Source organism: Plecotus auritus (genome assembly GCF_963455305.1).
Source record: "Plecotus auritus genome assembly, chromosome: 4".
In the NCBI taxonomy this organism is placed as follows: Eukaryota; Metazoa; Chordata; class Mammalia; order Chiroptera; family Vespertilionidae; genus Plecotus; species Plecotus auritus.
Genome location: NC_137775.1, coordinates 142,428,036 through 142,545,058, shown reverse-complemented (window position 1 = coordinate 142,545,058; position 117,023 = coordinate 142,428,036). Strand labels below are relative to the sequence as shown.

Below are 117,023 nucleotides of genomic sequence, written 5' to 3'. Positions count from 1 at the left end.
CAATCATTATTTCGGCAACCAAGATGCAAATTACTCAAAATTGTGTGGAATTGTTCAAATTTTTAGGTTCGGAATCACTTGAAATTACTATTTTTTGCCTTTTTGAAGGAATAATTATATCACTGTCAAAGCTTTCATCACTTTCACTTGGAATATCTGATAAATTGTCAGCAAATATATCCAAATTGATATTTTTATTACTAACTACAAGAGACTAATCACTTTTAATTCCTTTAATTTTTAACTTTAGCAAATGTGTTTTCCATTACACGGTTTCTCTCTAAATGACGATGAAAAGCCGAGAATTCTCATGATCAGCCACAAGCCTTAGAACAGAAAACACAAGAATTTTCGTGATCTGTCCGCAATGTGTTAACAATTGTAATAGTCTGCCCAGAAACCGCTACTTAATTACTTTTCAATATTGTTTGGTTCATTTGGCCTCCAGCCTCCCCTATATCCATTCAGTGACCCAAGAATCTTAATTCCACCTGTGCCCAGGTATTTAACAGCTGCCCCCACCCTGCAAAAGTTAAGTTGTATTATGTAGATGGGTCATCAAGGGTCTGATTTTGTGAACTGTTGTTTTTTTTTTTTTTTAACTGCTCACATGAGGATCTTTTTCCCATTGATTTTTAGAATGGAGGCGGGGGGCATTAATATGAGAGATACATGGATTATTGGTTGCCTCCCGTATGAGCCCCAACCAGGCATCAAATCTGCAACCCAGGTACATGGCCCTTGATGGGGAATTGAACCTGTGACCCTTTGGTGCATGGGCTGATACTCTAACCACTGAACCACGCTAGCCAGGGCCAAATTCATGAACTTCTTGAGAGAACCTAAGTATTCTGTTGAAAGTTGGGCTCCTGCTGGATTAGCTGAAATACATGCTTGCTATTCCCTCAGCCCCCTGTCAGAAACAACCCCAGTGAGGGTCAGCACATCAAGTGTGAACAGGGGTTTAAAACAAATCTCACCTTGACGATTGTCACTTGGTCTGCCACTGGAGAATGGGAAAGAAGAGATCTAGGTGTGTAAAATCAAACCACCATCCGTGAAGTTACTGTGGTTCCTGGAAGAAAAGTCGTCTTCAGAAGCGGGATTCACTTCAAACACATCTGAGTTTTCACCTGTATGTGGTAAAATATTGTTTTCCGAGAAATTAGATACCAATGTTCAGCAAGGAGGTTGGTCATCTTTAAAGTGCTCAGTCAATAAAAATCCTTTAAATTTAGGTGCTTCATTCCTGAATCAATACGGTGTATTCTCACCCCTCCCACCCCCCTCCTTACCAGTTACTAAGCCTGTACTCCAGCGAGCCAGCTGCTTCCTGAGGCACTGCCAAGGGATCTGCCAGCAGTGTGGCTGTGCAGGCATGTTTGACAACAGCCCAACCTAGGACCTCTGGCCCTTGCAGACCTGCTGTGAAAGGTCCTGCCTTGCCAGGTCTACCCTCTAGGAGAGAGGTGGTGCCCTCAGGCTGCAGGACCCAGGCACAGACAGCCCGGCACGCCTGTAGTCAGATTCCGTAGGGACTCTCACCAGAGGGTTTTCAGAACACCTGGACCTTTACCTGCCAGCAGCTTGAGACTGCCATGTAAGTTGTTAACCTGAAAGCACATGTCTCAGTGTCTTTTTCCATTTAGCAGGTTGGCAGGTAAGGGAATTCCATTCTCTGGTTTGTGTTTGGAGGCTCCTGACCATCCTTGTTAGGTGAGGATAAGGTTTGGGGAATAAAGTGAAAAAGAAGTCGTTGTCTTCCCCCCCGCCCCCCGCCCCATTTACCTAACATGAGGGCGCAGGTACAGGTATGGAATCTGAGGATGTGAGGTAACCACTTCATAACCCATCCCTGTTCCTTTGCTTCCTGTTCTTAGCCAAGGTACTCACCCCAGGGTACTCTTGATCCTGGAGGAACTCAAGACACACCAGCAATGGGATTTAAAGCAGGTTCTGAAAGACTCCTGGGTGTGTCTCCCAGAGGCCAATAAAGTAACTGCAGCTTTGGGCTTGGTTCCCAGGTGAATAGTCGGGCCTGGATCTTTAGGATGGGGCAGTGGTCTGCAAACTCATTAGTCAACAGAGCCAAATGTCAACAGTACAACGATTGAAATTTCTTCTGAGAGCCAAATTTTTTAAACAACTTCTAACGCCACTTCTTCAAAATAGACTCGCCCAGGCCGTGGTATTTTGTGGAAGAGCCACACTTAAGGGGCCAAAGAGCTGCATGTGGCTCGCGAGCCGCAGTTTGCCGACCACGGGGATGGGGGATAGGAGGAGCATGTCCCCTGGATAGTCCTGGTTTATACTGGGAATCACTTGAAAAAGATACAACATGTGGAAACCATTATATAAATGCTTAGTCTTATTACTATCACTTTTTATAACCTGTAACTTTTGACCTTTAACTTTTAAAACTAACCTGAATGTGCTAGATTATTCTAAGAAACTCTTAAGAACTTAACTTTTGCATATTCCTTTGGCTACGCCTTCTACGTTTATAACCAACCCCATCATAGGTCTACTTTGGGAAGTATGTTCCAGTCCTCACATCCTTAAGAAACCTGTGAGGTTTAGGAAGAAAACAAACCTACAAAAGCCGAGCAGCAGAGCCAACCGTGCCCAGGAGTTCTTGCTACCACTTCCCCATTTTTTCTGTCCTCCCGTCAGGAAGTGAATGATGTGATGAGTCAACCATGGGACTGACTGTGGACAAAGAACAAAGGAGTTAAGTCCTGTGCAGGCTGGAACCAAGGCCCCAATGCTGGGAGCTGATCGCCTGCTCTGGGCGACATGGCTGAGAACATGCCAACTTACCAGCAGGTGCTGGAAAGAGCTATAGCTTGCCAGCTGGTCTCTGGTCCTGCTGTCAGGGGACCCCCAGTCAGGGACAGAGGGGACTCATGCCCCCCCCTTGCTGGGATCTTGGGAGTTTTCCCAGAAGTAGCCCGAGTTCATCTGGAACCATGGCTTATATTTTAACAACTGGATCGAACCAGAATGAAGGAGCCACCGGGCTGTAACGCACCTCCAAGTCTGACACTTGCTCGCTGGCTGTACATCGCTCCCAGCTCGTCTACTCACTGTGACAAGTTCCCTCTTCTCAGTTTCCCCACCTGTTTCCCAGGTCAGGTGGTCAAAGGATTAACCCCTTCATCCTTACAAGTGGCAGATGGAATCAACATGCCATTGAATCTCATAGGCCACATGTCACCAGAAGAAGTCACAGAAATGAGCATCCACGTTTGAAACAAGTTACAAGACGGCTTGAGGGCTTAAAATGCTAAGATCTAGAGAATGCAGCCTGTATCACTGGGGATATAAGTTTGCACAATCATCTCTCTCACATGTAGAAAATAGTAAAACTGAAAACAAAACCAAATGCAACTTGTACAGAAATCCTTTAATTTTCTTTATTTCACACATTAAAAAATGAAACACACTATACAAATGGTTTTCAGAGCAGATTACACGCAGGTCCATTCAGACTCCTCTCAAAGTGTGGCCGACACTCAGTGCTGCCGAGACAGAGGCAGCTGTTAGCACGCAGCCGATGTATTGAACTAGATGCAGTAGCATGCAGCCCTCAGCATGACGGTTCATTCCCCTCTGTTCTTAAATTAGGTTAAATGGCGTCGGTGTCCATATTTACAGACTTGAAATGTATCGATCCTGAGCAGTTCTGATGTACATCTGAGACCGGCTGATGGGAGTCTTGGTCTCAGTTTATAAAGGGAGGCCAGTGGTGCAGGCGGCTGCTAGGAACTGGTCGTCATCCTGCCCACCAGGAACACTGGCCGTGGTGGCACAGTCGGACCCTCTACAAGGGTTAAGCCAAGTAACTGTAGGTGTCCTTTTCACCATCAACTCGCTCCAAATATTCTTTCTCGATCAGAATGTCAATGCATTTCTGGGTGTTATTTAAAAAAGGAAGAGGTAGTGAAGAAAAACACATTTATTAGCAGAATAGTGACAGGCACCCTTACCATGGACCCCCCACCTCTCAGCTCAGTAGGGAGCATAGTCACCTCGTATACCCCTCCAGTGTGTGGCCAAGCCCTTGCCTTCCTGAATGGAGTCCCCTCAGCGTCAGCCCGGAAGCCACGCATCCCCATAGCTGAACTGGGTCAGGTGCTACAGAAGCCAGCTGGGAACAAGTCATGGGATGCCCTGAACAAACTGGCTCCTGGGCTGGCTCTGAATGCAACTCCAGGAGCCATCCTGGGCCCCTTGGGTGTTGGGAGTCGCCTGTCAACTGTGCCATCTGCACTGGCTGTCCTTTCTATTTTAAACAACCCAGCCAGAAATGAGCTGAACGGTGCTCACACGGGAGTCCCCACACAGCAACAGATTAACACACAACTGATATGCTACACCAGAGACCGAGTCTCCCGAATGTGATGGGGACACAGGACAGTGGGAACTCTATTCTAGAGAGAGCTCAGTGCTGGTGTTAACAGTGTGGATGGTGAGCCTACGGGGCTCTGGCGGGCCTGTCACTGCCTCACTAGAACTGGTGTTGGTGGTACAACCAGCTAGCTGAGCACTTACGTCTGACTTCTCTCTCTGCATTCCAATGGAAATTTAAAAATTAAGCCCATTTTCCTTTGTAGAAATCTGCATATGAATAACCAAGTTCCTTCTGCAGGAAACACTCAAACCTGCTCTTAGTTCCATCTTTTCTAAACCGACTGCCTTTGCTATGCAATTCTTGTACCTTGATGACTGGGACCCGAGGCTTGAACCGTGAGGACAGCTGCGTGAGCACCTCCCCAAGCAGCTGCTGGTGCTTCAGGACCTTCCGCATCTTCATGATCCTCACGATCGCCGCCTGCAGAACAGAGCAGGGAAAACGTCAACTCGGCCGAAACTGGTTTGGCTCAGTGGATAGAGCGTAGGCCTGCGGACTGAAGGGTCCCGGGTTCAATTCCGGTCAAGGGCATGTACCTTGGCTGCGGGCACATCCCCAGTGGGAGGTGTGCAGGAGGCAGCTGATCGATGTTTCTCTCTCATCGATGTTTCTAGCTCTCTATCCCTCTCCCTTCCTCTCTGTAAAATATCAATAAAATATATTTAAAAAAAAAAAGAAAACGTCAACTCAGCCTCAGTAATTAAGGACAACGAGCAAGGAAGCAGATGAAGCTGTGTCTAGGCATGGGATGGACCCAGGCCTAACAGGTAGCAAACATATTGCAGGTGAGCTGGCAGGGACTTCTGTCTACCTACGTTTGGTCTTATCAGCAATTATAATAACTTAATCCAACTATAAAATCATTTAAAAAATGAGAAAATTCAGTCTTCAAGCCACAGAAGCTGCCTAACCCCTCCATTAAATAGTCTCCTTCCCTCCTATTCAAACTCACCACATTTATTTGCTGCTATTTCACTGACCCCACCCAGAACCATTTATCACCCTGAAGCTACCTACAAACCACAGCCAAGCAGACTGGACGAAGCCCCTCCCCTGGAGAGACACCACCAAGGTGCGTGCAGTAGTCACCTGGATCAGCAGTTTTCGGTCCTCTTCAATATTTTTGTGTGTAGTTTCTTGTTCCTGCTTCTGTTCGGTTTTCATTGGCACATTGATGTTAACCCTTAATTTCTTACTGTCAAGAAAATCAAGGAAACAAGCACTATTATTTGAAAAGGCAGGCAGTCCAGGTTCCTGTCTCTTTCCAACTGCTCCCCAGACAGGGGCTGAGAGGTGACCTGGCAGCTCCCACCCTGAGCTCTGCAAACAGGCCCTCTAACCAAACACAGAGCGGTTCTACCATCGGTCACGGGACACCTGTACACCAGGTATTCAGTTCCTTCACCTGTTCTCCCAACTGTGTCAGGAGAAATAAAATCAGGACACTTGGACACAAAGGTCCAAACTTCAAAATGAGCTATTTAAGGAGACTTATTTGCCAAATGAAAAACAAATAAAAAACTAAAACAAGAGTTAAATGGAGAAACACCTGGAATCATCAAATGCCATCAAACTCCCACCCCTGCCCATCTAGCCCCACTGAGCTCACCCCCTGTCCCCAACCCCCATTAGTAGTGACAGGAGTTAATGTGCTGGCGGTCAGGGGACTAAGCTATGGTCTAGGACCATCTACTAAGCAGATTTCCTTACTTTTTATAACCAAGATATAATTTTATTAAGGTATCTGGCTTCAATTCCACCTCATCAACATTTGCATTTTCGTCTTCTAAGACCTACAAGAAAACAGCTGTTACTACATAATATCAGAAAAAGGCTTTTTCTAGCTTAACATTAAAAAGTGCAGAAACATACCAATAACTTCGACTTCAATAAAATCTGTAGGACTTGTGCCAAAATGTCCTGCAATTAGAGAGAAAGGGGTAACTTCAAGAGAAAATACATTTTTCTTTGCAATAAAAGCCATACATACACAAGAGTCACCCAAACTGACAAATATGCTCAGAGGGAAAAGAGAGATGGTGCTTTTGGAGGTTCCCTAAAACCACTACATCCCCCAGCACCTATGTCTAAAAGTGACATCAACGAACACCTTTTTAGCCTTGATGACCCAATGATGAAAACTGATGATTCTGTTATACTTAACTACCAGAGACCACACACAACTGATTCCTTAATTAACCCAATAGGAACCTGTCCACTTAAATAACGGCAACTCCTCTTGGACACTGATGCCTGGAAGAAACACCAGAGCATTCCAGCAGGGCAGGAAGGACACTGTCCACGGACACAGGACACAACCTGCTGTCCACCAGCCTCTAAGCACGTGTGGCCCTGGGGCCGTCTCCTCGACCATGAACAGTGGTTGGTTGGTCACTTCATCCTCAGCTTCACAGCTTCATGCTCCCCTGAAATAAGATGCAGGCCAGCCGACCTGCACTGTGACTCGGACTCCTATACACCTACCCCTTCCCACCATGCATGGACAGAAAGGGCCTGCCCTCGTCTTCCTGGGCACCATCTGGTCAGAGGGCATGGGGCTGAGCTGTCAAAGTGACAGGCCTCTAAGGCTAGTCACCTGCCTGGAATCCCAGAGCAGCACCGGAACATGGCCGCCGTGTCGAGTAGGCGTAACAGGTTCACATCATGAGCCAAGTCTGACTGAGCAACTAGTGTCCACCGTGGACAGGAGGAGAGCAGCCACCCCCCCTCCCCCGCCGCCGGCAGAGAGGCAGCTCCACCACTAAACATCAGCCAAGACCCTGGCATAGAGTCATCCGAAGGATGTGTCAGCCTGAAAACACGTACCAGGGCGCAGGCCCTCCCAAGTCTGGGGGCAACCTACCTTCCACCCTGGCTTCAGTCTCCTTCTGACGTAAGGAGAAATGAGAAAAGACTCTCACGTGCAAAGGAGCAAACCCATTTTGTCATGAGAATTTCAAGATCTATTTTGGACCATTCCCATTGTACGAGGCCAGACAAAAATGTAGCAAAAAAACGACAAACCAACATACCTTATGAATATAGATGCCAAAAATCTGCAAGAAAATTCCAGCACACCAAACCCAGCAGAATATAAAAGGTACTATATGCCATCACCATGCAGCATTTATCCCAAGAATGAACAGTGCTTCAACATAAGACAGTTATCTCAACAGAGCAGGAAAAGCATTTTAACAAAATCCAACACTCTTTCATGATAAAAACACTGAACAAACTAAGAACAGAAGGGAACTCCTGCAATCTAATGAAGGACATATAAGAAAATCCCACAACTATATATACTGCACTTAGCAATGAAACTGCTAACACTTCCCCCCCAAATCAGGAACAAGACAAAGACGCCACTTCTATCCAAAAATGTACTAGAAATTCTACACAGCAGTCAGGGAAGAGAAAGGGGGGAAAGGGGCATCCAAATACAAAAAGGGAGAAGCACAACTACTTGCCGTTGTGGATGATGACTGTATATATATAGTTCTTATTTATTTATTTAAAAAGTATGTATGTTTTTATTTATGTCGTGTATTTATGTTCATGTCTGTCATGTTACACTGAGTTTAAAAGAGGTTCTATGGAAAGTAACCTCACAAGGTGGTCTGATCATAAATTCTTAACTGATCAGGTCATGGTGGGCAGTCACACTCCAGGCCTATAACTTTAGTGCAAGGTTTTAAGCCAGCCCTGTCCACTGTTCTTGTGCATCTAGGTTAACACACCTTTGAGATGCCAGAGTGATATCCTTGCAAGGGGGTATTAACCCTCAAGAGAGCACATAATCTTGACTATCCTGTAATCCAATTTTTACCTCGCTTTCTCCAATCTGGTCCCTTCCTTAATTTCGAATGCATAAAAGAAGCTGCAAAACTATTATTTTCCCAAGCATTTGAGATCTTGCTCCCCTGCTTCAATTTGGCTTGAGTCAAAATAACATAAAAATTAAAAAAATTAGCCCTGACCTGTTTGGCTCAGGGATAGAGCATCGGCCTGCAGACTAAAGAGTCCCCGGTTCGATTCCGGTCAAGGGCATGTACCTTGGTTGCGGGCACATCCCCAGTAGGGGGTGTGCAGGAGGCGGCTGATTGATGTTTCTCTCTCATCGATGTTTCTAACTCTCTATCCCTATCCTTTCCTCTCTGTAAAAATCAATAAAATATATTTAAAAAAATAATTAAAAAAATCAAACTTTTTAAAAATGTGCATTAAAACCCTGGAATAAGAGCATATTTGTAGGCAAATATCTATTTCAAATGGAAGCCGGCCATGCATACCTTCCCCACAATGTCTACAAGACTAAGGAGGGGAGAAAGGGAAGAATACCATTTTGATTTGAGTGCTGTCCGTCAGCTGCTGCACTGCGTAAGCGTCTTCCGTGTTGTACTGAAGCAGGATCGCCATCTGGAATGTAGATGCCTTTGAGGTCCCCCACATAAAAGAAAGAGAGGCAAATTTAAATACATGGAAAACACCCCAAAAACACATCGCCTAAATGTGAAGCACTTAAGACAGTGTGTGCAATTCCACTATAATGTAACGTGTTCCTGAAAGACATCATTTCCCACCTTTTCAAACATTGAAGTGATTTTGAATTTTCTCCTAAAATGTTTTGTCCATGTAAATACACACAAATGTCCACACTCATTTATACAGATAAACACACATTCACCTATCTGGTATATACAGAAACATCAATCTTCAAATTTGTTTTCGCACAAACGCCAAGAAAAATTATCTTTTGGTACATTACTGACACAGAACATACTGAATTATATTTGATTTTTTTATCCTAAGTACTTTGCTGTGTAAAGTCTGACGTGGTTTAAAGCAAACCACGGCACTCAAAGGTAGCTTTCTGGTAACCACATGATAGGTTCTGCTGCCTGAAGCACTGCAGTGACTGGCCGCATGCCGATGCTCTTCTCCCGCCAGAGCCCCAGCATTTCCCCTCCCATTTCCCACGGGATCCCTTCACCCTTCTCTCTCATCATCCATAGCAACACGTGGAAATCCAGGAGCAGCAAGCTTTGGTCACTGACAGTGCAGGCTGGGGAAGACAACGATGCTTCGGGAGACTGACTGCTGCCAACCAGAGAATGAGCCATGGGAGGAGTTTGGTGGTGGTTCCGCTGATGCATACATCTGTCAGAACTCAAACTGTACACTTACACTGGGTGCCCTTTTCAAAAAGTTGATAGTAGAGAGAATGGAACATTGACTAGCTGCCTCATGCACACCCCGTACTGGGGATGGAGCCCATAACCCAAGCATGTGCCTTGACTGGGAATTGAACTGGAGACCTTTTGGTGCATGGGACGACACTCAAACAATAGAGCCACACCGGCCCGGGCACAATGGGTTCCTTTTGTTGTATGTAAATTATCTCAACAAAGATGATATAAAAACTGTTTCAAGAATCCAAGAATCAAGAATAATTTTATCTTAAATAAAAATACAAGGGCAAGGAAGAACAGGCTATTGCCATGACCTCAAGCTGCCCTGGGCCAGTGTCATGGCCAACATCGTATCCCTTGTTGAGCATCTACCTCATCAAAGAAAGGGCACTGACACTTTAGGGACTAAAGTATGAACTCACGAGTTCTTCTATGTGTATTTGGGGATAAAGAAAACAAAATTTCAATTGTATAGTACATTACATTCAGGTTGATCGAGACCTCTGGACCTAGTGTATAGCAGATGACATACATTTTAAGCTATTTTATCAGAGTGGATTACTGAGAGTTTACTGAGCAGAGTGTGGGCCTGCAATATGCATTCTTAAGTTTCTTAACACCTAAAAACTGACCTATGAGGGTGAGACACTCTCAGAGGGTAAACGAAGTTCTTAGTTGTGAGGCCCACACTGCACTAAAGTTCAAGTAGAGAGAACCTGGACTCTTTGAGGGAAAAGACCAAAACTGGAGGTTATTACTCAGTGCTCAGTGCTGTCATAAGCACTGACAGTTATTATTGATGTGAAACCCCTTTGTCAAAGGAAACAAACTGCCCAGCCAGTGTGGCTCAGTGGTTGTGCGTTGACCCACAAACCAGGAGGCCATGGTTTGATTCTGGTCAGAGCACATGCCTGGGTTGTGGGCTTGATCCCCAGTAGGGGATGTGCAGGAGGCAGGGGATAAATAATTCTCTCTCATCACTGATGTTTCTCTCTCTTTGAAATCAATAAAAACATTTTTTTTTTAAAAGGAAACAAACTATTATCACAATTAAATACAGAAAACTCCAGCTTACTGAGCTACCACCTGAACACTTGATGTGTGGCAGGCAGGAGCTGTACCAAACAATTATTAATACATATTTCATTTAATTTTCACATTACTTCTGAAGCAGAAGCACTTACATCCTCATCTTATGGAACAGAAAACTGGTGAGACTCAGCATCATCAGTAAGTAACTTGTCCCTTGGCCAGAAAGAGAATCCAGCTCATCTGACTTCTAAGACCATGCTGTTTCATTAACCTCAATTCTATTTTCCCAGAAGCTTAATTCTAGATTCTGGTGCATAAATCACTGATTCTGATTTCTACAATTTATCTTATCTTCATTTAGACTTAAAAAACATTTCAAAATAAGAAGGTGACCTACCTGCAAAGTGTATCTGTTCTTGAAGCAGTTTGTGACCAGCTCTCCTTTGGAGAGTTGGTACAACCACGTCAGCTTCCTGCCGCTATGACGACTAGCGTAGAAAGCGGTGAATCGCTGGTAGCTACGTTCCAGCTGGAGAAAGGGACAGCATTATGTGAATACACATCTCATCATGTTCTTCAGATAAACACACTATTCTGAGTTTACAAAGTCAGTGCTTACATCAAAGGAAAATACAAATGCCATGCATTGGACTCTTGCAAAGCACAGGAAACTGAACATTTGAAGGTACAATCAAAAGAGGTCTCTACTTTAGACAGGTGGAAACGGTCATGATGTTCATCAGAGCCCTCACTAGGTCCCATGTGCAGAAGGGAAGGCAGGCACTCTGCTGAGTGGAACAGAGGCAGCCACAGGACTGCGTGGCACATGGCCCGGCAGGAAGGCCTTCACAGACCCACCTGCCTCGGGAAGGCTGCCCCTCCTTCTCCTCTCAGCAGTGAATGGAAGAGAGGCACACTTACCTCCGACGGCAAGGCGAACGTGCAGGACTGCTGGAAGGGCCACGAGCCGGAGCTGAGCACCTGAATACTGAAGTCCACTGGGGCGGGTGGGAAACAGGGAGACAACTCATTAGTCTTAGAAAATGGAAAACCTTCTTTATTAAAACACAGTCAATCAAAGTCCTGCTTCAATATATAACTCAGAATTTAATTTCAATTAAATTATTTATTCAATTAAAATCAGTAAAAGGTGGGAAAGCCAGAAATTCTTTTCCTCTAAAGAGTGAGTCTTTTGTTTCACGCCTAACTCAGAATCAGGACATCAGAGGCCTGCTTCCTTCATCTACGTTAGTCGAGGCACAGATGGACACCCGAACGCACACGGCCATGCAGCACACAAGGAGCTGCCACCAGGCCACTGCTCAGCTGTCAAGTCAGCAGTGGAATAGCTCCTTCCCTTTGGGAGAAACCCCCATTTTTTACAAAGACAAAATGACTCTGATGACATCAACATAAGCTGCCACCCGTGGCTGCAGGAGACCTTATGGACAGGAGCCCAGCCACATGCTCTCTATTAGTTTGACTTTGTTAACTATATGGCCAAATCAGTTTCTTATACGAAGAAAAAAATTTTTAGAATGGATCTGAACTAAGATTAAAAAAATAATTAGCCCTGGCTGGTGCGGGTCAGTTGGTTGGAGCACTGTCCCAAACACCAAAAGGTCACAGGTTTGTTCTCAGTCGGGGCACATGCCCAGGATGCAGGGTCAATCCCTGGTTGGGACGTGCATGGGTGGCAACTTATCAATGTTTCTCTCTCTTTCTCGCAAATCAATAAAAACATGTCCTTGGGTGAGGATTAAAAATCATCATTGTAATAATAATAACCATAAAAAATTAAACTTTGCATGGAGCCTGAGCTGGCAGGTGCCCATGGTAGAGGGGCCATGCCAGCAAGTCGAAGAGTTCTCAGCTCAGGACCTGGATGCAGCCACCAACTCAGCTGCCCAAATTCCCTGCAAGCCATGCTCAGAGGCCAGCACGCTCCCATGGCTGTCATCTCTAATGTCGCGCAGGAGTCAGGAGTAGTACAGAGCATCTGGGAGGAACTCCTTGTTTGTCTAGCCTTGAAATTTTGATAAAGGATCCACCACCCTTACTTGACAACTGCCATCCCTCTCCTTTGCTATAAAGGGCACAACTTCACTCAGAACACTGCCTGTAAAAGGAGCTTGTGAACATGCAGATACTCACAGTCCAGTGGCTCTGAATTTGTCAGGTGCTTTTTGAACTGTTCGTTTAAATCTTTGCTTACGCCAATGTCCTGAAACATCCGCTGAAGTTTAGAGGTATACTCAAACCCACATGCTTGCTAAAACAGACCCAAATAATGGTCTTATTAATTTCTATAGAAATATCAACACACACAACGGAATCTGAGAGCAATCACAATACATGACACATGCTTCATTATTAAACTACTACTAAAGCTTGTGCCAGTTAACTACATTTAACAGTATAAATATGCACTGGTTTGAATTAATATACCATTAAATAACAGAGCTACAAGCGGAACAGCTAAGTCATCATATACACAATAACTATCACTTGAGCATTGAAGGTCAAGAATTTGTGACTCCTTGGTAGAAGACACAGGTGATATAATTTGTCTATGTCGCTTAACTGCTGCTATGGAATGAACTATATCCCCCAAACTCCTATGTTGAAGCCCAACTCCTAACGTGATTGTGTCCGGAGGTGGGCCACAGGGAGACCGTGAAGTTTAGATATGGCCACATGGGTGAACTTCCACGAGGGAAGAGCCGTTCTAGGAAAACACCAGCAAGTTTACTCTCTCTGCCATGTGAGGACATGGTAAGAAGGTGGCCATCAGCAAGCCATGAAGAGAGCCCTTACCAGAAACAACCTTAGCCGGCCCCAACTTCCCAGCTTCCATCACTGTGAGAAATAAATCCCTGTTGCTTAAGCTACGCAGTTATGGTATTTTGTTATGAGGCCTGAGCTAAGTGAGACACCCACATAATTATAACTGCAGGTCAAAGTGAAATAGCTAAGACATAACAACACTTGACAGGCCAGCAAGCCTGGAAACCAACGCAGGCTACGAGCAGAGGCTGGAAACAAAGAGCCAGGCAGGAACAGAAGCCCCAAGAGCCCAGCTGGCATGGCTCAGTGGTTGAGCGTCAACCTATGCACCAGGAGGTCATGGTTCGATTCCCGTGAGGACACATGCCTGGGTTGCAGGCTCGATGATTCTCTCTCATCAATGATATTTCTCTCTCTCTCTCCCTTTCACCTTCCTCTCTCTGAAATCAATAAAAATATATTATTAAAAAAAAAAAAAAAAAAAAAAAGAAGGCCCAAGAGTAGGGAGGTCTGAAGGAGGACCCAGACTTGTCACAATGCTGGCAGGTTTCTAGCAGTGGAGCAGCAAACTCATCCTGTACAAGGTCCTCGTTATACACTGATGAATGGCTTTGAGCAACTAATAATAATAATATTTCTGGGGAAACAACAAACGTTAGTACAGTAATGGCTTAATAAAGAGATTGTTTCAGGAAAAGACGAAACTTACCTTTAATTTGGAGATCATGCTTGCTTCGGCATCATCACTCGCACTGTTCTGGTGCACGAGTCTTTTGGCCAGCATCTTCGCATAGAACTTCTGGAACACATCCTTGTCCTCTATGTACTTGAAGACAACCATCTGGCAAAGCCATAGAAAGAGCATACTGAGGGCCTCCCAGCCTGATGCGTGTCAGGGCCAACATGTATACTTTATCTGGCTTGGTATCACAGCAAAATAATGATGCCCCATAGTCTTTAAATATACTCGTAGACTGAAAATACTTAAATAACATTGGTTTGGTCTGGACTTACTGCTACGTGGAATTTACAAATGTTAAAATTAATGCCGCAGCCCTGGCTGGTTTGGCTCAGTGGATAGAGCATCAGCCTGCAGACTGAAGGGTCCTAGGTTCTATTCCAGTCAAGGACACATGCCCAAGTTGTGGGCTCGATCCCCAGTAGGGGGTGTGCAGGAGGCAGCCCATCGATGAGTATCTCTCATCACTGATGTTTCTTTCTCTCTCCTTTCCTCTCTGAAATCAATAAAAATATAAAATAGAATTTAAAAAGGATTAATGACTCAAATTTAGGGAGCAAACCATAGATTCAAAATAAAGTAAATGATTCCCTTATTTTTCATATTTCAAATGCCCTTATATAAATAACCTTAAATCAACTGTCAGATGAATGGCCACTGAAAACGGGTATGACTATTAAGCACCTTACCACTTGATTGAGTGTATCTTCTAGTTCTGCTTCTTCTGGGTTCTTGGAACTGAAATTTATGGAAAAAACAATGTTTTAAAACAAATCAGCAAACATTTCATCAACAAGCACCACTTAGCCAAACTATCAAACCAGAATGTGGTTTGAACACTGAAATAATCAGCTCCCTTTAGACTGGTCCATTAAGAGGGAGGTCAACATTTCCTACTATGGCCGTTTGGTAACCTTATAGTGCAACTCTATCATGGAAAGAGAGATTGTGAAACAACCATGTAGAATATCCAGGATGAAAATCAACAGAAGAAATTCATTAAAAAGTTAATAAAACATTCTGAATCAAGTTTCCCTGTAATATAATCCATTTAAATATAAGGAAATATTTACTTTTCTAATTGCCTCTACAACATGCTTTAACAACAACAACAAAAAAAGACAAAAAGACATGGTTTCCTTTTAATGACCTAGTAATGAAAGATGATGAAAGAGTTTAAACTACTATTGAAGTGTTATCTTCCGTTTGTAGCTATGCCTACAAAACAGATGGCTGTTCTTTAATGACTGATTTATTCATTGTATTCTACCAAGAAATATTCATCTCAAGGTGATTTCTGAGTAAATGAAAATTTTAAGGTTTTACAAGAGACTTTTCTAAATAACACCCCCACAAATCATATAAGATGGTCCCTGCCACCAACAAGAGGTGCTGAAGAGCTGTTTCCAGATAGCAGCCAGCTCAGAAACACCACCCTACTCTCCATACCAATGGGTCAGGGCTGCTTCTCTGTCCTGTAGCCACTTAATTTTGCACCTACTTGACTCCATGCAGCAGCACATGCTTATTAATGGAACCCTCTGCCATTCTCCTGCTTTAGTGACCTTAATGCAGAAATCAAGAGACTTGATAAGAGCTATTCATCAAAAGACAAAAGATTTAAAAGACAGTACACTCTGCCCAATAAACAAAATGAGTTCCTATCAGGGTACCTCCATATTAAAAATATTGAAAATTTTAATATACCTAAAATATGAAGTCAAGCCAGAAGAGGCATTCTAATATCAAGTCCATTTTCAGTCCTGAAATGAATACACCAGAGGATCTGACCAGAGTTTGTAAGTTATACATGAGCTGTGCAATGATTAGGAGAAAACACCATCTACTCAATCTCACTGTCCATAGCACGTGTCTTTCTGATGAAGTCAGAGATCGTGATCGACCTTATCAAAGGCTTCCCATGCCCATCAGAAGACACAGTTGTTCATACAGTGAATTATGCCAGATTTGCTACTGCTGAGCCATCCTTACATTCCAAGAAAGCTACACTATGTCCTAGAGAATTGTTCTTCAGTTCATGGATAAATTTAGTTTGCTAACATTTTACTCCAGATTCCACAACTGTGAGTGAGTTTGGTTTGCTGTCTTTTTCTTGGTATGTGGAGGTATTCTCGGTCTTTTTCATAATGGGGTTATGCAAGCTATGCAACGTTTGTTGCTGTGATGATTGGAACAGTAAAACAAGGAAGCCATTCAAGTGAAAGAAGCTGAGGAAAACTACACCAGAAACATGAAGACAGTGAGAACTTCAAAAAATACAACCTAGGAGAGAACCACAGTAGATTATGTTGCCTCTGGCTCTTAATACACATACTTCAATAGCAAAAGTACTGGTTGAGAACTAAGATGGTTAAAATATAAAGAATATGGAAACACTATTGGAAAACTCACTACGTGAAGATAAAAGTTCACAGGAACTGAAGTACCACGGTACACGGAGCACCTTCTGCTTTGAAAGCAGCCGGGGTGGGGGAGTAGGGGAAAGGGGCTATAGCCACAGGTCTCAACTGGAAATAACTCGACCAGCAGAAAAGAACAACCAGCAGATGGAAGAGAAATGGCTACTTTCTGCTGTCACTGCCACCCTTGCCACAGTCAGTGTGACCAACCAAATGGGCCATGCGCCTGCAAGTCTTCAAGACATTCGTTATGTAAGAAAAAACATGACCTGGGCATGTGGCACACAGCATGGAGTATCTTTTAGGAAGACTAAGATTATTAGCTTTCAAGTATTTTCTCAAGAGGTACAAAAATTACAATTTCCTATATGTCAAATGTGATACAAATTTTATTCTCAATGAAAGCTGAGACGTTAATAAGTTTGCTAAGAAAAACAGGAGTCACTGTACCTCTTCTTCAACAAGGAGTCACAGTATCGAGCCAGCAACTCGGGGGACTTACTGGACGACTGAGCCATTTTTGTGACAGCGTTGTTGTTTATGAAGCGCCCACAAGCCTGCGATCACACAAAACCCAGTTAGAGGGCACATGTTGTTGCCTCCTCCATGGAAAGCCGCGTGCTGACACACCCACCTTGTCCAGGGCAGCCACAAAGCCCGCGTCGTTATTGAATGCTGACATGACCAGAGCGTTGTACTTTTTATGAACATCCAGCACTGTCTGCACATACATTTTGGGATCCTTGTGTAGGGAAACAAACAAAAGATGGTCACCGAGGATTCAATTGATATATTTCTTCAATGTTAACGAGTTAGATCAAGAAAGAGTTTTGGTTCCCTTATCAAAACACATAGGGCATTTCCTTTATGGATATAGTAAAATATATTCCCACATCTGAAATTAAATACTAATCTCAAGCTTGTATGAAAAACAGTGATTTTTAAAATTATCTGAAAAATCAAAGGGATCAGAGAAAACAACATTATCCAAGGGATGGCTTTGCTTGCCACTTTTTGTTGTTAACAATTCACATTCTGGACTCTGGGTTGGGGAGAGCAATTGGTCAGTTACTGAAAAGTCAGCTGGCAGGTGGTGCTGAGGAATGTAGGATTCAGGGCTAATGAACCCTGGGCAAGGGCTGGGGGCCGAACATGGCAGTGAGGGCTGACTTGCTCACCAACCAAACAGAAGACTCCATGGACAAATAAAGGGAACTAGGAGGGGAAAGACCAGAGCCTGGGAGACAGGCAGGCAGCTGGGGGTCTATATAGACAGAGAAACATTATACTGGGAACAGAATGGAAAGGTCAGACACATGATTCTGGAGCGATGCAGAAGGAAAGTAGACAGACCCAAGTGATGATAAGAATAGAGCAGCTAATGCTGAGGGCTCGCTGCACACCAGCCATTGCTAAACCTGCACAGGGATGGTCACAGTCACCCCATGAGGTTGGTCCTATCGGTATCCCCATTTTACAGATGAAGAAACTAAGTCATGCCCGGCCTAACCGGTTTGGCTCAGTGGATAGAGCGTCTGCCTGCGGACTGAAGGGTCCCAGATTTGATTCTGGTCAAGGGCATGTACCTTGGTTGCGGGCACATCCCCAGTGGGGAGTGTGCAGGAGGCAGCTGATTGATGTTTCTCTCCCATCGATGTTTCTAACTCTCTATCCCTCTCCCTTCCTCTCTGTAAAAAAATCAATAAAATATATTTTTTTTTTTAAAAAAAGAAAGAAACCAAGTCGTGGTTAAGCATCTGATCAAGGCATTAAATGGTGGCAGAATCAGGCTGGAACCCAGGGAGCCCAACTCCCGAGTCAGCATCTCCTTCAGGGCTCTGCTGGGAGACATATGGGGGACAAGTCGGAGGACAGGAGAGGCTGAGCTTGGGCAGGAGGCCTGAGGGGCAGGGAGCTTAACTGGTTTCCAATTACCTGAAAGATATTAATCTTCAGAATTCAGGAATGAGAAACCAGAATTCCCCAAATTTTAACTACTCTACATTTTTTAACGCTTTATTTAATTGTTTTTCAATAGTAATAAGTAACCGTTAAGAGCAAATCACTGTTCTGTGATTAAAACTTATAGAGTTTCAGAGGTTTTCTATTGTAATAAAAATGCAAGGTTCACTTTTACTATGAACAATGTATTGTGACAAGATTAATCTCAGTATGTACAGTGGCCTCTACCTGATGTTTGAGAAGAGAACACATTAAAAGGGAACATACACAAAATAATTGCAAAATAAAAATCATGTGAGGTACTGGAAGCTACTACCACATGTATTTACTACCGAAACGTTGTCTATCTTATAAAGCAGCGGCATTAGCTGCCCCATCGGCTCATCTTACTCTTGTTTGATGACAACTATTCCAGACGTGGAAAAACATCCTCCATTCATAGAGCACCTCCCAAAACACCTCCCGGTGGGCACACACTGCACTCCACGTAAACTTGTTTCTTTAACCTGAAAATAGTGCCTGCTGGACTCACTTTTGGTTTTGCTTTGAAATTGCTAATGCTTTTGCCAATTCAGATTTTAGATCGCTTTCCGAGTTAATGTCAAATTATTTTATAACACTCACCTATTTTTCTTTTTGCATTTTTCTGTTATTTACAAAGAACTTTAGCCTACAGCAAGTATCCAAATACTAGCATTATTGGGGAGTATTAGAATAAGATAACAACAGTCAAGGTCACACAAAACCCAGTTAGAGGGCATGCGTTGTTGCCTCCTCCAAGGTCAATGTCAACACATTACAAAAAATTGCACATCAAAATCGCCAATTTAGTCCTAAGCGGTTTGGCTCAGTGGATAGTGTTGGCTTGTGGACTGAAAGGTCCCAGGTTCGATTCCGGTCAAGGGCATGTACCTTGGTTGCGGGCACATCCCCAGTGGGAGGTGTGCAGGAGGCAGCTGATCAATGTTTCTCTCTCATCGATGTTTCAAACTCTCTATCCCTCTCCCTTCCTCTCTGTAAAAAAGCAATAAAATATATTTTTTAAAAATTGCCAATTTAAGGACTTGTTTTGCTTTCAAAACTTGCTATTTCTCCCACAATCTCACAGGATTTACATAAAGTGTATTATGTACATCAACATATTAATATTTATTTTATTTGTAAGAATGACTCACCCTTAGCCACAGAAAGGGCCACTCTCACATCTCTAACTTGGCATCACCTACAAGACAACGGACTGGGAGGCTGAATGGCTTCCTAGCACATGCTCCAGTCCTGGCCCCCCACAACCTTCAACTTCCTTTGTACACTCCGGTGCCTCTGTCCTTGCTTTGGACTGTCATCAACGGAGTCCTTTGAACCAGGAATATCTGTGTTGACTATTATACTGGCAGGAGAATTATGCTGCTTTCCCTTGTTTTCCTGATCAATTTTTTCTTAGATTCAGGATTTGGAAAAATATAAATACCTCAAAATATCTTCCCCAAGGGCATAGATGTCTTCAGACTCCAATTTCAAGATTCTTTCTACTACAGGAGAAGATGCTGCCAGGAGTCTGGCTGGTAAGAAGTCAGGGTTTCAATGGAACCTACTAGGGGAAGAATGTGCTGCTGCACTGAGCCTTGGGAATCTGAATTCAGCACTTGAGATCCAGACAACAGGCACTTAGGAACCTGACAAGGGCATATGGAGCGGGCACACACTGGAAGAACACAGAGGAGAGGATTTTAAGGAAGGGGCAGTCAGCAGTGCCCCTTAGGGAAAAGGCATTCAGAGGGTGAGTGAGTAACCATCTTGAGGTAGACGAGGATCTTCTGGTGTTTCAGAGGCTCCACAGCTTGGGTATACAGGCCACAAAGGTAAGGAGCGGGAGGGAACATCGATTGGATCAAATGTGTTATTATCAAGGAAATGAAGACTTTCAATGTTTAAAAAGTGAAGGGAGCAGTGACCATTTGCTCATGACCGCTCTGTATTCAGTATACCAGAGCTCTCCACATAAGAAACCTGACACCACTCAGGGACGTCCCCGAGGGAGCCTGTTCAACTCCCCACTGAGCTCACACCCCAGTCCTGGGGGTGGTGGGGGTTTGTGTGTGTGGCAGGGGGATTGGGGGATGGAGAGGGAGTTTCCCCATCTCTCAGCTCCTGACCCTCTTCTGGATTGCTCTCTCTCCATTTTCCTTTTTTTTGAAATTTTATAATAGTTTATTTGAGTCAACCTGACAACATACACTGGGAAGAGAGATCTCAAATGTTCTGCTTCCATTTCTTTCAACAGCATAGTGTGGAAAAAAATTCTAATATATTCAAAATTACGAAGGTAGTAAAATGCACCCCCTGTGCTCATCTTCCAGCTTCAACAATGAACAAACACAAAACCCGTCCATTACGAAGTCTTTCTTGTTAACACTCTCTTCCCTCCACCCCACCACACCTACCGGTATCATTCTCCATCTCAAGTACCTACGACCGTAACTGGCATACTCACAACCACCTTCATCCTATCAGTCCATTTCTACACAATACTGAATTTTAGAAACAGAAATCGGCCTGGACCCCAAGGTTTCAGGTTCGATCCCTGGTCAGGGCGCATACAAGAATCAACCAATGAATGCATAAATAAGTGGAACAACAAATTGCTGTCTTTTTCTCTCCCTTCCTGGGGGCGGGAGGGGGGGGGTAGATAAACAGAACCTGATCTTGTCAGTTTCATACTTATTCCCTCCCCTGGTTTCCTCTGGGCTCAAGACCCAGATGGTATCATCAATATGGCTCAAAGGTGCCACTTTCCCTCCTGTCAGCCCAGAACTCTTGGGTTTTAGAATGGGTGGTGTTTACCATAAAGGGTCTTTGCTGTGTAGGCTCGTCCCCACCCCCCACCCCCGGCCCTGGTCTTATTAGCTCTAACTCTTCTATTGGTTTTGAGTATTTTCTCAGGGAAGCTCTCTGAACTTCCAAGATAGGTTAGGCTGCCCTGTTACATACCATACCTAAACCCACTGGAACACCAATCACACTGTGAGTTGTGGCTAAGGGCAGCCTCTCTTGCCAAAACCCTGTCCACTCCACTAACACCTGCTATGGGTAAGCGCCTAGGGCAGTGACATCCACCAACTCTCTTATAAGCATTATGGAATTATTACCTTTTATTCCACACTTGCACTAAAAGGATGAAGCCTCACAGAACTCACCTCCTATCTGATGCTATTTTAGACAACCAAGTGTACATGGCACATGAAGAGGTCTGTAGGCCTGGTCCGCTGAGAGCTGGCAGGTCTCAGAGCAGACTCTGAGGATCAATGGGCACCCTAATAATATCCTAACACAGCCAGAAGAGGTATTTCAAGGTGCAATAGGCTTGAGGGGACATGCTCAGCATTTCAGGCCTATAAGTTGGTGCTCTCCAATGACAGATCTGACCATTCCTTGGAAACCTGCTGTCACCCAGAGCCACTTGAGGCACCATTCTTCCTGTCCAGCCAGGACCGAACAAAGTTCCATTACAAAGGAGCTTTAAGAGAGTTCTGAGGACGGTCAGTCACCATCACAGAGCACCACAGGACACGGGCCTTGCTCGATGCTGACGGCCTTCCCTCGAGGCCACTCTACTTCGAGGAGGAAAGGGAAAGAAATGAAACCTCACTGATTAACAAAAATACAACATGCAATTCTTTGGAGTGGCACACGACTTTTCCCCATAAGCACTAGCACTTGGTCTTTGGTGTAACATTATCTCCTTACAAAACAGAGCAGAATTTCAAAGAAAGAACAACCACAAACCATCAACCGCAGAGAAAACGGGTAACAATCTGCAGGCATACACATTACACACTTTGACAATGACCTGTGGAAATTTTAACCTGGGTTGGCTTTCCCTATCACTCAGTGTGTTTCTGAGCCATTCCCCCAATTGCCAGCCTGTATGCAAAAGGGAATAAAATTCACTGACTTTGATATTAACTAATGGAAAAAACCCCACACCAAACTGGCAGATAAATGAGAGGGCTCAAATACTAATACAGTCAAACCTCGATTCTCAAACGTCTCCCATCTCAAACAATTCGCTTCTCAACCTGACAACCCTTTCATCATGCTGATAGCTATATGATCAGTCACAAGTCTCTCAGGCAACAAAGGAGCATGAGTCAGTTTACCGCTGTTAAAACCTCAGGATATTGTGCTGTGAATATTATTAAATTTTCATTTTTACTGTACATTTCCTTTCCTTTTTATTAAATTTTCATTTAAGTTTCATGTCCTTTTTGTTTTTAAAGTGCTTATTTATAGGTTAAACAGTACATTAGATGTGTGCTGTATATAAGAAAGTTTAAAATGGAATCATTTGGGGGGTCTGGAATGGATTAATTCAATTTATATTACTTGTAATGGGACAAAATATGATTCGGCTTTTGAACAGCCATGTGGAACGAAGTAAGTTCAAGAAACCGAGGTTCCACTGTACAATATTCTCCCATTTTCTTATGGGCCTTTCTACTCCATCATCCAACCTCTTTCTATCTGCAAAAATCAGCAGTTTTTCTGAGAGTGATTTAAAGTTTAAAATACCAAGACAAAAACCTAACAATTTTCCCACCTCTTTCTATTCTCATCCTTTTATCCTCTGTCCACGAGCTACTTTTTACTTCAATAATTTATATTCATCTTGTGATCATAGCTTAGTCTCAGACTATATAATAAATCTTTAAATTGATCTCTACTTGTGGATTCTGATAAACTTCTACAAATTCCTGGTCTCAGTCATGTAACTGTGGGCTTTTATTTCTGCCCTTGCCCCATCCCACCCTGGTTATCCCATGTTCTGGCTCAGACAGACGATGCCCTTTGGTATTACTCTATACGTGCTGAGCTCTAAGTTGACCACACACTGAATGATCAGAGGTGAAAACACTGAACTTTTTTTTTAATTGATTTCAGAGAGGAAGAGAGAAGGAAAGAGAGATAGAAACATCAATGACAAGAATCATTGATTCGCTGCCTCCTGCACACCCCCCTACTTACTGTGGATCGAGCCTGCAAGTCGTGCATGTGCCCCTGACCAGAAATGAACCCGGGACGCTTCAGTCCACAGGCTAATGCTCAAACCAGCTAGGGCTGAAAAGTGGAACTAAGTTAGACATGCCAGGAAAAACTGTGACTTCTCTAAGAGGAAGAAGGATGTCTCAGAAGTGTGCTCAAGAGGAGGAGCACTGCACACAGGAGGTAAGAGGGCGGCGGCTGCCCTAGCCAGCTTGGCTCAGTGGATAGAGCATTGGCCTGCGGACTGAAGGGTCCCAGGTTCAATTCTGGCCAAGGGCACATGCCTGGGTTGTGGGCTCGATCCCCAGTAGGGGGTGTGCAGGAGGCAGCCAATCAATGATTCTCTCTCATCATTGATGTATCGCTCTCTCCCCCCTTCTCCTTCTCCCTTCCTCTCTGAAATCAATAAAGAAATATATATTAAAAAAGAAAAAAGAAAAAAAGAGGCGGCTGCTTATCTCAACAGGGGCTGATGGTGAGACACCAGGTCAGGGGCAGTTTCTGGTCTTAAGCCAAGCAGGGGCCAGCTCGGGACTTGAAAATATATGGCAAAGATTAACCCCAAATTTAGTCTGACGTGGGTATAAAGTCAGATTGGGACAGGCAGCGGCTCCCATAATGGGCTTGCTTGCAAAAGGATTAAAGTCTTCCCCACAGATGAAAGAAAAAAGGGTTGCCCTAACCGGTTTGGCTCAGTTGTCGGCCTGCGGACTGAAGGGTCCCAGGTTCGATTCAGGTCAAGGGCATGTACCTGGGTTGCGGGCACATCCCCAGTAGGGGGCGTTGCAGGAGGCAGCTGATTGATGTTTCTCATCGATGTTTCTAAATCTCTATCCCTCTCTTTTGCTCTCTGTAAAAAATCAATAAAATATATTGAAAAAAAGAAAAAAAAGAAAAAAGGGTTTATCCTGAATATAAATATGAAACAATGAATCTTTTCTTAGTCCGATTATCCTAGACTGAAAATGGACACCTGTGTGCTTTTTCTTCTTGAGGAAATTATCATTCTCTCCACTCCATGGCAAGACAGAAAATAAACTCACCATTTTAGCTCTATGCCTTCTGAATCATTTACACCAGGGGTCCTCAAACTTTTTAAACAGGGGGCCAGTTCACTATCCCTCAGACCATTGGAGGGCCCGACTATAGTTAAAAAATAGTAAAATCAACCCCACACAGTCTAGGGTTTTCTCACCCCAGCCTCTTCATACAAGTTAAGATTTTATGGATGTGTATTTCATCTTCTGTCATCAAGGCCAAGTTAATGCCAATGTGAGGTTGCCTTGCTGATTTTAGCACTGCAGCATAGCATGAATAATCTCCCTTATTACCATCCACAGAATGGTTCAAATCAGGACTAAGTTATTTACACGGTTTACTCTGGAAGAGAAAGGGAACCTTGGATATACAAATCTGCCAGAAGCACCCAGTCCTGCTGTTACTCTGTTCTTGTAAGTTCACATACAATTGAGCTATTTTTTAAAAAATATATTTTTATTGATTTCGAGAGAGGAAGGGAGAGGGAAAGAGAGAGATAGAAACATCAATGATGACAGAGAATCATTGATCAGCTGCCTCCTGCATGCCCCCTACTGGGGATCGAGCCTGCAACCCGGGCACATGCCTTTGACTGGAATCAAACCCCGGACCCTTCAGTTGGTAGGCCAATGCTCTATCCACTAAGCCAAACCGGCCAGGGCACAATCAAGCTTTTACAATGATTTCTAACTCAACTTCTCAATCCAAACCACAGAACTTTTCCCTAATGCTGATAATGGCCTAGATTCACCGCTTAGTCTTCTACTAGAAACTATGTTAGTCAGAGCTACCCAATTTTACTTCTGCCTGTGAAACTCTCCATTTCAGGTGCTTCCTTTTATAAGCACCAGCATTCCCAGTCCTGAAAGCAACAGCCCCAGTAGCTCCTGAGATGACCCTCCCAAGTTGGCACCCAATTTCTCTCAAAGCTGCAAATAAACTTCTTTGTTCCCTGTCTCTGCAGCCTAGTACCCCCACTGTTAGCGTCCCTGTCTCTGCAGCCTAGCACCCCCCACTGTTAGACCAACAGCCTCCTGGACACCCAAGCGTCCACAAGCCCACATATGCTGATGATGGCTTACATCTCAGTCCCAGTAAACCTGGGACACTAAATCAAGATGCTGTTTCACGTTCCCATGAAGACAGAGAGTGATGGAACACCTGTAACCTGATTTATGTTTATTCACGCAGCTCTCTGTTGGGAAGTAACGACAAACCTCATTGCTGTGGAATTGTGTGTTAATTAAAAATTCAATATGGAATCAAGTGTGTCACCGAGCACTCATTAGCAAGTACTTACAAGTCTGTATTATTTGGCTGTTCCTGAGCTTTATTTTGGCATTTTGCTATAAGGGATGTCATGGAAATTATAAAGCCATCCCATGATCCGATGCCATATTTACTTGCACGTGTGGCGCTGATGACTGTCCACATTACTGGGGAAAGTATCCTGTTCTGAATCCAGGAATCCATTCCTGAGCTCCAGGCCACTCTTTGTGACCACTGTGAGTCACGGAGCTGACTGTCCTCCAGTGGCAAGCTCTTTTGGTTTCTGGAGGTGCATCTGTGACCCGCCACTAATGAGCACCAGACTTCTCCCAAGCATTTCAAGCACTACTTCACACTTAGCTTCGCTTATTTCCTATCACTTTTGCTACTAATTTATTTCACCTTTCCCGCTGTCTTTTATATATTGGGTATGCCGCCCTCATTCCTGCTGGGAACAATGAGGAGTATAATTAAAACCTAAGTATACTGAGACACTACTAGTATTCTGTACATGGCATTGTGTGGAGTCCTGAGGACACAAAGATGGATGAAGCCATCCCTATAGAGGCCGCTTACACAGACATCAGACATAGAGTAGTGTGAATGTCACATAAATAGTCTAACATGCTATTATTTCAAAGGGGTGATAGAGAAAGGTTATATGGAAGAAATGGCAGTTAAGCTGGATTCTGAAAGATAAATAGGTATGTAACAGGTAGAAAAAAGGATGGTGTCTAAGCAGAGAAAAAATGGCAGGCACAGAGGTTTTTTTAAAATATATTTTTTATTGATTTTTTACAGAGAAAAAGGAGAGGGATAGAGTTAGAAACATCGATGAGAGAGAAACATCAATCAGCTGCCTCCTGCACACTCCCTACTAGGGATGTGCCCACAACCAAGGTACATGCCCTTGACCGGAATCGAACCTGGGACCCTTCAGTCCACAGGCCGACGCTCTATCCACTGAGCCAAACCAGTTAGGGCCAGAGGTTTATTTTTAAAACAGTGAGGGTCCATCCGTTTAGGTGAGAGAGAGGATGTGAATAAAGAGTAATGGAGCCCTGGCTGGATGGCCTGGTTGGTTGGCGCATTGTCTCGTATACCAAAAGGATGCAGGTTCAATTCCCAGTCACGGAATTTATGGGAGGCAACTTATCGATGTTTCTCTTTCTCTGCCTCCCTCCCTCTCTAAAATCAATAAACATACCCTCAGATGAAGAGTAAATAAGTAAATAAATGAGGGACGGAGGACAAAACTGGAGAGGAGGTGGTGGCCATGTGGCAGCTGTCTCCTCTGCACCACCACCACCATCATCAATGCACACTTGTGTGGGACGCTGCAAGAGGCAGGAGCACCGTGCAGGCCACGTGACAGCAGGTGGTGCTGGGGGCACCGGGAGCTAACAGTTCTACTGGAACAAGAAGCTGATCAGAATGAGGCAACTTAGAAGACGGTTTTGTTTAATATTGTAGATCTAATATGTCATCGTAGGGAAGAGGTTCTATTTTGCCTCATTTAAAACAAATGAATATGGAATAAAATTGTTAATGCATTAAGTAGCATTTTTGAAAGATTAAACTGCTCAGTGTTATGAGGAATAAACAGGAACAGGAGAGATGAAAGACCATTAGCGAGATGAAGTAATGGGGCCCAGCCTGAGATGGCAGCTTTGGGACTGGAAAGAAAATGCTCAGAGAGCAAGGAAATGCCATGTCTACACTCTGACTCCTCAGAAAGGACAGACTTGAGACAAGTTGCTGCTGCGGCAGGTGATAGGCAGGCTGCCTCCTGGTTTGAGAGAATTCTGACTGGTATCCAGACTCAGTAAGAAATTATCCCATATTGGATTATTTTTTTTAAAATATATTTTATTGATTTTTTTAAAGAGAGGAAGGGAGAGGGATAGAGAGCTAGAAACATCGATGAGAGAGAAACATCGATCAGCTGCCTCCTGCACAACCCCCACCGGGGATGTGCCCGCAACCAAGGTACATGCCCTTGATCGGAATCGAACCTGGGACCCTTCAGTCCGCAGGCCAACGCTCTATCCACTGAGCCAAACCGGTTTCGGCCCATATTCGATTATTAATGTTGCCACAGGTCAAGGAGAAAGCGGGGGGGTGGGGGTGGGGGTGGTGGAGGAACATCCTACCCAGTTGCCACCTTTGTGCTGACAATCAGAGGAAGGAAGACGTGTGTTTAAAATGAACCAGTCAACTAAATACAGCCAACTGGAAATGAGGTCATGGGGATTCGATGAGAGGCATTTCAATGGAGAATTCTTCACATTAAGGAATGCCGTAAGTGCTTGTTGAATGAATGAAAATAATGATTTCAATTTTATCTGTAACATTTGTTGGCCCTCTGAGTTGCAACACTAACCAGCATCATGCAACTAGTTACTTTGGGAGATCATACACACACACACACACACACACACACACACACACACACACACACACACACACGTATGTATGTATCTATATCCTCCTATATAATAGAGATAATATGCAAATTGATCGTCACTCCAACACACAAGATGGCTGCCCCCATGTGGTCAACGATGGCTGCCACAAGATGGCCGGCAGGGGAGGGCAGTTGTGGGCAATCAGGCCTACAGGGGAGGGCAGTTGTGGGTGATCAGGCCTGCAGGGGAGGGCAGTTAGGGGTGACTGGGCCTGCAGGGGAGGGCAGTTGGGGGGGACCAGGCCTGCAGGGGAGGGCAGTTAGGGGCGACCAGGCCGGCAGGGGAGGGCAGTTAGGGGCAATTGGGCCAGCAGGGGAGCAGTTAGGAGTTGATCAGGCTAGCAGGGGAGTGTTTAGGGGTGATCAGGCTGGCAGGCAGAAGCAGTTAGGGGCAATCAGGCAGGCGAGCAGTTGGCAGCCAGCAGTCCTGGATTGTGAGAGGGCAGTCAAACATTCCTTGAGGGAGAGAGAAACCAAGATGGCGGCATAGGTAAACACCTAAACTGCTGCCTCGCACAACAATTTCAAAACTACAACTAAAAGACAGAACGGACACCATCCAGAACCACAGGAAAGCTGGCTGAGTGAAAATTCTACAACTAGAAGGAAAGAGAAAAGCTCACAGAGAATTGGAGGTACGGCAAAGGGTCTTTGTGCGCGCAGAGAGGAAGGGAGGCTGAGAGCCTGGCTGACTTTCTCTGGCGGAAGGGGGAAGGAAGCCTCCGACCGCACTGAACCCCAGTTCTGACTGCACTGAACCCCAGTTCCGGGCGAACTCCTGGGGACCCACGCTCTTACGGGGGGAGTCTGGACTCTCGGGCAAAGACTCGAGCTGGGAAAGGCAGAAGTCTGAAGGCGCACGCGGGCCAGTGCGCACAAAGGCTGCGGAGGTTGCCACAGGCTTTCCCTAGTGGAAGGGAGTCAGAGGATCCTGACTGCACTGAGCCCCAGTTCTGACTGCAGTGAACCCCAGTTCCAGGCGAGCCCCTGGGGACCCACGCTCTTGTGGGGGGAGTCTGGACTCTTGGGCGGAGACTCAGGAGCCGGGGAAGGCGGAGGACTGAAAGTGCTCACGCGCGCGCGTGCCAGTGCGCACAAAGGCTGCGGAAGTTGCCACAGGCTTTCCCTAGTGGAAGGGAGTCAGAGGATTCTGACTGCACTGAGCCCCAGTTCTGACTGCAGTGAACCCCAGTTCCAGGCGAGCCCCTGTGGTCCCACGCTCTTGTGGGGGGAGTCTGGACTCTCAGGCGGAGACTCGAGCTGGGGAAGGCGGAGGACTGAAAGCGCACGTGCGCGCAAGGGCAAGGCTGACAGGAAGCCAAGACTGAGACTCCACCCCATCCAAGCTGAGCACAGAGGCTATTGCAATTTGGCAAGTCTAATCCTATAAGGCTGTCTCCAGCACCGAACTTCTCCCAGCATAGACACAGCTGATCCTTACAGCCAACTGGCCCGGAGGTCAATTCTTCCCAGTGATACCAACAACAATAAAGACTTAATTACAACAAGGCTGTACACACAGTCCACAAAGGGGTGCACCAAGAGTGTCCACCTCAGGTTAACTGGGGAAGCAGACCCACTGGGCCATATTGGAAACCTAGCACAAATATCTACCTTACCAACTCAGGGAATCAGTGAAAATGCGGGGTCAAAGAATCAGATCACAAACGAAAGAAATGGAGGAAAACAAACGACTGGATATAGAATTCAAAACCACGGTTATAAGACTTTTTAAGAATATCCTAGAAAAGGCCGATAAATACAACGAGACCCTCGAAGATATGAAAAAGGACCAACTAGAAATTAAACATACACTGACTGAAATAAAAAATATTATACGGAGACCCAAAAACAGAATAGAGGAACACAAGAATCAAGTCAAAGAATTGAAATACAAAGAAGCAAAAAACACTCAACCGAAAAAGCAAAAAGCAAAAAAAAAAAAAATTCCAAAAAGTTGAAGATAATGTAAGAAGACTCTGGGACAACTTCAAGCGTACCAACATCAGAATTATGGGGGTGCCAGAAGAAGAGAGAGAGCAAGATACTGAAAACCTATTTGAAGAAATAATGACCGAAAACTTCCCCCACCTGGTGAAAGAAATAGACTTACAAGTCCAGGAAGCCCACAGAACCCCAAACAAAAGGAATCCAAAGAGGACCACACCAAGACACATCATAATTAAAATGCCAAGAGCAAAAGACAAAGAGAGAATATTAAAAGCAGCAAGAGAAAAACAGTTAATTACCTACAAGGGAGCACCCATACGACTGTCAGCTGACTTCTCAACAGAAACTATGCAGGCCAGACGGGAGTGGCAAGAAATTTTCAATGTGATGAATAGCAAGAACCTACAACCAAGATTACTCTACCCAGCAAAGCTATCATTCAGAATTGAAGGGCAGATAAAGAGCTTCACAGATAAGAAAAATCTGAGGGAGTTCATCACCACCAAACCAGTATTATATGAAATGCTGAAAGGTATTCTTAAAGAAGAGGAAAAAGAAGAAAAAAGTAAAGAGAAAAATTATGAACAACAAATACATATCTATCAACAAGCGAACCTAAAAATCAAGTGAATTAAAAACCTGAGGAACAGAATAATCTGGTGAATATAATAGAATCAGGGGCATAGAAAGGGAGTGGACTGATAATTCTCAGGGGGAAAGGGGTATGGGGGGTTCAGGAAGAGACTGGACAAAAATCATACACCTATGGATGAGGACAGTGGGGGGGAGGTAAGGGCATAAGGTGGGGTGGGAAATGGGTGGAGGGGAGCTATGGGGGGAAAAAGGAGAAATAATTGTAATAATCTGAATAAAGATTTATTTAAAAAAAAAACACAAAAAAAACAAACATTCCTTGAGGGGTCCCAGATTGGAGAGGGTGCAGGCTGGGCTGAGGGACACCTCTCCCTGTGCAAGAATTTTGTACACCGGGCCTCTAGTGTACAATAATTGTAATGATTTTTACTAATTCAAATAATCTACTGGGTTTTTCAGCATCAGTGGGTTATGGGAAAAAATCATGGCTTGTGTCACAACATATCTTCTACATTTTACCACAGATGTGATGAAAATTAATGCCTATTGAAAATTACAATTTAGCAGCTGTATTAATTCTTTCTTACAAGTATTTAAACACCTATTATGTGCCAGGCTAAGCACTGGGTACACATGCTCTTTCTGAGCACTTTCCCATCATAGGTGAATGAAGGCAGCAGCATAACTCAGACCTGGAGACTGTGCCAGCACCCATGCACCAGTCAGATGGCCCTGCAAACTTGTGAGTCCACTGAGACTTCAGAAATAAAGAGAATAAAACAAAAATTCAGGGAGAAAAAACTTCCTTTGAAGAAAATAGAGGTACTTGCTTTCATAAAGAAAAATGTTTCTTTACTAGGAAAAAACAACAACAAAAAAACAGTTTCATGAGTCCAACAGAAAAGGTTCATAGCCCTGGTTGGTGTGGCTCAGTGGTAGAGCATCAGCACTCACACCAAAGGGTCTCGAGTTCAATTCCTGGTCAAGGATGGGGGGTGGTGGTGCAGGAAGCAACCAATTGATGTATCTCATATTAATGTTTCTACACCCCCCCCCCCCCGCACACACACACACACTTTCTCTAAAAAAATCAATGGAAAAATATTCTTGGATGAGGAATAACAACAACAAAAAGTTCTTCTGGAAATAATTACAATCAATAACGTATTAAAAAAGAAATCTGACTTTTGAAAGTTAAAGCAGCTGCAATACATGTTCACAATTACTCTTTATACAATTACTTTCATGGGGAAAACCCTGTTTAGGTTTTTCAATTCATGTTAATTTAATGGATGACTTTTAAGTAATACAAGTACTATTTAAAAGCTTAATTTCTAGTAAAATATTAACTGCTGGTTTGTTTGTGCCGTTTCCTGTTGGCAGATGAAGTTTCCACAAATAGAAAAACAATTTTACCCAGAACCTGGACTTTTTGCTTTAACTGGCTATGAAAAACTAAACATCTGATTCAAGACTCACTGACCATGTCAGCTGACTGCATCCAAATGAAAAAGAAAACAATAGTATTTGAGAATTACGAATGATTACTTCTCCAATCTAGGCCCTTACTCTGGTTTGGAAAAGGCAGACATTAGAAATAATATCCCATTATTTTATGAAAACAAAAAAGCAAATTATTTTTAACCTAATTATATTCACTTAGAACACAAGTGCCCTGAGGCCAGCCTCACATCTAATATACAACAGTTTACATGGAAAAGCACACTTGCTTCATTTATCTGAACTACTCTAATCCACATCCGAAGAAACAGACTCAGCATTGAACTCATTTCAAGGAAAGTTGGCTTTTAACTTGTCTCTGTGCCCATACAACTAAGTTGAGCTTTGATTTAGTAACTGTGAAAACACCTTACATTATTGAAACAGTATATTCATCAAGTTAGCCCCCTCTGGATCACATGTATGTATGTATGTATGTATGTGCACATGTGTGTGTATATCAAGCCCTTTAAAAAGGAACACTTAGTTTGCAATAAGGAATGTCAAGATGCAAGAAAAGTTTATAAAATTAAAATTGTATACAATGGTAAAAACTGTAGTCATCACTGCTGAGCACGTGGAATTAATAACCACTTTAACAACTATTTTATTCATAAAACCCCTTACATAGTCACTATCATTATTCCATTTCTTTTTAAACTGACAGGAAGATCCCAAAGATCCCAGTTAGTGCTGGGGGTTGGGGGGGACAGGACAGGACTGGAGAGAGAGAGAAAGAGAGAGAGAGAGAGAGAGAGAGAGAGAGAGAGTGAGTGTGTGTGTGTGTGTGTGTGTTGGGATTTGCACCTGGACAAGCTGTCCTGGTCTGCACTCAATGGCCCCACTGCCACACCACTCATGTCCCAGGGCTAGGACTTCATTTTTAAACTTATACTAAAAACTAGAGATCTTTTTCACAAAACCCACTACTAAGCCAGTTCCTTCCCATCTTTTAAGTATAAAATTATTTCATAAACCTAGAAGAAGGGGTTTGCATTCATTCCCCCTAGTAAGACATAGATATGACAAAGAGTGAGGCAGCAACCCCCATAATTAAAAATGGAAAAGGAAGCCAGTTGGTGTGGCTCAGTGGTTGAGCCGTCTCCCATACACTAAGAGGTCACTGATTCGATTACTGGGCAGGGCAAATCCCTAGTAGAGGGTGTGTGGGGGGCAGATGACAGCTCAGTGATGTTTCTCTCTCTCCCTTCTTCTCTCTCTTAAAAAAAAAAAATCAATAAAAACATACTTTTAAAAAAAAGTGGAAAAGGAGTCTTCCAAAGACAGCAGGGACATAGAAAAATTTAAAAACATATTAAAAAAAAGTAGTATGGTAAAAAATAATTAAACACAATAAAATCAGAGAGATGAAAAGTTATCTGATACAGACATAGCCCTATGTTCTAGAAACTTTTCACCATTAGTTCTCCCAAACACTATTAGAATTAAAGTTCACAATAGGGACAAAACTGAAAACAACATACCTGTCTCAGAAATAGATACTTCCTATGTAACATTATTACCTGAATTACAAGGTAATCTAGAAGGAATATTCTATGCACCTCCTGCGGCAGGGTGAGTGGAGGAGAAATGCTATACATTTCTGGGCCTTTCCAGGACAAACAGCCCTGTGACCCTCAACTGGAGAGCAGTTCTCGGGTCAAAGTTCCTGAAAGGCACAGCCTGTGGCCTGTGACTGACAGAGCCTGTTCTTTCTATGAAAGAATCTTCTGTATATAGAATGTAATAGTGAGAAGACATAAAGGAAAAAATACATAAAGAAATGACATCCTTAATGCCTAAAAAGCGCCAGAGAAGAGTTTCTGGAGGTGTTTACTACATACGTGTTGTGAACCGTCTTTAAAAAGCCACATGAGGTTCTCTCTGGGAGTCTAGTGAACGAAGACACTGCACACACAAGTGGAGACGCGTAGGCCCAACTGCAGTTCCGTTAAATAGTACTTACATTTAAAGCAGCTTCTCCACACTTTTCAATTGCTGCAAGACCCTGATTATGAATATGTGTCTCCAAAAGTTTTTTCAATTCTCCTAGGCCGTCCTGGATTCGAGATACAAGATTATACATGCGACCCAAATCTGAAAGAAGAAGGCACCACCTTTATGCACCAAGGCAAACTCTGCATATCCACCCTACTAAGTATGTGTTTATACTGAGATGTGCAATACCCTGAAATAAGATAACCGTATTTTTATGAGTTTTATTTCCCCCTTACCATAAGAATCCACTAACATAATAGAAAAAAAATCTTTTTGTCAGGAAACATCTGATGCTTCCTAAGCATTGAAACAAAATTTATGCCTAGCACATAATAGGCACTCACACATCTGCTGTACAAAATGAATAATTTAAGGGAATACAAATATCCACCTCAACTATATAAACAAATGAGTCACAAAAGGGCCCCAAAATTCCTCATTTATTGTATGTATGGCATATGGTTAGTTTATGACAGCCAAAGAAGAAAAATCCCAAATCCCCAAATCAATCTTTTACTGAGCTCCTAACACATCCCAGTAAAATATGGGAGGGATAAGAAAAAGGCAGAACAATCAATAATCACCTTTTCATCTTGAAGAATTTTCAAAAGAAAAATATTCAAGAAATTGGGGGTGATATAATTTAATACTAAAGTTGTAGAACAAGCTATATTTCAAATTAAACATGAAAAGATGCTCTTCCCCGAGGCATACCCAAAACACTCTCCAGAGGTCCAAAATCAATACACAACAAGGTAGACACTCATACATTAATCTTTTAAAAACTGACTGATGGTTGTAACGCTTTAATTCTGAGTCAAGAATTCCACTTTCAAAACCACAGATCGTAATAAGCATCTACAGGTTTGGAGTCGCAGAGGCTCACCTTCATTTTTGTCAGCATCCAGCAAGTTCTGAAACTCTGTGTGGAAAATCTCCAGGTGCTTCTCAATGAGCACCTGCTCGCACTTCCTTGCTAGCTCGTCCTGAGTGCTTTCGTGAAGGTAGACCTGCACTCTCCGTTGCTCCTCGAGCAGACGGGCCTCTGCCTGGAGGAGTTAATTCAAGTGAGAGGTCTGATTTCTTTTTCATTTTAAACTATTACATGGAAAACAGCAAATTAAAACTCACAAACATACTCTAATAAAATACTATCTAAAAAAAGGCGGGGAGAGGTACTTTGATTTTAGGATGAATCCCAGCCATATTTAAGGGGTCACTGATGTGTTCCATTTTCTCTGCAAAATAACATTTCCCCTTCAAACTCCTCTTTTAATGACTTAATGAGGTTATAATGATCCATTTTCTTCCTTTTATGTGTGGCATTTCACTTTTGGGGGTAAAACCTCTATTTGACACTGAGAAACCTATAGATGCTTCCTCTATGTAGAACACTAAGAACCACTACTTTTGACTGGAAGCTACTTGGAGTAGAAATGACCACATGGAAATAATTATTAGTAATAACACATTTTTTTTAAATTTTAAGAAAAACATTATGGCCAATCTCTGGCCAATCATTAAATTTATGCACCTCTGAAATCTACTGCATTACTTATGAGTCTCAATTTCTCACATTGTCCTTCAAAAAGAAACACACACACAAAGATACAATTTAACAGAATAGCAAAATTAATCAAAGTAATAAATTTTACAATACATCATACAAAAAATATGTGTGGTGTAAGGTTTCACAGAGGAACTACTAAATTACCAAAGAAAAAAAGATATTTTAATGATAATGAAATTATTCAAGTGATCTGAAATAAGAGAAACAAAAACTATATATTTTGTACTATAAGAATGCCAATACTCTCCAAATGATTTTTAAATTTGGCATAATTTTGGAGAACTCTGGAAAAATTCAACTGGAAGAATAAACACCCAAGAGCCAAGAAAACATAAAATAAAATAAAAAAACAATTAGAACTTGCAACTGTCAAGACTTAATAACAATGAGACAACTGTTTGAACTACAGAAGTTAGATCCATGTACATTCTAAATAGTTAATTGTGAACAATAAACTTGAAAAGTATCTGTAGTATGTATCAAAGGTCAATATCCTTAATATATCCTTAATATATCCTTAATATATAATGATCTCTGAAAAAGATCATTATATCTAAATGCTTCCTATCTAAAAAATCAATGAATATAGCCAAATAAAAACATGGGAAAGGAAAAGGAAGAAACAATTTACAAATGAAGAAATAAAAAAACTTCAAGCTTTCAATAAGAGCTAATTAGTTAAATTATATAGCATATTTGGTTAATGAAATACTATTTTCCAGTAAAATAAACATAAAAATAACGCTGATATAACAGATCATTGTTGAAAAAAAGAAGTTACAAAAAACCTGACAGCATTATCCCAATTTGATTTAGTATTCATACTTAGTAATAGCGTCCCAGGCTTATACGTTTGTTTTACTTATACAGTATTTCCCAAAAAGTCTATAGTTAACGTGTATTTTTTTCTGATTACAAAGTTATTTTAAAAAACAGTAAGAGATCTTTATGTGCTTGAACTCAGAAGTTCTACATTAAGAACCTGCTGCTTCCTATCTAATGTTTCATTAAGCCGGATACATGAAGAGCTAAAGCTGATGAAATACAGGACATGTAAACCCCAAAGTGCCACTTTTTCTGTTTTAAGTTAAATCATTTCCTGGAAGAACATAATCACTTTGGGCAGCAAAAATTCATCTCTTAAAAACTTTGCCTTCTCCAGCAGCAACCTTTTATCCCTTCCCAAACAGGGCTGATTTATTCTGGGGGCATAGGCTCCCCACTTCTTGGTCTACAAAGTGGAAGGATTCTACAGACCCTTCCTGCAGCAGCCCAGAGGGAAGGGAACCATAACTGGTACCCAAGGGGCCTCAGCAATCACTTATTTTATACACAACTAAAGAAACCAAGGTCCTAGGTGTTATATTGTTGTAGTATTAGGTTTCAGGCTAGACATTCTTTGTTGATTTTAAGTCAAGCTCTTGATTGTCACTGTACTTGGAGAAAAGTATATTAGAATACCAAGATCAAAATCAAAACGACTAAATATAACTATCCTGTCCCTAATAATTCTATTAGAATCAGTTTGCAGTAAAAACAACAATAACAAAAAAAGGTAAGGCAACAATTTTCAACCAGTGTGCTGTAAAATTTTAAAAACATGCAATACTTGCCCGCCGCCATAGCTCATTGGTTGAGCGCCAACCTATGAACCAGGAGGCCACGGTTCAATTACGGGTCAGGGGACATGCCTAGGTTGCAGGCTCGACCCCAGTGGGGGTGTATGCAGGAAGCAGCCTATCAGTGATTCTCATCATTGATGTTTCTATCTCTCTCTCCCTTTTCCTTCCTCTCTGAAATCAATAAAAATATATTTAAACAAACAAACAAACAAACAAACAAAAAACAACAACACGCAATACTTGACTATTTAGTCAAGGAGACCAACCTCTTTTGCAATTGTCAAATTTTAAAAAATGACAACAACCAACACAAAGATAACTGCCTGGTGTGAATGAGTCAAAATTATACCTATTTTATTGTGTCAGATCAGCAAAAAATGTATTTTTTTTGGCGTCCTGCAGAATTTCAATAATTAGTATATGTGTGTCATGAGATGAAAAAGGTTGAAAATGGCTGAAGTAATATATAATTTATTTTTTTTAGGTTTTTAAAAATGACATTAGAAACCTAGAGTAGTCAGAGACATTTTTGTAGCTCAGATTAGTCTCAGTGACAAGACTGCAAGATACATTAAAATACTGATGTGGCTAAGGGTTGCTCCTTCATTGAAGCCTCCTTAGAAAGAGAAGCCAAAGATCCTCCAGACCTTCCACTCATGACACAGAAAAGGGGACAGAGACCCCCAGAGTATGTGGACATTCAGTCCAATTTGGCTGCTGAAAGCAGAATATGAATTTCTCGATATTCATGCTTTATCTCAGTATTGTTCATGAGTTTTATATTCTATTTCCTGATAGCATGTTGTAATATAAATGTAATTCCACCTTAAGTCACTGAATAAAATGGGCCACCTTTATCCTGTGGTATTGCACATACCCAGACATATGGAGATTTTGATCAATGCACAGGTATAGTAACAAACACATCATGCTTTGCTGTTTGCCAAATATAACATGTATATCTGCAATAGCTTATTATTCCCATTTTACAGTTGAAGAATCTGGGAAACAGAAGATTAAGGTCAATCCCCTAGTAAATGGTGGAGTGGGGATTTAAAACTAGACTTATAGCCCAGTTTTGAGATGTGTAGGTAAGAGCAGAACTGTTTACATGGTTAATTCCAACTTTACGCTCATAGATTCTATGCGTAAGGACTTCCTGAATGTGATGGAAATCGTGTTTGATAAGATCCAATCGATTTGGACCAAACCTTTAACCCTCTATAAAGAAATCCACTCTAAGAAAACCTGGAAGGCAGGCCCTGGGTTAAAACACCCAGGCCATTACAAATCTTTGCTCTTCACGTTGCCATTGGTTTCATGCCTAATTTTATTTTATTTTTTATTATTATATATATATTTTTTATTGATTTTTTTTTTTTTTTTTTTACAGAGAGGAAGGGAGAGGGATAGAGAGTTAGAAACATCAATGAGAGAGAAACATCAATCAGCTGCCTCCTGCACACCCCCTACTAGGGATGTGCCCGCAACCAAGGTACATGCCCTTGAGTGGAATCGAACCTGGGACCCTCAGTCCACAGGCCGATGCTCTATCCACTGAGCAAAACCGGTTAGGGCTATTATTATATTTTTAAAATATATTTCTTTATTAATTTCAGTGAGGAAGGGAGAAGGAGAGAGAGATAGAAACATCAATGATGAGAGAGAATCATGGATCGGCTGCCTCCTGCACACCCCCACTGGGGATCAAGCCCGCAACCTAGGCATGTGCCCTTGGCTGGAATCAAACCTGGGACCCTTCAGTCCGTAGGCTGACGCTCTATCCACTGAGCCAAGCTGGCTAGGGCCCATGCCTAATTTATTTTATTTTATTATTATTATTTTTTAATAGCTGCCTCCTGCACACCTCCTACTGGGGATGTGCCCACAACCAAGGTACGTGCCCTTGACTGGAATCGAACCTGGGACCTTTCAGTCTGCAGGCTGACGCTCTATCCACTGAGCCAAACCGGTTTCAGCCCCATGCCTAATTTTAAAAACTAACTGCTGCCCTAGCCAGTCCGGATCAGTGGATAGAGCGTTGGCCTGCGAACTGAAGGGTCCCGGATTCGATTCCGGTCAAGGCATGTGCCTTGGTTGCAAGCCTGCTCCCTGGCCCTGGTCGGGGTGTGTGTGGGAGGCAACCAATCAATGTGCCTCTCTCATACCGATATTTCTCTCTCTGTGTCTATACCTCTCCCTTCCACTCTCTCCAAAAAAAATCAATGGAAGAATATCCTCAGGTGAGGATTAACAAAGGCCCTGCTTGGGGCGAGCTTATCGTCTAAAAAGCTGATTTCCTTGCACCAGGATACTACACTTCTCAGGGCGGGTGCTGGTAGGACCTCGGTCCATGTCAAAGTTCATGGAAAGAACAAGGCTCACCCACTGCTGTGGATGTGCACCTTGAGTAATAAATAAATGGCCCCATTTTTAAAACATGCATCATTTTAAAAGACTCACCATAGAGTTCCATAAAAGATGCATTTATAAAAAATACACTGCCAAACTAAAATGAAATAACAGGCAATGCTAAGATTCAAAACAGATTATGTTTCAAAAGTCCATTTGCAGGCAGCTGTTTGAAACTCTGGACAAGCTGGTTAAGGTTCCAGGTCAGCATACAAAAGCTGACTTAACCCACAAATATAAACAAAGAACTGTTACAATTCCAAATACAATACTTTTGAAGAGTTCTTCTGTTTTTGTTAGGTTGTGAGATATCAGAATTTGTTAAGGACTTTCAATGTCAGACTTCTAAGGTCCACTTATAATCACAACCCTATAGGAAATACACTGAGAACATCACAAACTAGTGGGCAGGGCTTCATGAGGGAGCTTCTGGTCTTATTAAGCTGCCTTACTAGCTTTCTATCTCAGTTTGCAGAAAAATTGCTTCTGTAGTCCACGTGCTCTCCCAGGAAAAGAGCACCAGGGGCAAAGCACACAGCAGACACTGTTGGCCTCTGATTCCCTGGAAATCTCCTTGTACATCTCGTACATATCGGTGGAGCCAAACCCTGCCCTTAAGTAAAGTCTGATTGGAACACAGCCACACCCAACTGTGTAGAAGTTGCCATGGCTGCTTTCCCACCACAGTAACAGAGCTGAACAGCTGCATGGAGACCACAAGTTGCACAAAGTCTAAAACATTTACTATGTGGCCCTTTGCAGAAAGTTCGCTAACTCTGGACCTGGGTCACTCCTCAGAATGTCAATCTAAGATACCTGGATCACCCAGAAAGAGAACAAGGAACAATCACACTAGAACTTCATCATAACCTCACTTGGTACAGAGATGGCTCATGATCCAGGCCCATTCTGACCTCCTGCACAAGAACTGGGTTCCATGGTGTTAGGAGAGTCTCTCCTCTAACACAGACTGGCAGCCTGTGTCGCAGATTATTAGGGGATCTTTAAAAAAATTTTTTTAATTGATTTCAGAGGGGAAGAGAGAGGGAGATAGAGATAGAAACATCAATGATGAGAGAATCATTGATCGGCTGCCTCTTGCACGCCCCCTACTGGGGATCGAGCCCACAACCTGAGCATGTGCCCTTGACTGGAATTGAACCCAGGACCCTCCAGTCTGCAGGCTGAGGCTCTATCCACTGAGCCAAACAAGCTAGGGCTAGGGGATATTTTATAAACAAAAAAGCAAAGCTTAAAGTCTGCAAATTTGAGACTATTTGTTTAAAACTTATTTTCTCTCAACCTGGTGAGACTGTGGTTCCCACTAATGTCGAGATACATTCTAGGAGAGACAGTGCAAAACATACAAGTCATATAGCTATTATACTTTTCTCTTTAGAACAGTGAAGACAGCACTGAGTTGTGATTATTAAACTAATTTACAATAGCACCTAGACCAATCAGAAGCATTTGTACCTGCTATAGACAGACAGTCACACTGCCCAGGAATTACACATAACATACTAAAGAGAAGAATTCCTCTGATAGCAGTAATTTTCATTGAAGGCCACTTAAGGTATGGTGTTGAAGCTCACCTTTTTCATGTATTCAGTAACTGGGTTCTGCTGCAAGAATTCAGTACTCTCTCTGGTATAAAATCTCTCTGTATCAGCCAAAAACTGAGACTCAAAGGATTCTTTATACACTGTTAACGTAGGGCCCTTCGCAAATGCATCATCTTCATTCAGCCCCAATTCCACTAGAAAGAAATATGAAGTATATTTCAATTACCCAATTTTTTATATTTACAGAATATACTTAGGTGTAGCATCCAGTTTTTATGCTTAAAAGGTAAATGTGAAATGGCAGGACATAAAGTCTGTTATTCAGTAGTATTAAAGTACACTGTTTCCATAAAATAAAAAATGAAAAATACAAGACATACAAAAGGAAGTAATTCTGACCAATGGCCAGACATGCTTCAAAGTTATCATGAAGCTTCTTTAGAAAACTTTTTATATGTCCTGACAGTGTAGAAATAATAAAAATGACTAATTTTAAACTTTAAAAAATACAATGCTACCCACATTTTAAAAACAGTGTATTACTTTACTGGTTTTTCCATCTAAATTTTCCAAGCTGATATATATTTCTGGTTATAATTGAGCTCCATTAATGACACTGTCACATAATATATCCAGTAATTCAGCATGAGACCAGAAAAGAAAATAATTCAAACGTCTATTACATCAAATTTTCCTTAAGGTACAAGGACCAAACAATTTTATGATGGGTAATACCAAATAGAATCACACTGACTTCAAGAGAATTATAAGTACCCTTGTAAATGCTACCTGTATTCTTGATAATAAAATATTTTAAAATGAATCTGTTGGAGTACTGATATAACTGACATTTGATATGACAACATTGAATAAATTAAAGGAAAACTGTTTACCATAAGACTGTACAACTCCACTAATCAGTCTTGTATTGATGGTTTCACCATTTCTTTCCTTTTCAATCAGTTTTAAAACAGCATTGGTTACCTTCAGAAAGGACATAGGAAAAAGTTGTGTAGATTACAGGCTACAGTATGTATTGTATTACTACATATCTCTTAAACATTTAAATCCATTAAACAATGTGAGATGAGAGATACTCGAGACGTTCCAAAAGAGAGAGGAAGACAATGGTTGAGAAATGAAATCTGTAGGGGTTTCAGAAGGAAAGCAGCACACACTCAGACAAACAGTACCTGTTTGTTCAAGGGCCTGAATAGACAATCTCTCCAAGTCACCAATGCAAGCTGGATGAAAAGAAAAAGGAAAAGTGTAAAATGTCTATACTTTCACTGTGTTTTTCTAAGACTGAAGTCACAGGAACCAGTTGGAACCCCAGGTCATACTGATCAATAGTTCTAGGTTATAACTCAGTAAATCTGTCATCACGATGAAATCAAAGCCACTCTGAGTTAGCACCTCCAAGAGGCATCACAACACAGCTCTTTATCAGCACACACTTTAGAAAAAAATTTGAGATTAAGGATAACATACGTATCAGTTTAAAGGGCACTTGTGGATGCAATCTATAACATTCCCTAGGCCAAATTTAAGTTTTGACTGGACAACACACTTAATGAAGATAATTTCTAAAACTTTTAAAAATGTCCACAGATGTTATATCAGAAAGTTACTATAAAAAGGCTCCTCCCCACCCAAAAAAGTTATAATTCATGCATGACTTTTAAACTGTTTGAGAGAGGTATTATTCAGCTAAAATAATATTCACATTTAAAAATTATAAAGCTCATTTACACTGTTGAGAAACTCACTTAAACATAATCAGTCTTATTTTCCCCAAATGCAACCAAAGATAAAACTGGGTTTATGTAAGACATCTTTCTGAATTATATAAAAATTTAATTTGTATACTGAACTTTCACTGAGTGGTACTTATACACACACACCTGAAAGTGATATTTAAGATAAAAGTATCCTATATAATAAAGATGTAATATGCAAATGGTCATTACACCGTGAAGCATAACGACCGACCACGTAATGACTGGATCACTAATCAGCAGGAGAGTGGGGTAGCAAGCTACAAGCGGGCGGCGGAGAGCTACAGGAGGGGGCAGGGCAGCAAGCTATGAGAGGGGGCGGGGGCAGAGGGAGCTACAGGAGGGCGGGGCAGCGGGCGGAGAGCTACAGGAGGGCAGCAGCAAGCTACTGGCTACAAGCGGACAGCGGAGAGCTACAGGAGGGGGTAAGGCAGCAAGCTATGGGGCGGGGTTCAGGGGGACCAGGGGAGCTACAGGAGGGTAGGGCGCGGGCCGAGAGCTACTGGAGGGCAGCAGCGAGCTACTGGTGAGCTACTGGCACACGGATTTGTGCGCAGGGCTACTAGTTTTTAATAAAGCATGAACAACATGTACTCTAGTGTTCCTCTCTGATCAGAGAGTAAGGCCACCAGTGGGCAGTGGGGAAAATGCAATTTGGTGGCTGAGAATTTATAGGAAAGACATACTACACCTTTAAAAATAACTTTTTCCAAGCAATTTTTTCTAAATTACTAGTAAGACAGCCTTAGAGAGAAGGGAGAAAGGAAGAACCAGGCAGCTAAGAAAGCAGGACCAGCATAAACCAGAGGAGACTCAGAGGAACTGACTTGGGGGGAATGCTTGCTGGATCACTTCAATATGTCAGTAACAAAATTTAATTTATTTCCATGGTTGACTTAAAAGGAAGCCAACAACTTTTTTTTTCCATATACAGTTTATGAAACCAACAACTTCTTATAATTAAAAAGGAAAAAAAGAATTAGGAAGAGTGAAACTTTATATTCCATAACAAAGCATCCCCATCCCCACCCTCTGGAGATTCTGGAAGACAAAATAAGAGGTTAATGTGCAAGAATCGTTCAGTGTTGACTGACACTTGAACTTTAAATGAATTAAACAGGCTCATTGTAAGAGCATATACAGGAAATACTGTTTCTGCCCTTTCCTAAAAACTTATGGCTGTACGTTGTATTTCCAAACAGTAACTGTAGCCTTTAAGGATGTATTAAGTATGAATTTAAAGTAATTTTTTTAAAAAGCAGTTGAATCTTAAGAAACATACTCTATAAACTATATCTGCACTTCTTTATATCTGCTTTAACTGCTACTAAATATGCTAGAAAAAAGTTAAGAAAATTAATGATTTTTAGGACTCTGTGATATTACCAGAGGGTGAATATGCTATAGGTCAAGCAGGCTTCCAAAAGGAAACTGACCCAAATCATGCTGATTCCTACACGGACAAGAGAGCATTCTGTAAGTGGAAAATAAAGGGGGAAGTACAAAAAGCTCAAATGAAAACACTGAAACCAGCAAGTTTTATTAAAACCACATAACTATATAACAAAGCACAATTATGGAGCAATAATGGTTTGGTATATAAATTGAGCTGTACATATAAATGATAAAAATGTGCCACGAGTCTGTGATACATTGTTTTTCTTTCAACTACATTTGTGAGGGTAAAGCAACCCTGCTATCATACAACATTCTTAAACATAGGGATAATCTAATTATGCAGAACTTGATGTTTTCACACTACTGGTTCTTAAGGGGTCCTGTCTCGTTACCCAATACCCCATCATCAACAAACAGGCCATACTGCTCTGAGTCCTCCTGTCAATAAGTCACAACAGGGTCTCCAACTCGACTATTCACCAGAGGGCTTGCTAAAACAGACTGCTGGGCCCATCTCCAGAGTTTCTAATTAATTCTAGGCTGAGGCCCAATAATTAGCACTCCTAACAAGCTCTCAGGTAAAATGATGCTGCACGTTTGGGGACCACACTGTGTAAACCAGTGAGCCTAGCAAAAACTTCCTTGACTGAAGAAACATATTAATGAAGGTGATTTAACAATTAAATTAGCTTCAAAATTTATTTTCACACAGTCTTAAAGAAACAACAACCCTCAATTGTAAACTCTACAATGATCATTCCGGATATCATGTTACTGTATAAAGTGAGGGGAGAGGGTTTTCATAGTCCTCTCTGTGAAGCAGTTTCCCAAACCCTGGCTGGAGTGTCAGGAAAGGTCTCCGAAGGGCCTGACTCTGCCAGGACTCAGGCTTTCAGTGAAACCTGATGGCTGGTCAAATAAATGAAGACGGAACTTTTAATGAGAAATCGCAGAAGTGTGCAGGTTGAATTTTAGAACTCTGATTTACTCACCCTTCTCCCTACTTGCCACAAACTACAGGTCATTTACTGATAAATTAAAATAAGAGAAATTAGCCTACTATTCTGAAAATAGGTTAACATTTGCCTAGATCCCCCAACTGAAAAGATGACACATCACTAAGAAAACAGACATTTGAAAGGTGTTCTAAGAAGTCTTACAGAATAGATTTCATATATTCCTTTTCGTCCTTCATCACATTCACGGCGAACCCAATGTCTATTGAGGTAGGCACAAATTCCATTCAGAACTTTGCTGGAAAACCGGTAATCTTCCCACTGCTGAGTGTAGAACTTCAGTACACTCTCATCCATCAAGTCTTCTCCATCCTGAAAACAAGGGAACTACAGCTTTAAAGTGACTACTGTGTCTCACATGATAAAAGCTAACAAACCATTGTTTTAAAACACATTGATGGATATGGTTCTAGATGGGTTCTTTAAATTATTCTGTTTACAAAAACATGCTCATTAATTTGAATTCTCACAAAGATATGGCTCATGAGGACTAGACTAAAGAGAGGATTTCATTAAAAATTATTTCATCTCAAACTGGCCCTTTTTTCATTGTGTTAAATATATATACACACTCATAAAAAGAACCCTCAATTTTAGAGTATGAGAGTAATTCCTTTTGTTAACAAACAAGAATTCACCTCAAAATCATTCTTTTGATTATCTTTTGTCTGTTAGAAAATTAACATGTCCTGTTCACTATTTAGATCACGGGCCAATACCATTTATTTTTTAATTCATCTTCCTTCTTCATTAGGTTTATTTAAAAATTATAAATATTTGAAGTTTTTTGCGGTAATCTGTTACATTTTTATAGTAAGTATAATTTGTTAACTTCATGAGGAAACTGTACATTAACCAAAATTATTTTTACTGAGTTATAACTTAAATCACAAATTTTCATTTGAAGAAAACTTCGGAATTTTTCTTAGGTATTAATAACATCTACAGAATGCTATCCCTTAACACTGAGCGTGAAATGGCAGAATCACAGAGAAGTGCTGTACAGGAGAACACAAGAGGTGGAGCCATAGGGAGGGCACTCCTGCGTGAATGTGCACAGGAATGAAGGTCTGGGTGAGCCCAGTAACTGCTCTCAAGACTCAGGGTCCTCATGTAAAACAGCCCCACACTGTATGTTCCACAGCAATCCAACAGCCCTTTGAAAACCTTATCATACTGTCATACAACCACACTTTCATTCATTTAAATTTACATAATAAGAAATCAAATGTAAAGTTAAGCTATTCTGGCTTATACTACATGATCTTTTAAAAAAGACAAAAATCTCACTGATAGCATGGCTATAAATACTTTATACAACACAAAATACGTCCTTCACTGTAATATTAAAGAATAATTCCAGTGTTCACTTTACAGTGTTGTTAATAAAAACGAGGACACAGTAGCTTCAGTAAGACATTAGAAACACAGTTTAGGAAACATGAAAAGGATACTATCTAAATCATAACATGTGGTCAATCGACTACAGTCTGTTAGAATGTTTAAAGTTTCCAATTAGCTTGTAAAATACATTAAAAAAAACAATTTTGGAGTATGCTGAAATTTTTGCCTATTATCTGTGTAAATAAAAAAATCTTTAAAAATATATACACAGAACGCCAATTCCCAGGGTAAAGAGTAGAGATGTCTTCACTCACTCTATGTAATACGTGTAGCACCAGATGCAGGAGCCACTGGCCCATCCTGTGGCTGGATGGAAGGCATCACACTGCCTTTGCTACAGAGGATGGAGACTGGGGAAGAAAAAGGCAGAAGATGAAGGGGAAAAACTCCATCGCTGCCCAAGCGAGAGGCTCAGAGCAGGAGGAACCCACACTTGAAGGCAATGGTGTTCTAGTGAAACCCATCCTAGCCAAGGGCACAATTTCATTGTAGCTCAGAGATATACCACGTGATCGTGTGTAAGAGGCAAGATTCACATTGGAAAAATGTGGTTACTAAAGGTTGGAAAACCTCACGATCACACGTACATTCTGATTCAGAACAGCACATTGGGTTCCAAGTACAATATAGGTCATTTGAATTCATAATTATATGCTTTAAATTAAACATTCATCAATTTCTAACAACCAAATCACAAAATGGTTAGCAATTTAAGGAAAGAGTATTACTAGGTGTAAGGGTATCGAAAACTCCTAATTTAACAAATTAACAAAACACCCTCACGCAAACTCAATGATGAAAACAATGAACAAATGACAGTGAAAGATTTAGCACTGAAATTAGATTTTCACTATATTTTTAATGTTCTATTAGAAATGCTCAGTATATACGTCAAACATCTTACCTTAAGAAGATTTGTCAAGTAATTCTTCAAAAATTCTTTAAGTCGTTTGTATAATTCCAAGCCAACAAATTGCGCTCCCCCAGGCGTTTGCCCCTTTTTCGATTTAGAAGGAGGGACGCCAGCCCCTCGCGTTTGGTTTGACTGGTGAACACTCGTGCAGTAGTTATAAACGTGACTTGGACGAAAGTTAAGGAAATCAACATGCACCCTCGATATGAACAGTGTTCAATATGAATGTATTTTCTTATGAAATATCTCAATATCAGTACATTTCCAATGCAGCAACAAAGCCTATTTATTAAAAACTAGAGTGAAGATATCCCATTATTCACATCCCAATAAAGGTAAAAGTGAACCAGCTCCATTCATAAGTTTGTCTGCAAGCCTTGCAAGCAGCCTGCCCAAGAGGAAGAGGAGGGAAAGTCCAGGAGGAAGGGCGCCAAGAAAACACTGGACCTTCTAGATCATTTAATGAGAATCTCTCTAGGAAAACTGTCCCAAGTGTATGAAAAGGCAACAGGTACAAAGGAAAGGTCGCAATTATCTACTTCAATAAAAACAAAAAGGTAATAATCACAGTCTGTTACTATAATGCTTATCTATATTTCCAGAAGCATACATTAAAAATATAGAAATAACCAAAACTTTATTTTAAAATTATTTATCTGTAGACTTAAACAAAGCTACATTTTGAGGGTGAAGGACAAAAAGCAGAAGAAAAGGCAGGCAAGAGACCAAATCCTCTTATTCCAATAGAAAAGTTTCAGGTGTCTGAAATGATGAACCACAAGAGAAGTAGACATGCACTATTGAGAATTATGGAGATGTGTAAAAACAACAACAAACAGAAGAAACAGCCAAAGTCTAAAACAGCTGCCTTTGGGGAGAGGCAGTGGAGAGAATGGGAATGAGGGTTGGTGAGGCAGAGAAGCACTATCTTATATAATAAAAGGCTAATACGTAAATAGACCCAACTACAGAACAACTGAACAACTGGTTGCTATGACGTGCGCTGACCACCAGGGGGCACATGCAGTACATGGCAGGTATCAACAGCAGGCATCAGAGCGCAGAACATGGAGGGCTTCGGCTGAGGTGGGATGGTGGAGCAGGTGAGTGGGGGGTACCAGACCAAGGCGGGGTGCCAGTCGCTGTCATTGGGTGAGCCTCTGGTGGTTACTGAAAATTCTTTGCTCCTGTCTGCTGCGGCCCCACTGAGTGCTCTCACCTGCTGCCAGCGCTGGCCCCGCTCGTAACCGCTGCTGGTGCCTGGCGGCTGCAGGAGTGGGGCTGCAAGCACACAGGAAACCGGGGGCTGTGGTGGGAGGGGCTGGATGAGGGAGTGGAGGATGGGCTGAGACCCACCCCTGTGCCCACCGCAGCCTCATGGCCCACAGTTCCTTTCAAGATGCACGAATTCATGCACTGGGCTCCTAGTCTATATATATAAAACCCTAAGCGACTGGTAGACTGACCAGTCGCTATGACATGCACTGACCACCAGGAGGCAGATGCTCAGTGCAGGAGCTGCCCCCTGGTGGTCAGTGCACTCCCACAGCAGGAGCGTTGCTCAGCTGACAGACAGGTGCCAGACGCAGAGCTCAGAGCTCAGAGCTCAGGCACTGCACCGGCCAGGGCTCAGGCTCCTCCCCAGCTGCCTGCCACTTCAGGCCCTACTACATCCTCAGGGGGTGTAGGACTGCTCGGGCTGAAACTGGCAGTGCGACATGCCCAAGGGGTCCCAGATTGCGAGAAGGCTCAGGCCAGGCTGAGGTGCACCAGGCCTCTGGTTTTGTTATAACCTTTAATACTATTTTAATGTATTAGTATGTATTTTACTTGGAAAAAATTAATAGAAAGACACTGATTCAGGTAGAAAAATATCAATAAAACAGAATATTCTGATATATATATTTTAAATCTTTACTGGTATATTTTAAGAACTTATTATATAGAGACACTTCAAGCCAGTGGGTAAAGATAGATTATTCAGTAACATTATGGCAAGAGGAAATTTAAAAAATAAGCCGTATTAAAAATACTAGTATATTATAAATAGACTAAGAAAATATACAGACTGGAACCATAAAACAAAGAAAATACACAAGAATATTTTTTTGATCTCAGTTTGGAGAAGGCCAAAGTCGTACATCTGATAATTTGTAAGTATTTTAGTAAAAAAATATCTTAAACTAACAAAGAATTACCATCTTTAATAAATTAAGGTAATTTAAAGCAATATAAAAAGTTAATCTCTATGGAAACATGGGCAAAATATTCCAACAGAAAATCCAAAAGCTGAAAGAAATATGTGTTAGTGGCCTCCTCCCGAAATTCCTCAACCTTAGTAATAATAATAATAAAAAAAAAACTATGTATTAAAACAATGAATCATTTTATTAAATGTTTCCAATGCAAAGAGAATCACAGATTATAATACACAATGAAGCTCATGACCCAATTTGGAAAAAATCTTACTATTTCCCACTCATCTCATTCCACCCAAAACCCCCCTAATGCTTTAGGACAGTGGTCAGCAAACTGCGGCTCACGAGCACATGCTGGCCACTGGGATAGGGGCTTAATCACAAGGAACAACAATAGCCTGTAATTAGTGGAATCGAGAGTCTAGGTCAGTGGTCGGCAAACTCATTAGTCAACAGAGCGGCAAACCGTGGCTCGTGAGCCACCAGTTTGCCGACCACTGCTTTAGGAAATGAGGTAGTACAGATAACAACTGATTGCTACTATGTACTGCTCCATAATCCACTCTTCCCTCCACTGTTCCTAGGGGCAAAGATACCTATTTGGTGCCTATCATTCCTATGGAAGTTTTTCTATTTTACTCTGTAACTATATATGAAATTATTTTGTTTTCAAACTTGAGATTATACAAATTGTAACATGCACATTTGCTCCTGTCATTTGCTTCTGTTAAGATGTGACAGCTCCATCTGTATGCAATATATCATAGTACAGATTTACAACAATTTACCCACTCTCTTGTTGTTAATGATCATTTGGTGGGTTCAATTTTTGGCATGATTCTACTTTCTTTTAAATTTGATTTGCACATTGAGGTTTCTAATCTACCTTGAGTACAACTGTATATGATAATGAGCAATGGGTCACATGCAGTGTATTTTATTGTCTATCCTTTCCCGCTATTATTTATTGCTATTTTTAGACTGTCCATTTCATGAAGTTTTCAAGTAGACTGCCCAATTGTTTAGTCTTCTCTTAAAAAAAAAATAAAGGCTGTATTTTAAATATTTTTTATAATTAATTTTGCCAGAGGCTTGTCTATTAGTCTTTTTAAAGAAGCTTGTGTGCGATTTATTAATTTTAATCACTGTATCTTTATTTCTGTTTTTATTTCTTTATATTTGCTTTTCTTTTTCCCTCTATAAATCCTTGCTTTGGTTGCTTAGCTTTGTAATTTCTCCACTTTGCTCTTTTTAATATAAGCTTTGAAAACTATAGATTTTTCTCCTCCATAACACTTTGGCTGCATCACCAGGGTCTGATATGTGTTTTCCTTATTAGTTATATATTATTTTTCCATTATTAGTTCTCTTGATTAAGTGACTTAGAATTTTTTAGATTCAAAGTTGTACTTTTTTTTTTACCTTAAAAATCCTTAATTTCATTTTTAAATTTATCAGAGGATGCTATCTTTTTGATAGCTTCTTTGAAATGTGATGAGACTTAGAGCTAGATATGATTTTCTTTGCATGTGCTTGAAGGCAATATCCATTCTCTGACTGCTGGGACCCATCAGAGCAAGCTGGTCAGTCTGTTTTTCAAATCTTTTATACTGGCCCGGCCGGTGTGGCTCAGTGATTGGGTATTGACCTATGGACCAGGAGGTCATGGTTTGATTCCCACTCAGGGCATATGCCTAGGGTTGTGGACTTGATCCCCAATAGTGGGTATGCAGGAGGCAGCTGATACATGATGTTTCTCTCTCATTGATGTTTCTCTCTACTCCTCTCCTTTCCTCTCTCTTCTAAAAATCAATAAAAACATATTTTAAAAAAATCTTTTATACTGATGGTAATGTCTGCATATTTTTCATTGAAATCTCCCTAATTATGGACTTGTCAATTTCTCTTATAATTCTTTACCACATGTCATTTAAATTTGGAGCCTTATTAGCAAGTACACAAATGTGAAATTATATTCCTAGTGACTTGTTCTTTTTATTAGACGTGTGTTTACTCCTAACAATAGTGCCTTAGAAAACTATCATATTTGATGTTAAAGTCTATCTTTTAGACTTTTCTTCAAATATCTATATCCTACCTCCTTATTTTCAATTTTCATGTCTCAATGTTTTGCTGTGTCTATGGATCACCATCACTGAAAAATTCACTTTAAAACATTGAGTCTAATAATCTCTGATAGACATTTGGTTTTAAGATTTTATTGTTTTATATTGCTAATTGGGTTAACTTCTACCATTATTTTGTGTTTTCTATTTTAATTATTTTTCTTTATGCTTGTTTTCTCCCCTTGCCCTTTCTAATGGGTCAATATTCCCTGTTACACTATAGTTCTTTTATTATGTTGGCATTACACACTTTATTTGTATTCATGTAATGGTTACCTTAAAATCTGGTGTGCCTATTTTGCTTTTCATCAATTCTGATAAATTCTTGGGTTATCGTCTCTGAAGCGCCCCCTTCCACTTCTCCTATCTTTTCTACTACATGTATGTCGGGCATATTCAAGTCACTTTCCTTCCCTATCTCATTTTATTTCTTCAGTTATTTGCCATCACTTTCTCTCTTTGTTTAAACTTCCTAATTTTCCTGGATCTATTGTCTGATTAAGTGATTCTCTCAGCTGTGTCACATTTGCTGGTTACTGTTAATGATTTTATTTTACATCTGTACAATTTCCTGGTCCTTTTAAAAATCTTATTCTCCATAGTGTTTTGTTCTTGTACATTTCTGATCCTGCATATCACTAATTGTCTTTAACATACTTAGAGGCGCTTACTCTCTAAAGATCCTATGTTGCAGCAGTTCCTGAGGTTCCAGTTCTGTTCCATTCTATGTGCTGACTTGTTCCTGTGAACTCTCTCCTCTGCTTCATAACTTTATATACTTTTAAAACTCACTTTCAGTGGTTTTCACATTAATTTCCAGCTTGAAGAAACCCTGTAACAATTTGGTAGACAAACTCAAACCCCAAACATACCTGAAGTGACAAATTCTCAAGATAGACTTTTCATACTACCCTCACATCCAGAACTCAGCTCAAACTGGTTTCCTAGTTACCTTCCCGGAACAGTGGGTCAATAATTTTGTTTTCCAGTTCATTTCCTCACTGAAGATTTCCAAGGACACAGGGGATTACCCCCACCACTTGCCTGGGCACAAGGCTTCATCTCCTTTTCTGTGTGGCCACCATCTTCCAACCCACCTCTCATCAAAATCCTTAAAAGCTCATAAATCCACAGAGGCTCATAATTCTTACCTAGCACCCAGCTCTAGTTTGCATCCAGGGAATTTTTTTGCTTATTTGGTCTAGCCTGACTTCTGTTTCTTGGCAACATATTAATTTGAAGCTACTAAATTAACGAAGGTTTAAAGAAAAAAAAACACAAAAAAAAAACCCAATGGTAGCCCAAATGCAGGAAAATGGGAGCTTCTATCCACTGGGGGTCAGAGTGCACACAGTTACAATTTCTCTGGAATAAAATTAGAAAATATTCAAAGCCTTCAATTACATCCTTTTTGGTATGGTAATTATACCTATAAGCATTCATCATAGAGAAATCTTCACTGAAGCATATACTTACCTTTGACACTATCAGAGCACTGAGACATTCTGCAGGCTATTAGTCCAAGAGCAAGGTGCCATCAGGGTTGATTTCTGGTGAGGACTCCCTTCCTGGCTTGTAGACAGCTGCCTTCTCCCTGTGTTCTCGGAGAGAGAGTTCTCTGGTGTCGCTTCCTCTTCTTATAAAGACACCAATCCTATACAACTAGGGCCTCATTTAATCTTACTTCTCTCCCCCCGCCAAAGGCCACATTTCCAAGTACTATAAAATTGGGTTTAGAGCTTCAACATATAAATTTTGGGGGCACACAATTCAGTCCGTAACACCACATTATGATTATATTTATAAAAAAATGTTCTGAATAGACATATCTATAGAGACAGAAAGTAAATTAGTAGGAGGTGGGGAGAGTAAGCGTATGACAGTTTAAAGGGTACAAGGTTTTGTTTTTTTTTTAGATATGATGAAAAATGTTCTAAAACTGAATGTAGTAATAGCTGAACAGGTCTGTGAATATAGTAAAAAACAATGAAATGTACACTTTAAATGGATAATTTTGTGGCATATGAGTTATATCTCAATAAAACTTACTTTTTAAAAAATTAAATACAATCCCAATTATAATCCCAGTAGTTTTTAGGCTAGAAATTTACAAGCTGAAAATAAAATTTAGTAAAATGCAAAGAACCTAGAATATTCAAAATAATCTTGGGGGGCAGGAGAGGAGAGAACAAAGCTGAAAGACTTAATAGTATCTGACTTCAAGGGTTTTCATAATGCTACAGTAATTAAGAAATGACAGCAAAAGATTTCCATGGACATGTGGGCACCCCCCACCTCCACTTGCAAAAATACTTTACAAATTAGTAATCATTCCTTTAGGATGGATAAATAATTCAATGAAACAATTCTAGAAACAGAACCACTTATATTACCAGTTATTTTAACAAAGGCACCAAAGCAACCGATTGGGGAAGAGTCTTTTCAACTAATGACATTGGAATAATAGGATAGCCACTGAGGGGAAAAATGAACCTTGAGCCCTACCTCACACTATACACAAAATTAACTCAAGATGGATCCTAGATCTAAATGTAAAAGTGCGAACTATGAAGCTTTAGGAAGGAAACAGTGTATTTTTGTGATCTAGGCAAATGTTTCTTATAGATCACATAACTACAAAAGAAAAATAAAACAAAGTAAGCTTTCTCAAAATAAAAAATACTGGCTCACCCAAGGACTCCAGTAAGAAAAGGAATAACAAGCCTCAGACTGAGAGAAATATTAGCAAGACATATCTAACAAAACTGGTATAAGTCCTACAACCAATAACAAAAAGTATAGTAATCCAAAAATGGAAAAAAAACACACATAAGCAAGACTAGAATACTTTATTTTAAAAAAGACATACAAATAATCAACCAGCATGTGAAAAGGGACTCGACACCATTAATCACTAGGGAAACCCAAGTTAAAGATACTATCATGCACCCACAACAACAGCTAAAACCACAGGACTGACACATCAAGTGCTGGTGAAGCTATCACACAACTCCAAAAGTCATAGTAGTTTTGTTCATTATACCTAAAAATGGAAATAGCAAGTATCTATCATTAAAAAATGAATTAAAAACCTGCCATATTAATACAACAGACTATTACTCAGCAATAAAAAGGAAGACCTAGTGATATTTACAGTAACATGGGTAAACCGCAAGAACATCCTGAATTAAAGCAGCCTTACATGAAAGGGACAAACTAGTATGCTTGCTACACTCTCCTTTCCATGAAGCTGCTGTGGGGAAGGCAGATTAAGCATGCAGAAACTTCTGATACCCTCACATTTCTGTTGGTAATTTAAGGCTGAGTTTCACTTATCACACCCATGGTCTTAATTTTGGCAACGATTTCCAGAGCTCCCCAGTCTTGTGGCTACAATGTGGAATGGCTGCTCTCCAGACCTAGTAGACAATACTAATCCCAAAACTAATCTGCTCTCTTTACTTCAATCCATAGGTTCTGGGATCTTTCTTTATCCTTTCTGCACAGAAATGTCATTACTTTGTTCCTGGTATTGTGCTTTTTTCCTTAATTATCTTGTCACTAGAGATTTAGCATGTTCAGTTATAGGAAATTATTTTATATTCTCTATAATATTATAAATTTTAAGAGTCTCCTCCATTTTTCTCTAGAATTCCTTCCTAACAGTCATATATTGGGTCTCTGGGTTACTCCTCGGTCTTTTACTACTTTTCTTTTTAGAGTCTGAGTTACCATTTCAGATGTGTTTTCTTATCGTCCCGTTCCTCCTAATTTATTGCTGTATAAGGAGCTTCTCATATCTGACAATAATTTTTAAAACATTTCTTCTGTGCCGTTTTATCAGTGTCTTCATTTTCCCTTTTTTTTCTGTTCTGTCCTTCCATACATTTATTAATCCTTAGTGATAAGGTGCTAAAAACCCACTGGAAATGCCACTGGCCTGAGTGGGGATGGTGGGCCACAGTTTTGAGTGACTCTTCCATCTGGGACCTGGCCATTGACAGCCATATCTTCCCATGTTAATAAATGGGTTTATTTTTCAGGGTCTTCAGTTTTTCCAGAACTGTTCTGTCACCAGCATCACCACCGGTATTTTGATATGAACTGGAGACCCATCAACTGTGAACTTTCTACCATAAGCGCTGTTGACAGTTCCTATTTATGCCAACCTCTGCCAGGCCTCCTTCCCCAAATTTCTAAAATTGGTCCCTAAATACAAGCAACAATTCTGCCTGGGATGTAGGCTCTTGCTGCCATGTGTTCTGTGCTTGGGAGTAGACAGAGATGATTCTGAATTTAACCCTCACCTCCCAGGCACTGCCCAGTCTCACACCTTGACCTCCTGTCCAACCAGAACCTGCAGATCCCAGCTTCTCTGGTCCTGCAGGCCCAGCAGCTGTCTTGCTAGCATCCTCCTCTTAGTACCTTCTAAACTGAGGCTTTCTATGCCCCCAGTAATGAGTACCCTGCCTCCATCAACTTTTCAACTTCCAAAAAATTGTTGCATTCTTATCTATTTACAATGTCTATTCTCTCATTCTTTTTTAAAAAAATGTATTTTTATTGATTTCAGAGAGGAAGGGAGTGGAAGAGAGAAACATCAGTGATGAGAGAAGCATTGATTGGCTGTCTCCTGCATGCTCCACAATGGCAATCAGGCCCACAACCCAGGCATGTGCCCTGACTGGTCTTGAATCATGACCTCCTGGTTCATAGGTCTACGCTCAACCACTGAGCCACACTGCCCAGGCTAAAAATTATTTTACTATAATTTTAGTAATGTCATAGATGAGAAAGTCAAAACACAAATTTCAGCACAAATTACACGAAGCCCAGTAATTTGCTCCTTTTGTGTTCCATTTCTATGGCCACTATCTTAGCTCACTTTACACATCACACTTGGATTACTCCTCCTAAAAACAAGTTATTTTCTTCCTGCCTTTGATCTCTTTCCCATTTCAATCCCATCTGGTTTCCAGATTAATCCTCCTATAATTTGTTTACAGGAAGTCATTAATTCTCAAGTCATATCCCATCTCTATGGACCTATGACTTTAAAAAAAGTACAAATTCACCTGATTTTAAAGATTCACAACAACCTGGCACCATCCTTGAGAACCTGGTGCTCATCTAAAGGGGAGAAGGGGAACCAATTTGCGACTTTTGGTTACTACCAAACTCAAACCATTTTCACTTCTAAACGTCAATTCAATTAAACAAAACTAAACAGAATAGAACCATTTTCTACTGCCACTTCTTACCCAACAGAACTAAGAGTTGAAATTCCAACAATGAACTTATAATAAGATCATTTGCAAAGACTTGCACTACAAAGTGGTCAGAGCAGCAGGCCTATCTATCACCAGCCAGTACAGTCTGTCGGCAAAATTATGAAAGAACTAAAGTCCTCTCGCGAGCCATGGTTTGCCGCTCTGTTGACTAATGAGTTTGCCAACCACTGTCCTAGACAAAGCAAATCAGTTTGCATCTAACAGCATATTCCAAAAGCAAAGACTGCTTGTAACTAACTGTAAGATTTATTTACAAATATTCGAAGTGTTCTGAATACATACTCCATGAATCACACACAAAAAAACAGAAAGTACCATATTCGTACTAATAAAAAACAAGAACTCAATTCTAGAGGCAACAATCTAAACTAATAAATGGGCAATATGCTAATTAGACCAGACGTCTTCCAGATGACCATCCACATGTCCTTCCTGACAAAGTCTGGGCGAAACCGCCTGCCGGCAGTCCCGGTACCAGCGCCTGCGGCTGGCTGCGGCCTGGGAGACAGAAAAGCTGCCCGCCCCATGTTCCCAGGCCACAGACAGCTGGAGAAGCTGCCCGCCCTGCGGTCCCATGCACCAGCATCTGCAGCCCAGGTTCCGGGTGCCTGTGGCTGGCTGGAGGAGGGAATCCTGGGTCCTGGGTGCAGGGCCAAGGGAGAGGTGGTTAGGGACAATCTAGCCAGCAGGGGAGCAGTTAGGGGTGATCAGGCTGGCAGGCAGGCGAGCAGTTAGGAGCCAGCTTGAAGAGGGTGCAGGCTGGGCTGAGGGACACCCTCACCCCGTGCACGGGGCCCACTAGTCCTATATAATAAAAGGCTAATATGCAAATAGAACGAACAGTGGAACGAGCGAAAAACCAGTCGCTATGATGTGTGCTGACCACCAGGAGGCGCACATGGCACATGGCGGGTATCAACAGCAGGTGGCAGAGCGCAGAACATGGAGGGTGTTGGCTGTGGCGGGATGGTGGAGCAGGTGAGCGGGGGTGCCAGACCAAGGCAGGGTGTCAGTCGCTGTCATCGGGGCGAGCCTCTGGTGGTTACTGAAAATTCTTTGCTCCCATACACCACGGTCCCATGGGAGCTCGCACCTGCTGCCGGCACCTGGCGGTGGCAGGACTGGAGCTGCAGGTAGACAGGGGACCGGGGGCCGCGGCAGGAGGGGCCAGGAGGGGGCATGGAGGATGGGCTGAGACCTGCCCCTGTGCCCACCGCAGCCTCACGGCCCACAGCTCCTTTCAAGGTGCACAAATTTGTGCACTGGGCTCCTAGTCCTATATAATAAAAGGCTAATATGCAAATTGACCAAAATGCAAAACGACCCATCACTATGACATGCACTGATCACCAGGGGGCAGACGCTCAATCCAGGAGCTTGCCCCTGGTGGTCAGCGCGCTCCCATAGGGAGAGTGCTGCTCAGGCAGAAGTCGGGCTCACAGCTGGCGAGTGCAGTGGTGGTGGCAGGAGCCTCTCCTGCCTCCACAGCAGCACTAAGGATATCCGACTGACGGCTTAGACTCTAAGCCGTCAGTCCTAAGCCGTCAGTCGGACATCCCCAAGGGCTCCCAGACTTCAAGAGGGCGCAGGCCGGGCTGAGGTACACCCCCAACCTTGAGTGCACAAATCTCGGGCACCGGGCCTCTAGTGCAATATAATTATGAATTTTGTGGGTTCTCAAGGATAGCTACAACTTCTCAATCCTAAAAACTAAAAACTACTTCAATAGTACCAGCTCAGTAGTGAAAGGTAGAGACAATCTTCATTTGCTTAAGGAAAACTAACAAAAACTAATCAAGTGTATTTTTAAATGCATGCTATATACTGAAAATCTAGAAAGCACAGATCATTTTTTAAAAAATCATAAGCCCAATACTACAAATAGCCATGTTCAATAAGGGCGGTAGATAATTTTTTTTTTTTTTTCCCAAAAATAGAGAGGGTGTGCCAGGGGTTCACAGTACACATACCACTTTATATCCTGCTTTCTGACTTACTGCAAACATTATGTGTCAATGAATACGCAATATATTTTATTCTTACTATTAAAGACAGAGGCTGTTTCCAACTGTTTCCTATTATTATTCTGAATAGCTTGCACATACAAGTTGAATACAACTATTTTGGGGGGATAAAGTTAAAAAAAAGAAAAAAAACTGGACCAGGGTACATTTTTACGTCTTTACATTTCTAAATTTCTCTCCCAAAAAGATACTAACAAGCTAACATTCTTACCTGTCGACGGAGGTGCTTCGGCTCCCCCACTCCTGCCAACACTCCCTATAATAATTTCTTTAAAATTTTTCAACCTGACATGTTAAAACTTTTAATTCTTCATTTCCTTAATAATTATGAGGTTGACCATTTCCCCATATGCCTACTGACAATTTGCACTTCTTTTTGTGAACCAGTTACAACCCTTAGTGCCTCTTTCTGAGTATAAATACAAGCTATATGGTTATATCCAAATCGACATGGATCATCTCTAATCTACCGTGAAAACAAAATGTTACTCTATTTGATCTGTTTTTCTGAGATTTTGCATTTCTATAAAGGGAAGAGAATTCTGTAGTTGGAATCTTCCCTTTGGACCCCAGCTCCTTCGGAAGAACCAAGGAGGGTAAAACATGTCAACCTGAGAGTGGCAGCAGCAGCTGCAACATGAGCACACAACTGGCAGGTGCAGAACAGCAGTAGGACCAACATGTCCTGGCACGTCATTCCTGTAGAGCACCTGCTGTGGCTGCCAAGGCTCAGCAGGTCTACTCTGGGTGAAGCAAGCCCTGCTCCAGGGACCACGAGTTGTGTCACAGAACAGAGGTTAAATGTGAACTGTGAATATGCTGATATCATAACTTACTAGGAACACTGAACGTGATCCTTAGTGTATTAGTTGGGGAAAAGATTTTTACAAGAATCTTTATGGTTGAAAGTATCGCAGCTGTCCCCTTTTTTCTCCCCACTGACCTCCTCCTCCCCCCTCTCACCCCTCCTTCACCAAACTGGGGGGAAAGATTTTGAAAAAACAGGCCAAGAAAATGGAATGAGCTAATTCAGGGAGAAAAACAGAAACTCTAAAATTTATGAGAACTTATGCAGACAGAAAGAGAAAGACAACATGGAAGTTTAAACTGATTCCCAGGGAAGCTAAAATGATAGTCTGAGGTGTGTAATGACAGCAGAAAAAAAAAAAGAAAGAACGAAAGAAAAGATTCTGACCTGGAGTGAGGGAAGGTAGACCTGGGGCCTCACAAAAAAACAAAGAGAAACTTCAATCAGACAGCCTAGTGCCTAGACTAGATGAGACTGGGTCTGTCGGCTATGCCACAGGGACCCTCACCTTGCATAGCATTCCCTTCCTAAGTGCCTGTTCCACTAGCAGGACCTTGGCCTGTCCTCTGAGCCAGGCATGACACAGGAAACATAATGGTGCCCACAAATTGATAAGAAATTTCATTTTCTATTTCAAGTTTAAAAGAAAGGAAACTGACTACTATCTAGGAGTACTGGATAGGAGAGCTCCTGTACTTTACTGCGAAAAGAAAAATCCTTATTGCATTGTAACTATATATATGCATGTGGGACATCCCAGGAAACTGGAACCACATGGAAGTGCTCAACAAGACACAGAGTGGGGAGCAAGGGCTCAAGGCTGAAACTTCAGTAGAAAATGAAGCCTCTGTGAAGTGGCTAGAAACAAAGGAAAATGAACTAGATCCTTCTCACTGCAGATGCTCTGAGACCTTCTTTTCTTTCTCTGAATTCTCTTCTCTTTCCTTTGCCATCTTGAGTTGGAAAAAAAAAAAGAATAACTTTTATGCTGCGTAACAGCCCATCATCCTATTTATGCTGCGTACAGCCCATCATCCTATTACAGCAACCGTATACTCCACAGGTTCCTAAGGGCTCTAAGAATATCCCTTCACATCTAGAAGTAGGTTCCTTCCTCTAGAAAACATGGCAGGACTGTCTCCCAGGATAAATAAAAGTGAACAAATTAGCTTTTTATTAGATTGTTCTAATCTAATCTACCAGTTAGACATATGGGAAGAAAAGGGTTCCTCCATTCTTTCTCTCCTCTCTTGCTCAATAAGGTTCTTCACCCTTTGACAAGTAACCCCAGAACAGTGAGGTGCAGTCTGCTCCTTCTTCCCAGGATCAAAAGTGCCTCCTAGCCGAAACCGGTTTGGCTCAGTGGATAGAGCGTCGGCCTGCGGACTGAAGGGTCCCGGGTTCGATTCCGGTCAAGGGCATGTACCTTGGTTGCGGGCACATCCCCAGTGGGAGGTGTGCAGGAGGCAGCTGATCGATGTCTCTCTCTCATCAATGTTTCTAGCTCTCTATCCCTCTCCCTTCCTCTCTGTAAAATATCAATAAAATATATTTAAAAAAAAAAGTGCCTCCTAATCTGAAACATAACCTCACAATCCCATGTGTCAGATGTCACTGTAAACCAGCCTTTTGGAAAGTATTTTAAAGAGTGCTACAGTTAAGTGGGTCCATGGGAGACTGAATATACACCTGGAAGAAAATAACTTAAACAAAAACAAAACTGTTATGCAAGTGGAGCTGGGATAAAACTGCAGTCATAGCAACACATAATTTCAGGAAGTACTATATATATTAAAATGACTTAAATGGAAGTTAAGATGTGCTCTAGAAAAATGTGTCAGATGACTCAAAGTTCTACTTATGACAATAACACTAATACTAAAAATGCAGGTGAAAGGAGTAGTTCAAGTCTAGGATTTCAATAATCAAATGAATAAATACAAGTAGACATTCTACTGTTTCATCTGTATCCTAAAAGTTAATATATTAAGAGTTCATCAGCCTGGCCAACGTGGCTCAGTGGTTGAATGTCGACCTATGAACCAGGAGGTCATGGTTCAATTCCCAGTTAGGGCTCATGTCCGGGTTGCAGGCTCTACCCTCAGTGTGGGGCATGCAGGAGGCAGGAGGCAGCCGATCAATGATTTTGTATCATCATTGATGTTTTTATCTCTCTCTACCTCTCCCTTCCTGTCTGAAATTTAAAAAAAGAAAAAAAAAAGAGTTGATCAAAACACCCTTCTTTGGAACTTCATACGGAAAACACAGAAAATACTTTGAGAAATGTGATTCATCCAAATACAAATCATGAGGCAAATAGGAGATAAAAGGCAATTTCTACATTTAGACTACTAAGAATTTTAGTTCTGGCATCATCATTTATCAGTAGTTGTTACAACAATTAGGTGAGTTACTTGAGGTTTTGGAGGCCAGGTTTCTGACACCAAGGGTTACTACACAAACCTTCCTTGGTGATTTAAGTCTTAAATAAGATGTAGGTGGTCCCTAGCACAATGCCTGACACACAGGACTCAAACTGTGGCTATGATTTCATAAATAATATCTTAAGATTTAAAGTTAGATTCTCTACTCTTATTTATGTAACTGTTATTGTCTTAGACCAAACTGGAAGAAGGCAAAAAAAAAAGCACTCAATTTAAGAGCATTATTCCTAAAATATTTAAAATTATAGTTATCAGAACAACTACAAATTATAATTACTTACAGAATAAAAGAATTCAATAATTGCTACAAGCAGACAAAGTCTCTACTTTCTTAGAGAATTCTAAGAGCAAAACATCCTATTGGGTAAAAGACCAATTTGATTTAGTAAAAAATTACACATTAAGAAATTCCTGAGACAATAAAAATTCCTTGATCTTCACATTAATGCTCCTGTTTTTTTGTTGTTTTTTCGTTTTTATTTTTACAAGCCAGAAATTCAACCAAGTGCCTTGTCTCATCTCTGGAATCACATCTTCAGCTCTACTACAAAAACAAACAAACAAAAAAAACACACACAAAAAAAATCTGTCATACCCAGAAGGCCACAACCCTCTTGAGTGGAATAATATCCTCTCATTTGCAAAGATTCTATCCTGCTTAAAGTGTTCTCTGTATTATATGATCTAGCAATCCCACTCCTACGTATGTACCCAAGAAAAATGAAAACACAGGTGCACACAAAAACTCACGCAATATTCGTAACAGCCGCATTGTTCCTGACAACGCAGAGTGGACACGACCAGATATCCCTCACTGATGGATGGAAAACAACATGCGTCACGTTCACACAATTTAGCCATTAGAACAAATGAAGCACCAACCCTGCTACAAAAAGAATGAGCCTGGAAATGTTATTATCCTAAGTGAACGAAGCCAGTCATGAAAAGCCACATCCTGTGTGATTCCATTTACATGAAGCGTCCAGAATAGGCAAATTCTTAGAGATAGAAAGTAGATCAGGGTTTGCCAGAGGCTGGGGGAGGAGAGAATGGAGATGACTGCTAATGGGTACAGAGTTTCTTTTGGGGGTGATAAAATGTCCAAAATTAGAAAATGTTTATGGTAGCACAACTATGAATATACTAAACACTGCTGCATTGTACACTTTTTAAAAAGGGTGAATTTTATAGTATGTAAATGATATTCAATAAAGCTGTTATATTTTTAAAAATATTCTACAGAAGTGTATGCATATACATATAATGAGTATGTATACACACCTATAACAAAATTTAAATTTAGAGAAACATATAGTTTTGTATCTATTTAAATTAATGTAAAAATTTTTAAGGTTCTAAAATATTAGCAGAATACTGGAATATCATGTAACCAAGTCTGATAATCATTGATACATATTAATGACAAACTTAAATACCCATTACACTAGAAACTTTAAACTCCTAGAACCAGCAAATCAGTAGCAATCTGCTCTCTAGTAAGTCAGCTTATATTTCAATTTCTTTTACTTTAATGGCATCAAGAAATGACAAGTTAAATAATCTATCCCTGGATATATAATGAAGAATGAAAGCTACATCTTTTACCCCCCACCCCACATAATCTCCATAGCACACCGCATAATCCCTTGCACACATGCACTACAAAATGAATGAGTGAAATCCTTTTTTAAAATACCATGTTTGTAAAAACAGAGCATAAAGTAGAACTTTTGCTCTGTGTGGTAACCCTTTAGATGGGGGTCAGCAAACTTTTCCCATACAGGGCCAGAGAGTAAATGTTGTCAGCTTTGTGGACCAGACCATTTCTGATGCAACTATCCAACTCTGCTCCATCTATAGCATGAAGGCAGCCACAAGTAACATGGAAACCACCTCCCACCCCCGCACACAGCGCTGTCCAACAACACTTTCTGCCATGAGGGAAGTAGTCTACTATCTATCTACAGAGCACTTGAAATACAGCTACTGTACCTGGCCAGTGTGGCTCCATGGTTGAGCATCAACCCATGAACCAAGAGGTCACTGGTTTCTTTCCTGGTCAGGGCACATGCCCAGGTTGTAGGCTTGATTCCCCATGGGGGGTTGTGTAGGAGGTAGTAGATCAATGTTTCTCTGTCATCTCTCTCTCACTGATGCTTCTATTTCTCTATCCCTCTCTCTAAAATCAATAAGAACATTTTAAAAAATGCCGCTACTGCTACATAAAAACTAAATTTTTAAAAATATATTTTTTATTGATTTTTTAAAAAATATATTTTATTGATTTTTTACAGAGAGGAAGAGAGAGGGATAGAGTTAGAAACATCAATGAGAGAGAAACATTGATCAGCTGTCTCCTGCACACCCCCTACTGGGGATGTGCCTGCAACCAAGATACATGCCCTTGACCGGAATTAAACTTGGGACCCTTCAGTCCGCAGGCCGACGCTCTATCCACTGAGCCAAACCGGTTAGGGCAAAACTAAATTTTTTAATTACATAATTTAAATGACTTGAAATATAGCCATGTGTGTAGCTTGTAGCCACTGTACTGAACAGCACAGCTTTAGACTACCAACCAGCCAATTTCACCTCTGTTCAAAAGACTTAAGAGTGAGTTAATTTTTAAAGCTAAAAATTAGCAAATAGCTCTCAATGCAGGCGGCAGGATACGTGTAGAGCTCCATGTATCTGGACTTTGCCATACTCTGTCTGGTGTACACCTGCTGGATTCCGGCTCTGAGGTCATCCCAGATCTGGTCAAGGCCAATCTGCTTCAGTCCATGAGGATTCTGACTCCTGTTCGATGACATTGTGAGTAATATTCTGAAGTTGTCCAGTACAGCAATCCTTATTCAAAGTACAGCTAATCCTCCATTAGATGAAAATATACAGTATCATTCCAAATTTATTCACAGAGCTCAGAAAGGATGTCCTTTAACTGTAGAGAATGAAATCTCATCGCAGGCAAACCTGAGGAAGAAATGAAAAGAATTAATTCTTTTTCAATACTCCGGGGAGGTATTAAAATACTCACACACTGACAGAAATAGTCTGCAAGCATTAGCAGGCACCATGGTAATCCAGAGATTATTTATCTTTGTATGTGGAAGCACTTCTATTATATATGTGCATAGCAATATGCTTATTCTTACCCTCCCGTTCACCACAGTAACTTGGCCAGAAGGAGAAGAGAGGAAACAAGAAATTGAAAACCTATTTGAAAAAATAGTGACAGAAAACTTCCCCTACCTGGTGAAAGAAACAGACTTCTAAGTCCAGGAAGCGCTGAGAGTCCCAAACAATATGAACCCAAAGAGGCCCACACCAAGACACATCCTAATTAAAATAAGGATTAAAGACAAAAAGAGAATCTTAAAAGCAGCAAGAGAAAAGCAATGGTGTGCCCAAAAGACTGTCAGCTAATTTCTCAAAAGAAATGTTGCAGGCCAGAAGGGAGTGGCAAGAAATATTCAAAGTGATAAAGAGCAAGGACCTACAACCAAGATTACTCTACCCAGCAAAGCTATCATTCAGAGTTGAAGGTCAGATAAAGAGCTTCACAGAGAAGAAAAAGCTAAAGGAGTTCATCACCACCAAACCAATAGTACATGAAATGTTAAAGGGTATTCTTTAGGACAGCCGTGAGCAAACTACGGCCCGCGGGCCGGATCCGGCCCGGTCGGCTGTTCTATCCAGCCCGCGGAGCCAAAAGAGCGGAGGGTTCTCTTGCTCTCCCCTCCGCTCCTTTACTTTGAATTTATATTAGTTCACACAAACACTCCATCCATGCTTTTGTTCCGGCCTTCTGGTCCAGTTTAAGAACCCATTGTGGCCCTCGAGTCAAAAAGTTTGCCCACCCCTGCTTTAGGAGGAGGAGGAGGGAGAAGAAAAAAGACAAAAATGTGAACAATAAAATGGCAATAAATACATATCTATCAACAATTAAATCTAAAAATCAAAATAAATGAACAAGGAATCTAATTAACAAAATAAACTGATTAATAAAATAGAACCAGAGGCATGGAAACATGGAACAGATTGATGAATCTCAGAGGGAAGGGGGAGGGGAGATTAACCAAAGGACTTATGTGCATATATGCATTACCAATGGACATAAGACAATAGGGTGGTGAAAGCCTAGGGTGGGCTGAGACCCAGGCAGAGCGGGGCAATGGGGGGGAAAAAGAGGGGACATCTGTAATATTCTTAACAACAAACATTTAAAAAAGAAAAGAAATATGCCCACAGAAAAAGCTGAGTAAAACTTGCATAGGGACAACTAGCATGTTGCCTTTTTTTTTTGTCTTCTATAAGTACCAAACTTCAACTATATTTCTTGACCTGTATAACAACTAGAAAGAGAAACTCAAAGGAAAAAACAACAACAAAGGAAACTCCCCAAAAAAGAGAAACACACCCAAAAAAGAGAAACACAAATAGCTTATAAATAGGAAAAAAAAATTCACTCTTCACAAGTTAGTAGAAGGCAATTTGGCAAGGCTGAGCAAAATTTAAAATGTACTCTGAATCCAGAGACCTGGATTTGAAGCTCAGCCCCACACCTGCTAGGTATTGGTCTTGGGTAACTTAACTTCTCACTTCTCCATGTCGCCATTTCCTAGTCTGCAAAGTGGGGCAAATCATTTTCCTAAATAGTTTGTTAAGTTTAAGTTAATTCATATAAAACATTTAACAAACGGTAATTGCTATTATCTCTAAGTGTCCAAAGCTACTGCAAAATACACTTTATAATGTTCCAGGATCTTGGAACAACAGATAAAGGGACTTTGCTATGCAATATTGTATTAAGACAGTACTTCTCAATATAGCACATTATAGTCATACTTTAAGAATCATCTATGTACATCACATCACAATATGGAGGTTTTTAAACTACTACTTCTCGTGTTAATAAACACCGAATTATTGTGATGGCGCCAGAAAATGATGTCGTTGGTAGATAAATGGTGTCTGGTACAATAAGAACAGGTTGTCAAACTGCCAGGGCAAGTTTGAGTTAGCCCAGCATGTAACTCACTACATCCCGCATTCTCAGTGGCATTACAGCTCTTCGTAAACCTGGGCATAGTAGGTCATGTTTATGGATTAAGTCCGAACTACTGAAACCTAAATCATCTCTACTATTTGTCATCTAAGCTAATGAACTTAACATTTTATGAAGGCACAATAGTATTCCTGATCCTGAATGTATTTTATGTCATATATCCACAGAAACCTATCACTTCCCCATGTATTCCTCACACAGCAGCTTGAATATTTCTTGCCACTCCCTTCTGGCCTGCAACATTTCTTTTGAGAAATTAGCTGACAGTCCTTCTGTCCCATGTTCGAATGTGGAACAGAAAAATGCCCAACAAGAATTCCCTCAAATTTTAAGGAAACTAACAACTCAGCAAATGTTTCCTAAATATAATTTCAATCTGAGTTTCCTTTCATCTATTTTGGGAAGATAATACCAACACCCCACCTAATAGTCATTGGGGTGTTTTGGATGGGTGCTACTACCACCTGATAGCATCACCTATTTAAACCTACACTCTCTTCTCTGGCACTTAATTGTCCCCTAAGTGGAAATTACCACTTAAATTCTCCAGCCCAGATTTCTTCTCTGAACTCCAGGCCTGTCTCTATCCAACTGCCTCAGTAACATCTGCTGATGTCTCAAGCCCAACAGGTCTACAGTTGAACTCAGGCTCTGGTCCGTCTCCATTCTCCACAAATCAGAAACCTATCACTTCCCCATGTATTCCTCACATAGCAGCTGAGTCTAAGACTGCAGATCTGATGAGATTGTTATCCTGAGAGTAATGAGGGGCAGAAGGGGGCAAAGTAGTTGGAAGCAGAGAAATTCTTACTGCAGCACCATCAGAGCTTTTCTACCTCTTCTTACCTCTTACCAAACTCCCCTCATCCCCTCGGTACAGCACAGACTCCTCCCTTTCTTGGGCACTCTGGTCTCCCCCCACTCCGAGGATCTTTGCATTTGCTGCTGTTTCTGCCTGGAAAGTTCTTCTCCCTCTTCATCAAGTTGTTTTCCAGTATACTTCCAGCAAGGTCAGACTTACTAGGGAGCTCCCAGCCAGGTCAGGTTTGCCCACTTCACAGGACTTTCCCTTCTTAACTATTATTCAAGGTCATGATTCTATGCATCAGTCTCACTTCACTGGTAAGAAGGGTCCCAGGCACAGATGCCGTTCTCTCCCGTTCACCACAGTAACTTGAGAACCTAGTTCAGAGCCCAGGACTAAGTTCAATTAATGGTTTGCATAAATAAATGAAAGAATATATTTTGTTTTTACAGTTGTAAAACCATGTATTTCAAAAAGAATTTACAGGTAAATTATTAAATTAGTAAGAAGAACGAATAAGGTCCTGATACAATATAAATACACAAAAATCAATTGTATTTTGTATATAACTCACAACAGTTAGAATATATAATTAACAATAAATGTCATCTATTGTAATAACAATATAAAGTGCTCAGAGACATCTATCAAAGTATTATATAGGAGAGACATACCATGCTCATGAACAGGGACTAATTAATGTAAAGAGGTCAATTCTCCCAAAATTGATTTAACACATTTACAATTAACATGTATTGTTCTTCATTCCTTAGCTTTGAGAAACTGTGCAAACTAAGTCTAAAATGCATATTTAAGAACAAAGGCTTAAGCCAAAACCGGTTTGGCTCAGTGGATAGAGCGTCAGCCTGCGGACTGAAAGGTCCCAGGTTCGATTCCGGTCAAGGGCATGTAACTTGGTTGCGGGCACATCCCCAGTAGGAGGTGTGCAGGAGGCAGCTGATCGATGTTTCTCTCTCATCGATGTTTCTGACTATCTATCCCTCTTCCTTCCTCTCTGTAAAAAATCAATAAAATATATTTAAAAAAAAAAAAAAGAACAAAGGCTTAAGAAAATCTAAGACATAATAAGGAAAAAGAAAATAAAAAGACTCCCCTTGCCAGATTTCAAGACTATCAAAATGACTATAGTAATTAAGATACTGTAGTATTGTCAGTGGCATTATTAAATTTGCCAGCGGAATAGAGAGCAGAAGTAGACTCATACAAAATAGAATGCCTGACATGTTGTAGCAATAGCATGGAAAGGTAGTGGGGAAGAAAGGAGTTTCAATTTTTTCAGTCTAGGACAGTGGTCGGCAAACTCATTAGTCAACAGAGCGGCAAACTGCGGCTTGTGGGCCACATGCGGCTCGTGAGCTGCGGTTTGCCAACCACTGATCTAGAATAACAGGTTTACTCATACAGGGGAAAAAAAGCCAGAATCAACACAACAATTAATATAAAGCAGATTAAATCCTGAAATATTAAAAGACAAAAATCTATGGCAGATAGACTCTAAAATGACCCCACTGTTATACCTGGTATTCGTGATCTCATGTAATCCCTTAGGTGTAAGGACCTGTGACTTGCTTCTAACCGAAGCTGATTAGGTGTCACTTCCAATTGCGCTAGTGTTAGTAGTTTCTCTACTGATTCGCTCCCATCCTGGGTTTCATGAAGTAAACTGCCATATGGAGAAGTCCATGTGGTCATGACTGAGGGTGGTCTTCAGCCAAAAGAAGGAAGGCTTTTAGTCCAAGAACCCACAAGGAATTGAATCTTGCCAATAACCACAGAGCTGGGAAGCAGATGCTTCTCTAGGTGAGTGTCAGATGAGATCCTAGTGCTAGCCAGCAACCTGATGGCAGCCTTGTCAAAGAAAGACTGTGCACAGGACCCAGTTAACACATGGATTCATACCCATAGGAACTCTGAGATAATCAATGTGTGTTGTTTTAAGCCATTAAGTGTGTGGTGATTTTGTTATACAGCAATAGACATCCGATGAAAGTATTAAAAGTCTTAGAGGAAAACAAGGGAGGATAGTTTTAATGCCAAGACTGGAAAAGATTCTTTAATAAGACAAAAAACTGTAAATAACAAAAGAAAACACTGAAATATTTGCTTACATTCAAATTAAGGATACCTGAGTAGCAAAATAGATTACACAAACTGTAGTACAAAGATCATGAAAATAGAATGTTTTTAAAGGATTTATAAATAATGAAATACCAGTGCCACTGAGCATCTGAACTTGCCCCAAATCCCCCTTTAGAATCTCTACAAAATTCTATCTTGTTTCTTCTACACTTTCTTTCACATACTAAATTTTAGACTATAAGTTTATTTCTTGGTTGCAATTATTAATGTTTTATGTTATCCTGGTCATCACAAATATATACATATTTTAACACAGTGTTTAAACAGACTTATGAGAGTTACAGAAATTTAGTGACCAATATTACTTACTTGGAAAATATTTAGTAGGGAACTATAAGTACCAGGCGCTGTGGTGGGCCCTGGTCATGTACAATCCTATATAATAAAAGCTTAATATGCTGTCTGGTCATCCATTCAACCAATCAAAGGGTAATATGCTAATGATATGCTAAGACCTCCCAACCGCTCACTATGATGTGCACTGACCACCAGGGGGAAGACGCTCCGACTGGTAGGTTAGCTTGTTGCTGGGGTCCAGCCGATCAGGACTGAGCAAGACAAGCCGGACATGCCCTGGAGCCCTCCCACGGTCTCTCCCTGGCTGGCCAACCTCCTGCGTCCCTCCCAGGCCCCAGTAGTGTACCTGTGGGGTCCTTTGGCCTGGCCTGCGCCCTTTTGCAATCTGGGACCCCTCGGGGGATGTCAGAGAGCCAGTTTCGGCCTGATCCCACAGCCCAGGCCAAGGTACCCCACTGGTGCACGAATTTGTGCACTGGGCCTCTAGTAGTACAATATTTAAGAAAGCTAATGTTTTTTAAGGCCTGACATTTTTATAAAACTAAGAACACTGCAAATATCTGATTGTAAACTGATTGGAATAAAATATAATATAGGTGTGCCCCCAAAAGACTAGCTTATCAATGTTGAATTTTCAGAAATATACTTTACAAGCTATAAATCCTTAATCTCATAACTGAGACACCACAAAACTGTCAAGAATCTTATGCAGACTTCATGAAAAGTCAAAGAGGTTCTTTCTAATCTTTTTTCAGGAAAGGGGTAAAAATATTTTCCTAAGAAATCACATTTCATAGCCAAAAGACTTAGGCGGGCCAAAAAACCAATAGATGTTAAAAACAAAAACTAAACAAAATATATACCTAGGAAATTAGGCAGTTTTCAAAAGTATATAAACCCTGGCATTCCAGGGTGCACGTACTGTGGTCACAGGCACCCAATAAGGAACACTGAAGTTTTCTGACAAAGAATCTGCGTTATTTGCTACTTGGAAGCACAGGAAACTGAGGCACAAAATGCAACTAACCAAGTACAGGAACCAGGGGCAGATCCAGCAGAACCTTTTACACCAGCCACAAGCCTGAATAAATTACCTCACATGCATGCGCGCACACGCACACACAATTACACTTCACCTTCACCTCTCCCTAAGAAAGTAAGATAATGGACTGGCATACAAAAGTCAAAGTAAGCAGGTCTAATGGAGAAGAAAAGTTGTATGTTTAAGAACTTGTCTCCAAGAAAAATCTTGTTGTTTCAAAGGGTCATGAAAGCCAACATAATCAATATTAAACAGCTTTCAAACAATTCAAACTGTGCACTAATCAGTCTGTTTCTCAAGATTAATAGTATAAACTTCCTTCATTGAGTAGAAGCATGAACTACTAAGAATTCTGAAAAATATATCCTTTCTGATATCAGTAATTCAGAGTTTCATTAGCAATGAAAGGACTGTTTTAAAAGAGCATTATTAATCTTGTACTAAACACCAATTGGACATAATCTAAACAGAACATAAAGGGAGTTTGGAAAATGCTAGCTTTAGTGAAGTTAAATATTTTATTTTGTTTGCTACAAGACTTCAGAGTACTTAATCAGTGAACATATTTTATAAATTTCTGTCAGAAAACCAGTATAAAGCATCTCCCTCTTAAACTGACTTGACTGTAGAGTATTTTTTCCTAAACATATCTCAGGACTGGTTTTTTAAGAAAACCCGGTTTCCAAGAAAAAACATATTAAAAGAAAAAGAAAATGTAAATCTGTACTGATCCCTAACTCTTGGGATCAACCACACACTGTTCTGCAACTTTTGTCACTTTATAACAAGATACTCCTCACTTCACTTAATGAAATACACCTTACTGTTTTAGTGAGCTATGTAATATCCTATTGTTCATCAAAGAGCTAAAGAGCTTCTGGGTGTTTACTTTTTAACAGCTGGAAGTCACACTGCAACAAGCAGCCACAGAAGCATTTCTTTCTTGCTGACTTGAGTGGGATGAGGAACACTTACATAAAGCTAAGATAGAAAGGACTACGGGACCATCTCCTGGAACACTAGAGGAGGGACAGATGGTAGGAGGTGGTCTACCTCTGCACATGTGATTCTGTGGTGTTTGTAACCATTCTAGGAAGCTGGGCTGTGTGAGTTCATCTCTGACAGGCACTATTTGAATCTGGAACCAGAGTGAATCAGAGAAATTATAGAAAGACTAGTGGCCTGGTGCACGAAATTCGTGCGCATTAAAAGGGGACCCAGAGTCAAGTCCCCGCCCACCCACATGCGCCTCAAAGTCACATGAGACCCAGACCTGGCCACTGCCCCCCCCCCCCCCCACTGGGCTAGATCCAGACCCAGCCAGTCCCACCCTTGTCAAGCCTCATTGGGCAGGGGGCTGTAGCCTCAGGTCCCCTGGCCTGGTGCTGGGGTGGGGGGCGCGGCCTGAGTTCCCCTGTCAAGCCCCGCCAGGCAGGGGGGTGCAGCCTCAGGTCCCCTGGTCTGGTGCTGGGGCGGGGGGAGCAGCCTGAGGTCCCCTAGCCCAGCACCAGGATGGGAAGCACACCTTGAGGTCCCCTGTCAAGCCCCACCAGGTGGGGAGCGTGGCCTGAGGTTCCCCGGGCTTGATGCCAAGGCAGGAGGCACAGCCTGAGGTCCCCCAGCCTGACACCAGGGCGGGGGGCATGGCCTCAGGTCCCCTGTCAAGTCCCGCGGGAGCGGGAGAGGGTGTAGCCTCAGGTCCCTGTTGATTGCTCATAAAGGCTCCTTAAGGGAACTTGGCTTCAGCTGTGGGTGCAGCCATTTTGTGATGGAGTGATGGTCAATTAGCATATTCCCTCTTTACTAGATAGGATGGGCCCAAAATGAGTCCCAAGGAACACTAAGAAACTGACTTGATGAGGGGAACCCATAAAGTTTGTATTTGCAAAGTTAAAGCCCAAAACAGTGAGAGCCTTCCCCGCACCTATCGTGGAGACTTGGGGAAGAAAAGGCCATGGTTGGATGGACGTAATAAGGGTCACTGACATTACTTCTTGTATGATCTTGGGTAAATCGCTTAATTCCTCTGGGAGTCAGGATTACATAAGGTAGCATAGGATTTCATAAATGCTAGGTATTATTTTCATTATCATGATGATTTCTGAAATGTAGCTTTTGGCTTTCATTTCATGTAATTCACTGGCGACCTCAGCAAGGACAGTTTCACTGTGATTTGAAGGGTAGAAATGAAACTGGAACTGGCTGAGAAGGGACCAAAATACTTAAAGACTATCTTTAAGAGCCTTTGCCATGAAGGAGTGAAAAAAGTTAGAGGGGGATGGATCTCTGTCTCAAGAAAGAGTAAGGGATAAAGGAGAGGTGGCTGTGGTTAGAAGTGTGATTGTTGACTCGAAGTGGTGCAAGCTGGGTCTGGTCTAGGGACAGAATGGAGTTCAAGGAACAAGAGGTTAAGGCCCTGGGAAAACTGTCCACGCTGAAGCCAAGTCCACTCAGATACTGGGTGTTGGAAGCGGAGATGAAGACTCTGAGCTGGGTGTCAGAGTGTACACTTAATTTCGGTGGTGAGTAGATGACAGGGAGGGAAATGAGCAGAGCCTCCAATGAGCCTGTCCATGGCTGCAAACATCAGAGTGCACAGACCCACCTTCAACCTGGAGGCTTGTGGGATATGGGAGAATATAAATAGCCACACCTTGGCTTTAAGGAGTCTTTGAGGAAGAGCCTGGAGGTTGAAAGAATAGGACTTGAGAAAGCTCCCTAAAGAACTAAGGTGGGGAAAGAAGGAGTGGGGTAGGGGTTTTGATCAGAGGATGACAAGCAACTATAGGGTGCTGGTTTAGAAAATAGATGACCATGGGACGAGACAAGGGGATTTAAGCCTCTAATGCCAGGAGGAGGATGGCCTCGACTTTACAAGACTGGGCTGGGGATCCTTGGGTAGGACTACGGGGCCAAGCATTTCTCACCACAAGCCTAACCAAGTAAACTTTGTGTATCCTCCTCACGTATTATTCCCCTGACACAAAACAGACAGAAATGAAATTCCTAAGACTTTAATGAACCTAACTATATTTCTACTGCAGGGGAGGAACACATAAATTTAAGTAAGAGAATTAAACCCCCTCCTCAATTTCACTTTAAATACTCAAAAAATCCACATACCATTTTTGCCTATTAATGCAGTCCTGATATTTATTCCCATTTCTATAAATTAAGACTAAACATACCAAGCAAATGCTGTTGCAGAAGCCAATGCTGAGGAGTGTTAAGACCATTCAAATCAGAATTGTAACAGGAATGCAAGAAACAAGGTTTCTCAAAAAACACTATACCTGCTTGAGTTAGGTTGATTGCTTTAAATATATGTGAAAAAAAGAAAAGAAAAGAAAAAGAAATTTAGTTGGTTGGAGCATTGTGCTGTGCACCAGAAGGTGGTGGGTTCAATTCCCAATCAGAACACATACCTAGGTTTCGAGTTAGATCCTGGTCAGGGAGCATGATGGAGGCAGCCTATAGATGTTTCTCACCCTCCTTCCTTCCTCCATAACCAATTTAAAAAAAAAATTATGAAATAAACACATAAAACAAAACTAGGTTTAGCCTTTCTAGTTTAGTGACATTTTAAATCTGGTTAAAATAGATATGATCCTGGGTATCACTCAATAAAGCCATTAACTGTTTTCTGAGACTAGGTTAGAAGTATGCACACCACCAGCAAAACAAACGATTTAGACCCACACACTTTGCATATGTATGCCAGGAAACATGCAGATACATGAATTTGTGGTACTGTTTATGAGGACAACAAAAATCCCAAACCTGGAAACAACCCCACGTTCCACTACCAGAATTGACCAATAAATTGTGGGAGAGTCACAATGGACCACACACACAGTGCTTCAACTTCAGATCCATACTTCAACATGAATTGTAGAAAGAGTTCTTAAGGAGGATCCAAGATGGCGGCATAGGTAAACACCTAAACTGCTGCCTCGCACAACAATTTCAAAACTACAACTAAAAGACAAAACGTCTATCACCCAGAACCATGGGAAAGCTGGCTGAGTGGAAGTTCTACAACTAGAAGGAAAGAGAAAAGAGCATTAAGACGTGCACAAGCGCTGAAAAGCTGAGGTACGGGGGCACGCGAATCGGGCTGGCGGCGGGCGACTGGAAGCGCTGCTTTTTTCAACCCGAAGGGAGACAAGCTCCAGTTTCTGGGAAGACGCGGGGGACCCAAACTCCTACGGGGAGAAGCTGGACTGTCTGCCATTGGGTCGGAAAGTGAGGGTGGCTTGCTTGCAGGGCTGCACGCAGGAATAATTGTTTACTGTGCTGGGGCATGGGACATGGGGACGCGGTCAGGAGACCCAGAGCCAGCTTACTGGCAGCCATCGCTATTTGCCATGCCCTAGCCTAGTGACACCCTGAGACCCCACCCCACACAACCTACAAACCCACCCAAGCTCCAAGCAGCGGCTTTAGCATTTGAATGGCCTGCCCTATCGCAGCTTAACCTAGCAAACTTGCAGCCCGGGTCAGATAGCTCCAAAACCTCCAAACCCCAAGCAAAGAGGAGAAAACTGTAGTTCTTGCTGTAGCGCCTGCTGGGTGGCCTCAGACAGTAGCTGACCTGCACCCCATTGGAGATCCAGAAGCCAGTGTACCTAGTGGTCAGTGTGAGACACCAGATTTCAACTCCTCACATCCATAAGTGATACATTCAAGACGCAGACTCAGTGAGCACCAAAGCCCCACTGAAACAAGTCCTGCACCATAAGCGTGTCTCCAGCGCAGCAGTTCTTCCATTATAGACACAGCAGGTCCTCACAGCCAATTGGCCTGGAGGTCAATTCCTCCCTGTGTACCAACAGCAATCAAGGCTTAACTACACCAAGACTTTGCACTCAGCTCACATAGGGGTGCACCAAGAGTGTCCACCCCAGGTGATTGGGGAGGCTGAGCTACTGGCCCCTATAGGTCACCTACCACACAAAGCCACTCCATCAACACAGGGAAGCAGCAAAATGCGGAGACAAAGAAACATGTCATGAATGAAAGAAATGGACGACATAGAGTTCAGGACCACATTTATAAGGTTACTCAAGAATCTTCTAAAAACTGCTGAGGAACTTAGTGAGACCTTTAAGGACCTTAACGAGAATGCCAAAAAAATAGAAAAGGACCAGTCAAAAATTAAGCATACACTGTCTAAAATAAAGAATATACAGAAACTCAACTGTAGATCAACGTACCCCAAGAATCAAACCAAAGATGTGAAATATGAGGAAACAAAAAACACCCAACTAGAAAAACAAAAAGAAAAAAGAATCCAAAAATATGAAGGTAGTGTAAGGAGCCTCTGGGACAACTTTAAGCGTACCAACATCCGAATTTTTGGGGTGCCAGAAGAAGAGAGAGAGCAAAAATTGAAAACCTATTAGAAGAAATAATGACAGAAAACTTTCCCTACCTGGTGAAAGAAATAGACTTACAAGTTCAGGAAGCGCAGAGAACCCCATACAAGAGGAATCCAAAGAGGACCACACCAAGACACATCATAATTAAAATGCCAAGGGCAAAAGACAAAGAGAGAATCTTGAAAGCAGCAAGAGAAAAACGGTTAGTTACCTACAAGGGAGTACCCATACAACTGTCAGCTGATTTCTTGGCAGAAACTATGCAGGCCAGAAGGGAGTAGCAAGAAATATTCAAAGTGATAAACAGCAAGAACCTACAACCAAGATTACTCTACCCAGCAAAGCTATCATTCAGAGTTGAAGGTCAGATAAAGAGCTTCACAGACAAGAAAAAGCTAAAGGAGTTATCACCACCAAACCAGGATTACATGAAATGCTGAAGGGTATTCTTTAAGAAGAGGAAGAAGAAGAAAAAGGTAAAGATAAAAATTATGAACAACAAAATGACATCAAATACATACCTACCAACAAGTGAATAAAAAATCTGAAGAACAGAATGGACTGGTGAATATAATAGAATCAGGGACACAGAAAGGGAGTGGACTGACAATTCTCAGGGGGAAGGGGGTGTGAGGGGTGTGGGAAGAGATTGGACAAAAATCTTACACCTATGGATGAAGACAGTGGCGGGGGTAAGGGCATGGGGTGGGGTGGGGAATCAGGTGGAGGGGAGCTATGGGGGAAAGAAAAAGAGGAACACTTGTAATAATCTGAACAATGAAGATTTTAAAAAAAGAGTTCTTAAGTGAAAAATGTGACAGAGGAATCAGAGTATGATACCACTTTTATACATAAGATTTAAAAGGCAAAAAAAAGTTGTTCTATGAGGGGAAAGAAGGCTAGCAATCCCCTAGGTAAGATGGGAAGACCTTGTAAATGACCATATAATACAGATTTGGTTAAGGCACTGGCCACCATGTACTTATGCTTAGAAAATTCAAAACCCAAAACACTGCCCTGACAGGTTTGGTTCAGTGGAAGGGGCGTTGGCCTGCTGATTCAAGTGTCCCAGGTTCAATTCCGGTCGAGGGCATGTGCCTTGGTTGAGGGCACATCCTCAGTAGGGAGTATGCTGGAGGCAGCTGATCAATGTTTCTCTCTCATCGATGTTTCTAACTATCCCTCGCCCTTCCTCTCTGTAAAAAATCAATAAAATATATATTTAAAGAAAAAAAAAAACAAAAAACAAAACACCATACTTATTAGAGATAACGTGTTCCCCGAAAATAAGACATCCTCTGAAAATAAGACCTACTTACAGGTTTCCTTCTGGGTGAAATATAAGGCATCCCCCGAAAATAAGGCCCCCAGGCTCTGTCTCAGAATGAAAATTAATTTACCATAAACTGGTCGCTAGGGCCGCCCCGACTGGCGTCTAGCAATCAGTGACGTTACGCGGAGTCCTGACGTCACTGCTGTGTGGAGGCGGAGCGAAGGTCGGAGCGAGCGGTGAGCGCGGGGCAGGAGAGAGGAGGAGACTTTCGCAGATGCGTGTATAAGAACAGGAGGATTAGAGCAGACGGGATGCGGCGAAGGTGGTGAGTGCTGGTCTGTCTCTGGTGACACTACCTGATGCTCGCGGCCGCCTTCATGATGACTGAAGGTTCTCAGTCAGTGGCAGACCCTGCTCCAGCCCAGATCCAGGCCCCAGCAAGCCCAGTGACAGTCCCCAGGCAGGCCCCAGGGGGTAAATGTCTGATAAAGGGGTAGGGGGGATGTCTGGTGAAGGTGTTCAGTGGCACAGGGGTGGGGGGAGGGGGATCACTTAAAATGACACAGGAGGATCAGAGTGGACAATCAAAATGACACAGGAGGATCAAAAGGGGTTACTAAAATGGTAATCCCCCCTCTGATTCTCCTGTGCCATTTTGATTCCCCCCTCTGATCCCCCCTGTGTCATTTTGAGTGATCCCCCTCCCCCCACCTTGATACCCCAATTCCTTTTTTTTTTTTTTTTTACCCCTAGAAATGAGCACAAAAAGAAAAAGCTACTCTGTGGAGTACAAGAAAGGAATCGTGGAAGATTCTTGGGGCCAAAATCTTACTGCTTTCTGCAAAGAGAAGATGTTGAGTATCCGATTGGTCCGAAAATGGCGAGCAGAGTATGGTAACCTCATTGAACAAGTGGACAAGGGAAATGCTAAAAAGCGCAAGTGTGGATCAGGTCGGCAACCATTATTTTCCGAGCTGGAAGACCTGATCTGTGAATGGGTTGTTGACAGGAGAGCAAAGGCTTTGGTTGTGAATAGGGCTCAGATTCAAGAATTTGCCCTTGCAATGGCACCACAGTTTGACATAGCCCCCGAAGACTTCAAAGCATCACAACACTGGCTGGATAATTTCCTTCAGCGAAGTGAACTGTCTTTAAGAAGATCTACAACATTGTTTAGGTTGGAAGATACTCAAGTTATTAAGCGAGCACTTGCATTCAAGTCCTTTATTGATGATGCTGACTTCTCTAAATACAATCTTTCCAACATGATTGCTATGGATGAAACTGCAGTGTTTATGGGCCAATCATCTCAAACAACAATTGAACAGCGGGGTGCCTCCTTAGCGTACATTCCCTCCACTGCTTACGAAAGTGCACGTGTTTCCTGTATTTTGGCAATTCGTCTGGATGGCACTAAAATCCCACCTTTAATCATTTCTAAGGGCAAGAAGGAAAAGACTGAACGTGTTTTGGGCGTTTTTATTCTTGAAACTGAAAAAGCCTGGGCCACACAAGCAGTTATAAGGAAGTGGGTCGATTTAATGCTGCCGCTTGTTATGCGAGGGAGCCAAAGAGGTCTGCTAGTCTGAGATGCAGCCAGCACTCACCGCGCTAAAGACATGAAGACGTTTCTTCACAAAAGAAAAATAGATCAGATAATGATTCCTGCAGGAATGACAGCCTATCTCCAGACTCTTGATATTGCAATAAACAAGCCAAAGACAATTTGCGCATGGAAATTAATGACTACATTGAAAATAGAATGGAGAGCCAAAACCGGTTTGGCTCAGTGGATAGAGCGTCGGCCTGCGGACTGAAGGGTCCCAGGTTCGATTCCGGTCAAGGGCATGTACCTTGGTTGCGGGCACATCCCCAGTGGGGGGTGTGCAGGAGGCAGCTGATCGATGTTTCTCTCTCATCGATGTTTCTAGCTCTCTATCCCTCTCCCTTCCTCTCTGTAAAAAATCAATAAAATATATATATAAAAAAAGAAAATAGAATGGAGAGAAATCAGCATGGAAACTTTGTGAAACCTCAACTGCAAGAAGTTGTGACTTGGGTGAAGAATTCATGGGAGAAAATCACTGACAGTTGCATTGCAAATGCACTGCGAGCAGGCTACCTTGACAAGAAGTACTCATTTAAGGACAGTGCTATTGCTAAACATGAGAGATTTGGTCCACTGATTCTGAAAGAAATGGAGTCACAAGAAATTTACCAGGAAATTCAGGAACTGGATTGTTATGATGATGTTCCAGAAGATGATGACATGATTGTCATTGAATAAATGAGTAAATTCTTGATACTGTAGGATTCACAGTTTGTCTGGTTTGTGTTGACAACTACAGTACTACCGTACCGTATACAGGTAATAAATTTCCTTTATTTTCATTTAACAATAAATGTGTACCGTATTCTTCTTCTTGGACAAATAAGACATCCCCTGAAAATAAGACCTAGCATGTCTTTGGGGGCAAAATTAATATAAGACACTGTCTTATTTTCGGGGGAACACGGTACTAGAGGCCTGGTGCACGAAATTTATGCACAGGGGTGGGAGGGAGTGTGTCCCTCAGCTCAACCTGCACCCTCTCCAATCTGGGACCCCTCGGGAGATGTCCAACTGCCTGTTTAGGCCCAATCTCACTGGCATTGGGCCTAAACGGGCAGTTGGACATCCCTCTCACAATGCAGGACTGCTGGCTTCCAACCACTAACCTGCCTGCCTGCCTGATTGCCCCTAACCACTCCCCTGCCAGCCTGATCGACGCCTAACTGCTCCCCTGCTGGCCCGGTCACCCCTAACTGCCCTCCCTTGCCAGCCTGGTCGCCCCTAACTGCCCTCCCCTGCAGGCCTGGTCGCCCCTAACTGTCCTTCCCTGCAGGCCTGGTCGCCCCCAACTGCCCTCCCCTGCTGGCCTGGTCGCCCCCAACTGCCCTCCCCTGCAGGCCCGGTCACCCCCAACTGCCCTCCTCTGCTGGCCCGGTCACCCCTAACTGCCCTCCCCTGCTGGCCTGATCGCCCACAACTGTCCTCCCCTGCCGGCCATCTTGTGTCCACATGGGGGCGGCCATCTTGTGTGTTGAGTGATGGTCAATTTGCATATTACATCTTTATTATATAGGATATACACTCTTGTGGGTTAAATGAAGTGATGGCTGGGATCTCTCACCTTGGTCACTCACTCACAAGTCTCTTCACTGTTCTGTAACCAGTCTCACCCCCTCCAACCCATTCCCCACATTCTTTTTTTTTTTTAAACATTTAATCACCTTTATTTATTTTTTGTTTGTTTGTTTTTGTTAATCCTCACCTGAGGATATTTTTCCATTGATTTTTAGAGAGAATGGAAGAGAGAGGGAAAGACAGAAACATCAATGTGAGAGAAACACATCGATTGGTTGCCTCCTGCATGAGCCCTGAACAGGGCCCGGGCTGGGGAGGAGTCTGCAACCAAGGTACCTGCCCTTGACTGGAATCGAACCCAGGACCCTTTGGTCCACAGGCTGATGCTCTATCCACTGAGCCAAACTGGCCAAGGCTCATCCCCCACATTCTGCCCAGGTTAATTTCTAAAACACAAACAGCTATTCATTCTATTAAATGAATAGACTCCATGACCACCTTATATACTCCCCCACACCCATGCCCACCTCTAGGCAGTGTCCAAGTACAACTGCTTGCTCCATATCAGTTTACTAACACTGTAAGGAAAGGGTATAATATTTACTGGAGGTTAGAATGCTAGACTCTGTGACAATAGGGGCTTTAATACTTTGTCTCACTGAACACTTACTGCTACAATAACCATATTACCTGTATGGTACTATCTACTTCTTACAAATGAGGAAACTCTGGCTCAGAGATATTAAATAATTTGCCCAACGACACTCTACTAATACCTGGTAGGGATTCAGACCCAGACCCAAGTATTTGGGTTCTAAAGCTGTGTTCTTTCCATCAACCACTCCCCACTGCAAGCCGTTTCCACAGAAGGTGAAGGTGTGCTACCTTAAAAGCGCTAGCTACCAAGACTTCTCTTGAATTTGCAATTACAACAAAAGACATTCGAAAGATTCAGGACATGACTATTTAATGACAAGTCCAAATGACTGCAAATCAACAGGTCAGCGAAGAGCCAGCAAATTCATGAACTGGAAGTTTATTTATACTTACATTCCCAAACTATTTAAAGCTTTCTACTTCATATGAATATTCATTAATTAGTATTTGAATGATACTTTTACATTTCACTTAAAAATATTTTTATTGATTTCAGAGAAGGAAGAGGAGAGAGGGAGACAGAAACATCAATGATGAGAAAGAATCATTGATTGGCTGCCTCCTGTACACCCCCGCAGTGGGGATCGAGCCCACAACCTGGGCGGTGTGCCCTGATTAGGAATCAAACCGTGACCTCCTGGTTCATAGATCAATACTCAACCACTGAGCCACACCAGTTGGGCAAATTTCATTCTTTTAATCAAGAAGGAATCTAAACTTAAAAAACCCTGTATATGTAGTCTACTTGGTTGTGCTTTAATAATGAGGGTTCGTTCTACTGCACATCTACCAGGAGGGCCATCTGCTACCTTTGATAAGCCTATGGCACTTCATTACGAAAATTCAAGGTTTGCAGAACTTATACTTACTTGTAACATTTAAATATATCATTCCAGCCCTGACCGGTTTGGCTCAGTGGATAGAGTGTCAGCCTGCGGACTGAAAGGTCCCAGGTTCGGTTCCAGTCAAGGGCATGTACCTTGGTTGCGGGCACATCCCCAGTAGGGAGTGTGCAGGAGGCAGCTGATCGATGTTTTCTCTCTCATCGATGTTTCTAACTCTCTATCCCTCTCCCTTCCTCTCTGTAAAATATCAATAAAATATATATATTTTTTAAAAAATAAATATATCATTCCATCCCTATACAAGAGATTAATTATAATGAAGTTCAAACAATTACAGATGGCAAGTATAAAAAATTTCAATTAATATCTTAACAGATGGCTTTCCAGAGATAAGAGCTGAGTTTGTCTCTACTTAAAATCATTCAAAATCTTTAAATCCATGTCTATAAAGTAAGAGGAGCAACAGAAACATGTGCTCAAATTGGAAATGGGTTCTGCTATTTCTCAAACAACCAAGCCAGATTCCAAAGACCTGAATGTATCAGAATTCTTCAAATTGCTTTGTTTATATCTTTTCTCAAAGTTAATAATTAAACATTTGGGGCATTAAAAAACGACCTTCAGTTAACATAAATTTATCACATGACCCATCAATTCCATTATGACATGTCTACCCTTCCAAACAAAACATATGTCCACCGAAAGACCTGTATGTGCACAGCACCATATTTATAATAGCCCAAAGTGGAACCCAAATGCCCATTAGTGGGTGAATAGATTAGCAAAATGTCACAAAGTCCTACAAAAGAATACTATTTGGCCCTGGCTGGTTTGGCTCAGTGGATAGAGCGTCAGCCTGCGAACTGAAGGGTCCCGGGTTCGATTCTGGTCAGGGGCACATGCCCAGGTTGTGGGCTTGATCCCCAGTGGGGGTTGTGCAGGAGGCAGCCGATCAATGATTTTCTCTCATCATTGATGTTTCTATCTCTCCCTTTCTCTCTGAAATCAATAAAAATATATTTTTTAAAAAGAATACTATCTGACAATGAAAAATGAAGTACTGCCCTGGCTGGTGGGGCTCGGTTGGTTGCAGGTTCAATTCTCAGTCTGGGCACATACCCAGGTTGCGGGTTTGATCCCCGGTCAGGGCACGTACAGAAGGCAACCAATCAATATTCTCTCTCACATGGATCTCTCTCTCTCTCTCTCTCTCTCTCTCTCTCTCTCTCTCTCTCCTCTTCCCCTTCCCCTCTAAGAATCAATAAGCATGGCCTCGGGTGAGAATTAAAATAAAAATAAAAATGGAGTACTGACACATGTTACAGCATAGATGATCTGCCAAAACATTACACTAGTGATAGCCAGATGCAAAGACCACATATTACATGATTCCATTTATCATATGAAGTACACAGAGCAGGCAAACTACAGAGACAGGAAGTAGATTAGTGCTTGGCTGGAATGGAAATGCAGAGTGACTACAAACAGCCACAAGGATCTTCTGTGGGTGATGAAAATGTTCTGAAATTGAACTTCGATGGCTGTAGAACTCTAACTTTACTAAAAATCACTAAATTATACATTTAATAAAACCAACTAATTTTACTGTATATGAATTATACACCAATAAAGCTGTTAAGGAAAAAAACAGCTTTAAAGCATGCTAGCTATAAACCTTTACGGGTCAAATTCAGGTCATTCACAGAAAGACATGTATCTCTATAAATAACTAGGTTCTGCATACTGAGGGGGCCTTAGCACGAAAGGCTGTTGTATCAAGTATTCTGCTGGACAGAAACTTAAGATGTTACTGATAGAGGGGGGCTCATACTCTCCTGCAACATATATAATAAGCAAGTGACAATGTAATTTAGAAGATTTAGCTGAAGCTACCAGAGCTGCCAGGTGGCATATAGGATTTACTGCCATATTAAAGGTACAGACAAAAACTGCAATACAAGCTCAGAGGGTCTGAGAGAAATCATTCCAGGCCACAAAGATCAAGAAGGCTTTAGGAACATTTATCTGAGAGCTCTGGAGTTGGGATGACTGGGGTCCTGAGGGCAGGGAAATTAACTGGGAGGTTATTAGGGTTGAGATACAGGCTCAACTTAAATGCCCAACAATGGAAAAGAAAGGCCAGATGCTAAAAACCAAACCCAGTAGGAATTATGGTGAGTGGATGGGATATAAGTGACATGGGTAAGGAACAAATTAAGGATGACAAGGGCTCTCTCTCAAACTTATACTTTCAAACCTCCAAAAATTTATCTCTGGGTTCCAGAATTTTAGACAGTACATTAAAAATTCAAAACAACGTAACAATTGCTGGTGGGAATGCTCAATGACACAGCAGTAATTGAGTTGTATCTAAGGACATTACAACTATCATGCTTCAACTTCCAAAATAAACCTTATTCAATAATAATGTGCCACCTATAATTATTTACAGCAGCAATCTCATATGAAACTTTTGTGCATGTCTCACAGTTGAATGAGTGTAATCCTGAATTCAGTCTGCTATAAAGTTGACTGTATTCTGCCTGTGTTCATGCTTCCCACTGTCCTCAACAGGGGGATCTCATCAAGATAGCCATCTAACTCAGATCTTCCCAAGGTGGGAGCTAAAAGACTATGCCCACCCTTCCAGAGAAGAGACCACAACCAGGGAGCACTGCATGTTGGTCCACTCAGGAGGCAACACTTGGCTCCTCTATGATGCTTGGCTCCTATAATTCTGTTAACTCATTTTAAATGAGAGACCTAAATACAAACTTCTCAGAGTTGCTATAAAGATTTAAATAAGATATCACAAGTAAAAAGGCTTGGTTCTATGCCTGGTACATAATAGGAATTCTCCAAATAATAGCTCTCTTTATTCCTCTAACAAAAAATGGGGTAGTAGGAGATAATCCTTAAAGATCCATCCAATTCACCTAATTTTAGTCAGAAAATGACTAAAATCCATTAAAGCAAAGAAAATTTTCATATGTTGAACATTATTCACATAACATTTGCAAAACCTTCCTTAAAAATAAAAGTGGAGCAAACCTATACAACTCCTATAAGACAACACAAGAGAAAACCTAGATGACCTCAAGGATGGCGAGGGCTTTTTAGATAAAACATGCAGGATCCATGAAAGAAATCATTGATAAAGTGGACTTCATTACAATTAGAAACTTTTGTTCTATGAAAGACAATGTGAAGAAAATAGTAAGACAAGCCACAGAGTTGGAGAAAATATTTACAGAAGACACATTTGATAAAGGACTATTAGCCAAAATATATAAAGAGCTCTTAAAACTCTGTAAGAAAACCACTCATTAAAAAAAGGGGGAGGGGAGCAGGAGGGCATAGAGGGGATAAATGGTGATGAAAAAATAATAATATATATTAAAAAAATGGCCGCCCTGGCCTGTGTGGTTCACCACTTAGAGCATCAGCCCACACATCAAAGGGTCTCGGGTTCGATTCCCATCAAGGGCACCTACCTGGGTTGCAGGTTCTATCCCCAGGCCAGGCAGGGCGAGTGCAGGAGGCAACTAATTGATGTCTCTCTCACACATCAATGTTTCTCTCTCTCTCTCTCTCTCCCCCCCCCCCCAATCCCTTCCACTCTCTCTAAAATGGGGAGGGGGAAGGGGAGGGAAAAGGGATCCCCAGGTAAGGATCAACAACAACAACAAAAAAAATGGGCCAAAGATTTTACCAATGATACATTGACGGCAAATAAGCACACTGACACCACCAAATGTTGGTGAAGATGTGGAGCAATAATACCAGGTGTACTGGTTAACAATGCGGATTTTGTGATCAAAGAAAACATGATAATTTCAAGAGAAACGTCACAAGTGCTTTATTCAGCTCTAGCTGGCTTGGCTCAGTGATAGAGCTTTGGCCTGCGGACTGAAGGGTCTTGGGTTCGATTCTGGTCAAGGGAACATGCTTAGGTGGTGGGCTCGATCCCCATTAGGGGGCATGCAGGAGGCAGCCGATCAATGATTCTCATCATTGATGTTTCTCGTCTCTCTCTCTCTCCTTTTCCCTCTGAAATCAATAAAAATATGTATTTTTTAAAAAGTGCTTTATTCAAAGTAATGTCCATCGCTAGCTACACATTTCCCCCATCTTTCAGGTAATTTGTGGATACCATCCCCATAGAACTTTTCTTGTTTTGAGGCAAACCATTCAGAAACCCAATTTTCCACTTCTTTGTACATTTTGAAATGTTGCTCAGAAAGTGTGTGTGCCATCAATTGGAACAAGTGGTAATCTGAAGGAGCAAGGTCTGGTGAATACGGCGGGTGGGTTAATACTTCCCAGGCAAGATCTTTTAACATGTCTTTAACTGGTTTTGAAGTGTGTGATAGTGCATTATCATGAAGCAAAATTATTTTGCCGTGTCTTCTGCAACATTCTGGTCATTTCACAATCAAAGCATGGTTCAAATTGATTATTTGTTGTCAGTAGCAATCAGTATTAACAGTTTCACCTCGTTTTAGCAGCTCATAATACACCACACCTTCCTGATCCCACCAAATGCAGAGCATTGTCTTCTTTCTGAAGCGATTTGGCCTTGCAGTCAATGTTGATGGTTGACCTGGATCAACCCATGAATGAGTGCGTTTGGGATTCTCAAAATTAACCCACTTTTCATCGCCAGTCACAATTCGATGCAAAAAAGACTTTCTTTCGTGCCCTTGAAGCAACATTTTACTGATGACTTTTCCATTTTCCATTTGTCTTTCGTTCAGTTGATTCTTCCTTGAAAATCTTTCCCATTGCTTGTAAACAATTGGAAATTGTTTGCTGAGCAACGTTTAATCTTTCTGCAAGTTGTTTTTGAGTTTGACACGCATCTTCATCCAATAATGCTTGTAATTGTTGGTCATCAAACTTTTTCGGTTGACCTGGACATTCTTTGTCTTTCACATCGAAATCATCACTTTTAAAGCATTTAAACCAGAGTTCACAAGTATCTTGAGATGGAGCATGTTCACCATAAGCTTCCCAAAGTATTCAGCAGCACTTTTCTTCAAAATAAAATAATGAATTAAAATTTCCCACAAATGCTCTTTTTTTGGCATGAAATTTGACATTTTTAAGTGTAAAAATATCTATGTTTAACACCTTCAGAAAATTTGACATAGGAAGTTTTGAAGCTTGCTGTCAATACAACAAAACAGCATACATATCAAATCGCATATATATCAACATATGTGTAACTCCATCTACTGAAAAATATCCGCATTAGTAACCATACACCTGGTAACTCTCATTCATTGCCGGTGGGTATGCAAAATGGTACAGCCACTTTAGAAGGCAATTTGGCAGCTTCTTACAAAACTAAACATCCTCTTACCATATGACCCTGCAATCATTTTTTTAAAAATTCAATTTTAATTTTGGTTAAACGTTTTCTGTAAAAAATGTATTTTATTATCATTCACACAATTCAGCAATTACACACCTTGGCATTTACCCAAATGAACTGAAAATTTATGTCCACACAAAAATGTGCACATAGCGTTTATAGCAGCTCTATTCATAACTGCTAACACTTAGAAGAAACCAAGATGTCCCTCAGTAGGTGAGTGGATAAACTGTGGTACACCCAGACCACAGAATATCACTCAGCGTTAAAAATAAATGAACCTTCCATAGAGGAAACTTAAAGGCTTATTACTAAGTCAAAGAAATCAATCTAAAAAGGCTACATACTATATGATGCCAACTGTATGACATTCTGGAAAAGTCAAAACTATGGAGACGGTAAAAAGATCAATGGTTGCCAGGGGCTTAGAGGAGGGACAGATAAATATAGAGCACAGAGAATTTTCAGGGCAATGAAATTATATTCTGTAAGATACCATAAATCAAAACAATTGAAAATAGAGGCTTATTTTCTGATTTTTATATTTTGCACATGAAATACACTTATATTTTATAATCTAGAAAACATGAGCGTACAAAAAGCTAGTATTGAATACCAGTATGATTGCTTATTTTTCTTAAAAATTAGATTGTTTTGCTAATTATTGCTATTTGAGTAATGGATGTTTTAATAAGTGATTTTACATTTATACCCTTTACTATAAAAAAGGAAATATATCAATAATTAAAGGTTCTCTGTAAACAGGACATTTGGTTCTGGGACTTTAGGATTGAAGAGAAGCAATACTTCTGACTTGTGGGCTGTGTTCTGTGGCTGGAGGGCAGAGGCCTAATTCACAGTTGAATCCTCAGCATCAAGTGTGCTTTGGCACACTTCAGGGGTTCCAGAAATATTGGTGAATTCACTACTCCAAATATTTGGGGAACACCTAATTCTCTGATACTTTAAAAAACAAAACAAAAATAACCCACTCAGTCCATCAGCATACAGGAACATGTTGAAACTTGGTTAACTACATTTCATTTTATTTCTACCAGCATAGTAACAATACTAAGGAAACAGGAGGGAGGGGGATAAGATATTTACATTATGTATTAAATTTAATAAAAATATAATTATTCAAACAAGCCATAAAAACAGTAAAACGTATGGCTTTAAAAAATTAAGAAACAATGCTAGCACCCACCATTCTGGGGTAGGATAAGAGCAAATGCATTTAAAACTTCACAGTTTAGTTCTCTCCATGTGTCTCCCACTTTCTAAAATCCATAAGAGCTTTGAAATTAGTACACTAAATAAATTAATACAGCTGCCTTCCACTGGAGATCAATCTTTGTCCTTCTAATTATATAATACAGAAACATGCTGTTCTAACTCATTCCCCTAAATACATGTATATTTATAGTTATGAGAAATTTCAGATGTCATTAAGTATAGAATTTTCTTCTATGAACATTTTAGTACTAGGAAACTATTTTCATTATCTTAGATTTGGTACTTGAACAATTAATAGAAAGGGGTCGTTTTAAAATCCTAAAATCAACATACAAGCACTCAAAGCCTTAAATATTGTTTAATTTGTAACTGATTCTTTAAAGTATATGTATGTATGTATGTATATACTAGTATGTATTATTTCAAAGAGGAAGGGAGGGGAGAGAGAGAGAAACATCAATGATGAGAGAGAATCATTCATCGGCTGCCTCCTGCACACCCTACACAGGGGACTGGGCCAGCAACCTGGGCATGTACTCTGATTGGGAATGCAACCGTGACCTCCTGGTTTATAGGTTGATGCTCAAGCACTGAGCCATGCCAGCTGGGCCATAACTGATTTTTAGTTTAGTCAGCATGTTAATTCTTTGTTTTAATTACCATATGACTTTCAAGTAGGGTATCAAGCATCACTAATATATATTGCTTTAAAAACTCAAAAACTTGCCCTGGCTGGTTTGGCTCAGTGGATGGAGCATCGGCCTGCAGAGTGAAGGGTCCTGGGTTCGATTCCGGTCAAGGGCACATGCCTGGGTTGCGGGCTCAGTTCCCAGTAGGGGGCGTGCAGGAGGCAGCCAATCAATGATTCTCTCTCATCATTGATATTTCTCTCTCTATCCCTCTCCCTTCCTCTCTGAAATCAATAAAAATATATTTAAAAAAAAAACCTCAAAAAGTTGCAGATGACTATGGGCACTTAATATTTAACAGGTGCTACAGATGGTTTATCCACATAAACTACTTTTAACTGCTAAGGACCAAATTTCAATTCTCCGTTTCAGCACAATTTTATGAACACATTTTTCAATGATCTAGCTTGCATATATTTTATTACAAAGCATTTTCATTCATGTTAAAACAAGGAAAAGTGATATTAGATTTGATCCTAATTATCTACACTATGAATGTTTTTCAAATTGAGAACTGCAATCCATGTGGGCCATGACAGTAACTCAGTAAATGGCAATGGAACATTTTAAACAGTGAAACAGAAAGAATAGAGCTCACAGAACTTAAGGGAAGTGTTTTTCAATGCATCTTTGATTTCAGTTATGTCTGTGTGTGTTTGGGGTCATTCTAAGGGCCCAAAGAAACACATTCCCAAATACAAAAACCAAGTGCTGTTGTTTTTTTCCCCTCCAGAGATGCTAGTGATGCAGGAAACATCCTAAGGCCACTGAGGGTGGAAATCTAGGCCTTCAGCTGGGGCGGCACAATCACATGTTACATGTAGCTGGCAAGTCCCGCCTCTGCTGATTAGGTACAGGCAGGAGGGCTGCTCAGAAAGGCAGCATTATCCTGCTACAAATGCTGGAACTCTCCCTTAAATGAAATGAGCTTCAACTCATAGTTCCCAAAATTCTGTTCAACTCATTTCCAACTTTCCCACATGTGTGGTGAAGTCTGTACATCGTTGGTGAGTGCTGAGCCTCGAATTAATATCTGCTAAGATTTGGAAAGCTACCACATCTCTAGAGAACAAGAAGTTATTCACCCAATCCAGGTTTTCAAGCCTTTTCATTCCACTAACACAAATAAATTAACACTAAATTCAAAAACTCTGATCAGCAATTTTCCCTACCTAACTGACCTTTCAAAGACACTTCCCATTTCACTACCAATTGGTTTAAAAAAGATATTGTCCTCCTCCCACCATGCTCCTTTTCTGATTTGGAGCATTTATGTTTTGATTTGATTTGAATACAATTTATCAATTTACTCTCCCTACTGAAGGTACCTAGGGTAATGAAGTGGCGCCCTCTTTTAAGTAGATGGATAATGGTTCTAATTACTCAGGGTCACGAGCTTGCTGCCTGCTACCTACTGCCCTGGTGGGTCCACCTGCCAGAGATCAGCACCCATTCTGTGCTCATGTTCAGTGCTGCACTTCGTAGAAAGCATCTTGTTGCAAATATCCTTAGCAACTACTATAATAACACGAAGTACTTGCAAATTTAGTATTTTCAGACATTATATACATTGGGGAAAAGGTATGGGAGGTACAGAATAAACAAGTGTGTGCTTAAACCTGGGCTCAGATCAATAAGAATCATTAGATTCAGTCTCTCAATCACGTAAGTAAACCTTATGCATTCATGAAAGTATGCCCACTGATAACCTTCAAGAGGTTTTCTGGAAGCAGGTGGGGGGGGGGGCTTCAAAAAAAAATCTCCTCCCCACTCTGACTCAAAACAATCTGGCCATATCTATACAAAGGGAAAAACATGATAAAACCTGCAGCATCAGTTTCAGCTCAGAAGATGATTCTACCACAGATTCCACTTCTAGCATTTTCTCGAGGTTTTTCATTGAACAGCTTCTAGTCAAGATGCATTAACTTTTTATCTTCTCAGGCAAGGCTTTCACGCTTATGCTTCAAATCGCTTATTTTGAAAAAACTATCAAACCATGTTCCCAGTTGAAAATGTAGCTAATATTTTTTTAAAATATGTTTTTATTGAGTTTTAGAGAGAGAGGAAGGGAGAGGGATAGAAAGAAAGAAACATCGATGAGAAAGAAACATGAATGAGAAACATCATCAATAGGCTGCCTCCTGCACATCCCCCACTGGGGACTGAGCCCGCAACCCGGGCATGTGTCCTGACCGGGAATTGAAACGGTGACCTCTTGGCACATGGGTCCACATTCAACCACTGAGTCAAACCAGCGGGCATGTAGTTAATATTTTTTAAGAGAACATCAGAATCATAAAATCCAGATTTTCCCTATAGTTTTTATCAATAACTCTATATTAAAAAGGGACACTACAGAGGACTTGGGCTTCTAAACACAATTCAAATTTCTAAGATAAAACTTACATAGCAAAACTTTGCATATAAATTAACTTCTGCAAAGTATAAGTGCAATGAACTATTCAAAGCAGCACATTATAGGACTCACTATTTTCAGATTACAGACTGATTAGGCACTCTGACTCAGTCTACACCAGACTGTGGACAAAACAGACAAATGCTCTGCATTTTGAAAAAAAGTTACTTTTAATGTGAACACTGAAGTTGATTCACTGCTGTCGAAAGGAATAATCAGAATGTGTTTTAAAAATCACGTTTCAGCCCAGCCCTCATGGCTCAGTGGCTGAGCATCCATCTATGAACCAGGAGTTCATGGTTCAATGCCAGGGTTTCAGGCTCGATCCCCAGTGTGGGGCATGCAGGAGGCAGCTGATCGATGATTCTCTCTTATCATTGATGTTTCTGTATCTCTCTCTCTCTCTCCCCCTTCCTCTCTGAAGTCAATTTTTTTTAATCACATTTCACTACAACTACTAATGGAGCCTACTGTCCTAGTTACACACAGATACATTTTCATCTATCCGCTACCATATACAGCAATGTGGATGTTCATCTTAATGCCACATCCACACTTTCTAAAGAAACATTAGTGTAACATGTGGTTTGTTGGTTATAATCTGTGACTTCTTTAATCATAGACATTTAATCAGCTTATCAAACAAAAATTTCTACAAGCACGGCCGGTGTGACTCAGTGGTTGAGCATCAACCTGTGAACCAGGAGGTCATGGTTCCAATCCCAGCTAGGGTATATGCCTGGTTGCGGGCTCGATCCCCAGTGTGGGGCCTGCAGGAGGCAGGAAATCAATGATTATCTCTCATCATTGATGTTTCTCTCTCTCTCTCTCTCTCTCTCTCTCCCTCCCTCCCTCTCCCTTCCTCCCTGATATCAATAAAAACATATTAAAAAATTCTACATTTATCATTTGTTATAGGTAAGTAAAACCTTGAAGTTAACAAAATTTCCCCAAATTCGTTTGCTTTACTGAAATTTCCTTCTAATATTCCCAGACTGAAGATCCAGGGCAGGCCAAACAGCCAGGACCAACACACAGCTGTAAGTGAGCCATGCAACAGGCCAGGACTGTGCACACAGCTGGACTTGCAGTACTTTCTGAGCCTAAGGGGATGAGGTAGGTTATATGGTAAAGGACCAACAAGGACTGGGAGCAGAGCTCACTCTACCAAATCATGGTGACTCAAACACCCACTGGGAACAGACTTCATAGTCACAGAAGCCACGATAAATCCTGATTAAAGGTGAAATGAGGGTGTGAGGACCACATGAAGCTGGGGGCTCAGCTGGAAGTCAAGGAGCCAAAATAAAACGAAAAAACCCCACAACAAAATAAGCTAGAGCAGAATCAAGTAAAAGAGATATCTCCTGAATGTCCATCAGCAGAAGACAGAATTGAAGAGCAAAGTGTTCTCCATAGAAGCTAATGTAAGAGATCATTCAAGAAAAATAAGGGTAAGTTGACCCAGAAATCTGGAAAATGCTGCAGGCTATATCCCTTCCTTAAGCAGCCAAAATGCTTTAGAAAGACCTGGTTCCATTTCCCAAATGAATGTGCCCTCACATGTCATGTGAAGTGTCCACATTCTGGAAACCACTGAGCTAGAATGTAGAAGAAAGAAGGTATGGGACAGAATCTAAGAGAACCTTTAAGAGAAGGAGCCCTGGTCAGTTTGGCTCAGTGGATAGAGCATCGGCCTGCAGACTGAAGGGTCCCAGGTTCGATTCCGGCTAAGAGCACATGCCTAGGTTGCAGGCTTGACCCCCGGTGGAGGGTGTGCAGGAGGCAGCCGATCAATGATTCTCTTTCATCATTGATGTTTCTATCTCTCTAACCCTCTCCTTTCCTCTCTGAAATCAATAAAAATATTAAAAAAAATAAGAGAAGGAAAGTCTGAATTTCAACAGACTGAAAGGCTTTTCAAATGCAGTTCATTTACATATGACACCACCAAGAAAGTGAGAATAACTCTAGCCTCATGAGTCCTGGATTAATGACGATCCATGTGCTTTAAATTTGTTTTAGATCCTTCCTGTAATAGCATTTATGATTCAGATTTAAACAAGGAATAAAGTGAAGCAGTTATTTTCTAGACAACTAGACCTGTAACTGTACTCATGAGGATCCCACACTCCCAAAGAACGCTAGTGTTTCAAGATACTAATGAGAATCCCACCAAAGACAGGGAAAATGAACACAGTCATTTACTATATACATCTCTACTGCAAGTCACATAATTGTTCACATTCTATGTTTCCAAAATCAGAGCTCAACAAAACAAAGTCCATTCTTTAATACAGGAGTAGGGTTTTTCTTCCTTCAAAAGCTATTTATTAAATTGGGGATTACCTTATATCCATACATGTACACGCCCTATACACACATACTATAAAATACAGGGAGATATATATGTACATTGACATATTAAAGACTCCTCAACCTAGCATTTCCTAAACTTACTTATTCACAGCTCTCCCATCCCACTCCTATGCCTTACACGTCACGGAACATAGGGCAAATAACACTCCACACAGATAAGTAAAAATACTGAAAATGCAGTGGCATGTGGTGCTACAGCTGAGCTCCTTTAGCAGTGAAGGGACTCAGAAGAGGCCTCCCCAGGATGTGCCACTTTGGCATGTGACTACTTTGAGCTGGAGGCAATGGGAACTCTGCCAGCTCATGAGAAACTTCTATCTCTCCCTTAAACAATTTAAGTTTGGGGCCTTGCCCATAATAAGAGTTATCACCAGAAATAACTTTTTATGACCTATCAATACGGCAGGGCAAACCTCCATGTAATTAATGAACATCTGCTCTTCTTATCATCCTGTGAATGACCCTCCTCTCCTCTGAAGCTCAAGATGCCTCCTCATCCTTTGCTCAGAATGCCATACACAACTCATATTAACTTTCTGCCTCTGAACCTCTCATGCACTGGAGGTCTCCAACTCTCTCATGCATGTGGGGTTCTCATATGGAGGTACGTAATTAAATTTGGTTATTTTCTCTTGTTAATCTGTCTCATGTTGGTTTAATTAGGGTAGAATTTCTTTCTCCCCCACATTATAAAAATAACAGTAACCAAAACAAACAAACAATTTATAATGTCCAATGCTTCACAGGCAGTTATGCCCCCACTAAACCAAACCAAACCAAACCCAACCCAACCCCACCAGGCAGTTACCACACACATTTACAAAGGTCCCAGCTAACTAAAACTGCTCAACAGGCTTGGTGTCTTCTGTATCCCTTAAGCCTTCCCTTTTATCAAACAGAAGACCCCCTGATTTGGGGAGTCTCCATCTAATAACTAACTAGGAAAACATCTCTGTGCCAGTGTCCACAGTGAGGCATTTGCAAGAACCAAGCTGAGTGGAGCAACTCCAAAGTCACTGTCTTACGTCAGCCTGGCATGTGGTACATACTAAGCACTGAATACATGGTGGTATCACACGTAGGATGAACCTGTAAGTAAATCGTGTACAGATCTTAAATATGTAAGCTTGAAGTCAGAGGAAACCACTCAGACTTTTTCTTTTCCACCCTTTCCCAAACCAAGCATTTCCTAGTTCCCCAACATGAGCTTAGGGCTCAAGGAGGGAAAGAGCCGGACCTAGAGCTCTACCCTGGAGTTCCACTTGGAACCGACACATGTGTGGGCCCTGGCTGATTTGTCACCCCCATCCACAGCAGGCCTCCATCCTACAGGGAGGAGAGCTGAGGTCTCTGGCTTTGCTCCCAGGCACACTTAACTATTTTAGTTAGCATATACTTAACCAACTCCTACATAGTAAAGGCATCCCCCCGCCTGCTCCGCCCCACCGGCATTTGGTGACACATTTCTGTGCACCCATTTTCTCGTAATTTCAATAGTATCCCTAATTTGTATGATTTAGAAGGCATTGCTTAAATCAATGGCAAGTAACCTTTCAATTTTCCAAGCTATAGCACAAACTGCGCCAAAAGTATTTAATTTTTAAAGTAAATGTATTTCTTAAGCATAATGACAACAGGCTTAAACATTCCATTTTAAAGTACATCTACTATCACTAAAAGGTGTGAAGTAGCAAAAAGGGATAGGAAGTTCACAATACCACTAAGGAAAGGAAACTGAAGATGATTCATCAGCACATAATCCAGTATTACAATTTAATAAAATACAAACATAAGTGCCTTTCATAAGATTAAGACAGCTTTATGGAGTGCATGAAACTTGAGGGCACGGGAAGTAGTTGAGGGATTAAGGTATGGGGGAAAGAATAGGAAGATTAGCCCAGCAAAAGGGAAACAGACCCAGGAAATACAGTCCGCAGGAAGTCAAATATTCACCTCTAGGGGAATGGGGGGGTTATACCTGGAAAGGGGTCTGCTAGTAAAGCGAACACCAAATGATCTCAGCATTAAACTAAGCAGAAACAACTTGCTCCTAAGTAGGGCCACAGCTTCTACTGCCTTTTGTTTTTTTAATAAATTCACTGCATTATAAATACACATGCACTGTACAAACCTGGAGGAAAAAAAGAACTAAAAATGACCCATAATTCCGCTGCTCAGAGATAATCACTATTAACATTTTGGTTTATCTTTTTTAATGCATTTATTCACACCAAAACAATTTTCTATACATTATATGTGTTGTTGTATAGCAAGTTTTGTCATTTTATATTGGCTGAATACTAGTATTCATTAAATACAGTATTAGAGAAATGCAAAGACTTACCTAAACAATGCTGAAACAATCATCCTAGTACTAGCAAAAAACTGAAAACGAATGCTTAGTAAGATGGCATTAAACAGTGTACCTAATGACAGAATATTAATCTACTTGTCATTTTTTATATTTTCTTAGACTAAATCCTTAGATTAGCTATTCCAAAGTGCATGCATATTTTATAAGCTTTTGTTACATATTTCTCAGAAAAGTCATACTGAATTATACTTTCTAGCAATGTATAAGTAGGCTCATTTCTCTGCACCCTCACTAGAAGCTGGATTTTTTAATGTATGCCACATTTTTAAAAGACAGTATCTCACTGATTTCTGGGAGGACTGCTAGTGAAGCTGAAATTTTTTTCATGTTTCCTGCTCCTTTTTATAATCCATCTATAGCAAGGAAAGTAAATTTGCTCGTAAGTTACAAAATTTTTCTGGGTTTGCCTTTAGTCTTTGATTTCTATTTATGGTATTTTAACCTATAGAAGTTTAGTTACTTTAAAGTAAGCAAATGAACATTATAAACTGATGAACAAAAAGATAGATACAGAGGCAGTAAAGCATCAAACAGACTGTCAAATTACAGCGGGAAGGTTAGGGAGAGGTGGGGGAAAAATAAGAGATCAACCGAAGGACTTGCAGGCATGCATATAAGAGTAACCAATGGATGCAGGACATTGGGGGGTGAGGGCATGTATGGGAGTGGGATGGGTGGGGCAATGGTAAGATATGTACACATATAATACCTTAATAAAAAAAATAAAGTAAGCAAATGAATAATTTCTTTAACAAGAAGTTATCCTACTTTTGTTGTGGTGCTTTGAGAGGCTTTCTCCATTCTGGGATCACCTGTATTACCTTTGTGCTTTACAATTGTTTTTAAATATGTATTTTAAAAGCACAAAGTGCACCACCCTGAAATTACAACCATTCTTATAACTTTAAGTATGTTCACCAATACATACACACACATTTTAAATGGCTGCATACATTTCATACAGTGTTTTCCAAAGCATGTTCTGAGAGGCCTTTTCAAAAACTGCAGCTTGTTAGATCTGCACAATCGTAAATGGTTTTACAAACTTCACACCCAACTTAGTAACAGTCCCCAAGTTCCAGAATTGTTCATTTCTATCCCAGTTACTCTCCTCCTTCAGTGTCCACCAGTAACTAAAAGACCAAGAAGAATAAACTCATTCTTGGTAGTCGACCAAGTTCTGCATAATGAACTGCCATAATTATCAATGATTAGATGTCAATCCTTAGAGCATTTTCATTCTGATCTTTTCTTCCACCTTCATATAAATCCCATTCTTAGGGAGTCTGAGTAAAGCTGGGCTCTAAAAAAAAAAGCTGGGCTCTGGAGTCCCTGTGCTTTATTATAACTCAGGCCTGACGACCTACCAGGCCTGACCCTAACCCAGGGGTGGGCAAACTTTTTGACTCGAGGGCCACAATGGGTTCTTAAACTGGACCGGAGGGCCGGAACAAAAGCATGGATGGAGTGTTTATGTGAACTAATATAAATTCAAAGTAAAGGAGCGAGGGGAGAGCAAGAGGGGAGAGCAAGAGAACCGGATAGAACAGCCGGATCCAGCCCGCGGGCCGTAGTTTGCCCACGGCTGCCCTAACCACTCAAAGCCTTTTTCTGAACCCGATATGCTGTAAGGTGGACCAAACAATAGTATCTACACTTCATGGGCTTAGTAAAGGTTTAAAGTGGGAGGATGTTCATGAAGAAAGTAGGAGTTACATGAATGCACATGATGTGGGCAGTGTGTTAAGGCACCAGGGACAAATGCGCACCATACGGTCCCTGATCTAAAGGTGAGTCAATGGGAGAAATCACCAAGTCCAGACAAAGGGTTAAGTACTGGGACAGTGTGACCTAGGCAGGGACTCAGGCGATCCCAGGGAAGTCTCCTAGCCTGGGATGGGATGGCATGGGATGGGATGGCATGGGATGGGATGGGATGGGATGGGATGGGATGGGATGGGATGGGATGGGATGGGATGGGATGGGATGGGATGGGATGGGATGAGGGGTAGGGGCTGAGCTGAGTCTTTTTAAAGGAGCAGGAGTCTCCAGTGACATGCAGGGGACATGGCACTTCAGACAGAGGGGAGAACATGAGTAAAAACAGAGGAGAGGACAGCATAGGAGCTTCTGGGAACTGGGGAAGCACAGGAGGAGACTGCTTTCTCCATCCAAGTTTCTTTTTCCCAGGGGAAAAATTTAAATGACTGTCAAACTTGGGCTTCACAATTCTGCTTTTCAAATATGTGTAAGATTACGCTTTATAGGTCAGTTTTCCAAATGCTGTTAATGTTAAAGCTATGACATACCCAATGCTTTGAGGGCCTATAAAGAAATCTTAAACAGTGTCAATTAAAAAAAATTATCTCATTTTACAAATGCTGAAATGAACACCCAGCAAAATTAAGCTCAAACTAGATCCCACGTCTTCTCAAAGCAAAATGTTCTATGCCTAAACAAAAATAACACACAGCTTTTTTAGGAGCCAGAAAATGTGAATGAAAACTTTAAAAAACAACATTAAGTATTATAATAATCTTGTTTATAGTGTGCATTAAATGTATATATTAAACAGGGAGCTTAAAGTCCTTAATAACTTAAGGTTTTATTTAAATTTGATTTATTCTTCATTTAATGTTCATTACTGTTTTGAAAAGCGAACAAAAAATACGTCCTGCTGAGAAAATGCCAGATATCAAGAAAAGCAAGATAAATTTCAAATTGGTCCTTAAAAATGATACACTCTTTTCTCTAGACATCTAAGAGACAAGTTCAAAATTGGTCCCCCAAAGACATTTTATTCCAGACTGACTCAGTTGCTGAGGATTTGGGACCTATAGAGGGCTGAAACAGCAAAGAGTAAAAACACAAACACATTCCTAAGAGTTTTGGACCCTAATTCACATTTGAAGAATGGCAAACAACAACTTCTCAATTTCAAACACATCCATTTTAATTTTCCATGCTGAAAGGAAGGCAGACTATGCCTGCTGGTTTTACCAGTAGTGAATTTCTGATACAAGGCCCTCAAGGACCCAAGAATGGCCGCTCCTATAAGAGATGTCACATAGGACTCTGGTACCACTGGGTTTGCATCACCTCTCCAATAGGAAAGGGCTTCTACCACCACCCACTTCATTTTAAAGGCAAGACTGCAATATTTAACTGCTGGAAAGACCCAAATTTTGCTGTGGAAAAAAAAAAAAATCCACACCTTAAGGTTAGTTTTAAGGGGGAAAAACAAATTAAAATTTCACAGCTTGTCTCCTTGGCATTTTCCTGGATTGCCATAGCTAAAGAAAACCTGGGCATTTGTCTCTTGGGGCCCTGCATTAGATATGGGGTGCTATAATAATAACCACAATAAAGCTTGCATTCTTACCCAGCCTGTTTCTGCAGCCAAAATTAGAAGTGGTCAAACACTAGGTCAGATTATTCCGGGGGATTTATTCATTCAAAAAGACAACTGAGGTACCCATGACCAAGGTGGGGGTGCGAAAATAAATAAAGACTATTCCCTCCCTTCAAAGAATTCATAGTCTGAATTCTTTTTGAAATGCATGGGAAAGGAGGATGTACTGAAGATCAAGATGAAGTTAATTATCTCTGAAAGATAACCATCAGTAAGAGGCAATGGAGCTTAAGGAGCTGTAATAGCTAAGCAAACTGCAGAACCAGCTCAGGCATTCATTTGCCCTTTGGCTCTCTTGATGACATATTTGGAATGGGGGCCATGCCTTGCAAGGACCTAAGCTTGTGGCGGGTAGATTTCATAAAATGGTGAAAAAAAAACCCACAACACTAGGATATAGAAAATCCCTCCACCTTCGGCAAAATAGTTTTTAAAAGATGACACCCATGAGAAGAAATAGTTTAACATTCTAAGAGAATAATTCAGCCACCCCTCTAAGGTAATGAGCACTCTCCTGAAACATCCAAAAATGGGCATAATAGAGTTAAAGCGAGCCAGCCTTCTGTTTGCACGCCTCGAAATTTGAAATGCGAAGCAACTATGTCCAATTACCACGAGAAGCCACAAACAGCAAAATATTTTTCAAGTACAGTATTTTTCTAATAACCAATAACTTTTTAAACACAAATGAAGTTCTCATATCCAACTGTTTTCTAAAGAAAATAATCTTACCCCTAACCTTATGCAACCCACAAACTCTCCAGGATTTCAGAAAGTCAGCCTGCTAGACAGGTTGGTTACAAAATAGTGTTAAACTTAAAAATGCACGCATCTGCAGAGTGTTAAGATATGTTCAGATTCTAGAAGCTTAAAGTAAAAGTGACTTTAGTTCCCCTTCTGTCACCCTGATAAATGTCTTTCAAAAACTGGGTGACCACTGACTCCACTCCCAACTTGGGCGGTTTTAATGCCAACACAGGAAGGGCCATTACACGGAGCAAATAAATACCCGAGTAAGTTGATGCGATTCCGTATTTGCACACTAACCCCAACTACGAACTAAAAGCGACAGCAGCCCTCCAATCGGAGGAGAGAATCCTATTTTTGGCAGAGGGCTCGCTACAGAGGAAAACCCCTGACTTTGGAGATTCGTCTCTAGGAATGCTCACAAAGCTTTGCCCTCTCTAAACCATCACCATGTCCGCCGCACGCAACGTCCCCAGGTGGCCGAGGCCCCGGGGCCGCGCGCGGTTACCTGCGGGGTCAGCGCGCGCTCCCGCGGGGCGCAGGCTCGGGGGCGCGCCGAGGCCGCGGCGCAGGCCCGGCCCGACTGGCGGGCGCCGGGGGCTCTGGCCGGTCCCGCCGCCACACTTGCATCCCTACCGCTTCCCCGGCCTGCTCCCCCGAGGGAACCAAGCCAAAGAGCGACTGTTACCCAATAATAACGACCTGCACCGTCGCCACAATGCCGGCGGGTAACCGGAAAGCAGGGCGGCCGGCGTCCCGCACTCGCTGGAGAGCACGAGTCGGGGAGGAGCGGTCCCGAGGGGCGCAGGGGAAGGGCACGAGGCCGGGCACCCCGCGAGGGTCGCCGCACGAGGGGCGGGAGGCGAGGCGCGACGGCCGAACGGCCTCAGCTCCGCCGCCCCAGCCCGGTCGCCACCAGGCCTCCGCCTCGGCGCGATGAATCGGGCTTTTTCCCGGTGCGTGGTCCAGGCCCGGCCACCCCGAGCCCGTGCCCGCGGGGACTCAGGGAGCCCCCGCTCGCGCCCCGGCGCCCCCGCCCACGAGCCCCCGGCCCCGCCGCCATTCCGCCCGGCCGCGGCTCGGAGCTCAGGCCTCGCCCGGCGCCTGGGCTGGGCCGCCGCGGGCCCCGTCACTGCGACACCGCGGCTCTGGGCCTGGCCTGCGCCGCCTCCCCTCGGCCCGGGCGCCGCCACACTCACCCACATTTCCCTGATGCCGAAATGGCTCCGGCGACGTCTCCGCCTGGTCCCTGGGCCTGGGCCCCGGTTAAATCCCAGTCCCGCCAAGGTCTGGCTGCGTCCCTCAGCCGCCGGGGCCGCCCCGCCTGGAGCTGCGTGCGACACGGCCCCCGCCTCCTCCTCCTCCCCTGCCCGCCCGCCGGCCCTCCTCCCGCCGCCGCCGCCGCCGCCTGCACCACGCAACCTCCGCCCTCTCGCCTTCCCTCCGCCGCTCCCCGCCCTCCCGGCTCACCGGATCCGGCCACCGTCGGGAGAGGCGCGTGGGGGAGGGTCGGGACGCACCGCCGGCGGCGTCCGGGGCGGGAGGGGTAGGGGGAAACCGCCGCCATCGCCCCACCGGCCCGAGCGCGGGGTGGGGGGGTCCGGAAACAGTCCGCCGCCGCGGCCCCCGCCCGGGGTCCCCCGCCGCCTGCCTGGTTCCTACCTGAAGACCGGGCCCTGAGCCCCGCGCCGTCCCGGGCGGGCGCTCCGGATCCTCCGGGTTTTACAGCCTCCCTCGCCTCCTAGCCGCCTTCAAAGACCCGGCTTCCCGCCACTTCGGACCCAACGAGGAGGGGTCACCTTTTTCGATTGGGGCAGAAAGTGCCCCAAAGCAGTTAAGGAGGGGTCTTACAGCTCCTGTCCCTCTCCGGCGCACACCCCTACATACAGCCTGAGCTGACCTGGAACACGACTACCCCAATCACCGTGCCCCCGGGATCGGGACAATTACCCAGCAGCGTGCCAGGCTGGCTGATGGTCAGAGGTGGGCAAGAGCTCTGAAAACCAGCCGCAGGCCTCCGAGCCAGCAGTCCACGCCCGAGGCCCCGCTCACCTGCAGGCCTTGGCCATCAGCACCTGGCAGCCCGAGCCTGCCTGAACCTCTTTCTCTCCTGAAAATCGGTTCGAAAATAAAACTATACTAGGCTTCCCGCTTCCAACTTTAACCAACTTTTTTTTTTTTTTGGGGGGGGGGCGGGGGCAAATGTTAACACTGAATCACTTTATCTTTGTAAAGGGAAATCAAGAATAGAATTTAAGGACTTACATATATGGATGGTATGAGGTGTGACTAAAACTATTGTTTTCAGGTGTAGGCTGAAGTAGTTAATTGCATTCATTTGAAATTAACTGTTAAATTGGGGTACTGGAAACTAAATACAAATTTTGGCAGCACAAATAGCCAACTGGCTTGCTATGGTGACAGTCTGGTGAAAGCATGGGTTTGGAGGGACTCCTGCTTTAAGACCATGGTTCATTCACAACATGCCAGAGAGCCAGCTAATTTCATGAACAAGCAAGGAAGGATTTCAAATGATCCTATCTGGGCAAAAGACGTGATGAATATAACTTCCTGTTTTGCTCCAAACTAAAACAGTACAGAGATTCTAGTACCACCTTGGGTTAGAAATCCTAGGCCCTAGACCCTAGGCCCTGAGCAGAGAGGGCTGCCTCCAGAGCCCATACTGTTTCCTGAGGCACATGGGTTTCTCTTAGAAGGCTTATCCCACAGTATATGTGGTCCTCTTATTAAAATGTGGTCTTTTGTCAACATCTGTTAAGTATTTTTAGAAGTATTGCATTTGTGTATACTTGTCACCAAAGTATGTAATCTCAGTCTGTGCATTTAACATTCTTGGTTTATACCCTATACATCTAAATAACCTAGTAAAAAAAATTAGATGTATTTTACAACTTTACTGTGGGCATATGGTAAGATTAAAGGTAAAAATGGAAGGCCTGCCCTGGGGCCAGTCTGCTCAGTGGTTAGAATGTCGGCCCTTGGACCAAAGGGTCTCAGGGTTTGTTTTGTTTTTGTTTTTAAATCATGGTATCAGCAAGTCTGAATTGCTCTAGAGTGAAATACATTTCCTTGCCTTTTCCAGCTTCTAGAGGCCCCCCACATTCCTTGGCACTTGGCCCCTTTCTGACCCTTCTTTTTTTTAAAAAATATATTTTTATTGATTTCAGAGAGCGAGGGAGAGAGAGATAGAAATATCAATGATAAGAATCATTGACTAGCTGCCTCCCGCACTCCCCCTACTGAGGATCAAGCCCGAAACCTGGGCATATGCCCTTGACCAGAATCCAACCCGGGACTTTTCAGTCCGAAGGCCAATGCTCTATCCACTGAGCCAAACTGGCTAGAGCAGGTCTCAGGTTTGATTCCTGGTCAAGGGCATGTATCTGGGTTGCAGGGATTTAAAAAAAAATATTTTTTAATTGATTGCAGAGAGGAAGGGAGAGGGAGATCAAAACATCAATGATGAGAGCCGAAACCGGTTTGGCTCAGTGGATAGAGCGTCGGCCTGCGGACTGAAGGGTCCCGGGTTCGATTCCGGTCAAGGGCATGTGCCTTGGTTGCGGGCACATCCCCAGTGGGAGGTGTGCAGGAGGCAGCTGATCGATGTCTCTCTCTCATCGATGTTTCTAGCTCTCTATCCCTCTCCCTTCCTCTCTTTAAAATATCAATAAAATATATTTAAAAAAACAAACAAAAAAAAACATCAATGATGAGAATCACTGATCAGCTGGCACCTACATGCCCCACACTGGGGATCAAGCCTACAACCCAGGCATGTGCCCTGACCAGGAATCGAACCCTGACCTCCTGATTCATAGGTTGACGCTCAACCGTCTCCACTCAAGTCGATGCCACTGAACTACACCGGCTAGGCCGGGATGCAGGTTTGACTCCCGGCCCTGGTTGAGCGTGTGTGGGAGGCAACCAATGGATGTGTCTCTCAAATCAATGTTTCTCTCTCTGTCCCTCCACCCTCTCCCATCCTACTCGCTCTAAAAAATTAATGGGAGAAAATCCTCAGGTGAGGAGTAACAAAAGTGTAAGGCCTGTCCCTGTGGATAATGGCTTTTTTTAATACCCTCATTTCTTCTCCTTTCCTCAGACAACTTATCCCTGTATTCTCCAATCTGATCCTTCAATTTGGCATCCTGGTCCGTGACTTCCCACAGTTCACACAAGACACAAGTTGGTCAACTTTCCCTTTACTGTTTGTTTCTCCCACCCGCTATTTTTTTTTTTTTTTCTTAATGGAACTATTTAGACCACCTGTCCCACCATCTCCTGACTATTCCATTGCCTTTTACATCCACTTCATAATCAGGTTGCTTCCACTCTGGGTAAGTAACCTTGCCTACTACTTAACAGATCAAGGCCATCTACTCCAAAATGATCTTCTTCCATCTCTCTCTGCCATCTCAGCAAAATTGATGTCCCTCTTTCAGTTGACCAAAAGTTTGGAGGGATAATTAACTTGATAGATAACAGAATCAAAGTATGAAATAGTCTCCAACTAGAGTATCAGGCCAAAACCAATGGAATAAAATATAACTCTACAAGTCCAAAACAATATGGTAAAGTTCAACAAGCCTAGGTTTAGAGTTAGGCAGATCGTAGTTTATATTCTGACTCAAACTATTCTTTTGCTCTAGTTAAATCAAATGTTAAATGGGGATAAAAAGATCTACTTTAGCCCTGGTAGGTGTGGCTCGGTTGGTTGGGTGTCGTCCTGTGCATGGAAAGGTTGCTGGTTCAATTCCTGGTCAGGGCACAATCCTGGGTTGCAGGCTTGATCCCCGGTAGGGGGAGTGCAAGAGGCATGTTCTCACATCGATGTTTCTCTCTCTCTCCCTCCCCCTGCCTCCCTCTCCAAAAATAAATAAACTATATAAAAAATCTACCTCATAAGGGAAGGGCATTTCCTTTATAGTTCCAGCATAATTTCTCACTGTTAATTTCCTTTCCTGTCTCCATAAAGTGGAGGTCCCTGGCCTTCCCTACTGCTGTTGAGAACACTAACATTTTCTAAGTCATATGGGCCTGAAAACTCAAAATCCTGATAGAGATAGTCCCCATCCTAGAGAAATCCTTTATTTTGGTCAGTCTGTGAGGGCAGACATTATCACCTCACATCCACTTCCCAGTGAGAAAACCTGAGACTCAGGGATGTTAGACAATTTGCTTCAGCTCACTCAGCTTGGTCAGTGGCACAACCTGACTCCCCATTCGGCATATATTCACGACCTTACTATAATGTTTTCCCACATCTATATTGTTTCTTTAACCTTCTTAATGGTTTTCCTGATTCTGATCTCTATCCTTCCAGTCTGTGCAATGACTGAATACAGATGGTTCTTTACAAACTGAGACCTTAGTATCTTTGTCCTTTCAAACTTTCCAGTGGCTCCCCATTGTTTACAGGGTTCAGCCCAAACTCTAACCTGACACCTAAGGTTTACCATAATCTTGAGCTAACTTACTTTTCCAAATCTATTTCCAGGCACTTCCCCAAAACAACTCTCAGCTTCATCCAGCCCTGTTGGGCCTATGATTGGCCCACAAATACTGGCCTGGGATCACCATTTATGAATGTTTGCTGCCATTGGTTCCCTTAACAGAAATAGTTCCCTCCTCCTTTCCTGCATCTGCAAATGAAACTCATTTTTCTAAGATCCAGCTCATGACACTCCCCCTTCCCCACCCTGCTCCCCAGGAACCCTACTTTGCACCTTCAACACAGGCTTTTGTGATCTCTCCCTGACTGCTAACTTCTCACATGTGCCTTTAAACCTGGTGATCTGGGCTGCAGGTTAGACACTATTTCCTAAAGTTCACCGGCCCCTCAGCATTGTGCCTGAAGAATGCTGAAGAGTGTTCAAACATATTTGTTTACTAATCAAATGAAAGGGTACTATGACACTTGACTAGCCATATGAGCTATTATTTCTAAGACATGAGTTAGGAACTAGTCATCTAATGCAAAGTAAATTAACTTCATGGGATAGTTTCCAAACCTGTCTTTGCTTAAATCACCTGGGGACTTGACTACTAATTCTAGGGCCCATTCAAGATCAACTGAGTCCATATTGGGTGGGAAAGGGCAGGGAAGGAATTTGCAACTGCCAGAGTTTATATTCTGGTTTCACTACTTATTTTCTGGGTAACTTTGAGTTACTTAACCTCTCTGAGCCTCAGTTTCTTCATCTATAAAATGGGGGTGATAATAGTATCTTATACTATTATGTAATTTAAATACTTAATAAACATTACCTATGAAAATGATGATGATGGTAATGATTATATAATTACCCAGGCCAGTCTGAGTTTGGCAACCACTGATTTAATGAACTACTCCTTCCTCTGTAAAGTTCCAAATGTTATGACCTTAAAAGTTCTGGTATTAACATTATGACATACTAGAGGCCTGGTGCGTGAAATTCGTGCACTCAGGGGGCATCCCTCAGCCCGGCCTGCACCCTCTCTCAGTCCAGGAGCCCTCGGGGGATGTCCAATTGCTGCAGAAGTGGGAGAGGCTCCTATCACCGCCGCTGCACTCACCAGCCGTGAGCTTGGCTTCTAGTTGAGCAGTGCTCCCCCTGTGGGAGTGCACTGACCACCAGGGCGCAGCTCATGCATTGAGCATCTGCCCCCTGGTGGTCAGTGAGCATCATAGCAACTAGTCGTTCCACTGACAGGCCGAAACCAGCTCTCCAACATCCCCCAAGGGGTCCCAGATTGCAAGAGGGCACAGGCCAGGCCGAGGGACCCCACCGGTGCATGATTGGGGCCGGGGAGGGAAGTGGGAGGTTGGCCAGCCAGGGAGGGACCGAGGGAGGGCTCCAGGGCATGTCTGGCCCGTCTCACTCAGTCCCGATCAATCGGACCCCAGCAGCAAGCTAACCTACCAATCGAAGCATCTTCCCCCTGGTGGTCAGTGCACGTCATAGTGAGCAGTTGGGCAGCCTTAGCATATCATTAGCATATTACGTTTTGATTGGCTGAACTGCCAGCGGACGACCACACACTTAGCATATTAGGCTTTTATTATATAGGATTACAATGTCTTATTTGTTTTTGAAATAATGTATATTAAAGAAGAGTAAAAAGATTTTCAATTAAATTTGTTTATCTAATCCAAATCATGAAATATATATTACCTGTGATTTTTTTTTTATAAATATATTTTATTGATTTTTTTACAGAGAGGAAGGAAGAGGGACAGATAGTCAGAAACATCGATGAGAGAGAAACATCGATCAGCTGCCTCCTGCACACCTCCCACTGGGGATGTGCCCGCAACCAAGTTACATGCCCCTGACCGGAATCGAACCCGGGACCCTTCAGTCCGCAGGCTGACGCTCTATCCACTGAGCCAAACCGGTTTTGGCTTACCTGTGATTTTTGAAAAACTGGTTCCTCTTAGAAAAATAACTACACATATGCTATAATTTAACCAGCTTAATTCAAAGGCTACAGAAAAGAGATGAAACAATATCATGATTTCTTCCACTTAGGGCAATGAATCATCAATCTTTTTGAAGAAGCAGGTTTTTAAACCCTCTATTTTAGTTCATTAGAAAAAAAAAATTCATAGCTCATTTTGGTCGATCAAATGTCAAACAACATTTTAATGATGTTAAATGTAACTAGATAAAAAAATAGGAAGCAGAAATTTACTTACCAAAATCACAAACTAAATATGTCTGAATGGGAAAGACAGAATGGGTAGCCCCACCTTCTGAACTCTTGACTTATAAATGGCTTATAGCAGTGGTCGGCAAACTGCAGCTCGCGAGCCACATGCGGCTCATGAGCGGCGGTTTGCCGCTCTGTTGACTAATGAGTTTGCCCTGGAAGTGGGATCACTGGGTCAAATGGCAGTTACTTTCTTTTTTTGTTGTTGTAAATCCTCACCCAAGGATATTTTTCCATTGATTTTTAGAGAGAGGGAAAGACAGAGAGAAATATCGATGTGAGAGAAACACATTGATTGGTTGCCTCCTGCAGGAGCCCCGACCAGGGCCCCGGCCGGGGAGAAGCCTGCAACCGACGGACATGCCCTTGACCGGAATTGAACACAGGACCCTTCGGTTCACAGGCCAACACTCTATCCACTGAGCCAAACCGGCTAGGGCGGCAGTTCCATTTTTAATTTTTTGTTTTCCATAGTGGTTGTACCAGTCTGCATTCCCACCAGCAGTGTACTAGGTTTCCTTTTCTCCATATTCTGCCAGTACTTGTTTATTGATTTATTGATAGCCATACTGGCATGTGTGAGGTGGTACCTCATTGTCATTTTAACTTGCATCTCTCTAATGATTAGTGACATTGAGCATCTTTTCATATTTCTCTTGGCCATTTGTATATCTCTCTGCAGAAGTGTCTATTCAGGACTGCCCATTAAAAATATACACACACACACACACACACACACACACACACACACACACATATATATTGATTTCAGAGAAGAAGGGAGAAGGAGAGAGAGAGAGAAACATCAATGATGAGAGAGAATCATTGATCAGCCTCCTCCTGCACACCCCACACTGGGGATCGAGCCCACAACCCAGGCATGTGCCCTGACCAGGAATTGAACTGTGACTTGTCCTGGCTCATAGGTCAACACTCAACCACTGAGCCATGCCGTCCTGGCCTCTGCCCATTTTTTAATTAGATTATTTGTCTTCCTTTTGTTGACATGTATCATTACTTTATATGTTTTGGAAATTAACCCATTATCAGATGTATCATTGGTAAATATGTTCTCCCATACTGTGGATTCCCTTTTCATTTTGGTGCTGGTTTCCTTTGCTGTGCAGAAGCTTTTTCTTTTAATGCTGTCCCATTTGTTTATTTTTTTTCCTTTGTTTCTCTTGCCCTAGGCAATGTACCAGTGAAAATCCTGCTACATGAGATGTCTGATATTTTGCTGCCTATGTTTTCTTAGGATGAAAGTGAAGGGATGGAAAAAATTTCCATGCAAATGGAAATGAAAAAAAAAAAAAAGCTGGGGTAGTAATACTCATATTTGACAAAATAGACTTCAAATGAAGAGCATAACAAGAGACAATGAAGGTCACTACATAACACTAAAAGGGTCAATACAACAAGAGGATATAACCCTGGTAAACATATGCACCCAATATACAAGCACCCAAATATATAAAAATACTTCTAGAGGACTTTGAGAGAGAGACAACAATACAATCATTGTAGGGGTCTTTAACACTCCACTGACATCACTATATAGATCCTCTAAACAAAAAAATCAACAAGGAAACTATAATCCTAAACAACACACTAGATCAGATGGAATTAATTGACATTTATAGAATATTCCACCCCAAAGTTAGATTCTTCTCAAGTACACATGGGTCATTCTCAAAGACAGGCCACATGTTATGACACAAACTAAATCTCTACAAGATCAAGGAGATTGAAATCATATTAAGCATCTTCTCAGATCACAACGGCATGAAACTAGAAATCAACTACAATAAAAACACTCAAATATATGAGGCTAAATAGATGTCATTAAACAATGAATGGGTTACCATTGAGATCAAGGAAGAAATAAAAAATTTCCTGGAAATAAATGAAAATGAACATACAACAACCCCTAATCTATGGGACACAGCAAAAGCAGTTCTGAGGGGGAAGTTCATAGCACTACAGGCCTACCTCAAAGCACAAGAAAAATTTCTAATAAATTATTTAACCCTACAACTTAAAGAATTAGAAAGAGAACAATAAGCAAAGCCCAAAGTAAGTAGAAGGAAGGAAATAATAAAGATCGGAGTGGAAATAAATGACATAGAAACTAAAAAAATAATACAAAAGATCAATGTAACCAAGAGCTAGTTCTTTGAAAAGATACACAAGATTGATGAAGCTTTGGCCAGACTCATCAAGAAACAAAGAGAAAGGACCCAAATAAATAAAATCAGAAAGAAAGAGGTGAAGTAACAACTAACACCACAGAAATACAAGAATTGTAAGCAAATACTATGAACAACTATATGCCAACAAGCTGGACAAAATAGACAAATTCCTAGGAAAATACATCTTCCAAAACTGAATCAGGAAGAATCAGAAAACCTGAATAGGCCAATAACAACTGGTGAAATTGAAGCAGTAATAAAAAAAACAAAAAACAAAAAAACAAACACAAAAAACTCCCAGCAAACAAAAGCCCTGGTTTGGATGGCTTCACAGGGGAGTTTTACTAAACAAAGAAGAAATAACGCCTATTCTCCTCAAACTATTTGAAAAAACCCAAGAGGAAGGAACCCTTTCAACCCTTCCCTCTTTTTATGAGGCCAGCATTACCCTAATTCCAAAACCAGATAAAGACACTACAAAGAAAGAGAATTACAGGCCAATATCCCTGATGAACATCTTACCTAATAATAGACAAACATGTAAATTGACCGTACCTCCGCTATGCCCATAGCCAATCAGAGTGAGTATGCAAATTAACCCAACAAAGATGGCGGTTAATTTGTATACATAGGCGCCCAGCGCCTGGGTCCCGGGAACATCCTGGCACCCAGGTCACTCTGAGGTAAGCCCCTGGTGGGCCCTGAGCAGCCTGGGAAGGGCCTGAGCCAGGGGGCTCCTGGGCAGGGCCAAGCCTGAGATCAGAGCCAAGGGGGCAGGGGCGGAGCCGGTGATCGGAGGGAGCTGGGGGTCCCCTGTCTAGGCCGAAAGCCTTGGCCAGAGGCTTTCAGACTGGGCAGGCCTGGGCAGGGGCGGAGCCGGCCATCGGAGGGAGCTGGGGGTCCCCTGCCCAGGCCTAAAGCTTCGGCCGGAGGCTTTAGGCCTAGGCAGGGTCGGAGCCAGCAATTGGAGGGAGCTGGGGGTCCCCTGCCCAGGCCCTGAGGCTTTAGGCCTGGGCAGGGGTGGAGCTGGTGATCAGAGGGAGCTGGGGGTCCCCTGCCCAGGCCTAAAGCTTCGGCCAGAGGCTTTAGGCCTGGACAGGGCCCAGCCGGCGATTGGTGTGAACTACAGAGGAAACACCTTTTCTGACTGCTCATTGGCTAAGCTTCCTGTATGCCACTGGTAATATTCTTAGTAACTTGGGTAATAAGAATACAAAAAGGTCATCTAGGGTTTTTCCACCACACTTCTGGAGAAAAAAACGAAGGTCTGCTGCTGGAGGGCTAAGAAATGTCATATCCTGCCCTAGCCGGTTTGGCTCAGTGGATAATGCCTCGGCCTGCTGACTGCAGGGTCTGGGTTCGATTCTGATCAAGGGCATGTACCTAGGTTGCAGGCTCCTCCCTGGCTGGGGCCCAGGTCAGGGCTCATGCAGGAGGCAACCAATCAAAGTGTTCCTCTCACTTTGATGTTTATCTCTGTCTTTCCCTTTCTCTTCCACATTCTCTAAAAGTCAATGGAAACATATCCTCAGGTGAGGATAAATAAAAAAAAAAGAAAGAAAGAAAGAAATGTCATATCCTATGAAAGACACATCTTGAAAATGCCTAAAGAAAGTTGTCATTTTTTCATGGTGAAGGGACTGGAGTCCATGTTGATGAAAACACCTTGGTGGCTGTGGTGACTGGCAGTGGCTGCAGCAGCAGGGTGATGGGGCTGGTGCCTTCCCCTGATAAGCCCGGTTGCCTCCCACAAAGTAGGATATCCCCTGAGGGCTCCCAGTATGTGAGAGGGGGCAGGTTGGGCTGAGGGACCGCCCCCCCACCGCCAGTGCACGAATTTCGTGCACCGGGCCCCTAGTAGATGATAAAATCCTCAACAAAATATTAGCAAATCGGATCCAGCAATACATAAAAAGATCATACACCATGACTAAGTGGGATTTATACCAGGGATGCAAGGCTGGTACAATATTCGTAAATCAATAAATGTGATACATCACATATACAATTTAAAAGACAAAAATCACATGATTATATTAGTAGACACAGAAAAAGCATTTGGCAAAATCCAACACCCAGTTTTGATAAAAACTCTTAGCAAAGTGGTAATAGAGGGATCATACCTCAACATAATAAAGGCTATATATGACAAACCTATAGCCAACATCATACTCAATGGGCTAAAACTAAAACCATTTCCCCTAAGAGCAAGAACAAGACAGGGATGCCCACTTTCACCACTTTTATTCAACACTAGAGGCCCCATGCACAAAATTTGTGCAAGAGTAAGCCTTCCTTCCCCCGGCTGCTGGCACTGGTTTCCTTCTGGCACCCGGGACCCAGGCTTCCCTCTGTCAGCTGGCAGGCACCCAGGACCCAGGCTTCCCTCACAGCCCCAGCTTCATCCGGAAGGTTGTCCGGAAGGGTATTTGGTCTAATTAGCATATTATGCTTTTATTATTATAGATAGTACTGGAAGTCCTAACCACAGCCATCAGACAAGAAGAAAAATTAAAAGGCACCCAAATTGGAAAGGAAGAAGAAAACTGTTATTATTCACAGATGACATGATATTGTACATAGAAAACCCTAAAGACTCTATCAAAAAACCACTAGATTTAATAAATGAATTTGGCAATGTAGCAGTATACAAAATTAACACTCAGAAATCGATGCCATTTTTATACACAATAATGAACTCTCAGAAAGAGAAATTTTTTAAAAAAGCAATCACATTTACCAATGCAACAAAAAAAATTAAGATACTTAGAAATAAACTTAACTAAGGAGGTAAAAGACCTGTACTCAGAAAACTACAGAATGTTGAAAAAAGAGATAAAGGAAGATATAAACAAGTGGAAGAATATACCATGTTCATGATTGATGGAATTAACATCATTAAAATGTCCATACTACACAAAGCAATCCATAGATTCAATGCAATCCTTATTAAAATACCAATGGCATATTTCACAGATCTAAAACAAATACTCCAAAAGTTCATACGGTACCAACAAAGACCCTGAATAGCTGCAGCAATCTTGAGAAAGAAGAACAAAGTTGGAGGGATCACAATACCAGATATCAAGCTGTACTACAAAGTCACTGCAATCAAAACTGCCTGGTTCTGGCACAAGAGCAGGCATCTAGATCAATGGAATAGAACAGAGAACCCATAAATGGACCCAGGCATATATTTCAAATAATATTTGACAAAGAAGGAGGCAAGAGCATACAATGGAGTAAAGAGAGTTTTTTAAAAAATGGTGTTGGGAAAATTGGACAGGTATGCCGGGGCTGACCAGCAACCCTTGAACAACTGATAAACAAATTGCTCCAACACAGTTTGAACACAGTTTGACTGTGGGGGAGAGGGCTAAGGCAGGGGTGGGCAAACTTTTTGACTTGAGGGCCACAATGGGTTCTTAAACTGGACCAGAGGGCCGGAACAAAAGCATGGATGGTGTGTTTGTGTGAACTAATATAAATTCAAAGTAAACATCATTACATAAAAGGGTACGGTCTTTTTTTTTTATTTCAATAGTTTTATTCATTTCAAACATTTTAACAAGAAGAATGTAAACACTAATTATTATAATTTGAAACTTCAAAAAATGGAGGAATCAGCACCTTATATTGAAGATGGCAAAGGCAAAATAAAATTGCCTAACAAAGGAAAGGTACAAAAGCCTTTCAAATTAAACTTAAATATAATAAAATAATTTAAAACTAAAACAAATAGAAAAGAACAAAATGTGTAAACAGTAAATTAAACATTTTCTTTAGTGCAACTTCCAAATTATGCCCGGGACGTAGATGTAGATGGCAATGTAGACTGGGTTGAAAGGTTTTTGGTCTTTAAAACATCAACTTCAGTGGGAACAGTGTTGTTGGTCTCCTTTTTAGCTAATGCTCTGATACTGTGCTCTCCAGGGGCGTGTCTCCCTACATCACCACGATAACGTGTCTACGCATTCCCAGGGTGATGGATAACATGTCTACGCATTCCCAGGGTGATGTCGGGAGACGTGTCTGCGGGCACTACAAGGAGCCTCTGGAAGATTGAGAGGTTGTTCCTTCTACTGAATGGGTGGATATAAATCTGCCCACTCAGAAGAAGGAGCTGCGGCCGTGTTTCCCGACGTTGCCATGTTAACACTGCTGCTGGTGAAGGAGCGGAGGAGAGAGCAAGAGAACCCTCCGCTCTTTCGGCTCCGCGGGCCGGAGAGAACAGCCGAACAGGCCGGATCTGGCCCGCGGGCCGTAGTTTGCCCTCGGCTGGGCTAAGGGATGGCCTGACTGACAGCAGCCAAGCAGCCCCTAATGCCTGCCTTGTTAGGCCTTTATTGGAATTTTTATCTTTAGATACAATCCGTAGGGTGAGTAATCTTGGGAGGACACATGTTTACATTGTCCTCTAGGCAAGGGCATCCAGGGATTAAGCATAAGGATTCCAGTAAACACAGGAGGTCTGCATATATACAGGCTTGTTTGGAAAGGTCAAGGATAATTAGGGGTGCTGCCTTCGCACTCCCCTAAATCTCCCTTAAGTCGGAATTCCAATAAACAGGGCAGGCGGCATCCCACATACTTCCCTTTTATCAGAATGTCCTCCTTACAACTTTCCAACCAAGTCTCTTGTGCTCCCAAACACAGGTACATGCAAAAAAAATGAAACTAGACTATCAACTTACACAAGAATAAACTCAAAATGTATAAAAGACTTAAACATGAGTTGTGAAACCTAGTATTTCCTCTTAAAAACCCAAATAGCTCTGGGAGAAAAACAGGGCTTGAGAGTTATTCACACGTCAGCATTCGCTCATCAGGATACCTGCTTTCTAACACAAACCAGTAACACTCAA

At 42.0% G+C, this 117,023-nt stretch overlaps 1 protein-coding gene across 3 annotated transcripts; it reads right to left on the bottom strand.

Annotated features, from left to right (window-relative positions):
• Positions 1–3,385: 3,385 nt before the first annotated feature.
• CUL1 (cullin 1) lies at positions 3,386–104,195 on the bottom strand. 3 transcript variants are annotated; one of them, XM_080663691.1, is made up of 22 exons: positions 103,919–104,195; positions 65,642–65,941; positions 48,069–48,243; positions 45,905–46,072; positions 42,762–42,812; positions 42,462–42,552; positions 41,599–41,762; positions 35,286–35,448; positions 34,368–34,498; positions 17,216–17,323; positions 17,032–17,138; positions 14,851–14,899; positions 14,132–14,263; positions 12,790–12,907; positions 11,557–11,633; positions 11,033–11,164; positions 8,753–8,845; positions 6,287–6,334; positions 6,125–6,207; positions 5,504–5,609; positions 4,721–4,834; positions 3,386–3,913 (listed from the first exon to the last, which is right to left on the bottom strand). In XM_080663691.1, exons 2-22 carry the CDS (start codon positions 65,779–65,781, stop codon positions 3,833–3,835), a joined length of 2,331 nt encoding a protein of 776 aa, XP_080519817.1. In that variant the 5' UTR covers positions 65,782–65,941; positions 103,919–104,195; the 3' UTR covers positions 3,386–3,832. The 3 variants fall into 3 exon arrangements, with proteins under 3 accessions (XP_080519817.1, XP_080519816.1, XP_080519815.1); XM_080663690.1 differs by lacking the exon at positions 103,919–104,195 and adding an exon at positions 103,727–103,837; XM_080663689.1 differs by lacking the exon at positions 103,919–104,195 and adding an exon at positions 103,456–103,653.
• Positions 104,196–117,023: the final 12,828 nt, after the last annotated feature.

Excerpts from the sequence above, each read along its gene's own strand:
- CUL1 (XM_080663691.1), bottom strand. The coding sequence starts at position 65,781 with ATGTCATCGAACAGGAGTCAGAATCCTCATGGACTGAAGCAGATTGGC. Across the intron at positions 12,908-14,131 it reads GCATGATCTCCAAATTAAAG|CAAGCATGTGGGTTTGAGTA; the intron begins GTAAGTTTCGTC and ends GGTCTGTTTTAG. Across the intron at positions 5,610-6,124 it reads TTATATCTTGGTTATAAAAA|TAAGAAATTAAGGGTTAACA; the intron begins GTAAGGAAATCT and ends TTTTCTTGACAG.